The sequence below is a fragment of the Neofelis nebulosa genome, chromosome 14, assembly GCF_028018385.1.
Source record: "Neofelis nebulosa isolate mNeoNeb1 chromosome 14, mNeoNeb1.pri, whole genome shotgun sequence".
Lineage (NCBI taxonomy): Eukaryota > Metazoa > Chordata > Mammalia > Carnivora > Felidae > Neofelis > Neofelis nebulosa.
This window is the reverse complement of record NC_080795.1, coordinates 63,400,562-63,544,740: the sequence shown is the minus strand read 5'-3', so window position 1 is coordinate 63,544,740 and position 144,179 is coordinate 63,400,562. Positions and strand designations below refer to the sequence as shown.

At 41.1% G+C, this 144,179-nt stretch overlaps 1 protein-coding gene across 10 annotated transcripts; it reads left to right on the top strand.

Moving 5' to 3' along the window:
* Positions 1–25,071: 25,071 nt before the first annotated feature.
* Positions 25,072–137,282, top strand: ENPP2 (ectonucleotide pyrophosphatase/phosphodiesterase 2). 10 transcript variants are annotated; one of them, XM_058698911.1, is made up of 27 exons: positions 25,072–25,193; positions 57,581–57,683; positions 68,118–68,273; positions 72,469–72,594; positions 74,824–74,884; positions 76,702–76,799; positions 77,020–77,099; positions 78,367–78,486; positions 86,670–86,725; positions 91,523–91,588; positions 92,282–92,354; positions 96,995–97,150; positions 99,192–99,300; positions 102,072–102,197; positions 105,910–105,941; positions 106,633–106,760; positions 109,017–109,104; positions 109,266–109,353; positions 110,457–110,641; positions 113,120–113,171; positions 122,668–122,742; positions 124,069–124,205; positions 125,463–125,598; positions 126,473–126,550; positions 129,681–129,813; positions 131,513–131,669; positions 136,682–137,282. In XM_058698911.1, exons 1-27 carry the CDS (start codon positions 25,137–25,139, stop codon positions 136,850–136,852), a joined length of 2,847 nt encoding a protein of 948 aa, XP_058554894.1. In that variant the 5' UTR covers positions 25,072–25,136; the 3' UTR covers positions 136,853–137,282. The 10 variants fall into 10 exon arrangements, with proteins under 10 accessions (XP_058554894.1, XP_058554898.1, XP_058554897.1 ...); XM_058698913.1 differs by lacking the exon at positions 25,072–25,193 and adding an exon at positions 26,117–26,557; XM_058698912.1 differs by lacking the exon at positions 25,072–25,193 and adding an exon at positions 57,198–57,373.
* The last annotated feature ends 6,897 nt before the right edge of the window (positions 137,283–144,179 follow it).

Below are 144,179 nucleotides of genomic sequence, written 5' to 3'. Positions count from 1 at the left end.
GACTTCTGGTCACTGTGGTGCACCTGCGCGGACACTGCTTCTAAGACGTCAAAAAGAAGAGGATTAGAAAAAGAGGGGACCTCGACAAGGGGATGGATGAATCAAGGGATAGTTTGGGCAGGACACGAGCTTCCCTTGAGCCTGATGTTGTTTTTCAGGAGCAGCTGTTTTGCCTTAAGCATGGAGTCCCCTTAGGGAATGTTTTTAAAGGAAACTGATCGCTTCCTCAGGTTTCCCCGACTCTGCCACGTGGTTCGGGAAAGGCCAGTGGCAGTCAGAGTTTGTGCACAGACCACTCTGCCTCCTGGGAGCACCAATTTACCGAGAATGAGCATGGACTGCTTGCTGAATGGCTGTCAGGAGGAACAATTTTCTGACGGTTCAAATCTAGAACAGATTTGAACTAATGCCCTGGAATTAAAAAGCCAGCCTGTCTCTGGCTGAATAGAGAACGGAGTTTGCAAATGAAGTTTTAAGCTTGTTGCTTAGATGGGTTTTATGTTGCAGTATTCCCTTCTCTAGTGTGTTAAACACTTTATGAATGTCTGTTAGCTGTTTGGGCACAGTATGGTTTTGATTAAATTATATTCAAAATTCTGGGGGAAATGTGCCTAACATATCCACATAGTGTGCGTTTTCAGTACTGAAAAGGACATGCTTTTATAGAGTATCCAGTCCATTAATTCAGAACATTGGTACTCGCAAATGAATCATTTCTAATTAAAGAATTTTCAGGGCACCCGGTGTCTCACTTAAGTGTCTGACTCCTGATTTCGCCTCGAGTCATGATCTCACAGTTTGTGAGATAGAGCCCGGCGTGGGGCTCTGCGCTGAAGTGAGGAGCCTACTTAGAATTCTCTTCTGTCTCTCTCTCTCTCTCTCTCTTTTTCTCTGCCCCCTCCCCCGCTCATGCACCTGTGCTCTCTTTCTCTCTCAAAATAAATAAACTTAAAAAAAAAAAAAAAGAATGTTCAATGTGCTAAGGAGGGAGGCAGCATGGTATGATAGTAAGAGCGGGGGCTTTTGAAGTCAGAAAAGCAAATTCTAGCTGTCTGCTTTCCAGGTGTGAGGCTTCATCCAGTCACTTCAGTCTCTCTGAACTTCTCATTCTTCATCTGTTAAATGGGCATAATAACATCTCCCACTCAGCGCAGGGCAGTTCGGGAATGTAAACTGTACAATGGGTGTTGAGTACTTAGCCCAGTCTCTGGGACTTCATTCGTGGGTGCTCCGAACAGCAGAATCACCACCCCCTACTCCCTTAGTGGCCTTGATTAGCAAAAGTAATGAGTCACATTGGGACAGCCTGCATCAGAATGCCTGCGTTAGGTGTCTTCAGTTCAGGAGGAGCAGTCTTCAGTCATTTTCTCACCCAGCGGCAAGTACTGGGAGGCGAGTGCCACAGAGAATTGAGGACATCATCTTTTGCACTTGCCAGGGCTTTCTAATGATCAGTGATATTTTGCATTGGAAAAGTGCAAACTAAAACACAACTGCAAAAGAAATCAATAACTGGCGATTCCCAACCAATCAGGTTTGATTCACAGCTCTGGTGGGTAGAATGTGGGACAGGAGCCAGCTTCAGTGTGGGCATAAGTCTCCTGAGTAACTTAGAGAATTAAGAAAGAGAAATTTGGGGTTTGGGGATAGATAGGTGGAAATGCCAAAGAGCCGGGCACAGTGGCTCCCTGCCCGGTAGGATCACCAGCCCTGGGCTCAACTGACAGACCCGGACGTGGGCTTTTTGTGTTCATCTGTTCTAGCTGGCACTGCACCTGTAGTGATTTGTAAGCAGGTACCTCCCTAACTACTCAGCGCTAAACTGTCCCCTTCCTTCACCTGCTGAAATGCTCCTAATTGCCTTGGGTGTCCTCCTTTATGTTTTTGTTTGTTTGTTTGTTTGTTTGTTTACTTATTTTGAGAGAGAGCAAGCAGGGGAGGGGCAGAGAGAGAGGAGAGAGATAATTCCAAGCAGGCTCTGTGCTGTCAGCACAGAACCCGATGTGGGTCTCGAACCCACAAACCATGAGATCATGACCTAAGCCAAGATCAAGAGTCAGATGCTCAACCCAGATGACCCACCCAGACGCCACCCCCTTTCCTTTATATGAAGGTTTTTTTTTTTAATTTTTTTTTTAACATTTATTGGTTTTTGAGACAGAGAGAGACAGAGCATGACCAGGGGTGGGTCAGAGAGAGAGAGGGAGACACAGGATATGAAACAGGCTCCAGGCTCTGAGCTGTCAGCACAGAGCCCAATGCGGGGCTCGAGCCCACGAACTGTGAGATCATGACCTGAGCCAAAGTCGGACGCTCAACCAACTGAGCCACCCAGGCGCCCCTTTTTGTTGTTTTTTTAAGCCAACCATTCTATTCCCTCTCTCTCTCTCTCTCTCTCTCTCTCTCTCTCTCTCTCTCTCTCTCTCAATCTCACTCTCTCTCTCTCATTAAAATAGGAAACATTTCTGGGAGAGGAGTTTTCCAGTTATCACCTCCTTTGCTGTGTTAGATTGCTGGTTTCCAGAGAGAAAGCTAGTTGAGGGTGAGGATGACGACGTGGTGCCTGACAGACTATCCTGGAAAGTCTTTCCGAAAGTACGGTCTGAGCATATGCTCATAGTCCCACCTGGCCCGCTTACTAAAAATTCAGATTTCTTTGCCCCACCAAATCAGTCTCCAGGGGGGCAAGATCTGGGAATCTGCATTTAACACTGAGGGTAATTTGACCACAGTTTTGTTTGAGAGCCCCTGCCCTCGTGGAGAGGGGGGTGAACCATGCTTGGTTTTAAGCAGCCAGATATCTGATAGCTTTGCTTACTTGATAGTTCCTGAAGACGAAATTCATCTACTGGGCCTCACCGTTTTTGCTAGAGCACGTCCTGCTAAGTCTGTACCATGTGGGGGGGGGGGGGGTGTGGTGACTGGATGAGGTGGAAAGGTGGGAGCCCCGGGGGAAGATGCCCTTTCTTGTCCCCTCCACAGCCACTCCTTATTCTCTACTAACAAAGGCACTACTCCCAGGTAGAAATACACGTGTCCTTTGATCACAGTTGTGTTCAGTAGATCACCACTGTGAGCATATCTGAATTGTTTTGCTTGGAGTTTCAAGGAGGAGAGAAAAGGTGTTTGGCAGCTTCTTACGAGATCCTCAGGACAAGTCAAAAAGATCTCCAGGGAGCTTTAACACAATCTGCTGTAACTCAGAAACTCACTCAATCCCTTTCCTGGTGTGTGTATTCTGTAAGTTCTGTGGCAACCTTTTGCTTTGCTTTGTTTTGTTTTCTTTTCTTTTGTTTTGTTTTGGCAGGGCTGAAGGAAAACTATAATGGGGGTTATTTTCCATATTTTTACCATAAATTTTTACCCATCAGGAAAGAAAAAGAGCAGTAAATTGAATGTTCTGCTCTTAAGAAGGACACATGCCAGGGAGGAAGGAAACTCACAAGGCTCTTAATGACATCATTTACAAGAGGAAGTCCTTAGAAACCTCTAGGGTTGCCAGTTAGACTTGACTGGTTGATGTCTGAAGGAAATTAATTGATTCCTGTTTTTGTATCAAGTGGAAAGGGCATTAGACATAATGAATAATGGCTTTCACCTTCATGCCTGTCCTCCAATCTTGCAAATAGAAACAAACAGAAACAAACACCCTGAAGTATTTTCTCAGAGAACTAGTTTAACGAAGTAAAGGGGCAACTCTAGGGGCCTTCATTTCTGGTTGGAAAGGAAGGATTTTTTGTATCTTTGAAAAAAAAAATTTAGGGAACTAGTAATATATGAATGTTGAGGTTTGACTTGTATAGCTGCGTATGAAGAATTTACATGACAACTTTACATATCATGAGCTTTCTTATAATTTTTACCTCTACTTTTCGTGTTCATCACATCAAGATCATATCAAAGGCTCTGCATTTAATTTCATAACCATTGTAATGTCACAAGTGTTTACTTTATCCCAAGCTTAACAACACTTTAGACATCTCATATTGTTAAGAGATCAAGAGGGGCGCCTGGGTGGCTCAGTTGGTTGAGTGTCCGACTTCAGCTCAGGTCATGATCTCACACTCTGTGAGTTCGAGTCCTGTGTTGAGCTCTGTGCTGACAGCTCAGAGCCCGGAGCCTGCTTCGGATTCTGTGTCTCCCCCTCTCTCTGCCCCTCCCCTGCTCATGTGCTGCCTCTCTCTGTCTCAAAAATAAATAAAAACATTAAAAAAAAATTTTTTTTTTAAAAAAAGAGATCAAGAGGTATGTAGGTACTCTACTTAGTAGGTACTCTAATTTTTATTTTATAGAGAGAAACCTGAGACTTGGAGATGTCCAAAGTCAACAACAACAAACAACAACAACAAGTAGTTGAAAATTTGTGATATGAACCCAGACCATCTGATTCCAAAGTCTGTGGAGTTAACACACTCCTGAAGTTGTAGCTTTCCACAGTACTTGCTATACGCTCACACACATATGCACGTAGAGAAGGATGATTATTAGGGACAAAATATTTCTTTATTTCATTTTATAGGGACCAGGTTCAAGAGAGACAGGAATTAGAGGAAAGAAGCAAAAAACCCAGAAATATGTTGGCCCTTGGAAAAAATAGGTCAGAACTGTCAGCCTCCTGATTAATGACTATTTCAAATCATTTTGGCTTTGCATTATAGTTTTGTTCTTTCATTAGCTCTATAAGTTCTTATGGGCAAGTGGCAACGTCCTTGACTCTGGGTTTTCTCACCTGTAAAAGACGGAGTTGGGTCCAATAACCATTAAATTCCTTCACTTCTAACATTCTATGAGTATACACAGTATCTACTTCAGGAAGCTCGAGTCTCTGAGCTGATGTGAAAATACAAGCAATGCATGGTGCAGAATGGAAGTTCAAGTGAATGATTGAAGTATCTCTTTAGGTGGTGTTGGAGCCATTGCTAAATCAATGGTAAAAACTGTAAGGGTGGCTCAGTTGGTTAAGCGTCCAACTCTTGCTTCCGTCCCAGGTCATGATCTCACGGTTCGTGAGACCGAGCCCTGTGTTGGGCTCCGTGCTGACAGCGCGGAGCCTGCTTGGGATTCTCTCTCTTCCTCTCTCTTTGCCCCTCCCCCGCTCATGCTCACTCTCTCTCTCTCTTTCTCTCAAAAATAAATAATCTTTAAAAAAAAAAAAGAAAAGTAAGGCAGAGAGAGAACATAATCCTGGTGTTATCAAAGATTTCCCAAAGGGGATAAACATAAGCTGGGATTTTTAAAAGTTGAGATGATTGGACTTAGAAAAATGTATAAGATGAATACATGATCTCTGTAACGAGTCAAATACCCTGGAAGTCTTGAAGCGGAAGGCCAGATAGGAGAAGTAGGGAGGAAGATGGGAGCCCTTGCCCTAGTATAGTTCGGTTTTTTTATTCTGCTGTGTTCCCACTAACACTTCACATACATTGCGGCTCACTTCGTATCACGTCAGTGCCTTTCACTAATGGCACTTTCATGTGGTCTGGAGTTCCTTGATGACACTTCTAGATCACCATATCTGGCACAGTGCCAGCACTGACGATGCACTTAAACAATAATTGGTTGAATGAATGTTGATGTATTTTAGAGATGTTCATTCGTTTAAACCACACAACAACAGCAACTGTGTTGGTCACTCTGGGGGCCAGGCATTACATGCAAAGATTAAAGTGATGCAGACCCTGCTTTCATACAACTCCATAGTCCTGTAGAGGTGTGTTCATAAAGAGCTGAAATGCAAAGTAGGAAGGCAAGAATGCCTCAAGAGAAACTTTGTAATTGAGGTCCCTTCCATTTGGATGGACCGGAAGGAAGAGTGCAAGTAAATTTTCAACTCAGTTAAAACGTAAAGAGAAGACACAGAATGGGCAAGGTGGGGCTTTTTTCCCTATCAGCCTCTCAACTCTTAAAGTGGATCAGTTTCCTTAGGCCTTGGATGCTGACGCTTTAAATTTCCTCCACTATGCCAGCAACTTGTCAGATCAGGAGGCTCAGATCACATCCTGACTTTTGGGTAGAAGTGTATCTAGCTAGCAGAACTCTTGAGCACGTATAAAAACAATATGAGAAGAGTACCAGCTCTCATCACAGACTGAACAAGAATGCAAATGGAAATGCTGGCCAGAGATTGAGGGAAAAGGAGGGGAGAATGAAAGAAGAAACAGCTGGTCTTTTCATTTCCATTTATCACCACCCAGAGAATTAAGCATGGGAGGTCTAGGTGACCTGTGGTCCCAGTTTGGAATTAACTAATTAAGAGGCGCTTGGGTGACTCCGTTGGTTAAGCATCTGACTCTTGATTTCGGCTCAGGTCATGCATGATCTCTCAGATCATGATCTGACTGTTAGATGGAACCCTATGCTGGGCTCCAAGCTTTAGCTTGAAGCCTGCTTGGGATTCTCTCTGTCCCTCTGTCTCTCTGCAGCCCACTCTGTTTCTTAAAACAAAACAAAAATAAACTTAAAAAATTAACTAATTCGTTTGATAAACAAATGGAGTGTTTATGATGTCCAGGGCAATGTGTCAAACTCTGAGAGACTTTAGAGACTCACCATTTGTGTAAATCTGAGATTGAATATTCAAGGTGTATTAGTTTGTTAGGGCTGCCGTTGCAAAGTACCACAACTCGGGGGGTGGGGGGAGCGCTTAACCACAGCAATTTATTTTCTCACAGTTTTAGAGGCTAGAAGTCCAAGTTCAAGATGTCAGCAGGGTTGTTTTTCTGAAGCCTCTCTCTTTGACTTGCGATGGCCACCTTCTCCTTCTGTCTTCATAGCTTCCTCTGTGTTGCTGCCTGTGCCCTAATCTCATCAGTCACGGGGCACCTGGGTGGCTCAGTCAGTTAAATGTCCGACTTTGGCTCAGGTCATGATCTCCCTGCTAGTGGGTTTGAGCCGCACATCGGGCTCTGTGCTGACAGCTCGGAGCCTGGAGCCTGTTTTGGATTCTGTGTGTGTGTCTCTCTCTCTTTCTGCTCCTTTCCTGCTTACGCTCCCTCTCTCTCTCAAAAATAAATAAACATTAAAGGAAAAAAGAACACCAGTCAGATTGGATTAGGGCTCACCCTCATGACCTCATTTTACCTTACTTATCTCTTTAGAAGTCCTATTTCCAAATATAGTCACCTTCTGAGGCCCTGGGGGTTAGGACTTCAGCATATGCGTTTTGAGAAGACACAGTTCAGCCCATAACCTGAAGCTTCAAACTTTCAGCCTCAATACAGGAAAGGGAGAAGCTTAGGACTGTTTATTTTATTAAAGTTTACCTTTAATAGGTAAACAAATATATGTTCTTCTAACAAAATGAAAACCAGCTTGAAAAATCCAAACCATTAAAATTTTCCATTTACTCAGGATTTTATTGTTTGATGAAGATAGTAATTTTTCAATTTTTTTGGCACTCAGCTATGTTAACCAGCCCTGTTTTGTTTACTAAGGCCTTAGTTACAACCCTGGAGTTGACGTAGAATGTCTTGCTCTGGCAATGTGCACACAGTATACAAGCGCTCGAAGAGGAAAAAACACACTCTGCTGGCCTGAGGCTGAAATTTACTATAAAGGAGGATTTCAAGGGTGTTAAAAGAAGGGATAAATGATGCTGCATGATTTTCTTCCAGTGGCCATAGACAATGTGTTTGGACTTGGATAAGAAGAAACATTTTGACCTGGGCTCAAGGGGAACAACGTGCCATTAAGATTGTTGGTTATGCTTATCAACAGGAACCTCTATGCTTGTTAAAGGCACTTCTGTTTCCATAGAGGACGTTTTCATTTCTGACCTTAGTCGTGACCTTGAAGTGCCTGTGTGAAATGGCGAAAGACACTGCAAAATTCCATCCCTGGGCCAATTTTGTTTTTATCACAGCGTGGTAACTTAAAAGAAAAAAAATCTTTATTTTGTGTATGTATGGAACACAGTTTGGGATTATTTTGAATGGTGCTACCTATTCATTTTAAGCTTAATAATATTATTAATTTTTTTCCATGAGTAAAACAATTTTGCATTGAGTATTTATAGAATAGTTGAACTGCCGGAGATGTTATAAAGCATATCTCTTGTTCATCTCCCTTATCTTACAGGGAGGAACCTGAGGTTAGCAAATGCTGCGTGTCTCTCTTAAGGTCACCCTGTGAATCAGTGGATGAATCAGGATTCAGCCCAACTGCATTCAAGGTTCCCCAACTTCCTACTTGAGGCTTGTTCCAGCCATAGTCACAGAGCATTTGTGCTCAATGAGGCCTTAGAGACCACTGAGTCCAATCCTCTTGTTATCACTAATTAATTCATTATTAATTAAGGGCCTTGTGGTCCAGAAAGGTGAGACAATCTGTTGAGGTAACAGGAAATTGAAGTCAGAGCCAGGAACTGGAATCTACATCTTTATTCTCTTTATTCTGAGAACTCTCCTCCAGGATTTCTCCCCACACATTCTGAGTGTATATTGTGCACAGAGCTACTGAAAGGGACCCTGAGTCTGTATCTCACAGTAAGAGAAGGAAGCATGGGACTTGGGGCTCCCCTCCTTATAATCTTTATCTTCCTTTTGTACAGAAGGCTGATGGCACAGGGTTAGAGATTCCAGCAAGAAAATAGACAAAGTTCCAGTTTTATTTTAAGTGCAGTGGATCCACTGAAGAATGTGTTTTTCGATTGGTCAAACTATTGACTACCTGTTAATACGCAAGGATAAAAAACAAAACAAAACAGAAAAGTGATTTTGTGCTCTCCCCTTGTCGGTGTAGGAGAACTAGATATAAACACTTCAAAACATACCTAAAAATACACTATGCATAGAACTGACTCACATACCAGTTATCCCCTTTATTGTAGTCTCATGGACATGTCTTCTCTTTCCGTTTAATTGAAACCTTCTTGAAGCAAAACTGTATCTTAATTGTTTCTATCTATAGTACTTAGCATGCCCAATACCAGTTTAACTTAATGAGCGTATGTTCAACAATACAAGATGTCATCAAACACGAGATTTCATAAGATTGCTGTATCAGTTACGGGGGCGCCTGGGTGGCGCAGTCGGTTAAGCGTCCGACTTCAGCCAGGTCACGATCTTGCGGTCTGTGAGTTCGAGCCCCGCGTCGGGCTCTGGGCTGATGGCTCGGAGCCTGTTTCTGATTCTGTGTCTCCCTCTCTCTCTGACCCTCCCCCGCTCATGCTCTGTCTCTCTCTGTCCCAAAAATAAATAAAATAAAATAAAAAAAAAAAAAAAAAAAAACGTTGAAAAAGATTGCTGTATCAGTTAGAATTAGACCCAACTGTGGTAAACAGGAAATAAAGGCAGTAGCTTAAACAAGTGGAAATGTATTTCTACCTCACATTCAAGATGTCTGTAGGCAGTAGCCAGTGCTCCATGGTGATCAAGACACTTTCTTCTCTTTCTTTCTTTCTTTCTTTCTTTCTTTCTTTCTTTCTTTCTTTCTTTCTTTCTTTCTTTCTTTCTTTCCTTCTTTCTTTCTTTCTTCCTTCTTTCTTTCTTTTTTTTTCCTTCCTTCCTTCCTGTTTTCCTTCTTTCTTTCTTTTTTACTGTCTATTTGTTTTCGAGAGAGAGAGAGAGAGAACACACAGAGATGAGTCGGGGAGGGGCAGAGAGAGGGGGACAGAGGATCCAAAGTAGGCTCTGTGTGGACAGCAGAGAGCCCAAAGAGGGGCCTGAACTCATGAACTGTGAGATTATGACCTGAGCTGAAGTCAGATGCTTAACCAACTGAGCCACCCAGGCGCCCCATGACACCTTCTTTCTTATAAACTGCTGAGTATGGCTTCCATTCCACAATAGCTGCTAGAACTATAGTGATTACATGTAAATTCTAGCAAACAGGAAGAAGGGAAGTGATGAAGAATGATGTACCCTCTCCCTTTAAGAGTACTTCCAAGAAATTGCACGTACCACTTCTGCTTATATCGCATTGGCCAAAATTTAGTCATGGCCATAGCCAGCTGCAAAGGAGGCTCAGAAATGTAGTCTTTTTCTTCAGAGGGCCACCTATATGGGGATTTAGTTTGAAGGAGAGGGAAGATCAGGAAGAAAACTGGCAGGATCTGACACAACTCCAAGCTCCTAAAAGAAATGTTTCAGTTTTATGTTTTGGTTTTTTTTAGTTTTTAGTTTTTGTTTTGTTGTCGTTGTTGTTTTAATTTGGGGAGAGGGTCAGTTGTCTTTAGTCTTATGATAAAGATTATAGATTTAGTAATAAGAGATCTGACTTAACCCTGGTTCTGCCGATTACCACATGTGTGTAACTTTGGTTAAGAAACTTAACTTGTAGGATTGTTGGAAGAATTAAGCCAAAGTCCTGGCACACGGGCGATGTGCAAGAAATGATGGTGTTTATTGTCATTTGTTCTTGTTAATTTCCCTGCTGAGAAAATGTATACCCAAAAACACATCTAGTAAAAGATGTGAGGAGCTCATCATCCTCCCATCAGCTGGAAGAGGCATGCATGACAAGCCCAGTCACCACAGTGCCAAAACAAGGATTTATGCTTTCCTTCTGATTAGGTCGGCATGGGGAGTTGTTCCTGTGAATATTCTGTATATATGGGTCCTGCTCCTGTGGCTCCACGGGAAATGCCGTTATTTGTCAGATTCTCTGTGTGTGGGGGCTAGGTGCTCTGGACAGAAATGGCACAGAGGAATTCCAGAATCCTTAATTATGTTCCCATTATTAAGTATGTCCATAAAACATTAAGTATGTCCTTTTTCCCATCCTGAGGAAAACTATAAAGTTGCCGGTACCCCTTTCAGCCAATTTCATTGGTTGGCTGGTTTTGAATTTGTTTAGCAGTGAAGTTGAGCACCAGTTATGTGCCCCTGTCTTGATGTTTTTGGACTTTTTTAAAGACAGGCAAATGCATTATAGAACCACCTGCAGTGGCCTCCGCCTAAAAACAGCAACAACAACAACAACAACTCAGGAGAACAAACATTCATTGAACACTGCTATGTGTCAAGCACAATATTCAGCAGCAAAGAGCACTGATGTCTTGTAGGAGAGACAGAATCCAGGAGAGGAGATGATACTTCAAGAAAGAGGAATTATAATCTCTCAAGCCAAGAAAGTTTGTGTATTCATCATTCTATGACATAGGCGGAAATTCTACAGAACTCAGGATGGAGACATTTGTGCTAAAAAATGGGCAGGGAAAATATAACGATATTTGCATTGTTGGCTTTCTTTTATTAAAAAAAATTTTTTTTTGACGTTTATTTATTTTTGAGACAGAGAGAGAGACAGAGCATGAACGGGGGAGGAGCAGAGAGAGAGGGAGACACAGAATCGGAAGCAGACTCCAGGCTCCGAGCCATCAGCCCAGAGCCTGACGCGGGGCTCGAACTCACGAACTGCGAGATCGCGAGATCGTGACCTGAGCTGAAGTCGGACACTTAACCGACTGAGCCACCCAGGCGCCCCTGTTGCCTATCTTTTAACACTAATTTTGTGACCTCTGTTAGTTTAGTTACTATTTACTGAGTGCTCACCATTGTCAGGAATGAAGCCAGTGCAGTCCAGCTACTCTGTGGGGAGGCTGGTAGGCTAGCATCAAACCAACATAGTCCTGACTGCTGTGATAAATTATGTTAGGCATGACAGCCAGAATTTATAAAAGGAATTCAGCAACAATTTTCTTTCCTTTTTTTAAACTTTCTTTAATTATTTTGAGAGATATGCTATGAGAGAAGGCAGGGAAGGAGCAGAGAGAGGGAGAGACAGAATCCCAAGCAGCGTGGAGCCCAACTCAGGGCTCGAACTCACAAACCGTGAGATCATGACCTGAGCCAAGATCAAGAGTCAGACGCTGAACCGACTGAGCCACCCAGGCACCCGTCCAGCAACAATTTTTTAATAGAAGTTCACTAGGAAACTATGATCTGAAACACATTACATTTCTCAGGCTGCAGGCGTTTGTTAATTTACTATAGTCTGACTTGAAGGTTAACATAGTAAAGACAGGAAAGTACTTTAACTGCAGGATTTGTGTGTAAATCGAGCTGCCTCCTTGGCTTCCTCATGATGGTGCAAGGGTTACTTAATGTTTGTTAGCTTCGGTTTCCTCTTCTGGGGGATTTTTATGGAGATTAACTGGAATGACATATGCAAAACACCAGTGTATTGCCTGGTATGTATTGGATCCTTAATATGAGTTTAGCATCTTCCCCTCCACTTGCCTTCCTTGCCCTCCAAATTGCTGTCACCAATTACCGACTTCAGTGGGCAACTGTCAGTGCTTGCTGCAGAACCCTCTTCAACAGCTGACATTGCTGACTCTACAAACTTTCTCCGTACGTGCCTTCCTTGCTTTTCACGATGCCACCGTCTCTTGTTTTCTGCAAACCTACAGTTCTGTCCTTTGCCGGTGCAGCTTTCTGCACCAGCCCCTGAAAGACTGATATTCTCCAGCCTCTATCTTCATCCTCCTCTTGTTTCATCCCATCTTTCTTCGCAAGTTAACCTATTTCACTACTCCAGCCACCACAGCGTTCAGTCTGCTGGAGACGTCTAATTTGACACCCGCTGCTCTCTTTTGGTAGTATGTTTCCAACAACCTGGTTTGCATCTTCCTCCGAATGTTCCAGCAACGTCAACATATGAAAGCATGAACTTTTTCCTCTGCTATATTTCCTCCCTCAGCAAACCCATGGCCGTCTACCAAGTTACCTTTCTTCTCCGTGTCTTCTCCACATCTTTTCTAACCTTCTTTTTTAATTAGCTACAGAGTCCTGTCGATTGGCCGGCAGGCTTTCTCCCAGACGTTTCTTCCTCCAAATGCCACCCTAATCCACCTTAGCTTCACCTCTTTTCCATTTTCTTTTTTTCAATTTTCTTTATTTTGAGAACAAGAGAGCACAAGCATGAGCTGGGGAGGGGCAGAGAGAGAGGGAGAGAGTGAATCCCAAGCAGGCTCCATACTGTCAGTGCAGAGCCCAATGCAGGGCTCCATTTCTCAAACCATGAGATCATGACCTGAGCTGAAATCAAGAGTTGGACACTTAACTGACTGAGCCACCCAGGCACCCCCACCATGCTAGCTTTCTAATTGGTTTCCCTGCCTCCCTTCTCTTTCCCCTCCAGTCTGCCTGTCAAAAGCATCATTAGTTTTATATCAATATATTCTCTCCTGCTTAATTATCTTTACTGGAGAAATTCTGGCAAAAACAGGGCGGTAAAGCTGTTCCCAGCCCACCTCTGTCTTTTTAAAACCAACTGGAAAAAGGAAAAGAAAGTTTCTGTCTTCGCATAAGTTAGAAAATACCTACAACCCCAAGCTCTGAAGAATAATTGCTGAACCCAGTAACATTTGGATCTACATGAGGGAAGACACTTCGAGTAAATCCACTTTTCCATAGTGGTCGCCAAAAAGAGGCAGCACATTGTCAAAGAGCCAGTTGTGCCTGGAACAGCATCGTGTAGGGTTGTGGGTAGGCGAGGACAGGGTGTCCAAGTCCCTGTTGTGCACTGGGAAATGTCATGAGAAGTGGTGCCAAGAGAGACTCCTGCAGACAGCCATCTTTACCAGAGTTCTCAGAGGAGAGGGGACAGTAGAGACGGTAGGTGTCAACCACATCCTACCAACAACTGGTGGGGGGGGTGGCAATCGCTATATACAGGCAGACACATATGCATAAAACACTTCTCACATGCGAGGCTTCCTTGTTCTTCCATAACACAGTCTTCCATAAGGAAAAAGAAAAAGAAAGAAAGAACAAGAAAAAGAGGCAGAGATATCAACGAAGATAAAAAACAGACCATGCAGTAAAAGTTGGAAAACAGAGGAAGCATTAAAAACAGAAAAACAGAACTGAGAAGGGAACTCACAACAAACATGTCTTACTCTCAATAAATTTAAATGGGGGTAAGATCGTCTATTAAAGGAAAGTCACAAAGAAGGAATAACAGTGAAATCCATATCTGATGCCTTATAGCAAAATGAACTCTTTATCAACCAAAATTATAAACATAAAATGGAAGTCATAAAAGTATGAAAGAAAACATGGGTGGACTTTAAAATAATATTGGAGTGGAAGAGACACCTCTAAGAACTGGATAGAGCCCAGAAGCCATAAACAAACTCACGGTCAATTTGCCTATTTTCCTAATATATAAAGAGCTCTTATAAATCAGCAAGGAAAAGACCACAAACTAATAGAAAAATTGGCCAGGACAATTAAAAAAAAAAAAAAAAGCTATTCCCAGAGAAAGAAGGACAAATGGTTTATGAACATATGAGCAGTTGCTCGCCTTCACTCAAAAAATTCTAAGTCAAAACAGGAAATTAAAAAAGGTTAACTTGCTAGAGTGGCCAAGATTTAAAAGTTTGATAACAGAGTAAGGTCAAGGATATGTAGAAACAGATACAGTCATACTCTGGTGATAGAAGTATAAATAGGTACTTTTTCTAATGACCAAGTTGAAAATAGCTCTCAGATTTTAAAAGCACATACCTTTGGATCCAGCAATTCTGTTTTTAGTGGGGTTTTTTTTCCCCTACAGGAATATTCTCACATATTTCCAAAGATATGAGGAGGGATTGCAGCCTTGTTTGTAATAATAAACAAGTGGGGACAGCTTAAATATCTACCAACTGAGATTTAGTTAAATAAAAGATATGCAACAGTCTAAAGTGTGGACTACCATACAGCTATTTTAAATAATGAGGTGAAATGATATATGCTGAGTCGTAAAGATACATTGCAAAGCAGGAAATAAACACGTACAATGCAGTGTATAATTACTCATTCACAGGCAGATTTATAAGAGTATTTATGCGGAAGATTTCTGGAAGGAGAGAGAACAAAGATTTAATGCTGAGGAGTAGACACAGTCTGGGATGAAGACAGATTCATTTTTTTTAAGTTTATTTATTTATTTTGAGTGAGAGAGAGAGAGAGAAGGGAAGGGGTAGGAAGAGAGGGAGAGAGAGAGAGAATCCCAGGCAGGCTCCATGCTGTCAACACAGAGCCTGACTTGGGGCTCAAACCCATGAACTGTGAGATCATGACCCAAGCCAAAACCAAGAGTCAGATGCTTAACCGACTGAGCCACCCAGGCACCCCTTTTTTTTAAAAAAATTACTTTTTAACGTATGTTTGGTTTTCATAATGAGAATAGAAAAATGCTAAAAACAAAATACAATAAGACGCCAAAGAGAAATTTTCAGATTTCTTTAATGTGCTTGCATTATTAATAGGATTAAGTCCAGAAGCTCCGCCTAGCATGGTAAACACTTGGCAAACTAATCCAGTTGACCTTGCCCATCACTTCCCCCAGCATTTCTTTCCTTTGCCTCTCCTCTAGCCATATCTAACCAGTTATTGTTTCTTGAGCACATCATGACCTCAGTGTCTTTATTCATTTACCCCCTTTGTATGAAATATCTCTGATTCTATCCCAGGAAATGTTGCTCATCCATTAAAGCCCAGTTCAAATGATGCCTCATCTCTGAGGTCTGACCTGACTGTTCAGACCCAAAATGAGCTTTTCCCTCCTCCTTGCTCTTACTTGCATCTGAGGAAGAACAGATTCATTGTCACCCTACCTGCTCTGTGAGTCCTGGGAGGACTCGGTGAAATTGAGCTCTCTACAGAGCACCCTGATAAGTTCTCCAGTTGCCTTGTACATTGGAACCATTCCTTTGAGACTTCTGTGAGTGGGGCCTGTGTTAGACAGTTTGGGCTTCACATTTGCTTGGACAGGTCATCATACAGAAGGAAGGGGCAAGAAGGCTCCAAATCCATGTTTGCTAATATCACACACATGTATTGTATGTGTTTTATATAAATTACCTCATTTTGTCTTCACCCTTCAAAGTAGGTCTGATTATCCTTGTTTCGTAAATGAAGAAATCCGTGACTCAAAGAGGTTAGGTAAATCACCCAAAGTAAATAGTGGAGTTTGGTTCAAATTTGGGACTTTCTGGCTCCAAAGTCTGTGCCTCTTCCATTCTGGAATCTGTGTTCTGGGGAGGAGGGGGTTCAAGATGAAGCAACGGTGTTCTCACTTGACAGGCTATGTCCCCAGAGTCTCTCTTCCTTTGTAACATAGAGGTGAGCTTGGACTGGGCTGAGGGCCGGGGTGTGGAGGGTAGTACACGGAGCAGCATTGTGGAAGGTGAGGAAAGTTCTGCATAGCACTTGTTTGCTAATTCTCTGTCTATGGAAGTCCCAGATTTGTGGATTGTCTCCTATCCGAGGTCCTGTCCGTTCAAAAGGCCAGCTGGAGTGATTCTGTTTTCTGGAATAACACAGGGAGGATGATTAATACTTGGCCAACTTCAGAGTAGGAAATGTGAAACACGTGCCTGTTTAGGGTTTCTTCACATGTTTCTAATCAACCAACCAGATTTCACTTGAATCTTTTATGGCTTCTCTGAAATGTGTAGTGGAATTGCAAGCCAAGTGTAGCCCTGGACCTATTTGTGGTTGCTATAATATCCCCTTTCCTGACTCCTTCCACCACTTAGTGAAAATTATTATTGCAGTAAAATCTCTTAGTCATACTTTCCAGGGGGTTGAAATTTCTTAGCTTGTCATATGGATAAATGTTATATTATGTTAATACAGAGCAGTATGGTTAGATGGGTCTTTGCTTCGAATTTGACAAAGCACATGGTTGACGTTAGATATTGAGCATTCTGTAAGTAGGATGTATTGCACCTTTGATTCAACTCAAGAAACATTTTGAGAACCTACCATGTATAAGGTATGCTGGAAACTGGGTATACAAATACGGTTTCTACCTTGATTTCTTATGGATTTCTTGATTTCTAAGTTATGGAAGTTCATAACTTAAACTGAACACATCTTAAAGTGAACTCCCTATCTTCACAGTTCCAGGTTCAGATGATGTCAGATGATGACATGAGGAGCAACCCAGTTGTTGAAGCTCAAAACACTGGAATCATCCCTGATTCTTCTCCTTCATTTGCAACCATACTAAGATTTTCTTTTTCTTAAATATTTCTTGATTTTTGTCCTTATCTCCATGGCCATGATCCCTTCAGGACTTCATTTCTTGCCTTGTGTGGTCTAATAATGGCTTTCTTTCTCTGCTCCCTGCTGCCAGGCTCTCACCTTCCTTACCTCTGCTCTAGCAATTACTCAAAACACAAATATGATATACCATTCCCCTGCTTAATATGCTTTGTGAACTCACCATGACCCAAAGGACAGATGTGAATACGTTGCCTTGGGTGGCAAGTTAGGGGAGGGTGGGAAGCCCCATAAGTGAAGACACCATATAAAGACCATTTTTCCATTTGGAAACATTCAACTGTTTGTAAAATGGGGAAGCTGTGGTTTTGGATGAACTAAGATGAGTGAGTTCCCAATTCCTAGAGATCCAACCTTTGAAGTGCATTCTGTGAAGGCAGACAAAAACAGATTTAAGACAAATACGGGATGAGAAGTAGTAAAGTTTTGGAGCTCTTTTAGTGAAAACATGATGTTTATGGGAAATATGAATTCAAGCTTTTTTAAAATATATTTATGCATCCATCCACTTACTCATTCACTTCCTTGATCAACAGATAACTATTGAGTACCTAGACAAGGAGGTTACAGATTACTGTGGTACAGTCTCTGCTCTCAAGGAAAGGCAGATAAATAGGCAATTATAAGACCATAGGATGAGTGTTGTGTTATGAAAAAACACATGGTATTGTGAGAACACATATTAGGAACATCTAACACAGTTCAAGGAGAGTCAGGAAAGATGATGTTTAAGAGGAGAGCAGAAAGAAAATGTGACTTATCCAGGTGATAGGAAGAATGAAGAGAAGCATGAGTGGAGGAGGACATGGGCAAAGGGTCAGAAGCAAGACAAAGGGGAGTTTCGAGATGCTAATATGGTGGAATTATAGTGCTGAGGTTAGGATGGAAACAGTGTAGGGGTGATTAGATATGAATCTCCAGCAGGAACTAATAGGCCCTGCAGGGGACACCTCTCATCCTTCCTGGGTCTTAGGCGGGAGTGGGACAGTGCCAGGGCTCATGGCTTAGCATGTGGAATACGGACTGGGTTTCAGCTCAGTCAGCTCAGCTATGGGCAGCACCTTTGTCTGTTGGCAGCACTCTTGACCAGGTTATTGCTGCATTATATTAAGGAGGTGACCCTTTATCTTCAGGACAAATGGGGAACCCTGCAGGATATTCAGCAGAGGAATTAGGTGGTCAGGTTAGAACTTTCAGATGATCTCTCTGACTGCAGCATGGGAGGTACGTTAGAAGACTTCAAATTGGAGTCAAGGAGACTTTCTCAGCAGTGCAACTGAGAGATGATGGTAGCCTGACCTAACGCAGTGGCATTCATTGGAATTAGTGCCGTCATGAGTCATTAAGGGAAACTCATCAGCAGCCTTTAAGGAGCTAGGCAGGAATTATAGTCTTGCTCTTTCTTACCCAAAGTTTGCCTTGCTGAGGAACACAGAACACTGGGCTTGCTGGGCCATGATTTCAACACAGTGAAGAAACAGATTCTTTAAGAAAAACAAAACAAAACAACAAAACCTCTCTTGAGTTATAACTGATATAAAAAACCTGCGAGTATCTAACATGTATGATTTGATGAGTTTGGACATATGCCAATCAAAGTAAGAAACCTATCCATCGCCTCCAAAAGGATTCTTAACAATAGAAATTCAACAAAGGGGTAGGAAGAGAAACAGAACCAGATTCAATGTGTCTCCGAAGCTGGTCCCCCTGAAACTTTTAGTTGTATAATAACCTCACCAGAGCCTAACAGGGACATTTATGTTTGTGACAGCTTGTTCTGTATTTCTTCCCACTGGAAACATTTTCACGAGGCAATTAAAGAATCATTCATTACCTCAAAAAGCAACTCAGGCTTTCACGGTTGTGCAATCACATCAAGTTAAATTTTTACAGGCCCTTGGTTGGCCTGGCGTGGGTGAGATGTGAGCAAGCAGGGTGGGGGTGTAGAAGTACAGAGAGTCAGACAGTAGTGGCATTAGCAATGTTGCATTTTTGGGTTGGTCTGTGTTAATATCCTCGGTCACCGACTCAGGGGTGCTTTGAGGGCTAGCTCTGGAGTTCAAAAAACCATTAATGAACAGAATAATCATTCATATTTTCTCCAGTTTTCAAAGCACATTTAAAAGAAAACCTTTCATAAAAGAACAGGGTGTCAGGAGAGTTGAATTCTATCTCCAACATTCTCTGTACTCAGCCACTGGGACACTTGATAAGACACAACCTTTTCTGGGCCTCATTTTCTTGTCTCAAAATTCCTTTCAGGGTTAAAATCCCATGCTTCTATGAATGTTTGCATCTTGAAGTGTCAGCACCTAGTAGGCCCTTGATATATATCTGTCAAAGTAGAGGAATGACCGTTGTGTGCTTGGCCCAGGGCTGTTAATGGGACACACAAAGATAAGTGAAAAGTGTCCTTGTGTTTTAGTTTTTGGCTGTTCACAGTCATCTACACAGGGGATAACTGGAGACTGTCCAGGCGCTGCCCCACAGGCATGTACAGGGAACTATGAGATCCTAGAGGGAAGGAAGTCAAGAAAGAGAGATAGTTGAGCAGAATCTGAACAGAGGCTGGCCAGATGTGCCGGAAAAACCATTCAAAGCAGCGGAAGTCAGATGAAGGTCTACCAAGGCCCTTGATACTTACGTGTAAGGACAGCTGCCCTGGAATTGGAAGGATAATGGTCAGAACAGTTGCCACCACTTGGTAGCAAACTCGGCAAGCCTGTGACCGCTTGCTATGGGTGATTGTGTCTGATCACGAGATTGCCTGCCAAGGGTCAGCCACCAAGGGCTGATTTCAGATGTACTTAAGAGACACCCCAGGAGGGCTTAGCAGAGGATGCCACAGGCAGGTCTGTATGCAAGAAGAGTAGAAGGAACATAAAGAAATTGCTGCAGAGGAGTTTAGTTCCTCAGGTCCACGGAACCTGTAACCTCTGCTTGCTAATGGTACCCATGTACCCTTGGTGGGCAGAACAAGGGTATTTCCATCAGCTTTTTATGCCAGGAATGGACTAACCCACTACCTCCCCACTTTCCACTAATGATTATTCCTCAGCTTCAGCTAAATCTTGCCATTGTCCCCACTCTCATCAAGCAGAACACAGATGACCATCTGGCAGTGGCTATCTGCATGGTGCGTATGGTTTTCCTAGAATAATGGCTTGTGTTATTTTTTAAAAGCACCAGAACCCTCTTTCCACATTAAATTTTACTTAGAAGAACAATATATAAACAGCTGTGGCCAAACTTCAACAGCTGCAACAGCATAAATATTTATCAGGCATTGATAATGTCCCAGGTGCTGTGCTATGCACTTGATATGTGTCGCCTCATTTACTCTTATAACAGTGCTGTGATGTGGTGCTTATGAGACAAGAACTATTTGTATCCTCTTTTTAGAGATGAAGAAGCAGGGAATCAGGAGTTACAGCTAATATGTGGCAAATCTAGAGCTTGACCTGTGGACAATTTGCCTTCAGTATGGAGTCCTTATGGCACAGAAGGTCCTGTCCTAATGGTGTAGTTTGGACAGGGCTGGTGAGGCAGAGCTAAGCCATCCTGGAATCTGTCCCCTTTCCCTTTCTTCCGTGGTAGCATGTATAGCTAAGCTTCTATATCTTCCTTCTCCCAGCTCAGGAGTTTGGGTAATTTATTAGATTGTTGTGTAATAGGGTCTAAGAAATACTGCCCGTTTGTCCTCCAAGATCTCTTCCAGAGTCTGTATTCTGTCACATCAATTCAGTGTGAAAGGGACGCTTGTGGCCAAATAGATCTTCAAAAGTGGAAGTAGATGCCAACCACACACACATAAAAGCATGATTCCATTTATATGAAGTGTCCACAGTAGGCAAATCCATAGACACAGAAAGTAGGTTGGTGGCTACCTAGGTTTGGGAAGCTGGGGAGACAAGGAGGTGGCTGTTAATGGTTATAAGGTTTCATTTTGGAGTGAAGAAAATATTCTAGAAATATCAATTCTGTGAATATCTGAAAAACCATTAAATTGTACAATTTAAATGGAGGAATTATATGTTATTTGATGTATAACTCAATAAAGCTCTTAAAAAACAAAAATTAAAAACAAAAAATAAAACATAAATGTACAGTTATCTCTTTAAAAATTCATCAATATGGGGGCATCTGGGTGGCTTGGTCGGTTAAGAGTCTGACTTCAGCTCAGGTCGTGATCTTGAAGTTGGTGAGTTCGAACCCCACGTCAGGCTATGTGCAGACAGCTTGGAGCCTGGAGCCTGCTTCAGAATCTGTGTCTTTCTCTCTCTGCCTCTCTCCCGCTCATTCTCTGTCTCTCTGTCTCTCTCTCGCTCTCAAAAATAAATAAACCTTAAAAAAATCATCAATATGTTACCCAAAAGATACAAAAATACAGATTCGAAGGGGTACATGCACCCTGATATTTATAGCAGCATTATCAACAATAGCCAAGCTATGGAGAGGGCCCAAATGTCTGTCGACTAACAAATGGATAATGAAGATGTGGTGTGTATATATGTGTGTGTGTGTGTGTGTGTGCGTGCATATATATATATATATATATATATATATATATATATATATATAGTGTGTGTGTGTGTGTGCATATATATATAATGGAATATTACTCAGCTAAAAAAATGAATGAAATTTTGCCATTTGCAATGACATAGATGGAGCTAGAGTGTATTATGCTAAGGAAATAAGTCAGTCAGAGAAAGACAAATACCATATGATTTCACTCATATATGGAGTTTAAAAAACAAAACAGATGAACATATGGGAGGGGAAAAAGAGAGAGGGAACCAAACCATAAGAGATGCTTGATGGAGGGAGGTGGGTGGGGGGATGGGCTAAATGGGTGATGGGTACTAAGGAGGGCACTTGTGATGAGCGCCTGGTGTTGTATGTAAGTGACGAATCCCTGAATTCTACTCCTGAAACCAGTATTGCACTGTATGTTACCTAACTAGAACTTAAAATAAAAATTTGAAAAGAAAAAAAATTCATCAATATTTTAATCCATTAATTTGTGAATTCATTCCACAATATCTGTGGAGTGGCTGCTGTGGCTGGAGTGGCTGCTACACATGAGGATACAAGGAGAAAAGAACCCCCGGTCAAGAAGGGTCCTGACACAACATCAGGTGGCAGCATGCCTTCTCTGATAGGGATATATGCAAGGGTAGAGGAGGTCCAGAGCCCTTTGGGGACATGGCGATGACCTGGGAGAGGCAGTGGTACCGAGCCCAAAGCCAGACCTTACCAGGGAGACCAGCCGCAGGTAGCCAAGACGGGGTATGGTGGTTCTAGGTCGAACTAGCAGCATGGGAAAGCTTGGAGACATGAGAGCACAGGTGCGTGTTTGGTGGTTTGCATGCCTGGATAGCAGATCAGGTGTGGAAAGACCAAGGAGAAGAGAATTGCAAGATAAGCAGGAGCTGAGTGACTCCATTCCTTGAATCATTCCTTCAACCATTCATTTCTTTAAAAAAAATTTTTTTTAATGTTTATTTATTTTTGAGACAATGCAAGAGACAGAGTGCAAGCAGTGGAGGGGCAGACAGAGGGAGACACAGAATCTGAAGCGGGCTCGGGGCTCTGAGCTGTCAGCCCAGAGCCCAACGCGGGGCTCGAACTCACGAACCGTGAGATCAGACCTGAGCCAAAGTCGGACGCTTAACTGACTCAGCTCCCCAGGTGCCCCCAACCATTCATTTCTTGAGTGAGCATCACCTGTGTGTAAGGCAGAGGTTAGGTCAGTGGTCTTGAGGTTGGCTTTGAGAATTGCCTGGAAAGCTTACAGAAATTGATAGGTACGTCTTACCCCAGAAGTAACTGGTCTTGGGGTGCTTTGGGCATCAGAATTTTTCAAAGCCGCGCAGGAAATTCTACTTGCATCAAATACCAGTAGGCTGTGTAATGGAGATTTAAAAAAAAAAAATTAAGAGGGGTGCCTGCGTGGCCCAGTTGGTTAAGCATCTGACTTCGGCTCAGGTCATGATCTCACGGTTTGTGGGTTGGAACTCCGCCATTGGGCTCTGTGCTGACAGCTGGGAGCCTGGAGCCTGCTTCAGATTCTGTGTCTCCCTCTCTCTCTCTGCCCCTCCCTTCCCTCACGCTCTCTCTCTCTCTCTCTCTCTCTCTCTCTCTCAAAAATAAATAAAAACATTAAAAACCTTTAAAAACAAGTTTAGAACAAAGATGGTCCTGGCACTTAAAAGTTGAGGGTCAACAAATGTTTTCTGAGAACGTACTAGGTACACCGTGGGCACTGGGAATACAGCAGCGAATAAAAGAGTCCCAGACCTCATAAAGGTTCACACTAGTGGAAGGTTCACACTATTGTCTGTTGAAGATATGCAAGCAAGCAAATGGAGGAGTCTCTCATTACAATGTGAGATAAATGATATGAAGTAAATAAGAAAGATTAACAGCAACAACGAGGGACAGAATGGTTCCCTAGATTGGCTGGTCAAGGAGGGTCTCTTTGAAGTGACTTTAAGCCAGGTTCTAAAGGAAGAAACTGGCCTCAGAAGACTCATGGGGAGTATGTTCCCGACAGTGGGCGTGTGTGTGTATGTGTGTGTTCATTGTTGTTGTCGTTATAAGGAACAGGGTCATATTCAAACACGTTAGGAAAAAGAGAGTTCATTGTATGGGAGAAACTTGAATGTGTTTGTAGGTTATGGTGTGTTATTTATCCTCGTATGCCTAGAATCAAAGATGCTGACTGCATGTAATCGTTTTAGAAATGTTTACTGATTACACGAACTAATGAAATCAGCAGAGAAGAAACCGAAAGATAGGGTGATGGTTGATGAAAGAATGTTCCAGAGGAAATGGGAAGAGGGGGATTCCAAAGCACACAGAAGGAGGGGCACCTCTGAGGTGGGAGGGAAGGAGCGGGGCAGGAAATACCATTTCTGGTGCAGAGACAGGAAGTAGCATTCCTTCCCAATGTCTACAGTGTTCTGTGGGGGGAGAGGAGGTTGTTTGCTGAAAGGGAGCCAGGTGGAAGTGAGCTCAGAGTTCTGAGGAGGTGGGAAGAGTGACTTTGTGTAACTGGAGAGGTGGGACGGCCAGGGACCTTTGGAAAGATCACAAGCATGGGTATGGGCGCCCAGCCGAAGCTGCCGACCACATACAAATGGTGGGACCCGTGGCCATGGCTGCGTGGTGACGTGTAGCGCGAGCCGATAGCCACATCTTGGTGGGATTTGCAGATAGAGGGGTGTGGCAGTGGTTTAGAACAAGGAAATGAACAAACTCAGAGTTTGGACGGAGGGGAAGATTGCGACTGATATTAAAGTCTAGACCGGGACCTTAAGGAAGTCGTGTCGAGCTGAAAGATAACAAGTGGAAGGAACAAAGGACAAACCCTCATGAGTCAAAGGCCAAAAGTGCGGTGGAGAGAAAACAAGGGGCTCCTTCCCTTCCAGCTCTCTTACTGGGAGAGAGAGAGAGAGAGAGAGAGAGAGAGAGAGAGAGAGAGAGAGAGCTCCTTGTTTTCTCCTCGGGTCTCCGTGGCAGGCACTGCGCACTCAAAAGTCCTGTGAGACATGACAAGAGCTGCCTGTTTTCAAATGCCACCATATATCCAAAGAAAGGTCAAGAGTGTTACCTACATAACTGCATTTTATCTGCATAGCAGATACCACAATCCTCATTTTACTGGTGAGAAAACTGAGGCACAGTGAGGTTAAATAGATTGCTCACATTTTTGTAGCAAGGAAGAAGAAACCTCGTGTATGAAGTTAAGGCCCATAACTACCAAGCTAGGTGGATATATATATATCATATATATATATATATATATGATATATATATATCGAATATATATATATATATCGATCTATCTTTCGATCTATCTATCTATTTTTTTCTTGTCGTAGAACAACATATGACTCCTGCATCCTTTTCGTGTGAGCTGATAACCCAGGCCAATTGTATGAACCCATTTGGCCCTGCAGGGTGATGTCCAGATTCCCTAGAGTGGCACAGGAGGCTGGTCAGAGTCCAAACCCACACCCTCCTCTCTAGAATCCGCCTCCCACACCTGGGGCTCCTGCCTGCAGGAACTATTTTCAGTTTGCTCGTGGCAATGGACAGCCTTTGTCGGTGGTGTTGTCTTGCTCTGTGATGTCCTCCTCCCTCTTCTCCTCCTGGCTGACTCCTTACAGTCCTTCCAAAATGAGTGTGAGTATCACCCCCTTTCTCCTTCTATAAGCTGAAAAAAAAATGAGAATGATACCACCCGACATGTTGCCAGGGGGCTCCAGGGCATTTCTGTAGACCTTCCTCAAGCCCTTCTCAGCACAATAAAATTCTGGGATGCTGACTCCTTGTTCATCATCTGGAAGGACCCAGAAAACAGAGGGGAACAGACTCTGATCATCATTGGTGGTAGACTCTGGCAGCAGCCCAAGGAACCCCTGGTTTGTACCCACACCTGGGAGTGGCCAGGCTGTTTCCCACAGCATCTTTTTAACAGCTGCTGAAGGAAAAATTTAGACAATTGAAAAAAAAAAAAAAGTAGTCAATGAATTTGAGACATCTGTGGACATCAATAACCAAAACAGCTACTTTATTAAAACAATTTCCAATGCTTTCATAATTCAAAAATTAAAATAGTTATAGCCATTACTACTTTGCATTACATGTTATAATAATGTGTTAGCGTTTTTGTATAGTGTCTTTGTGTTATACTTGACTTTGAGCAGTGGGTCACCCAGCAAGGAGGTCACCCAGCAAGGTGCCTTGTGGAAGTGGAGAGGATGCCAATTTAGAGGACCCAGATTCCACTTTCTGGTTGAGTGATTGGGCAAATACCCAATTTTTCTAGAGCTTCTGTTTCTTTTTGTCTAAAACGTCAGTAATAGGCGAGCCTCCCCGGCATTGTTTGGAGGCCAAATGATAGCATGATTGTGAAAAGCGCTTTTGTAAATTGTAGCATGCTCGAAGGAGAGTAAAAAAAAAAAAAAAAAAAAAAATGGTGGTATTATTTCGGAGAATGTTACAGGAACTTATACAGTATACCGCTGCCCACGGTTAACCTGGAAACGCTAATTCAGGGAACTCATCAGCGGCACCGCAGGGAACTTGTGCAGCAAAATCCTTTTGAAAGCAGGGGAGAAAATCCCACGGAATGAAGGAGAAACGCAAATCAAACCTCGCGGAGACTCTCCTTGAAAGATTACGGGATGAAAAATTAACTTGGCACAGTTGGGGGTGGGAATGTGGACGCCTGCCCTGGATGCCCCGTCTTCGGCCTCCGGACACTTTCCTTCCCCAAAGCCATTTTAGTCAAAGGTCATGTGTGAGTCTTGTCAAAGGCCAGCTTCCAATGGAATCATTGTCCCCCGGGACAGCGGCCCCCTGACTACATCTGCATTGGAGAAATCCCAAAAGCAAACGGCCCAGTGCAAACAAGAGCAGCCCGGGGCAGCCGTCCCGGGGCAGAGCTCACAGGTCCGCCCGGCCGCAGCAGAGGCCGCGTCCGCAGCGCCCGGGGCCCGACCAGGCGCCCAGACGCCCGCAGCATGACCCGCCGCGCCGATCGGGTACGGTAGGCGCCTCTCTCTTCCCGTCCTCCATTGCTGGGGCTCCCGAGTCCAAGCTGCCGTTCTGTCAGCCGGGAAACCTTGCAAGGGGCCTCCAGATTTGCCGGAAAACGGTCCCTGTTGGGCTGCGTTCCCGTGCACTCAGCTGGAGCATTTGCAGGCGCGCCGGATGCAGAGCTTAACTCGTTCCGAGTTTCCGTTGCCAGGGAATGTTTGGGTTTGCGAACACTGCGCCTCTCGTTTCTGGAAAACGAGCCGGTGGAACTGGCGGAGAGGGGTGGTGGACGAGTCTCCGTTCACCAGAGCTCGAACCCGTGCCAAGCGGGAGCTCCCCGGGGGCACAGCCAGTCTCGGGGTGCTGTGAGTGTGAGTTCTTCCCTCCCGCGGCCGCGAGAGGCTCCGCGTTTTGTTTATTACCTGTCGGACAACGGCTTTTTGCAGGAGGGATGGGGAGTTTTAAAGCCATCTGTTTCGGTAATGTTCTCTGGGAGCCCACACTTGCGTCCAAAGGAAACAGAATCATCTCGCAGATGGAGGGAGCCCCTTCCACAAGGCGGGGTCCCCCTCCCGGGCGCCACAAAGGAAAGATTTGATTGGCGTGCACACAGCCGGGCGGCCGGTCTCTCGGCCCTTTGTACTTAACTATTTGAACAAGTCTTGCAAATGGATCTGGCTAATTTTGGATAAGAGTGGAGGGAGCCTGGGGTCTCGGCGGAGTAGGGGTGCTTTTGATCTGGACTTGGAAACCTCCCAGGGCAAACAGAGCAGGTGGGGAGGATCGGAAGGGGCGGTGGGCACAGCCCGAGCTCGGGCGCTAGCGGCGGGTCAAAGGGTTTCGGCCGCTGCGCTGCCACACTCTGGTTTCAGTTTAACAGGTTAAGCCCAGAGCCATTTCTCACTGATAAAGGGAATGAAAACAAAAGGCTTTCTAGCGCTCAGCAGGACGGAGTGGGAAGCCGGCGGGGGTATTTGTTTATGTCGTTTACCGCACGCACGCCCAGCTGCACACAGCACCGCAGCTCTCCACGCTGCAGTTCCTGAGATGTTAACTGAGCCGCTGCCCTCCCTCCCCTGCAGCTGCCATCTCCATTTTGTCGTCCACCTTCCCACTGCACTTCTCCAAAGGGTGGGTGACACTGGGCGTCTCCACGCCGTCACCGCCCAGTAACTGCTTCCCTGCTCTTCAGCTGGCGTCCACCCTCGCTTCTGAACGTCCACCCTCGCTTCTGAACGCCAAGCTCGGTCAGGGCCGCCGGAGACCTCTCTGAACCCTAGAGCAAGTTCAGCTCTCCGCCGGCCTCTCTGTGTCATTTTGAACTGTTGCTCGTCCCCTCCCCCACCCCCGCTCCATGTCATTACTCTCTCCTGGGTTCTGTGATACCACACTTTCCTGGTCTCCTCTGACTTTGTAGTGCCTTTCAGAGGTCCTCTCTGCATGGGCATTGGCGGATCCGACTGTTGAAGATTCTCTTCCCCTGGGAGATCTCATCTATTCCCATGGCTGCAACCATTACGTACAAATCTGGGGCCCACCCTGATCTTTCTTCTAAATACCAGCCTTTCATACAGAACATCTCCATTTTGATGTCCCTAGGAGCACATTGAAATCAGCATGCCCAAAACTGAATTTGTCTTCTCCCCCCTCCTCCCAGGCCTGCCCCTCATCTTCCACTGGCCACTACTCAAATGGCCTCCCCAGCGTCCGGGCCAGACACAACAGAATCGTCCTAGGTGACTTCCTCTCTTTCATTCAGCACACCTGATCAGTCTCCACTCTACCTGCTCAATATAATTCACATGCACAACCCCCCTCCGTCTTACCTGCCACGGTTTTGGTTGAAATCAGTACCACCCCCAAATGGATTCTGGTCACAACTTCCCATTAGTCTCATCTGAGGCCAGCACTACCCATCTCGTGCCCTCTATCTTGTCACCATACTATGTCCAATGAGCTTTCTAAAACGCAAATATCATCGTACAGATCTGTTCTGAAAAGTTGTCTGTAGATTCCTCTTTTTTTTTTTTCCTTTTGAGAGTAGCGTTGGCATACACACGTTCTCCACAACTTGCCTTTTACTGTCCACTTCTTATCCTTCACTTCCTCTCCACATTTTATGCACGTTTTTTTGAAAATGTAGGCACATTAAATTATTTATAAAACATGACTTTCCTCCTTGTCCTTCTGTTAGGTCAATGTCTAACTTCTATTTTCTCCTGAAGAATCAGCTGAGAGCTACTTTCTTTTAGAAACCACCCAGACCATCTGCTCTCCATCCTCCAGAATGGGTTAGGTATCCCTCCCATATTTTTCCAGAACTTTCTTTATTCCTTCTTTCAGAGCATTCACCCTTCTTTCTTGCAAATATCTATTTGTCTGCCTCCTACTAGCCTGTAAACTCCTCAATTGCAGGGATCAGCTCTTTTTGTCTTAGCATCAGCCCAGCTGGGATGCTCAACAAATTTGCGTGAATTCTTGCGCAGTTCTTGCCAGTGACTGTTATGTTCAGGCATTGACTAGGATGATAGAGATACAATGCAGTATGATCAAGAACAAAGAGCGAAGGTCAACAATGATTATCAGGAAAAGTCATAGTCTTCATGGTTTTAACAAAGGAAGGGTTTACTTTCTAGGTATTTGAGATAATCCCCCAAGTCTCCATTTCTACCAACTCACTCTCCAGTCCACATCTCAACTAATGAGTGTCTCAGACTGCTACCTGCATCTATCCTAACCTTATCCAAGACTGGGAAAAGCTGCATGAAAAGTCTTTTCCAATTTTGCTTTGGCTTTGTGAAGGCAAAGGAATCCTTTTCACTTGGAACCTGGCATGGGAAGAGGGTACTGAAGGCCAAGATAGGTGGGCTTCTGAGCCTTTTGATAAGGTGGTACCTGAGACACAAGCTGGTGTCTTAGGATACCAGAGAAGGTCTGCAAGGCCTGGGAAGGCACCAGCAGGTGAGATCTCTAAGGGCGGCTTGGGCATGGTAGAGGCTCTGGCAGACGAGAGATGAGAAAATGCAGCTTTGGTTTTCCAAGGAGAGAAAGATATGTGTCTGAAACTCTAGACAGAGGTGAGTGACAATTGGGTTCTACAGAGAGTTTTCGAAACTGCAAGCTGTTCTCACTTGGAGCCATGGTCCTTTTGAGATCTGGGTGGACATTACCCTTCTCAGCAAAAATGGACAATATGCAGCACAAGGCACTTTCTGTAAACTTTCAGGAAGTTCATACAAGTCCACTCTTGGATTCCTTTGAGTTGACATGAACCTCAGGTTAAAAATCTCTAGTCAGGGGCGCCTGGGTGGCGCAGTCGGTTAAGCCTCCGACTTCAGCCAGGTCACGATCTCGCGGTCCGTGAGTTCGAGCCCCGCGTCAGGCTCTGGGCTGATGGCTCGGAGCCTGGAGCCTGTTTCCGATTCTGTGTCTCCCTCTCTCTCTGCCCCTCCCCCGTTCATGCTCTGTCTCTCTCTGTCCCAAAAGTAAATAAAAAACGTTGGAAAAAAAAAATTTAAAAAATAAAAAAAAAAAAAAAAAAAAAAAAAAAAAAAAAAATCTCTAGTCAAAGGATTAATTCATTCAACAGACATTTGGGAGGGTAGGTGGTGATTAGCAGGAGCCAGCACATGTCCAATTAAGTGTATTTTCTCTTTTGAGAGGATCCCAGTGTAATGTGTGGTATTGAATCTGGAGTCACAGGACCTGGGCTCACATCCCTGCTCTGGCACTCACTAGGTGTGTGACTTTCTCTCTGAATCAGAGTTGTATTATTTATTAAAAAGGGATAATAGGTATTGGGGGTTTTAACTAAAATAAAGCACCTTGAATATGGTTGTACAGAATTGTCATCAATCAATTAAAAAGCTTGATTTTAGGAAGGGCCCCGATCTTGCAAAATTCTTCTGGATTAGAAGGATGCACGTGGGTTAAATTAATACCCGGTTGAACGCATTTGTTAAAGGAGATTGGATTGGCAGGTGGATGTCTTTGGTGGTATGCTCTGGGCTGTGTCCTTACCCCGCTTTTATTCAATGTCGTTGATGTCCATGAATGCATAACACATTGATCACATTTGCTTAGAAAAGGGCATAAGGATTAGGGGTCCAGAAGCTATCAATCAGTTGTGGTCTATTTTGCCTTTTTAGATTGTAGGGAAGTATGCAGAAATAGATACAGAATGTATTTTGCGTGGATCATAAAAGTCAATTGCAAAATTACTGGGTATATCTGTGTGAGACAGAGCGAGAAAGGGATGGGAGAGTGAGAGATAAGAGAGGAAGCGGGATAGAGAGAGGGGAAGAGAGAGGAGGGACAGAGTGGAGGGGCAGGAAGTGACAGAGAGGGGAAGTTCGGGATAGAAGTTGTGGTTTCATATAGTTAAGATTTAGGAGTTTAAACTGACAATAAAACCAATAGTGATCTGTTTCTTCTAAAATAATGTTAGGTTTTATGTAAAAAGATATAGAAAATAGAACATGGAAGGTGACAGTCATTCTCTGTATTGTGCAGACTGTATCAGAACAATTGTATCTAGTTCTGATGGATACATATTAATTCATTAGCATTTATTAATTTTTGTAAGTTTATTTTTTGAGAAGGAGAGAGAGAGAGTGGGGAAGGGGCAGAGAGAGAGGGGGACAGAGGATTGGAAGCAGGCTCTGTGCTGACAGCACAGAGCCTGATGTGGAGCTCAAACTCACAAACCATGAGATCATGACCTGAGCCAAAGTTGGACACTTAACCGACTGAGCCACCAGGCACCCCCATTAGCATTTTTTAAAGCATTTATTATGTACCAATCATTGTGCCAGATGCTGATGATTAATGGTGCTGAAAATGGTAGACTTGCTTTCATGGAGTTCACAGTCTGGCAAAGGTGCCAGAAGAATAAGGAGATGATTTCAATTCAATGTCATACTTGCTTTCGTAGGGGAAGCTTAGATCCCTGGGGAACCACCTAGGAAGAGATATTTAATCCAAGCTTAATGGGACCAGGGTAGACTTTTAGAGGAAGTGATGTTTAAACTGAGACCCGAAGGCTGAGTAAGGGTTCTCAAGAGTGCAGGAGGGAGGAGTTCCAGGCAAAGGTAACGGTACCCTTCAGTAGGCTGAAGGCAAGAAGCCTGTTCAAGGAACTGAAAGAGGGGGTGCAGAGAGCTGAGGGGATGAGAGAGATGAGATAGAGTGGTGGTAGGAGCTAGAACTAGAACTGTAATTGAGCCTCAGGAGAATAGGGAATCATCGAAGACTGTGAACAGGGCAGGGTCCCAATCAGTTTTGTGTTTTGGAAAGATCATTCTGGCTGCTGAATGGACAGTGGCTTGGAGAGATGGTTGACGAGGGAGGTGTTGTGGTAATATAAACAAGAGAAGATGGTGGCCCCATCCCCAATGGGAGCAGGAAAAGGACAAGCGTGGAACAACTCAAGAGCGAACTAGGACATAGGAAGCAAGTAGTGACCTACTGTGGGAATGCTGTAGGGAGGGCGGCTACAGGACATTTCAGCTGCAAAGGAGAGGATCTAGAAGGCTAGGATGTCTGTCTTTACATCTTTTACTCTCATGTGGAAGAGAGATTAGCATTGTGTTTCTCTCTCTGAGATGGCAGAGCTGGGCCAAATGGGTGGGAGAGTCAGGGAAATAAATTTCAGCTCAATACAAGGAGGAATTTTCTTTCTTTCTTTCTTTCTTTCTTTCTTTCTTTCTTTCTTTCTTTCTTTCTTTCTTTCTTTCTTTCTTTCTTTCTTTCTTTCTTTCTTCCTTCCTTCCTTCCTTCCTTCCTTCCTTCCTTCCTTCCTTCCTTCCTTCCTTCCTTCCTTCCTTCCTTTCTTTCTTTCTTTCTGTTTATTTTGAGAGAGAGAGAGAAAGAGAGAGAGGCAGGGGCAGAAAGAGAGAGAGAATCCCAAGCAGGCTCCACACTGTCAGCATAAAGCCCCACGTGGGGCTCAAACCCACGAACTGTGAGATCATGACCTGAACCAAAATCAAGAGTCGAACGCTTAATCGACTGAGCCATCCAGGCGCCCACGAGGAGGAATTTTCTAACAGAGCTGTTCCAAGGCAATAAGCATTTTGTCACAGATATTTGAACAAAAACAAACACTTTGTAACTATTCTTGGCCAAGTTGGAGAGGCAGGAATAGAGGTGGCCTGGCTGGATGGGCACTGACATTTCCTTCCAACACAAAGATTCCAGGATTCTGTGTATGAAATTCCAATATCTCAGCCTGGCTGGTGTGATCCAAGCCTTTGTAGGGCAGCCATGGGTCCTGGTTTCCCTGCATAGTCCTGGTGCCTACTGTCTCCTGGTAGCTACTTAGAGTCCTCACTTTCACTGCTGAAGGGCCTTAGTTTGAACAATAAACTTCCTGACAATTCATGCCCTTGACTTAATATTCCTGCCTGGTCCCCTGGCATCCTGTTAGAAACCCTAGGAACTACTCATACTGAACTATTTGTTACTTTCAGAGGAGATTCAGCGTTTTTGCTGCCTGTTTGTTTACTTATGACCTTTCTAATGTCAGGACCACCCCTCCTCTGTCTAACCTATTACTTCATTGAGAATATACTTTTTCATTAAGGCCTAACCTAAATTAAATGCTGAATTTTTGTCAAGCCTTCCTTTAACGTCATAGGCTGCATTTTAGTGTTGAGTATGTAATTATTTTTTATACCTATATGATCTTCTTCTATTATCCCCTAGAAGCCCAGTACTAAGAACTGTGAAAAATGCAGTAACTCTATGGTATGAATGGTGCTATGTCTAAGGCAAGAACCTTTCAGAAGGGAATTTCTATTTATTAAAAAAAAGTCATATTTTCATTTTGTAAGTGATGCATGCATTTTGTAGAAAAAAGTTAAATAAGGAAAATACCAAGAAGAAACAAAATATTGTCCACATCTTAGTACCTGGAGATAAGCATATTAACACAGGGGTGAATATCTTTCTCTAGGTTTATGCACATGTAGATTTAAAATCAGAATCATGGGCGCCTGGGTAGCTCAGTCAGTTAAGTGTCCGACTCTTGGTTTTGGTTCAGGTCATGATCTCATAGTCCATGAGTTTGAGCCCCACAACAGGCTCTGTGCTATCAGTGTGGAGCCTGCTTGGGATTCTCTCTCTCCCTCTCTCTGTGGCCCTCTCCTACTTGTACTCTAAACAAACAAACAAATAAATAAATAACTTAAAAAAGAATAAAATCAGAATCATGCAAATCCTTCTGTAACTGTTTTTCCTTTAACAACATACCAAGAATATTACCCGATGCCATTTATATATTTTTCAAAAACATGATCTTCAATGGGTGTATTGTGTCCCATTCCGTTGCCTCATTATTTGTTTAACAAACTCCTCTTGGTGGACATCAGGCTGTTTCCACTTTTTTGATAGTATAAAAAAATGTTATGATTACCCCCAGAGACACATGTCCATGCACCCATGTATCTATTCTGTAGGGGACATTTATAGTTTCTAAAATGGTAAGACAGTTTATGACAAAAACAGGATACTGAGTTGCTAAGAAAGGATGAGTTAAAAAAAGTCTAATTTCACTTTTAAAAACTTAATTCCTATTCTATGTTATATAGATGTATTTATAAGATATTTTATTTATATGTGTGGATATACTTATTAGCTTTTTTTTGAAATTTAATGAAGGCATCTGATTTGGAAACGTGTCAACAATAGGTAAGCTTGATGCAGAAGTGAGACGTAGCCAATAAATGTTTTTTTTTTTTAAAGAATTGAGTTTGAGGGGCGCCTGGGTGGCACAGTCGGTTAAGCGTCCGACTTCAGCTCAGGTCACGATCTCGCGGTCCGTGAGTTCGAGCCCCGCGTCGGGCTCTGGGCTGATGGCTCAGAGCCTGGAGCCTGCTTCCGATTCTGTGTCTCCCTCTCTCTCTTCCCCTTCCCCGTTCATGCTCTGTCTCTCTCTGTCTCAAAAATAAATAAACGTTAAAAAAAAAAATTAAAAAAAAAAAAAGAATTGAGTTTGAAATCTACAAACTTCAGTATCTCTGTGACTATCAGTATGACAAAATTTTATTCCCAAGCCAAATATAAGGAAAAATGGTGACATGTATGTTATAAGATAAAGATAATTTTCTAAAAAGAAGGACACTGCCTAATGTTTCGGTGTCTAGAGAAGGTATGTGGCCATGGCCTTAGATCCTTACTCTGAAGTAAATAATTTATCATCCTAGACACTCAGCAAGCAGGTAGGTCTCCATTTTAAAGTGAAATGTTTTCATCTGGAAGCAGGCATTGGTTGGGAAACACTGTGAGTGAATTTGATGACTTTTTAACAAAATAAATAGAAGATGTTGTCACAGGTTGAATTGTGTCTTTCCCTTGTCTCCCCCTACCCCCAACCAGTTGAAGTTCTAACCCCGAATACCTCAGAATGTGACCTTATTGGAGGTAAGGTTTGTATTAGTCTGGACACAATAAGTCACACACACACACACACACACACACACACACACACACACACACACATCTTCTATTGATAAACTCTATCTTTAACACTCTGTCAGCTAATATAGAGTTATTATAGGAATTGGCTCATATGATTGTGGAGGCTGAGAAGTCCAATGATCTGTTGTCCACAAGCTGGAGAATCATGCAAACTGGTGTTGTAATTTAGTTTGAGTCCAAACAATGAGAGGCTGATGGTGTAAGTCCCAGTCTAAGTCTAAAGGTATGAGAACCAGGAATGTAGATATATGAGGGCAGAAAAAGATGGTTGTCGCAGCTCAAGCTAAAAGAGCAAATTTGCTCTTCCTTCTCAGGACCTCAGTGTATTGGATGATGCATTGGTGAGGGTAATCTTTTCTACTCAACTGATTCAAATGCTAATCTCTTCCAGAAACACCCTCACAGACAGACCCAGAAATGTTTTACCAACTATTGGGGCATCCCTTAGCTCAATCAAATTGGCCCATAAAACTAACCATCACAGGTTCTGCACAGAGGTAATCAAAGTAAAGTGAGATCATCAGGGTGTGTCCTACTCCAGTATGACTGGTGTCCTTATAAAAAGGGGAAATTTGACACAGAGATATTCATAGAGGGAAGAGTGGGGGAAGAAACACAGGGAGAATATGGCCATCTACAAAGCCAAGAAGAGAGACCTGGAACAGATCCCGCCCTCACAGCCCTCACAGGGATCATAGGGAACTGACCCTGCCGACATCTTGACTTCGGACTTTCAGCCTCCAGCACTGTGAGTCAATACATTTGTGTGGCTTAAGCCATTTGTGATACTTTGTCATGGCTTTCTACAGACTTAGATTAATACAGATTTCATGAGAGCTTAATTCCCCTAGCATGGTTTCAGCTGGTAACACTCAACACATTATTTTGCTCTTCAGTCACCAGAGATTCTGCTGTTATTCATAGGAATGATAGATGACAGAGTCTTGCTGTTTCCAGTTAGCAAAGCATTTCCATATCCATGATCTCCTCTGACCCTGACCAAAGCATAAGAGATGATAATTCTTATATCTCTGTTTTAGGGATAGGAATTGGAAGTTGAGACGAGATCAAGGTTGTACAGCTTGGAAGTGGTCGAGCTGAAACTCAAACATGGACTTTTGATTCTAAATACTATACTATTAATTAAAACAGTGCCTCTCACCTTCATGGACATGCCAAATACCATCTTTTGTCTTTAAAGTTTGAAAAGATATGGGCTGTGGCATGCTAAGCCACATCTCTCTCTCTCTCTCTCTCTCTCTCTCTTTTTCTAAATCCCCTGAGAAAGATTTTATAATCTGACTTGTTGGAAGATATCTGATGCCTGAAGGCACCAGCTCCTCCTCCCACATCTTCATTATCAAATATTTATCAGGAATTTAGGCGCCAGTGTTTATGTGCGCAGAATATTTCTTCTCCACTCAGAAGTTTTGTTTACTGCCAAACTGGGCTCTCTGAGTACACAGTTTGATTGCTGACAAATCCAATTGCAAAACTTCGGACGTGTTGGACATAATTGGGTTTTTCCATCATTAATACTGCTCAGATATTAATTCAACATAGTGACATGAGGGGTGCCTCACAGTTTCCAGAAGCTGCTTGACTTTAATCAGCAGGAACAAATGCAAGATTATTGCACTTTTTCCTTGGGTGACCTAAGCTTGTTCTTGGCACCCGTGAGTGCAGAGCACTGGTTGTCTTATAAGTATTTCAGTGGCTTCTACCCAGGGGACTTATTAGTTTTGAACCTTGGGGATAATTCCATAAGAATGTAATTCTTTTCTTCGCCGAAGGAACAAAATGTTGCTTGTGTTGGGTTATTCTTGTTATGCGATAAAACCGGTGATTTCCAAATTGCAGAATCATAGAAGCCTATAGGTAGTTTGTCAGATTTGGGAAAAAAACAGACAAGCAAAACAAGACAGGCAACAACAGCAACGGGAAACCTCAGGATTTCCCGGTTAAATTTCTATTTCAAATAAACAATAAATTATTTTTTAGTTTAAATATGTCCAAAATATTGAAAACACTAAAATCTATTGTCTCTGGAAGTCCTTCCTATAAAGTAAAATTAGGAGTAGAGTGTTGGTAATTTCTCAGTATCTCAAAAGAGTTTATGAAAGTTATACATTTACCCATGTAAGGCTTCAGAGGTTCTTGACAATGTTAAATTAACTTAGTTTTGGTTGGGTTTTTTTTGGACCAACTTGAAAGCACTAGTCATCTTATGATGAAACCATAATTATACTATCTTTTTTGATGACTTCTTGTATTCTAGGGATCGTGCAAAGCACATACATTATCTCATGTAATCTTCAAAGCCAGAGATGGGCAAACTATAGCCCTGTTCTGGTGGCTGTTTTGTAATAAAGTTTTATTGGAACACAGTCACCCCCATTTGTTTCTGCAGAGTCCGTGTGTGATTTTACGCTACAATAGCAACTTGAATAGTTATGATAGTGATCATTGCATGGCCTGCAAGACCTAAAATATTTATCATCTCGCCCTTTACAGAAAAAGTTTGCCTACACCTGCTCAAAACCCCCCTGGGATGGAGTTCCTGTTATTCTCATTTTTAGAACGAGGAAAAGTGAAGGCCTAAAGAGGTTAAATAACTGGCCAAGGTCTCATAGTTCTTAGGAGGCCAACGCCTTATCCATGAGGCATCTGGGGCTTCTCACAGCTCTTAGAATTCAAACTAAGGTCTGTTAGATTCCAAAACTTCTGCTCTTACTACAGGTGGTCTGGAAGGTTGATTGTAGATTGCATTTGTCCTAAATGGGCTTAGCAGTGGGGAACTGATTTGTAATTTTTTATTTAACACCCTTCATCTCAAAGACAAGGCAGATCTGGTGGGTAGTGTTTAAGTGCTCAGGCTCTGGAGCTGCCACTGTTTAAGCCCCGTGTCTACCACTGAATTTCTCTGTACCTCAGTTTCTGCCCCCATCAATTACAGATGATAACAGTACCTATATGTGTGATTGTTCCTCAAGTTCAATGAGTTGATGTCTACAAAGAAATCAGAAGAATACATGACATGTAGTCTATTTTTTTTAATTATTATTTTTTTTAAATGTTTATTTATTTTTGAGAGACAGAGAGAGACAGAGCATGAGCAGGGGTGGGGCGGAGAGACAGGGAGACGCAGGATCCGAAGCAGGCTCCAGGCTCTGAACTGTCAGCACAGAGCCCGACGCGGGGCATGAACTCACAAACCGCGAGATCATGACCTGAGTGGAAGTTGGACGCCTAACCGACTGAGCCACCCAGGGGCCCCTGTTCTTTTTATTTCAAATAACTATCATCTCAAACTTGGGGTTAAAAAAGAGTTTGGCAAAGTTGAGCTTATCTGCTGCGGTTGGTTGACAGGACACCTCAACCAGAAAATCTACAGAGCATGGCGGCCCCTGCTTGTCAGGTAACAGGTAACAGCTAAGGTAGACGCTCTTCCAGCTTCTCTGTGAGAGACGTCTTCGGCCTAACTATGTCTTTTAGTCTTTGGCTAGCCACGTTTGCCTTGGGAAGGCATGTTGTGAGATGTTACAGGGTGTTCATCCAGTGCTCACTGGATCCTAAACCCCTTATTACTATTACCCTCGATTATTTATAGTCTTGACGTCCACTCCCCGCGGCTCTAAATTCACTAAAAATGTAGTCAGGCTGCCAGAGGATGACCTTCCTAAATAACACAAGGCAAGCAATTTTCCTAAGAAACACCTCGATCTATAATTTGATCCTTGGGCAAAAACAAGGAAAAAAAAAGTTTTTCCCAGTATTCCTCACCCTCCAAAGCAACTTTTGTGTATGGCATCACTGGGAGTAAAATCTGTATGTAGGACGTAATAAGCATGTTAGAATGGCCTTGATCTTTTGAGGGGATAAAGGATTAAAGTTATTCCCTGAGAGGGATGGGAGCAGAAGGCTTGAAAAATCTAGAAAAATTTCTGACATTGTATACAGACACTTCAGTGGTTAGTCAACACGAAGTAGCTAAAGACATGGTCGAGGCTCCTGGAGGCTTTGTTAAAGTGAAGCGACATAAGTGTGCGTGGGCATCAGCAGCAAGGTTCTGCAATTTTCCCAGCATTTCTTGGGTGCCTGGGGACAGGGACAAGAAAGTGGCATTATTTTTCTAGCGTTGAGGCTTAGCACTCCTCTAGGATCCAGAGAGTTCTTGAGAACTCTGGCCTTGGGGGCCGGACTGGGTAGGGACGGAGGGACGGAAGAAGGCCCAAGCCAACTCTGCTGCCATTTCACAGGAAAGTAAAACTGTAAGACACTTGCCTGATCCCTTTCCTCCTCTGTCTGAACCCTCTACACTCTCCTTACAATTTCCTTCCTCTTTCTTCACCGTCCTCTTCCTTTGTTAATATATTCAGCCAGTATTAATTGAATGTCTCTGTGTGCCAGTCACCATGCTAGGCTCTGAACGTAAGAGGAAAGGGGCATAGACTCACTAATATTGTGGAGCTTACAGTCCAGTGGGAGAGGTGTACATGCCAAGAGTTAGGGTAAGTATTCAAAGACAAATAGGTGGGGGGAGAAAGGGAATAACAAGACGACTGGGAAGCAACAGGGTCGAGGGCTCTCTGGGCTGAGAACTGAAGGTTGAAGGAGAGCAGAGAAGTCTGATGAGTTAGTTTCCAAACCCATCCAGCTAGTGAGTGGCCACACTGAAGTTTGAACCCGGGTTTGCCTGACTCTAAGCTCTATCCGCTTTGCCCTAAATCTTAACCCAAAGAGAATTATACTTGCTCTCAAAGTGTTTCCACTTGGTTGTGTTGTACTCCTGCGAAGCAACCTGAATAATACGAAGGAAAATCATTCATTCATTCACCCCATCTGATCATCTGCGATGGGTTGGCACAATGTGCACTAAGTGCAAAGTGCAGCTGTGAGCACCATTGCTGAGGAGTGCTGAGGAAAGCATTGTTAGGCCGGAGTTGACGTGCTACAGCCAGTCGGCAAGCCCTTCCAATTCATCACAATACCCCCTTTACTCCACAGGATCGACCCTCATTAACATGCAGGCCATGTGCATCCTACTTGCTTATTCCTTTGATTCCCAGACAAACACCAGCCTGATAAAGAGGCAAACAAGTCTGTGCAGGACACAAGTCTGCCTGGGAATGCAGGTATTTCTGAGAGATTAGGCTCAGGCTAGCAGGTTGCCACTGGGTGTCTCTTGGCACTCTGGGGGTCAAGGGTAATATTGCTCACAATGCTAATTATACACTGAGACCCACTGCCAAGTGAGGCTGAGGAGGTCTGAAAATTAGAATGGGCGGCCATCTTGCTTTCTGCCTGGGGAATGTGGCTGGTCCACATGCAGAAAGCTCAACACTTTCTGTGCCAGATGCTGTAGAACTTGCAGGAGATGGTGGAGATGCAGTCCCTGTCCTCAAGAAACTTTCAGTTCAGTGAAAAGAATTTCAGACGGAACAAATACAACAGAAGGGGCAAGGTCAGGTGGGAAGATCAGGGACTTCAAACCATTCAGACTGCATTTCAAGTCTATCCCCATCACTTACTATGTAGCTGTGAGCAGATTATTTAATCTTTCTGGGTCTTGGTTCTTCACTCGTAAAATATGATTCTTTACTTCATGCTATTTTATAACCACCTTCATAGATGGTGTTATATTTATTATTGTCACCATGAGAATATGGCAGATTGTTGTTTTAGCACTGGACGACTTTTGGCAAATTATTCAAACTCTTCATCTGTAAAATAGGATAATCCTAATGCGTTTATTTGCGTAGTTCAAGGGCCGACTGCATTCTCTCCTTGTTCCCACCATCCTGTTTTATTTTTTATTCATAGCTCTTGTCACTAATTGACATATTTGTATAATTTATGACTTTTCCATCCAACAAAATATAAGCTCCATGAGTAGGCACTTGGGTTATTTTGTTAATTGCTGGTGTCTTTTCTGCCTAAAACAGTATTTGCTGCATAAATGGATGAATGAGCAAGTTCATGTTAGATGTTTGGCCAGTGGTTGACTCCCGGTAGGGGTGACTGTGCTCAGTGCCCTTATTATGATTAGATTGTGTTGGGTGCAGTGAGAGGAACCAATACAGAAAGATTGCCCCCAGCTCCGTCAGGCGGCGATCTTTGTCCTTACACTGGCGTCTCAACTGTGTTGTAGTTGAGTAGAACAACTGGGTCATTGTCAATAGGTCACACGAGATTAACGGCAAAAGTAAGAGTGAGAGAATTTTTGTCAATTCTCAGGAAGAAGGGGAAACAGCAGCAGGAAGGGAGAGAAGACTGGGAAAAAAAGAGAAAACAGCATCTTTTGCAAAATGCTTTGTTATCTGAGACCATAGGCTACAAGGCTGTGACTGAGACTGGTCAGCCACAAACCTAGAAGGCATGTAAGACAGGCTGCATCAGTCAGATGACACAAATAGAATACATTGGTTTAATGGCTCCAACCTGTAGTTGGTGTGAAAATGAGAAACCATCCTTTACAGAGTCCTTCTTTATCTGAACTCTTAAAGGCACTAGAGAAAAACCCTTCAAATGCCCTCCAAATGTGAGGTTGGAGGAATTTTTGTAATAAACCAAATGTATGGTAGCACAGTGTACTATGAAAAGAAGTACTTAGAAGCTAGACTTTGGTTGGGCAGAGCTGAGTCTGAATGAATCTACATCACCTTGGGCAAGTTACTTAAACTTCTTGAGTGTCTGTCAAAAAGAGAAACCAATACGTACCCTGCAAGACTGTGGAGAGGATTTCTGTGCAATGTCTGGCACATTCTATGTGCTCAGTGTATGGTAGCTGTTATTATTAACAATACTACAAGGACTATTTTACTTAATCCCCACAACTCAATGAGGGAGGTGCTGGGTTTATTCCCATTTTACATATCTAGAAGCAGAGGTCTGGAGAGATTTCCTAATTCAGGCCACACAGCTAGTGAGCATCTGAGCCACGACTCTAACCAAACCCGACAGCCCAGGATTTTAGTAATTAACAAGTTGTATAACATCTCTCATTAGAGCCACAGAAGTTTAGCGGGACAATATAAGGTCCAGAACTTCTGCATTGTCTTGCATAATACTCTAGTGGCAAGCTGAGGTCATTTGTATTTCAACTTTGCAGTGGCTCTCTGTTTATAAAGGATTATAAGAGACCTGTAAGGCTAGGAGAGGCAGTATAAGGTCAGCTTGTCTTATGCCTGTCTTTTAGATGTACCCAAAGTAGATTGCTTAATCTCTTGCTTAAATCCATCAAATGACTTTGTGGAAGGTGTTTCTCCTTTTCTTAGCCTAATCCTGACCAGTGTTCTCTTTCTTTGGCATATTAAATTCCACATGCCAATCCTATACTGTTTATACCCACCTATAACTATATGTACATTTCCTTCAGGTGATGAAACAGTAAGAACAAAGTGTGTATAAGGATCCTTCCCTTTCTTTTTGATTTATTAAGAAAAAAATAAAATTGAATTCTGGTTATTTAATTTAATTTGAGTAGCTCTTTGCTGGTCATTACAGAGAGAACTCAGCCTCCAAAGACAGTTTTAAAAAGAGAGGTAACTAATAGAAGCCTAGAGTTGGGAAGGACCTAAAATGTCGTATAGCCAATCTTCTTCTGAATTTCCATACTTTGCCGTAATTCTTGACCTCGCCTACCCAGCCTTTTCTTCAATAGTAACTGTGAGTTCGTTTTTGATGAGAGAACTCTGGCAGCACTGATTTGCTAGAAAGTGCCTCTTATTATGAGATGAAGCATGCTTCTCTGTAACTTCTAGTTTTGCCTGAGGAAATACACAAAATAAAACTCATCTGTCTTGTATTGCCCTTAGAACATTTGAGAAGGACAACCACATCCACCTTCTTCCATCGTCTATGCAAGGCACCCAAGCTGCACAGTCTTCAACCATTGGCCATGGGGGAGTTCATTAAATATCCATTCTCTAAACATCCAGTGAGCCTTTTGAAACAAATCGGATTATGTCACTGCCTGATTGAAATCCCCCCAGTCACTTCTCATCACACCCAAAATGAAACACAAAGGCTCCACTGTGACCTGTGAGGTCCTGCGTGGACCAGCACCCGATAGCCTCTTTGAGATCATCTGGGATTATTCCCCTGACTCCACTCTAGCCACACAGGCCTTCCTGAACATACTCGGCTGCTCCTACAAATTAGGGTCTCATTTGCTGTTCCTTCCCTCATTCTATCCAGATTTTTGTTCAGATGTCATCGCTGCTGAAAGACATTCATTACCACCCAACTGAAAATAGCTACTGCCATTACTCTTTGTTCTCTTGCTTGGCTTTGTTTCCCTTATCATGTATAAAGTATCTGAAATTATATTACATTTCTTCTCCCACTGGAATGTGGGATCTTGAGGCAGAGGATTTGCTCTGTTCACTTTGCATCCCTAACGCCTGATGGCATACAAGGTGCTCAGTAAAAATTTGTTGAGTAAATAAGCAAGTGAGTGAATGAATGAATGAATGAATGAGTGAATGAATGAATTGGGTAACACGGACTCCTCATCATCCTGGTCATGCCTTTCTCAATGCTGTGTAGTTTAGTGACTTACTAAAACAAGACATCTAAAATAAAGATGGGAGTCCAGATGGGAGTCTAGGCGGTGCCACCTGAACTTTTCTCTCCTGGGTTGGGCAGTCATTGTCTACTAAAGGGACCCAAGATATAATGAGGTCACTTAGAGTTGTGATCAAGCACGGACTTCTATTGGACTTGCAGGTAACAAAAACTCCCAGCTTTCTTTTATAAAAATTGTTACCAGAGAAACAGCTAAAGGGACAGGAGGGTGGACCTTGTCTCAATTCTGCTGTTTATTTTTTTTTAATTTTTTAAATGTTTTATTTATTTCTGAGACAGAGAGAGACAGAGCATGAGCAGGGGAAGAGCAGAGAGAGAGGGTGACACAGAATCCAAAGCAGGCTCCAGGCTCTGAGCTGTCAGCACAGAGCCCGACGCGGGGCTCGAACTCACGGACTGTGAGCTCATGACCTGGGCCGAAGTCAGACGTTCAACCGACTGAGCCACCCAGGCGCCCCTCAATTCTGCTGTTTAAATAGCATGTGCAGAAAGACCACCTCAGGAGCATAACTGGCAGAATATATGAACTGTATCTATAACACATCCTACAAAAAATCTGTAAGACCAGAAGGTTCCCTGGTACTGGAGTAGAGCAGAGATTGAGTGAGCGTATCCTCAGTAGCCCCCGCACATACCCACTGCATCCCCACTGCATACCTCTATGACTTAACAGAGTGTGTTTAACAGACTTCCACGTCTTCCAGTTAAAACATGCTTCTTATCTCAGTATCCTTGACATCAAGTAGTACTTGGCACAGAGCAAGCTTTCAATAACCATTAGCTTATGTTGTAGGGAGTGCTCACTAAATCTGCCTTGAATCAATATTATATGAATTTGTAAAATTCTGGTTTCTGGAAGTTTAGGTCACTTGTCTGACAATGATCCGTGTTCTCTCTGATCTCCTAGGAACCTTGAAATGATATGGCCATGACGCCCACGGTTCGGGCCAGTCACTTCCTCATTACTACCCGATTCTTTTTTTGGGTGAGAATTAGGTCAGCCTAGGATAGAAGTTAATCTGTGGCTTCTGGTGTGTTCTGATTTAGGAAACATTATCAAGTATTAAAACTTATCAAACATTTATCAGATTCTCTACTTAAAAAAAAAATTTTTTTTTTAATGTTTATTTACTTTTGAGACAGAGAGAGACAGAGCATGAGCAGGGAAGGGGCAGAGAGAGAGAGGGAGACACAGAATGTGAAGCAGGCTCCAGGCTCTGAGCTGTCAGCACAGCTGGGGCTCGGACTCACGAACTGTGAGATCATGACCTGAGCCGAAGTCAGACACTTAACCGACTGAGCCACCCAGACGCCCCTGGATTCTCTACTTTTAATAGACTCATGTTTCTTGCAGCAAATAGTTAATATTCCCATTCCTTTTAGATCTTGCCAGTTTATAATCCTCATTAGGAAATCATGGAGAAGAGAAAACTCCTCCATTTAACAGGTGCTTGAACTTGGACAAGGTGTCTGATATATTTGACCTTGTTTTCTCATATAGTGACAATGATAATAGTGTGAAAGCTTTTAAGGAGATTAAATAAGTCAATATATGTATATATAAGTGTCTCTAGTGTGTTGTCCAGCAAAGAGCAGGCACTTAGGAAATCCTAGCTACCACCTATGGAGTATCTGCTCCAAGCCAGGTATGGTACCATTCATCCACACTTGCTTCCCCTCCCTTCATCCTGTCCTGAACTGTCATGATGTCCCAGTCAGAGGTACGTTAGCTCTGCGACTTTGCCTATGAGCGGGCTTTCAGTTTTACTGATCGCAAAGTGGAAAGAGTGAGTGAGCCTTCATTCTTCTTATAGGGTTTTTTTTTTTTTTTGATTTTTTTTTTCAACGTTTTTTATTTATTTTTGGGACAGAGAGAGACAGAGCATGAACGGGGGAGGGGCAGAGAGAGAGAGGGAGACACAGAATCGGAAACAGGCTCCAGGCTCCAAGCCATCAGCCCAGAGCCTGACGCGGGGCTCGAACTCACGGACCGCGAGATCGTGACCTGGCTGAAGTCGGACGCTTAACCGACTGCGCCACCCAGGCGCCCCATAGGGTTTTTTTTTAAGAAGTGTTCTTCAGGGGCGCCTGGGTGGCGTAGTCGGTTAAGCGTCCGACTTCAGCCAGGTCACGATCTCGCGGTCCGTGAGTTCGAGCCCCGCGTCAGGCTCTGGGCTGATGGCTCGGAGCCTGGAGCCTGTTTCCGATTCTGTGTCTCCCTCTCTCTCTGCCCCTCCCCCGTTCATGCTCTGTCTCTCTCTGTCCCAAAAATAAATAAAAAACGTTGAAAAAAAAAAAAAAAAAAAGAAGTGTTCTTCAAATGCAAGGCATTAAAAAAATTGTAGTATAATTGACATATAACATTATATAGTTTCAGGTGTCCAATAGGATGATTCTATATTTGTATGTATTACAAAATGATCATCATAATAAGTTTAGTTAACAGCTGTCACCATACATTAACTACAGAATTCATTTTCTTATGATGAGAACTTTTAAAGATCTACCCTTTTAGTGACTTTTAAACATGCAGTACAGTATTATTCATTATAGTCACCGTGACCTGTACATTACATCCCCATGGCTTATTTATTTTATAACTAGAAGTTTGTATCTTCTGACCCCCTTCGCCCATTTTGCCCACTCCTCACCCCCCGCTTCTGGGTCTATGAGCTTTTTTTTTAGATTCCGCCTATTAAGTGAGTTCATTCCGTGTTTGTCTTTTCTGTCTGACTTATTTCACTGAGCATAATGTCCTCAAGGCCCATCTATGTCGTTCCAAGACATTGTTCTTAAATTCCCACAATTGTCCCACAAACTCTGATTACAGGTTGTTGCCATTAAGATTCAAGTCCCTTGAGATCCGTAGGCAAGCACTGGGTTTTCATTTTATTTTGAAATAAAATGAAACAGGAAACTTGATTAAAGTCCTATGGCAGAGGCCCCGAAGTACTCTGAAAGAGATCCTCCTATTTTTAGGAATGTAAAAGGTTTCATCACATACAGGGGCTGGTTAAAAAAGGTTCACACCACCACTCAAATGCTTCAGTCCCTGTTAATTGTAAGTTTCGGAGGGTAACTGAGGTGACTGCACATAGCTTGGAAGGAACTGACCTGAGAGCTGAAGGTCAGGGTTAATGTTCCTTTCCTGTGGGTCCAGAGACTTTGGAATTTGCTTCACTGCAGGGATAATCTCACTAGCTCTCTCTTTCTTTTTAAGCAGCATTTTTGGAAATATAATTCATAAACCATAGAAACTCACCCTTTTAAACTGTACATTTCAGTGGTTTTTATTACTTTCATGGCGATGTGCAAACAACACTGTAACTTTGGAACATTTTCATCACCCCCAAACAAGACTTCATACCCAAAGCAGTCACTTCCACATCACCTGACAACCACTCATCTACCTTCTTTCTCTATGGATTTGCTGTTCTAGATGTTTTATAGAAATTAAATCATACAATATGTAGCCTTCGTGTCTGGCTTTTTTCACTTGATTATTTTCAAGGTCCATTCATGTTATAACATGTGTCAGGACTTCATTCTCTTTTATTGCTGAATAAAATTTAATTGTATTGATATACTTCATTTTTTTTACCCATTCATCAGTTAATCATTCTGCTGTGAACATTTGTGTACAAGGTTTCATGTAGGCGTATATTTTCAGTTCTTCAGGGTATAGCTAGGAGTAGAATTGCTAGGTCATATGATAACCCTATGACAAACTATTTTCCAAAGTGGCTGCGCTTTTATGATCCTATCAATAATATATGAGGATTCGCATCCTTTCCAGCACTTGTTATAGTCTGTTTTTAATTTGAGCCATCCTAGTGGGTGTGAAGTGGTATTTCATTGTCATTTTGATTTGCATTTCCCTAATGACTAATGGTGTTGATCATCTTTTCATGTATTTATTGTCCATTTATGTATCTTCTTTCTCAAAATGTCTATTCCCATCCATTGAAAAATGTGGGTTATGTGTCTTTTTACTGCTGAGTTTAAGAGTTCTTTACATATTCTGTATATTAGGCCCTTATTAGATATTGATTTGCAAATATTTTCTCCCATGCTATGGACCACATTTTTACTTTCTTGCCATCTTGACAATGATGGCATTCAATCTATGAATGTGGGTGTCTTCCCATTTATTTAGGTCTTTCATAATGTAGTTCAATGACATTATCTAGTTTTCAGCGTACGAATCTAATACTTCTTTTGTTAAATTGATTCATAGTAGTTTAGACTTTTTGATATTATTGTAAGTGCAATTGTTTTCTTAATTTCATTTTAGATTTTCCATAGCTAGTGTACAGAAATACAACTGATTTTTAAAAATATTTAGCTTGTGGGGCGCCTGGGTGGCGCAGTCGGTTAAGCGTCCGACTTCAGCCAGGTCATGATCTCGCGGTCCGTGAGTTCGAGCCCCGCGTCAGGCTCTGGGCTGATGGCTCGGAGCCTGGAGCCTGTTTCCGATTCTGTGTCTCCCTCTCTCTCTGCCCCTCCCCCGTTCATGCTCTGTCTCTCTCTGTCCCAAAAAAAATAAATAAAAAAACGTTGAAAAAAAAAATATTTAGCTTGTATCATGCGACCTTCCTGAATTTCTTTATTTGTATAGTTTTCCTTCAAGTTTTTATTTAAACTCTAGTTAGTTAACATATACGGTAAAATTTGTTTCAGGTGTATAATTTAGTGATTCCTCACTTACATACAATATCCAGTGCTCATCTAATAGTTTTTAAAGGATTCATTAAGATTTCTATATACAAGTTCATGTCTTATATATAGATAGCTATATTTGTTCCTTTCCAATTGGAATGCCTTATATTTGTTTTCTTGCCTAATTGCCCTGCCTAAAAGTACAGTGTTGAATAGAAGTGGTTAGAGAAGACATCCTTGTCTTGTTCTGGATCTTAGGGAGAAAGCATTTAGTCTTTCACCATGAAGTTAGCTGTAAGTTTTTCACAGAAGTCTTTTATCAAGCAGAGGAAATTCCCTTCTGTTTCTAGATCGATGAATGTCACTAGCTCCTGTTTGCTTGAAAGGGGAATCACAGAAATAGCAGTTCTGCTTCCTCTCCAAGAGGGCACCATTGTGCTGCTAAGCATGTGATGATGGCATTCTAGTAGCGAGCATAAACTTCCTTTTAGGTTTGTGTTTATATTCAAACAAATTTCTTGAGTTGAAGCTCAAATTCTTGGGGCTTTCCAGTCCAAATAGAGGGTCTTTGTTATTGTAGTTCAAACCTGTGCCTTCAAGGCTGTCCCCAGAGTCACCCCACCCTTTACCAAATAAATGCTGCTCATTTTCTCTTGAGGTTAGAGAGAATGTGACAAGAGGTTTGTAACATCTCCAACTTTCATCTATACATAATCTCTCTAAAAGTAAAGGAATTTTCCTAGAATCTATGTCACTGCTAAGCACCTGTTATGTGCTCAGTTCTTTGCTTAATGCTGAGAACATGATAACAGATGTAGTCTTTAGCCTCCTGTATGTAATAGTGTCTAATATTTGCACATTTTCTAAGTTTCAAGCACTGAGCTACTTGCTTAACATGCATTATATCAGTTGGTCTTCATATCAACCCTGTGTTATAAGAACTCATGTTATTTTTATTAATAATCCATAGCTTTGGGAAGGCTGTGAATTGACTCAGATTTGGATGAGTGCCATGGAAAGGGGAGGACTTCAGAGCTGAGAAACACCATGAGGAGGCTGGAAATTTGGTTGGACTCCTTAGGGGAGGAGCTTGGCTGGAGTGAAAGATTCTGTCACTTGCCAATGAAAGATCTGGCCTGGGGGTAATTTGGGTCGCATTTTGGCATGTATGTATATATCTGAATACTACAACAAAAGGTTGGATTTAGAAAAGTAGGTAGGGGCACCTGGCCGGCTCAGTTGATCAGGGTCATGAGTTTGAGCCCCACGTAGGACATAGAGATTACTTAAATAAATAAAACTTTTAAAAAAGTGTTTAAATAGTGGAATTAACTTGGTTATTGTCTTTGTTTATTTTCACAAATTGCACTCCTTGAATGTCCGGTCTTCTGACAAAGTACTGTAGGGAGAAGGGGAGGTGGCTGGTCGGATAGGATCTTGGCTCCCCACTCCCTACTTAAAGTAGAGCAGCTCCGCATTTAGATGTTGGTATTCATTTTAAGATTTTCTTTGAAAATAAGGTTTCGCTGCTTCAAAAAGTGTTACAAATCACTGATTAGCCCAATAATCCTGCTTTACAGATGAGGAAACATGGGCTTGAAGTCACACAGCTAGGAGTAAGAGAGTAAGGATTGAAGTTCCAATTTGAATTTCTTGATATCAAGTAGTTCCTTCAACAAACATTTATTGCCTGCCTATTACATCCCAGGAAAGATGCATAGCTCTGTGAAGCACAAGAATGACTGATCCCTGCATTCAAAAATATCACAAGGGACAGAGAGGCCTTAAAACGGATTTGTAGACAACATGGGAGCAGAGTGGAGGAACCCATTGCTCTGCACAGGAGAGGCAAAATCGGGAGGGAGGGGGCGCTTCACAGAAGAGTGACACCTGACCTGAATCTTCATGAATATGTTGGAGTTTGCCAGGGAGATTAGGTGGAGAAGGGCATTCTAGGCCAAAGCAACAACATATATTAAAGAATGGATGTGTCACAGGGTACAACTTAATCAAGGAACAGCAAATATTTCTCTAATTAAAAAATTTACCATTTGCTAAGCATTCTTCTGTGCCAGGCATTGTGCTAGGCAATTTACATGGATTATTCCATGTAATACTCTTAAGATTCCTATGAGCTGCATACAGATGAGAAAACTGAGTCTTAGGATGGAGAAGTAATTCGCCTAAGGGTCATGTAAGGTCTCACGGTTAAACAGTAGTAGATTTGAATCCAGGCAACTTGATTTCGAATTTTTAAAAAATATTTTATTTTCGAGAGAGAGAGAGAGAGAGAGAGAGAGAGAGAGACAGAGTGCAAGCAGGGGAGGAAGAGAGAGAGGGAGACACAGAATCCAAAGCAGGCCCCAGGCTCTGAGCTGTCAGCATAAAGCCCGACGCGGGGCTTGAACTCACGAACCGTGAGATCACGATCTGAGCCGAAGTCGGACGCTTAATTGACTGAGCCACCCAGGTGCCCATAGCCAACTTGATTTTGGATTTAGAATCCTATTTGCATTGCCAAGGGGTTTGGATTTTATGCTTTAGGTCAGTGGTTCTCAAACTGGCAGCAGAATTTGCCTGGTGGGCTTGTTAACACAGATTCTGGGCTCTACCCACCCTGCCCCCACGTTTCTGATTCCATAGATCTGAGGTAGGACCTAAGGATTTACGTTTGTAACAAGTTTCCAGGTGATTCTGTTCCAGGTAGCCCCCAGGATCACTCCTTGAGAACTGCTGTGATAGGGAACCACTGAAGGTTTTGAGATTGGGAGGAGCATCATCAGATTTGCATCTTACGCAGGGACCTCTGGGAATGAATGGGAATGAATTAAGAGGGGCCTGAATGAAAGGGTGTTTGAAGGGGGCAGAGGGTGCAAACAGGAAGGGCAATTTTGAGGCGAACTGCTCATGCATGTCCTGTAGAATGAGGATGAAGGGAGAATCTAAAATATTCACATAGAAAGACAATTTAGAGGGGCGCCTGGGTGGCTCAGTCGGTTGAGCGTCTGACTTTGGCTCAGGTCACCATCTTGCCGTCCGTGACTTCGAGCCCCGCGTCGGGCTCTGGGCTGATGGCTCGGAGCCTGGAGCCTGCTTCTGATTCTGTGTCTCCCTCTCTCTCTGCCCCTCCCCCGTTCATGCTCTGTCTCTCTCTGTCTCAAAAATAAATAAACGTTAAAAAATTAAAAAAAAAAAAAAAAGACAATTTAGATACTAAGAACGCTCAGCAAGCCCTGAGAAAGGATGGTAATAACTGTAATCAATAACAAGACCCGTTAGACATGGTGTCTGATGAGAAACAAGAGATGGAAGGATTGCAGAAGGTTTCCAGGAAAAGGAAAGAAGCTGGAAGGTGAACCAGTTGTTTGGGTAGCTGCGTGCTGCATGTGTCAAGTTGAGGCCCCCATGTGGTGTAGTACAGGGACGTCATGCCATAACGGGAAGAGGACTAAGCTGGCTTAGGAGATCTGGTTCCTCAGACCTGGCTCAATCACTTACTGTCCCGCTTTGGAGATGTCACATAGTCTTTGAGCCTCCATTTCTTCATCTGCAAGTGGAACTGACAGGAGCTTCTCACCCGCGCATGTGAGAGCCTAGAAGGCAAGGGTGGTGAAACTCTTTTCTAATTTTTTTAATGTTTTATTTTATTTTTGAGAGAGAGACACACAGAGAGAGAGAGAGAGACAGAGAGAGAGAGAGAGAGAGAGAGAGAGAGAGAGAGAGAATGTGAGTGGGGGAGGGGCAGAGAGAGAGGGAGACACAGAATCCAAAGCAGGCTCCAGGCTCTGAACCCGACGTGGGGCTTGAACCCACGAACCGTGAGATCGTGACCTGAGCTGAGGTCGGACGCTTGACCAACTGAGCCACCCAGGCGCCCCTGAAACTCTTCCGTATAGTGTCATACCCACCCATCTGTGGCGAATATCACACAGTGCACAGTACAAAGCGGACTCACACATGAAACCAGGAGGCTCTCACACACACCATCTCGCCATCTCGCCAAACTGTTACAACCTTCTTCCACTCGCCTGGAAATTTAGCATGCAGCTTGCTGAGTAGCTGAAAAGAAGTAGACAAACCGACTTTCAAGTTTTAAAATGTACTGTAAGCTAGAGTTAGCAACAAAGGTGAGTTATTTCCAGGCAGTAATTCCTTTTAAACCTCAATTATGAATAAATGTATTTTCAGTGTTTAAAGTCCAAAGGAACTTTAAAACGACTGCCTTAAGTGGTTTTTAAAACTACTGACATGTTTTAAAGCTATTAGCCGTATCCCTTATTTGAACTAAGTCTAGAATGTTAGCAAGTGGATATCAATCTCCACGTCTTTTTTGCAATCCAATTAAACCTTTAGGAGTGACTTTACTGAGTACTGTATGTCATCCTAATCCAATTACATATTCATTAGCTCAGGAGTCACACTTCTTACTTTCCTGCCCCTGAACCCGTGTACCCAGTTCATTAATGGATCTTTTCCCCACCTGCCCCAGTTTTCTCCCAATCCACCACCATGGCCCTCTTGGTGCAAGGTGTCACTAGCTTTTTCCTGGATTACTTCATCATCTCCAAACTGATTTTCTGTGTCCATTCTTGACTCCCTGCACTACATGTCCACACCATACAGAGATTCATCCTTCAACATCGGAGTAACTTTCACCTGCTTAAGCTCTTTTAAGGCTATCCATCACTTATAAGGCAAAGACAATAGCAGCCAACATGACGGACGGAGCCCCACACGAACTGGCCCCTACTAATCCCTTGACTCATTTCACACCACACCCGCTTTTGCTCTTGCTGCTCTAGTCAAACCAGCTGTCTTTTCATATCATGGGTGTGCTGTGCCTCTACCCCACGTGGAACCTTTGCACACCCTGTTGGCTCTGCCTAGAATCTTCTCCCACTCTTATTTAGTTACTCCCACTTACCCTGCACATTAGAGCTCAACTGCTACTCCACAAAGTCTTCCATGATCCTCCTGACTGGATCAATCCAGAGTTATATGTTCTCATAGCAGTGCTTACCTCTACCTTTCTGCACGTAATCAGTTGAGATCACACATTTATTCCTGTGTCTATTTGATTCATATGGAGGGCAGGGGGCTATGTTTTGGTTCAGCTCCCCATATAGTACTAGTGCCAGATCAGTGCTTGGTACGCAGTAGGAGCTGATGAATATTTGTGCAATGAATGAATATTCTTAGAAGATAGAGATTGTTCTGGTGTGGGGGCTTTACGCTTAGATCCACTGGGAATAAGTGTCATGCATAGAAGTTTATGATGTAAATTGTAGTCATTGAAAGATGTGCCGGTGTTGATTTCAGCTTTCAATTGTGTAATAACTAATAACACAACTCCTGTTTGCATTTGAACAGATATATGCTATTTCTCCACTGGAGAACCTCCTGGGACCAAAGATTACCCATCAAACTTTGCGTCTGTGGTTCAGAATCTTAAGTGGTGTCTACTTTATACAATCTGCGGTCTTGAATTGTGGAGCAATTGGGCCAGCTTGTTCCTCCATTAGCCATCATAATTTTTTGCTCAATTCAGATTGGTAAACCCCTTTCGCAAAGACTGCTGTCCTGTTTTTATTCTGAATTTTCTAATAGCCAGCAACCACAGCAGAATTAAAAAGCAAGACTTAGCTCAAAGAGTTTTAAAATGAAATAGGGAGAAGACCTATGGGTATTATTTTCTTATTTGCTTAGTGTATGTGCTATATTTACTGCTCAACGATACTACTGAAAAATCAGGCGGTTGGTAATTGTCTAACACTAAAGTTTTAGAGCATTCTGGGAATGGTGTTAAGTCAAGACACCATCATGCAGTTAACTCTGCATAATGAGAAACTGGGTATAGATAAAGTTTGAAGCAGTTTATGAAAATTTCATAATTACTGCAGGCGGCAAAAATGACAACCGTCAATTATCTATCTCTCAAATCTCATTATGAACCTCAAGCCCTCTTACCTTAATCAGCGCTTGGGAACAAGGATCCACAGAACCATTTCATGAAAAGATAGACTGTGCATTCGTATAAATGCAACTACTGTAGTGCAATTAAGCAATACACACACTGCTGCTTTGTGCCACCAGCAAAATAAATAAAATTCTGTTTTGCTGCTTACAGTTTGGAGATGATTCCCATGGAGGAACAGCCATGGAGATCTAGACTTTAATGTCCAATCAATAGTGAATGCTCTTAATAATATATGAAAATTACATTAGCATTAGACCAAGCAACTCAACATCCAGGGCATAAACAAATTGATTCAGAGTAATTTCTTCCAGTGCTCTGTTTCTCTAAATGTGTGCCTTACGTTACTTACGTCAGAATAACCTATCGTGCCAATTCTTGTCTGACTTCTAGAATCCTTGGTTTTTCTACCTTCCCTCCTAGACCTATTGAATCCAAATCTTGGTGAGTAGACCACAAGCACGCACATTTCAGACAAGCTCCTGAGGTGATTCTTATTCTCGAGAAAGCTTGAGAACCTCAGAATGATTTCTAGGGCCTAAGACTGTTGCAAGTTCTGGATTTCCTTCTGCCAGGGGGCAGTGTTCTCTGAAATGTAACTGGATTAATAAACCATTCTGGAAGTTAATTTTAGTCTTTCTCAAACGCTTTCTTGTTTACTGACCCAACTATAGGTGACATTGTTCCAAAATGTTAAACACCAGATAGATGGACTTTCTCAGTTTGGTTTTGTTTACAGAAGGTTTTGAACGATATTCCAGTCATTTAGCTGAATTTCTAGACCTATGGTATTTATTACCAGACTTTTGGTTTTCTCAGTTTTAGATAAAGAAGGGTAATTGTATTTTGTAGTTGATTTGATGCCCGAGGTAGAGACTTTGGTCATCCTCCTGCCAGTTAATTTATAGGGATGTTTTAGTAGTAAGATTCTGTTTAACTAGGGTTAGATGGTGTGTGTGTGTGTGTGTGTGTGTGTGTGTGTGTGTGTGTATGTGTGTGTGCACGCGTGCACACATGTGTACTTGTGTATGTGTGTTTTTTTTAATGAGTTCCGTGTGCATAATGACCTGAAGACAAAGTTCTTTGACAGAACAGTTGACGGAAATAATGCCTGAGCTCAATCCTCTTAGATAATTGGTAACAAGTGCTGTACAGAAGCCAATTATGGGTCGACTATTACACTGAAGCCTTTTTTCTCCGCACAGCTATGCTGCATGTCAAAAAAAATTAATGGATGATGTTCAGCTTCTGAGTCTTTTTTTTTTTTTTTCAAGGAGAGCCTTCATTATCCTCAAGCTGGGTTTCAACACTCAAATGTCAGATAGAATCTAAAGTTGTTGGCAAGGGCCGGGGAGGTTAGAGAGAAGGGGAGGCAGGTTTCGGGGGGAACGTTTGGAACACGTGGCACACGACACAAGGCAGTCGCAGGCCTTTGCCTTGATTTTCCTTTTCGGTTTATAGTTTTCTACTATAAAAGCCAGGGTCCATCTTGAACTTGAACATCAATAGTAGAAAAATCTTACATGCGGTTAACATCTTTCATAAGCCTTGCTAAATACCCAGCTCCAAATCATTTCAGTATGGCACACAAACTAAAGCAAGGGACTTCTCTAGAAAAATCCATAAGCCCGCCATCTCCGCAAGAATACAAGACTAAAAGGATTTTTAGAAAGGCAACTTCAAGTTTGGCAGTGCGTTTTCTTTTTCTCAATTAGCCGTTACTGAATTCTAGAATATATAATGAAAGCCAGGCCTACTGTGTAATCCACAGTGCTTGCTTTCATGCTATCATGTTTTATTTGAGCAGAGCCACTGCTCCGTTAGTAATCTGTTGCATGGTAAGTGCTGTATTTGTTTATGTACGCACATATGCTCAGTGCGAGATTAATGGTGCCCGGTCCTGGTGCGGGGAAAACCAAAGGCAAGCCTTCTTCCCTCATTCTGAATCTTAAAAACGTATAATATTTAAATAACTTTCAGATTTAGAGACCTCAATTTCTTTTAGAAGTCTCCTGGTTGCCAAATGCTTAGTAAAGAAAGTTGAACATTGGCAATAGCCTTAAAGGACACCGTGTTTGGTGACTGGATGACAATATAACTGGGAAATCATCAAGGAAACGATGTTTAAAGCTAAATTCTGGCTGCCATTGAGATTTCCTTCCTAAATTCGATCACTAATAAAGCTGCCCCATCCAACCCCTCCCCCCCGTCCCCCCCCCTCCCCAAAACCAAGCTGACAGTTTTTTTTAGGGAAGAAGAGCCAGGCTCTTCTTATTCTGTCCTTCCTCACAGGCAGAAGGACTCTCTACTGCTTAGCTGGCAATTCCCAGTATTTTGATAAAAGTTACTTCTCTAAACTCTAACAACAACATGGGGGAAAATAGTGCTATCTCTTGTGTTCGTTACAGTCCTGGGAGATTTTATTGTGAGAAATATTTGAGTAGTCGGGAGTAGCTGAGAATGTGGCAGTAGGGACAGGGTCATTTAAACTGCCAGAAAAAATAAATACATGGGAAAGACAGGGAAAGTTATTAGGTTTATAAATTATAAAACTTTCCTTGTTTAAAAAAAAATAAAGTCGTGAGGTGGACTACATTGAATAACTACATTGTAAACCTTAAAAGCTTAAAGCTGGTGGAAACCCTTTTACGGCTCTGTTTCATTTTTATCGGATCAAATACATTTGGTTTCTTTTTTAAAAACCATGTTTTTGTGAGGGAAGGAAAATGAACATGCACTGTTATTGGCCACAGCAACATAAGAAACCCTCATGTTACCAGAGGAAACCACATGAAAGTGTGTGTGTGTGTGTGTGTGTGTGTGTGTGTGTGTGTGTGTGTGTGTTAGGGGCGGGACCGATAAGGGGGTGGAGAGAAGGAGAGGGGTGTTTCAAGCCTCTTAGGCTCAGAGCTGCCATTTGTGAATCAATCGTGATGAAATCAAGCTCCGGACAAATCAGGGGAGGCTGTCAACCTCCCAGGTGGGATTACTTGTAGTTAATAGACTGAACTCAGAGCCCCAAAAAGCAGTGCATTCAGTGTAGGCAAAAGAGAACACACTGCAAAAGGCTTTCCAAGAACCCTCTGCCATGGCAAGGAGGAGTCCGGTCCAGTCCTACCAGGTAGGAGAAAGATGGCATGGGGGGAAGGACTTGATGTTAAGAATCAGTTCCTGATTTGCAATTTTGCTTTTTGTTTTAAAAATCCAGACAGTGCTTTACAGTGCATTTTGGAAGTTGTAGGACTGGGTGGTGATGTTGAAGTCCTTTCATTTGCCTTCATATAATTTGATTCATTGGTTTGACACCTCAATCTCCCTATTCCCTTAGGTAATATCCCTGTTCACTTTTGCTGTTGGAGTCAATATCTGCTTAGGATTCACAGCAAATCGAATTAAGAGGGCAGAAGGCTGGGATGAAGGGCCTCCTACAGGTAAGTGTAGTGACTATCAGCATTTTCAGTCCTTTTACAATATTATGGACTGGATAATCAATAGAAGCTCATTAAGAAATGCATCTTTAAGATAATCTTGCGGTATAACTAATGTAGTCCTAGTTTTCTTTGGAATAAAACTAGCTGTGTGTATAATTCAGGTGAGAGAATGTGGTTTTAATTAGAGAACATTTATGCTTGCTTCGTGATAGCAGGCTATTTAAATCTTTGCACTCCGATATTTATAAATGTTAAGATAAAATTAAAACTCTTGTGAACAGACAAGGCTAAGATAGAAGTGGTGAGAACAGGTGTTGGTTTAATATTGCAGATACATGAATTTGATTTCTTGGCATGTGATATAGGATGTAGTATTTTTCTCCAGAAACTTCTGACCCAGAAAAAAAAAAAAAGAGGAATGGAAGTTAAAAAAAAAGTAGTGAACTGTCTTTCTTTAAAAAATCTTTTTAACATTTATTTTTTTTGAGAGAGAGAGATAGAGTGTGAGTGGGGGAGTTGCAGAGAGAGAGAGGGAGACACAAAATCTGAAGCAGGCTCTAGGCTCTGAGCTGTCAGCACAGAGCCCGATGCGGGGCTTGAACCCATGAACCGTGAGATCATGACCTTAACTGAAGTCAGACGCTTAACCTAATGAGCCACCTGGGCACCACTAAGAAAAGCAGTGAACTGTCTTTCTGAAACTTCAGAGTTTAGGACTATGAAATCAAGATTTAGCTAAAGTAGGAAAAATATAAAAGAGAAGAGGTGCTTTGAAGAACTTACAAGATTCATTTGCACTCAGTTTTTTCTTTTGGCATAAGGAAAGGTAAGTTTTAATAGTGTACCTTGACTTAACTAATAGAACCAACGTGAAAGAGTTTCCTTTTACAATACACTATGCCGTAAGCAGTGTGGGAATTCTTATAAAGGAGCTCCTTGTGCGAACCGAGGGGGCTTAACTGACCAGGTCTTAAGTAATGAGTTGGTTAATTTCCTGGAAATTGGAGCTGCTGATGGTTTTATAAATAAAAATTACATATTAAGTAATGGGTACTCTAGGGGGCAATATTTTCTTGACTTTTTCTGACATCTCAGCACGTTTGTCTGCCTTCCTGTGAATTTTGAATTTTTCTGTATTTTTTTTTGACTTGACTAATCTAAAAGACTATATCACCTGTCTCTGTTTAGCCAGCATGAGCTTTTATTAACCACCCTATGCTACATATATTGATGGAATACTAGGTCTTCCTTACATCAAGTAAGTTGCTTTTAAGTCATGCCAGAAAGTTGAAAGAATGATATTAGAAGGAGTTTAGTGAGTCAAAGTGGGGTGTGGTTAGGGTGAAAAGTAAGAAAATAGATCATAAAAATTGCACCCCCAGGGAGCCAAATGGACAAAATGATTTGTGTTTTCTGTTGGGGAGGGAGAAGAGAGGAGATCACCAGGCTGGAGAATCCTGTTTTTATTGGTAACAAATGCTGTCTTCAAAGACCTCTTTCTCTTGTTCCAGACGAGTGTAACTCCCATTAACACTGACTGTAACTGTGCAGAGTGGAAGGGGGATCGGATCCTAAGTATGGTCATGTGGGCAAGCTAGCTGCTTGAGAGCCCACTTCTGGTTCTTTCCAATGCACCTTAAAAGGAACTTTTCTTTCTGTTTCATATTAATGTATTACTTCAGCCAAAACTGATTTTCATAAAAAATGATTTTCATATAAAAGCTGTTTTCATAATGAATGTGTAAATTCAAGTCACTCATTATTTTCGAAGTTGACTTTTTTGGAAAACAGTCATGAAATCCCTGGACTAGCATCCTGGATCCATGTAACTTGCTGTGTGGCCTTGGGCAAGTCACTTGTGACATCTGTTTCCTTAGCTGTATAATGAGAAGCAGGACTAGATGATTTCTTTCTTTCTTTTTTTTTTTTTCATTTTTAAAAATGTTTTGTTTATTCTTGAGAGAGAGAGAGAGAGAGAGAGAGAGGGAGAGACAGAGCATGAGTGGGAGGGGGCAAAGAGAGAGAGGAACACAGAATCTGAAGCAGGCTCCAGGCTCTGAGCTGTCTGCACAGAGCCTGACGTGGTGCTTGAACTCAGAAACTGTGAGATCATGACCTGAGCTGAAGTCGAACGCTTAACTGACTGAGCCACCCAGGTACCCCAGGACTAGATGATTTCTAATTTTCCTTATGGATTTAAAAAAAAAAAAAAGCTTATGATTTCCAACCATTCTGTTTCATTGACTCTTGGATTCGTGTGCACTCTACAGGAGAACTTGCAAAGTATAGAACAGATTTATTAATCCTTAAATATATTTTGTGCGTAATTATCTCCCTGTGTTATAAGAAACAGCTGTAAAAGCTAATGAGCCTGTGTTATTTCTGTAAAACTAATATAATCTATATTATAATCTATAAATCTAAGTGATTTTTTTGGATATTTTTTAAGGTTTATTTATTTTTAAGAGAGAGCGAGACAGAATGCGAGTGGGGGAGGAGCAGAAAGAGAGGGAGACACAGAATCCCAAGCAGGCTTTAGGCTCTGAAAGTCAGCACACAGCCCAACACGGGGCTCAAACTCACCAACCATGAGATCATGACCTGAACTGAAGTCGGATGCTTAATCGACTTAGCCACCCAGGCGCCCCTAAGTGATCTTAAATATAGTACCAAATATTTGCTTCTCAAATTATTTAGTTAAATCATTGATTATTTTAGGCCTTTATGGTTATCTTCTAAAATAATTTTTAGTGAAATTTCTACCTTTGTGAAGCTTTGTTGGGATACAATACCACTTAGGTCTGAGTTTGGGGATTTTTGGTATGCCTGAACACTTCTTATTTTTAATTTTTCTGTTGCTATAGTTTACCGGCTTTTCAGGCACTACTATGGTTGCTTGCTTCTGAATAAAGACCAGAGATGTACTTTGGAAACTGGGTGAGAGCATAGTACAGAGAGTTGAAGCATTTTCATCTTTTTTAAATGTTCTCTGTGCTTAGAAAGGGCCACCCTCATATAACACATGTGGTTGGTGATTCTGTCAGCAAGGCCTTCACATCAGAAAACACTGGGTGAACTGTTATATATGTATTAGGACAAGATAGTAAGCAGAAAGGCAGCCATGCCTATTTTCAACAATGCTTTCATGTTCCAAAGAAATCCTGGGAAGTTTAGCAGTTCAAGACTGTTTCACCAAATGGAACACAAAGGGTATTAATATATGGCCAACTTCCCACTGACCAGAGCAAGATCTCCCATTTAAAAGCATGTACCTTCTTGCTTAGTCAATGTAGTTCCTCAGAGTCCTCAACAATAGCTGAGAATGTTCTACACACAGGCAGACCCTCAGTGCTGTACTATGGACTGGGGTGTTAGTTTCAAGGCTGTGGCAATGCAAACAAACTGTTATAATTAACCAACTAGCACACTTGTTAGCTGGATTTATTGTTAGGACCTAGTGATCTATTGGAAGTAATAGTAGAATAGGATTTCTTCTACCAGATGATAACAGATCTATGAATTTATTACAAGATCGGAAATGAGCGAAGCCAATTACGGTTCTATTGGGTAAATATAATGGGCAATCAAGTACATGGGATGGCTGGAATAAATTTTCAAAGAAAATTTAAATAATAAGTCCAAATCAGTTTGACATCTTTGTCCCATACATCCAGTGTAGCCAGCTTGATTTGCCTTGATGATTGCGAGAGAATGTATGTATATATATATATATATATATATATATATATAGGTGCATGTGCACTCATAACTATGTGCATAGGTGCACGTTTGTGGTGTTACAGTGGAGTCTATTTTCCTGAAGCTTATGATAAATGCCCTTTCAGTCTGTAGATGGAAGTGGGATATTACCTGAAATATAAGCAACATACTTGGAAGACACAGAGAAATTGGTGAACTTGTGAATAGCTAGCAAGTAGAGATTTGAAAGCTCAATTCAACTCACTGTCATTTTTAGTGGCTCCAAAGTTTAAAAGTATGTGGATGGGAATAAAATTCATGAGTAAATGTGAAGTGAAGAATGTCGCTTGATGAGTAGAGTGTTTCTTTGTGAATCACAGAGAAAACACAATGGTAATAGGAACGAGAAGGTGGGTTCATCTGAGAAGTTTGGGGATTTCATTCTACAATGAAGAGCTTTCTTGATGACGGTATAGTAACACATAGGAAACTGCAAAGCTGACAGATAACAACTGTGACCCTGACCCTGCGAGGAGACCTCTGTCATGATGAAGGTCATGTTATGGGGCTTTATGTTCAATCTAATGTAGAGTCAGGGGACATTTTAGAGTAAATGAAATAAAACTATCTGAATTAGAATCTAAGAAGGAGACAGCTTTTTCAGTTTTTTTTGTTTGTTTTTTGTTGTTGTTATTGTTGATGTTAAATGAAGCTCTGGAGTAGGGATTTTTCACTTCCTTAACACTATACAGAATCTTCTGTCTTGTCTGCATAACCAGAAATCTCAGTCCTCAGTGGAGTTCCACAGAGATTCTTGAATGGACAAAACGTCCCAAATCATGTCTTCATCAAATTCATAGCCTACGTACAAAATTTGAAAAATCCTTTGTGAATGAGGACATTACTGTAGTTGTATTCGGATGATCTAAAATTTTAGCCAGGCCCTGGCTATCTCAAATCAGGCTGACAGTTCTGATTTTCCAAGCAAGAAAATGGGGATAATGTTGCCTCTTTATCGGAAAAGTTTTTTGAAAACAAAATGCCATATTAGGGTTGGAGGGAATATAAGGTGTTAAGTATGTGAAGCTAAGTTTAATTTATCTTCACTTCTCTTTGAAGGCCAGTGTCTAAATTTTTACCTTTTCAAGTGGACAATACCTGTGCTTTCGATGACAGCGTTTCATTGTTTGGGAGCAAATTTGCAACCCAATCAGACATATTCTACTGATTACCATCATAAATGCTACTTGAGATGTTTAAAGTCGAATTAGAGTTTTTAATCTCTTTTATTTACATCACATAGAAATCTCTTTTCTTGTAGTTTATGCGGTCCTTCTACATGAGAATGTTGTGTTTATAAATGCTTTAAAAGTCCTGGTGTCTGAAAACTTCCCAGGTGGACCTATTTACTGAAAAGGTTGTCTACAAAATCTGGTTTGGAAGCTGAGCAGGAGGAGAGAACAGAGAGGCTCCTGGAGTGGGTGTTGACAGGAACTGATGTATTTTGGAAGCCGAGGTCCTGACATACAGGCCTGTACATAAATGCGGCTCACTACGAGATGAGGTCGAAAATATCAAGAACGAATGGCCACTGCAGCACAAGAAAGTATGGCCAGAAAGGATGAATCATATACTCCAGAAGGGGCAGAAGACAGTATGAAATGCTAGAGTTGGTCAGCGTCTTGAATGTCATCCATGTTGACCGCCTCCTTTCCCTGTGGTTTGTACTTCAGATGGGCAGGCAGACACAGGAGAACCAGTTCTGTTTCAGTGCCCTTGAACAGGAGATGGCAGAGCCACGCAAGGCTTTCCCCTCACTTTTAGGAAGCACTCGGGCTGAGGACCACGGAGAACGGGAGGAACAGACGGGGTGCCTATCTCAAACCCTGACCGCAGGACCACACAAAGCTTCGAAGAAACGATCTTCCAGCTTTTAGGAAGCTAAATGTTTTCAAACTTAGGTACCGCTTCCTTCGCTGACGGTCATCCAGATCTGAAAAGTTCCATTTTGCAGAGGGATTTAGAGGAAAACATGATTGGGAGTCCAGGATGAAGTCATGTTTGGGTCACAACTCTTGTCATGAATTAGGTTCTTTCCAATAGTCTATTGAATCATCTGTAGTTTTTCCACATGTAAGTGGCACCAGAACTCTACAACACTGCGTCTGTATATGTATGGTAAGATGGAATGTTTTAGATATCTTTTTTAGGTTTATTTATTCTGGGAGAGAGAGAGAGAGAGAGAGAGAGAGAGAGAGAGAGAGAGAGAGAGACTGTGCACGCACAAGTGGGGGAGGGGCAGAGAGAGAGGGAGGGAGGGAGGGAGGAAGAGAGAATCTCAAGCAGGTTCCACACTGTCAGTGCAGAGCCGGATGTGGGGCTCAAACTCAGTAACCCTGAGATCATGAGCTGAGCCGAAATCAAGAGTTGGACACCTAACCGACTGAGCCACCCAGACGCATCTAAGATGGAATGTTTTAGAAATAAGATTTTACTTAACTGAGTGAAAATAATTTTACTTGTTTCTATCAGAATTATGAATTTGAATGGAATAAGTCATGTTTTTACATTGGTGTTTTTAAATCATGAAATGCTTCTGTGAAAAATAAGGAATATGTAGCACTTTTTTATGCCTATCACATATGTATGTACATACATGTTTTAAAATTTGAAGTCCCTATTTTAAGAAAACATATGTCTGTATAGACTGTAACATTTATTTTTTAAGATTCTGGAACTGACTTGCATCTTAGAAGTAAAATAACATTATTTAAACATGTAGCAAGGGGCAGCAAGGGATACCTGGGTGGCTCAGTTGGTTAAGCATCCAGCTCTTGATTTCTGCTCAGCTCATGATCTCACGCCCTGTGTCGGGCTCCACGGGGAAGGGTAGAGCCTGCTTAAGATTCTCTTTCTCCCTCTCCCTCTGCCCCTCCCCCACCAAAAAGAAAAAAGAAAGGCAGCAATCAATTTGAATGTCATAAAAGTATTGGCAAATGTGTCATATGAAATTCTAAACCTCCATACTTATCACACATTTTTGACTGGATCCTTTTGAGGTGTTTTTGTCTTTTGTCTTCCTTGTTGGTTCTGAGATCCTGTGGAAGTCTCAGTATTTGTGAGACACAAGTTCACTGATCCTGCAGTTTTCATCACGCCGTTCAATAAATTATAGAACCTGGGTTCTCAGATTGATATTCTTCTCTTGATTTAGGTCAGGTAAAGGAAAGCTTTACAGATTTTAGAATTTAGACTTTCATAAGTAAGAAAATCTTTCTATATTTAGCCATGGAACCAGGTATAGTAAAAAGAGAAATTCTAAAATCTGTCCTTAGCCTGGCATGGGGATGTGAGACCTGGTCATGGAGTGAAAAAGCCAGAGCCTGGAGGATGAACAGTAGAACCACGAAAGCATAGGGACCAGAGCTTGTCATGAAAAATGGCAGGGGTGAGGTAGGCTCTCCCTGGAAAGGTAAAGTGCTGTTATTCTATTCTTTCACCTGATTTTATCAAAAGAGGTACAGAAGTTCAAATTCTGGAGACTATTGGATTGGAAGAACTATGTGGATCAATTCACCTGCCCATTTCTCTTCCTGCTGTTGTCAGCTGAGTCCAAGCCATCCAAGAATGAATTTGGTATATGTGTGCCTCACCCGTACAGACCCGGGAATTTACTCTTGCTTGAGGGCTGTTGGTAAACCTCGAGTCCAGCCCTTTTTATGATCCATATCTTTGCAGGATGAGTATAAGTGCAACTCTTTCTCAACAAAGCTGTCTTCTGTTTAAGGTGTGGCAAAGCAGATTATCATTAGAGGGAAGGCTATTGAGCGAGAGTTGATTATTTTCAAGAGCAAAGTGAGGGATACACTTAGAGAATAATCAATGCTGTAAGCAAATAGTAAAAATCACGTGGCCAGCATGGATGGAGAAAGGTTTAAAAATGGCTAAAAATCCAGACAGATTATTCTGAAAGTAAAGAAAGAAACAGGGAAGAGATTCTGAGGAGGGAGAAAGCAGAGGGCATGATTGGAGAAATATTCCGGGTGCAGGCTGGGATGGCATAAAGAGAAGATGGGACAAGGAAACACTTGTAAACATAGTGCCTTTGGATCGCTTCCCCTTATGTTAGCTATCAGCATAGCCAAGCAGATTGATGTAAGCAGCTCACGGGAATGAATGCTGCTCAGAATTTATTAGATGGCTACTGATCCTTAAAAAGGGAATAATTCAATTATAAGCGTTTTTCTTATCTTTATTTTCACCATAGGGCTTTCTCTGCTTTCACTGTTTCCACGTCTCATCCCCACCTCCCCCCACAGTTTCTTATGGCCAGCATGCACTGTTGATAGGTTGGCCAAAGTCAATAGAAGAGTCTGTTTTTGAACCAGAGGTAAGGAAGGCACTGGAAGCCTGATTATTTCCTAAACGGAGCTGATGTGGTTTGTATGTATTTCGACATCCCAGAATCAACCATGCAAAAGCGTTTCACATCTCATGGTCTAGTGAATCTGTTTGCTTTCCTTGAACTGATCTGATGCCATAAAGGCCAGGATTGGGCGACTCTGATTTTTAAAGGACAAAGGACTAAGGGATGAACCGGATATTCAGGTAAATGGCTTCAGTGAACCTGGAAATGTTCTATAACATCTGTTCTGCCCCTGCTTCTTACATTTGCTTGTTTTTAAAAGTAATGCCTGCTAATTATTTTTAAAAATAAAAAATTTATAAACAGAAGGGAATAAAATTATACATAGCATGTCATAAATAATATTTGTTAGGATATTTATATATAATATATGTTATATAATATATACTTTATCCCCCCCCCCACATGTATATACATACATACACAGGGATATAAACATATATGTATGTATGAGGGAAATAGAAGTAAACAGACGACTGCTCAAATGTAATTCCTGTAAAGAGTTTCTTGTGAGGAGGGTGGGAGGTGTGGGGGAAGGTTATTGACACCTGCATCTTTTCTCAATGCCACTGCCCACCCCCTCTCTTCTCTGGCTCTAGCTCTGTTTTTATTTTTATATTCATCTCTATCCTTATTGCTCTCTTTACCTCTATTTTTCACATAAAATATATAATATTTACAAATACTATAACACTGTTCTGTTCTTTGCTCTTAAAAAAAAGCAACTTGTACATATATTTTACAGATCTTTCCATATTAGCCTACACAGTTCTGATTCACTGTTTTTAAGGGCTGGGTAGTATTCCATTTATGGATACAGTGATTCTTTCTTGTACAAATATCTCGGTCAACTTTCGCAAATATATACGAGAGATAAATTCCTAGTAATGAAATTTCTGCAGGGAAGATCCATGGGCGTTGTGTCCGTTTTACAGAAATTTTCATTCCTGGCACCAGGTATGATACTGCTTACACTTTCCATTCATCAGAAGTTAATTATTTTGTAAACTAGGATGAGGCTACAGCTTCACTTTTTCCAGTTGGCCAGCAGTTATTCCAGCACCACTTCCTAATTAAACCTTTCTCCTGCTGATAATTCCTTCTTTCTTTCTCTGACTTATAATGTTGCTTTCCTTATAAATACATTCTCATCTTTGTGGCCCTTTTTCCCATCCCCATCCCCAGCACTCATCTACTTCTTTCCTACCAAGCTGTTTTAATTCTCTAACTTCAGAATATATTTGACTACCTAGTCTTCACCCAATGACTCGTCCTTTTCAGTTTTGTTTCATTTTCATATATTTATTTTTATAAACCTTTAATATCCTCTCCAGTTTCCAAAAAATCCTCCTTAAATTTTTATTTCAGTTGCATTGAGTCTTTGGGTTTATTTAGGAAGGACTGACATTTTTATAATATAAACTATTTTTTTTTCTCCAAGATGGTATATCTTTCCATTTAATTCTATCTTTTGAAATATCTTCTTGTGGCATTTTAATGTGTTCTTCATGTAGGTCGTACACATGTCCTAGGAAATTTATACCTAGATATTGTATCTTTTAGGGACTATGATGCATGGAGCTTCCTTGTAATTTTTGGGCTTAATTGGTTATATCTCTCAAATATGTGGACTTTTCATCTCACTGAATTTGTTTTTTTCAGATTTTTGGCTGATTCTAATCAAATCATAGAAAATAAAGAAGATTTATTTTTGACAAGCTGAGATTTTGGTGTTTGTTTTTGCGTTACTCTAGTTATAGGTATAGATTTAATGGCTGGAAGAAGTCTTACGATTCTTTTATTTTAATCTGGTATGTTCAGACTGTTCTCAGAACATTTACGCCCCGTTCTCCTTACAAAAAGTTACGGATTTTCAAATAGGACAATGAACTCTTGTTTCTAAGCGTATACCTCGATGTTCTCGTCTCTGTTGCCATCGTTAGCATCTACAGAGACACTCTCACAGATTTGTAGTAAGAATAACTGTAAACAGTAAAATAAAACCAATAGCCAACATTTGTTGCACTTCCTGTGTCTGATAGCCTGCTAAGTGTTCTGCTTGGACTGTTTCATTTAATTCTCGTCATAATCTCAAATTACTTTCGTTAATCCCCCCACTTTACCGATGAGGAAACTGGCACCGGAAGTTTAGCCACCTGCCAAGGGTTCAGAGCTAGCAGGTGATGGCACCAGACTGCTCAGCTAGAGTCTGACTGCATCGCCACACCGTACTCCTTCCCAGGGCCACCTCTCCACAGTGACGTGACCCATTTCCCAATCTCGTTGCCTTTGCCTCTTGTATCTTGCAGTGTTATCGGACTCCCCCTGGACCAACACCTCTGGATCTTGTAAGGGCAGATGCTTTGAACTTCAAGAGATTGGACCCCCTGATTGTCGTTGCGATAACCTGTGTAAGAGCTACAGCAGTTGCTGCCATGACTTTGATGAGCTTTGTCTGAAGACAGGTAGGTGACTTTTGAGTCCTCTCAAGTCGAGGCCCTCTGCTGTTATCCTCCCTGGCCTTGCCACCCTGCTTTGGCCAAACCAAACTGTGGGGTTTAGTTTTGCTTCTTGAATGATTGTCGATTGCATTATAAGTATACCCCGTGTGACTGTTTGCATACGAGACCTACCCAAAGGAGGTTTTTTGCAATTGCAGTCATTATCTACTGGTTTCGGAAGTATTTATGGCCAGGCTTTTTTTCCCCCCCGCCTTCATCTTCATCATTTCTATCTTTTGCTCTCAACTCCCACACTCACTGCTAGGGCACCTGGGCTGAAACTGTGAACATTCTTAAGGGTTGGGTTTTTCTGCTTTAATTTTAATTTTTTATTTTTGCTTGCCTGCCCAGTTTATAGCATTTGTTTTATTTCATCTTACTATATGGTAACTATTGGTCTACCCTGATGGAATTCCCCATTCTCTGTGCAGGTGGAAAGTTGTTATGGAATTCTAACATGCTCGTGGGGTCACATGCTCAGGGTAGTTCTTAAATATTCCTTTACAGTCTTCCTGACCTTTCTTTCCATGTCTTCTATACTGGAACCATCTGAATGTGCATGAGTTGAGAAGAAGCACCTTTGTAGACTTTTGCCACTACACCTTCCCTGGTTCCACATCCTGATGCTTTACAGGACTCTGGAGAGACCTGGTAGGCTCTCGGCCATGCCTCTGGGGCAACATCGTATTCAAACTCTCTGAGAAAGATGACCATCAACCCCGTTCTTAAGATCACTAGAGGAAGAGATTTAATAGCTTCCTTGACAAGTTGTTACTGGTTTTTGAACTTTTATAGTTTAGATGATTCTTTCAAAAATCTAACTCATGTTATCTTTGATATTAGCCTCGTCTTTCTAATAATATCATTAGAAACAGAGACATTATTCTCCTTTACTAAAGAAGTAGCCCTTGATTCATATGAAAACCAGCACCAGCTCCCTTACTGGTTCTGGTTTGTTTGTTTTTCCCCCCAAATAAGGAGAGTTTTATTAGACCGTTTTCTGTATAATACATTTTCCAAACATGTAGCCATTTTTTTTTCTTGTTACTTTCCTTTGGAATTTCTCCCAGGTTCCTTAGTTGTGGGCCTGCAAACTTAAATGCTGAGAACCTTGTAAACTGAACATACGGATGGAACAGATGTTCTAGTTGAGTTCTTTGGCTCTAAAACCTTATTTCGAACCAGCAGCCTGTGATTGCTTGGTGCCCGGAAACTAACTGATGTCGTGTTTCCTCTCTACCAGGAGCATCTGGCCTCTGACATGTCATTTCAGATGCCCGGGTTCCTGATCCTGGGGCTCCTTGCAAAGTTTCGTGGATGTCCTCACTCCAGCTTAGCTCTCTTGGAGTGTAGTTCATGCCTCTCTTCCGAGGTTCAATAAATAAGGACTTTAATAACATTTTTAAAGTAGTTTCTTTTCCTTTGTACCAAGATAACATATGCCAAATGTGGAAGAATCAAATATCAAATAATAACAACAGGTTGAAGGAGAAAACAAAAGTCTCCGAGGTTCTACTCCAACAGCACAAGCACTCTCTAGAGATAAGCACAATGTTTCAGTGCAGACCCTGACTACTCTGTGTGTATGTGTATTTATATGAGTGTGTGTGTGTGTGTGTGTGTTTGTATTATATACACCTGTGCGAGGGTATGTCTGCCTTTTGCATGCCTACACAGTATTCCATTGAACAGATACAACCTGCTTCACTGATCATCATTTAGATTTTCCCCAATTGTTGTTATGAACAATGTATTAGTGAATATTTTTCATGCGTATTTGTATTTTTTTTCTATCTTCTTTAAGATAATTCCCAAGGAGTGGGAGTTTGAATAAAAATTTATTTATTTATTTAATTTATTTTAAATTTATTTATTTATTTTGAGAGAGAGAGTACATGCACGAGGGTGGGGGGGGGGTGGATGGTGGAGGGGGAGGGAGAGAGAGAGAGAGGGAGGGAGAGAATCCCAAGCAGGCTCTGCACTGACAGGGGTGCTTTATCCCACGAACCATGAGATCATGACCTGAGCCCAAATGAAGAGTCAGACGCTTAACCAACTGAGCCACCAGGTGCCCCTCAAAGTGTAAATTTTTATGTATATTACAAAATTATACTTCACAATGTTTCTATTCCTCTCGAAGGCACAAGGGCCTTCCACCACTCCCTTTTCAACATGTTCTCACTTTTAAAATGTATTTTCTCATTTAAAAAAATCTTTTTTATCTTATCTGATAGGTAACACTCTTATTATTCCATAAGATTAGATGTTTTTTCTCTTTATAGCCATGTTTGCTGTGAAAATTATGTAGCTGACTGACTCATACCTTGCTTGTAGTTCACACTGAACCCTGACTTTTTAAAATTCCATTCTTACTCAAAGCCAGTAGTTCCTCAGTAATTTTAGCTTGTTAATAGTGATGCTTTTTTGTAAGCAAAGGGATTTTCTTATATACCAGGGCAAGAATAAAAGCATATTGATTAAGAGTTATTCTTGAATTGGGAAAAATCAGTCAAAGTAACCTTGGAAAATTGCTAACCATTGGGAATAGCAGTTCCTGGATAAAGGAACTCCAAGCATTTAATCTGTTTGGGAATAGAAGGCAGAGGAAGTAGGGATATCAAAAAACAGAGAATGGAATTTGGATACAAAGGTAATTCTCAAAGAGTGGAAAGTCAACAGTAGTTGCATGGTTTTCTAGCATGGCAATGAATACCTCCGTATCCATTTATTCACTTAGCAGAGTGTCTGTTGGTAGAATATTGTTTTAAAATTTTTTAAATGTTTACTTACTTTTGAGGGACAGAGAGACAGAACATGAGCAGGGGAAGAGCAGAGAGAGAGAGAGAGAGGGAGACACAGCATCCAAAGCAGGCTCCCTGCTCTGAGCTGTCAGCACAGAGCCTGACGTGGGGCTTGAACTCACCAACTGTGAGTTGCTTCCTAAAATCATTGCCTTCTACTTATGACAAGTTTTAAGAGATGAAGACCTCAAGCATCCTTAGCTCAAGAGGGCTTTCTTGACCATTCCGTGTTAAGTAGCATCCCCTTTCCACCCTATCACTATCAATACCATCCGGTTATTTCCTTCATAGCACTTAGCACAGGCTGAATTTATCTTGTTTTTGCTTATGGTCTGTCTTTCCCAGTTGGAAAGTAAGCTTCATGAAGATATTGTGTCTTGTCTTTCTGTTCTTCACAACCTCCCCAGCACCTAGAACATGGAGAACATAATAGAAATATTTCTTGAATAAATGAATTAATTATAAAGTTTCTCAATACATCAATCCTGAATTTAAAGAGTCATATTTTATTTTCATGGTAATTTGCAATGAGATTTAATGAATGTTCATGGAACACCTAGCATGGGCCAGGCACAGTCTCAGGCATCGGAGAATCAGTGGTGAAAGGAGAGATGTGATTTTTTTCTTTTCTGCTTTGGAGGTTCCAGTCTAGTGGATGAAAAGTCAAACCAAAAAGTACAGCACTCTCTTTAAGATGAAAACAATTTTCTAAATATTTTCTCTTGATAGAGTTAAGCCATGATGTTCAGACAGAAATCTGTAACTCACCTACTGGTCTCCTTGAGAGTAGGGCCTGTGATCTCTCACTGTATAGGCAGGGACCACATTTTGGTCAATGGTTGGAACTGTGAGTGTTGTTATATCCCTTTATGCTCCACATGCCTGTTTCAGACTTTAACCTTGGGTTGCAACTTAAGGCAAGTAGAGGCCATTTGGTTACATTATCATTTGTATTTAAACCCAGCTCATTAAAGTCAAGTAAAGGTACTTTGGGAAATAAAAGAGCCCAGCCAGCTATGTCGTGACTATGCCTGTAAGGATAGAAACTCCTGTCACAAACCTTACATACCATGCATTTTGCTGGGGTTTTCAGTACAGTTCATAAATGGTAAGGGTTCCATTGGGCCAAAGGAGCCCAATTATGTTTGGCTTTGTACTCTGATTTGAAAAAATTAGGAATTCAACCTATTTGTAAATCCTCCAAATATCATCTAGGCTTTAGGCCAACTCTAATTTCACAAGCAGATTAAATGACGTGGGATTTTAGCTCTTTTTGTTGGCAACGCCTGTAAGCAACCGAGGCCTCTTTCGTTTGGTCTGTGTGAAGGAGTGAAAGTGTTTTATTGTGCCGATTTCAGCCGGCGGCTGGGAGTGTACGAAGGACAGATGCGGAGAAGTCAGGAACGAAGACAATGCTTGTCACTGCTCGGAAGACTGCTTGGCCAGGGGAGACTGCTGTACTAATTACCAAGTGGTTTGCAAAGGTACATGTTTCCGTGGGTTGGCTGGAGCTTTGAACGAGTAAAAACTGGAGATGCTCCAAGGAATCTTGGATGTTGTGGATATAACACCTTGGATATGGGTTTGGGAGGAAGGAATGAGTTGTGTTTTTTAATTTCTCATGTTTCTTTCTTAGTTTTGCTTCCCTGCGTTTCACTGATCCGACATAATCAGGAAATACCCCCACATTCCATAATTTGGTGGAATCATAATAATGAAGAGATTTCTTTTTTTTTCAATATATGAAATTTATTGTCAACTTGGTTTCCATACAACTTCCAGTGCTCATCCCAAAAGGTGCCCTCCTCAATACCCATCACCCACCCTCCCCTCCCTCCCACCCCCCATCAACCCTCAGTTTGTTCTCAGTTTTTAAGAGTCTCTTATGCTTTGGCTCTCTCCCACTAAAGTTGCTGTGTTGGTCTTCCATCAGGTTTTCTAAAAGCGGTGCCTGAGGCAGGACTCCATATTTGGAGTTTATTGAGGGAATGCTCTCTGCAGCAAAACCTTGTGAGGGAACAAGGGAGGCGGGGCAGGGGGGGGAGCCAAGCAAGGACTTGGTTTTAGGTGGAGTCTCACCTTGGCCCGTGTTCCTGCAGGCTCTGGAAATTAAATTGCAGAGTCCTTACCCTTGAGGCCAGGGGGCATGGCTTTTGTACCCATTGCACGTGAGCTGTAAACCGAGGCACGAGCAGCAGCCTGAAGGTGGGCGTACTAGCTGGTAAAGAGGATCAGGGTACCGGCAGCTCCTGTTATATCCCAAAGCTATGTATACATATCTGCTGACTCTGTATGGTTGATTGCAGAATGTGATGGTTTTATTCCAGTAATAAATACTAGTCACTGGACTAATGAAACTATGAAGGATGCAGTTTCTGTCTTTAAGGAGTTTAAGTCGCCCTAGCGTTCATTTAACAGCAATGAATGGCAAGATCCAAGAATCTTTATGTGAGCTTTGTGAGTCCCTTTTTCTTGTGTCCTTCCTCCTAACTGTGACACGGAACATTTAAGAAGAATTTCTGTTAAGAGATTTCAGGGAGAAAGCAAATCTGTTCTGAAATGTGTTTAGTGTTCAGTTTGTGGCAAGAAGGTATTGCATTAATCCTGAGTTTGGAAAATTTCCCCTACCCAAACAATTATCGTAATTTTGGATAAAGCATAAAATTGATCGGGAATTTTATCCCTTTTTTATTTCCCTATGTAATAAATGAAACAATAAACCACAAAGGCTGTTAAAAGACAGAATAGAGAAAGAGTCCTAAGTGTCACCAGTCATTGAATCATTAAACATCGGCTTTTGCTGGTGTAAAATTCTAGTTGCGGTACTTTTGCGAAGCCCAGTGTGAGCCCTGGGTTGCTTCGTATGTGGTAAAGCTCCCCCTGTTTTAAGGAGCCTGTTACTAACTTACCCAGTTGTCAGGAGTCAGAGTCTTGATGACCAGGGACATTTCCAGTGCTCTTTACATGGGACCCATTTCTCCAAAGTCTTGATCACAAATTTTTCTTATAGTCAAAACACATGATTTTTATTTGTCTTAGGACAACTTGAAGCAAATGCTTTGTGATAATTTTCCTTTTCTCCTAAGGAAGCCTCGTTTGTGTGTGTGTTTGATTTTAAACCTGAGCTCTTTTGTGTTCTCCATTCTTGATGGGTTAACTCAGGAAAGCTCTCAGACCTTGGTGGAAGATAAAAGTGAAAGATGGCATTGATTTTTATTCCTAAATTCATGGGCTGTACACAGATTCACTGGCAAGCAATCTCTTTCGTGCAGTTTTCCATCTATCATCCCTGAGTAGTCTAAGCCTTTTCCCGCAGCTAAAGGGAAGTTGTGCCATCCTTTCTATGGCTTTGAGATGTCCGGTGGTGGAGAAAAGAATGTTCCATCTAATGACCAAACAGTTTATTTCTGGAGGGAAACAAACATGGAATTTTGTTCGCTGACGCCACTGGTGTTTTTATCTACAAACCATTTAGACTCAGAAGGCTCTTGTAAACACCTCTTGGGGCTATTAAATATTAGCTTTCCCATTATGTATGGGTGTCCTTCAGTGAGCCAAACCAACATTGGACTTCATTTGAGTGTTTCTGTTTGATGGTATCCCATAAGCAACAAGTATCAAACAGGACACAGGTCCTGCAATTGCAGCCTTTAAGGCTCTGGCTGGCATTTACAATTAGATTCACAAGTGAATTTACCCACTTTTTCTTCTAGGAGAGACACATTGGGTCGATGATGACTGTGAGGAAATAAAGGCCCCGGAATGCCCCGCAGGGTAAGTGCATTTTATAAAGATTATGAAGTTTTATATATTAGTGGACAACCTGTCACAGGTTTGTCAGGGTAAACGGTTACAAGAAATGTAAAGCTGAAATCCTCTTATACAGGCAAACTTATACTCGAGTACCTATAAGTGATTAATCAATCAAAAGCTAAAGTGCACCTCTTTCTCTTATTGCCTCTGCCTGTACTGGAGACTGAATATCCTCTGTCTTTCACTACAGTTGAAGATTTTACAAAGCGTGTCCAAATATCGCTGAAGATGGAAAGAAACATTTCTGGCATTGATTTGGGTTTTTGGGGGTTTTTTTGTTTTTCTTTTTGTTTTCCAGTGTGTTTTCCTGAAGTGCTGCTTTTGCCTTGTAGGGGGCGGGGGCGGGGGGAGGAGAGGAGGACCATAGAGCTTCTCAGAAATATCCAAGATGGTAACTCCTACCAGATGCTGCAGAAACTTGACAAACTACGGAAGCAGGGTTTTGCTGGGGTGCGGCCAAGCTGGAGTGACACCCCACAGCTCAAGTGCGACCAGCATAAGGCACTTATTACGCCTTCCAGGAAACTGTTGAAAATTCATGGACCCTTAAAATGCCTGGCAGAAAATACATTTTCAACAAGTGTGTTTTCATGAATGTATTTGCTCAAGTGTATTTTTGTCTTAGGCGGCACGGCCTGTGTCACAAAATCCAAGCATTGTCATACTGTCTTTATTTTCGTTTCCTTTTTAGTTTTAATGAGCCACTTGAACTTCTTTGGACTTTTAGAATGGAATGGCGATGGTTTCTGACTGCTTAAAATATGTTCAGTTATTTTTGAGACAAAAGCAGTCTAGTGGTAGAATGAAACGATAATAGTAAGGATTAGAATGAACTCTTTTATAGTATTCTTCTAAGTGCTTTATATGTGACCCATGTGAAATACACCTCATTTATCATGTGGCTTCCAATAAACTCAAGCCGGTGCTTGCTGAGTTATCTTCAAGCTATCAGAAAAAGTTTTGCACCTAGTTTAGTATTCTTAGGTCTGACTCAATAGTTACATCCTCAGAATATAACAAAGGACAAAAGAATGTAACAAATGTGAATCTCACATTTCATCAGATTCTGCCCTAGATGGGTATGGATAGTCAGGTCCTTTACTGATGAACTTTTTAAAGATCTTCGACAATTTTAATTATTTTTAAAGTTATTTTAGGATCAAATCTAAAAGAATTCTTTTATAAGTTTTAGTTCCAGTGACAGGAGTACTGTGGCTATTAATTTCATATTCATTTACTTCAGTCATCCATTCATTTATGTGTCTGATAAATATATTTATTGAAGCCCTGCTATAGGTCCACAAAATGGAAAGATAAATAAGATACAAAGAATGGCAAAAGAGGTATGAATTAATATTTTAAAGGAATTGAAACATGTGAACAACTAACATTATAGAAGAGGAAGCCTTCAGCTGGATTTCAAGGAATGCATAAGAGTTTTCCAGGCAGCAGATGGGAGAATACATATTCCAGGCAAATATAGCAACTTTATACCCTGTGAACAACCTTGTTTGCAATGCGAGAGGCAACAGAGGAGAAAGTCTATTAGGGGAAATCTGGAGTCCGGTCCCTTGCCTGGCCCTTTTATGATCTTGGTCATTTAACTCTGGACTTTGGTCATCACAAATGTGACGTGGCCGGAAGCCCAGGCTTGTATGGATATCCTCATTTGAAGTTTCATCTTGGAAATTTCCTGGTCCCAATTGTTGAGAATGACTAGGTGTAATGGACACTTTATAGCAGCAAGTTTTCTAAAGTGGAATATGTTACTGTTTAAGGTTTGTTCGCCCTCCATTAATCATCTTTTCTGTGGATGGTTTCCGAGCATCCTACATGAAGAAAGGCAGCAAGGTCATGCCTAACATTGAAAAGCTAAGTAAGTCATTTTCATGCTGTATTCTCGTCAGTATTCGTGGTCTGCACAGTAAATGCTTAGCTGTGGGCTTTGACAGAGCTACGGACACGCGGCTTTAGATGTGTTTTATCATACGAGAGTGAAGGTAACACAAGTCTTTGATAGTTTATAAAGTGGATTCCCACACGTGAGGTAGCTCCTGCTGGTCCTCTTGTCCTAACATCTGAAATTCTGTTCCTAGGGTCCTGCGGCACACACTCTCCCTACATGAGGCCCGTGTACCCAACAAAAACTTTCCCTAACTTATACACTTTGGCCACTGTAAGTATTTTTTCAAATAATATAGATTCCGAGGGTGTGGATGTAGACCTCATCCTGAAGTGACTTAAAGGGAGATTCGCAAAAACATGTTTCTTAATGTGTAAAGACAATCTTTTCGTTTTCTATCTTGTCTGCGTGAGTCGTTCCCAGTAAATGTCTTTTACAGTTGTGTGGACGACTGAACTTCACTGCAGGTTCAAAACTGAACACTTTTTTCCAGGCGCAGTTCTGTTGGAGCACGTACATTAAACCTCTCTCAAATACCACAAGATCTATTGTGTATTTTCGGAATTTTTAAATAACAGTGTTGACTTCAAGGCCATTCTGTTTTCGTTTGTAGATACTCCCAATCCTATCTTGCTTTCTTCTTTAAAAACGTAATTTGTTTATTTTATTATTATGATGATGATCATTATATTTTGAGAGAGAGGGCACAAGTGAGCAAGGGGAGAGAAAGAGAAGGAGAGAGAGAGAGAAAGAGAGAGAGAAGTGGGGCTCACCCCATGAGGGGCTTGAGCTTGCCCGAAGCGGGACTCGAACTCACACACTGTGAGATCATGACCTGAGCTGAAGTCAGATGCTTAACCGACTGAGCCACCCAGGCAGCTCTATTTATTTTACTATTATGATTGATTTGAGGGGTTCTGGGATAGAAATAGAACTTAAGGAAAAGGAAGAGTGTATTTTAAGTAGAAGCTTCTTTGGAGGCAATAAGTAAATTTCCATCTCAAAGTTAATTTACTGTAATGAAAATTATTGTCATCTTATTAAATTGCAACAGTTAAAAAAACCCAAATATTTTTTTTTAATTTTTTTTTTTTCAACGTTTTTTATTTATTTTTGGGACAGAGAGAGACAGAGCATGAACAGGGGAGGGGCAGAGAGAGAGGGAGACACAGAATCGGAAGCAGGCTCCAGGCTCCGAGCCATCGGCCCAGAGCCTGACGCGGGGCTCGAACTCACGGACTGCGAGATCGTGACCTGGCTGAAGTCGGACGCTTAACCGACTGCGCCACCCAGGCGCCCCGGAAAAAAACCCAAATATTAAATTTCTTACAATCATGTTAAGTCTCTCAGATAGCTTATAATTAGTCCATAGATAATACTTATGTTTGCTCAGACATATATAAAGTCTCTATATATCTTATATAAATTTGGAAATTAAATATTGTTATAAAGCCTCCTATGACAAAAAAATTTATGATAGATCAAACAGGTACAGACTATTACATTGTTATTTTAACAATAAATTTGCTTTTACACAAAGGGACTGTATCCGGAATCACATGGAATTGTTGGCAATTCAATGTATGATCCTGTATTTGATGCCACTTTCCATCTGCGAGGGCGAGAGAAATTTAATCATAGATGGTGGGGAGGTCAACCGGTAAGTTTTGCACTTTTTATGTGTGTATTTGTGCGCTGAAACATTTCATCCCCAAATTTGTTACCTGTAAAAAAGATGCCTAAAATTTCCTCATACTTGGCAATGTTTCTGTCTTTTGGTATTTTATATATATGTGTACACATAATATTTATGTGTATATGTGTGCACACAATATGTATATATATCCATATATGTATATACAGTATTTATGTATGTGTGTATACCTATTACACACATGCATAAATAATGTGTGTACATATATATGTTCATATGTCTATGTGTGTGTGTGTGTGTGTGTAGGTGAGGTTATGATTATAAAAGTGTGAGGTGATAAGTGTCTTCATTAGGCAGGTGGTGATGGAAATGGTGACAGGGGGCTGAATTTCAGAAACATTTTGAGGAAGGAATATATAGTCCTATCTTACTGATTTACCAGATTTATGGGTACAATGAAAAAGAGAAGTGAATGACTATGACTACCCCAAAATTTTAGCTCAGGTGCCATATGAATAGAAACAGGGAAGCTTGCTGAAAAGAAAAAAAAAAAAAAGAACTCAACAATGAAACCCACAGTAAGTTCATAAATTCTTTTGTTTAATCCGTTTTTTGAAATTCTTGGAAGTTACATGTAAGTGGAATTATACCTTAATTTTGGACCAGCAAATTAATACTTTGAAAGAACTCATCCTGTTTACTTCAGCTCCGATGGGTGGGCAGAAAGTAAAAAGGGATGTAGATGGCTTTCTACATAGTATTTTTCCTATGACTGTTTGTATGGTTGGGCAACTTGCTTTGGTCAGACATGAGCAAAATAGCAACATGAGGCCATAGTTGTTGAATGTGCAGAATTGAACCGAGTGCGCACGACCCTGGGTAGAAGGGTCAGAATCTCCACAGGAGCACAGCCCCGTACGCGCAGTCATTGAAACGCATGTAGGAGAAAGACGGCAAATGGTTCCACCTCGTGTCGACTCTGATTGGAGGCTCCCGCCTTTGTGCAGTCTGCTATGGCAAAGAGAGTGACCAGTGTCTGCATATACCCATGAATCTACTATCCCTAAACGGTCCCACAGCTGGAAATGTTTGCTGCAATCTATGGGCAAAATGGAGAATATAAAGTAAGAGAAAAATGGTAATGCTCTTTGATAAAAGGTCATTTGTGATAAAAAAAAGATTCATAACCAAGAAGTATGCAAGGTTAAATATGGGCTTTTCATAAACAAACAAACATTGGAATACTTCTTGTATGTCTGCAGAAGTATTTCTTTATAGTAGAGGTTTTGATTCTTCTGTCTTCATTCAGGCTGGACTCCCAGAAGTCTGTGATGACCTAAATTGTGAGCATAGTAAAATTTGTTTACAAGGTGGATTTCATAAAGTTTATGATAGAGGGACATTTTACGTGTAAATGCAATGATTGAAATTAGAGTTCTCTCAAGCTATTATTATTAGTTGGTTTTTTATATTAATTTTGTCGTGGAAGCAAACTTGCCTGAAGAACCACAAAGGATATAGAGACAAATAGTAATTTTATCAAAGTGGATCACCTTACACCAAGTGTTGACCTTAGTTTCCCTCTAGGTTGGCAGGACTCAGAAGATGAGTCCACATCTTCATTAATTTCTGCAGAAGCAGAGCAGAGGCAATGCTGTTAACTTGCCCAATGGAGTGAAGTCTCTGTTTCAATCCTGTTTGCCTGTTTCCCAACTAACTCTCAAAGTTGATAGATTTGACCAAGTTCAGTATTTTCCTAGTGTTGACAGAGATTTAGAGAGAAACTGATTTGTGTTTCTATCTTCTCGAACAAGAGGACACCACAAGAATTTCAAGGAACATAGTAGCTATCATTTAAAAACATCTTACTGAAATTTGGCATAGAAGAAGAACATATGGACAGAAACTCTAAGAACTACAGAATAAGAGTATAAGAAACTATAAATATTATAAGAAAAGATGAGCCTTAATAAATATTTCTCAAGCATTTATCTCATCCTCTCAGAGGTTTATACATTTCACAAAATCACCAGTGAAAAAAATAATTGAGGTAGAGAAAATATTTATAAAAACCTTAGGTATTTACATTAAACTTAACTTATTTTTACTGAATGATTAAAGCATGAAAGACATTTGGCTAAATAATAAAGGAGCCAGATTAAAAGGTAAACAAGAACCACTCTTATCCTAGTTTGAAATTTAATAGATGGGGTGAGGCACTTGTATAGTGTCCCATCTGACAATTTGAATCTCACCATTAGGCTTCCAAAAAAAATTTCTATAATTTAATTTCACCTTATTTTTAAAGTTTATTTATTTAATTTGAGAGAGAGAGAGAGAGAGAGAGAGAGAGAATGCATGAGTGCAGTGGTGGGGCAGAGAGAGAGGGAGAGAGACAATCCCAGGCAGGCTCCACGCTTACCGTAGAGTGCTATGTGAGGCATGATCTCACAACTATGAGATCATGACCTGAGCTGAACTAAAGAGTTAGATGCTTAACTGATTGGGCCACACAGGCACCCCTCACATTTTTTTTAACACTGATATAGCCATTTTAGCAAACTCAAGTCTGCTTTTAATTTGTTAATCTTCAGAATGTGCTATTAAAAGTTGTTATTCATTTTATGATGCCACATTTCTCATACATATTTTTATGGGATTCCTCTCATTGTTGCTTTACAGTTGTAGTTACTTTTTTCCAATTACAAAATTATGTTCTGTACTCTTCCTGGAGTTCCTTAAGTGTGTTTGTTTCTTTGAAAAATCTCTCTGCTCTAATCGTGCAATTTCTGATAGTAAGGTATCTCAGTGGGAAATTCCCCGTTCAGTTTCAATCTGGACCCAGCAAAGTGGAGAATGAATGAGACTCCACGGGGTGCACGAAACATGGAGATTTGAGAAAAAAAAGTCCAACACCCCACCATCATGCAAGTTCTCTAAAGCCACAGTTTCCAGAGCAGGGCATTTCTAAGAGAAACGGAGGCATTCTTATCATTCCTTAAGCTGCTTAGCCTACAGTTGTTTCTGCCAGTGTTGGTGATGCAATGAGTTGTTCCTGAGACCATCCTCATGAATTACAGTAGTGTGAAAATACAAGAACAATGGCATGTTGGAGAAAGAGACGGCAAAGAGAAGAATGACATTAGAACAGAAGTGAATTTCCAGGTCAAAGGGATGCCTTGATGCAAAGCGCAAGTGGTTGCCTCCCCCTCTTCCTGTCTATTTTATTAACCTGCTAGTGGGTGGTTTTGCTTTCTTTTAAGGAAAGTTGTACCCTTTATTCTTTTACCCTTTGTTTCTTTTCCCTAGATTGCTATAAATCTGGTTTTGTTCTTTTTTTTACTGTATTAATGTATTTAAGATGGACTCTGCTCTGTATTTAGAGTGCTGTAAATGCTCACGTGGCCACTTTGCTACTGGACTCATAATTATTTATAAGCCTTTCAAATGTCAGTTGAAGTCTCTGTCCCTAGGTAGTCACTAAATTCCCCCAGCCCTGGCTAAGCTCAGAGACCCTCCTTTGGGTTTTCATATTATTTGTCATAAATTCGACCATATATTTTTGAAATTATTCACGTATCTGCTTTAGTCTGTGGGTCCCCTGGGGGTAGAATCTCTTTTTTCTCAGTCCCTAACCCACAGCCTGACACAGTTAGGTGTCCCACTACTGTGTCTTGAATTGCACTGCACCCTCTCTGACGCCTGGTTTTTATCCTGTACTGTATCACTCACCTTCTTCTGGCCCTAACCGCCTGCGAAGAGCCACCCACGCCCACAGTCTGTTCTGCTGCAAACCCACTCCTGAATCTCAGTGAATGATTTATTCCAGCATCTGCTATGGCCCCATCCACCCCTCTGGCTTCCCAGAATTCTATGTATCCTGGCTCCATGCTTTTGAATGCAAAGGAATAATTTCCCTGCAAAGAACTGCTAGAAAGACTACGGTTGTAGTTCATGTTTTTGAAAAATGTTTTTTGCTTGTTTTCTTTTTCAAAACTTCTCCCCCTCCTCCCACAGCAGCATACTTTCATTTCAGAAAGTATTGGATTTCACAGTTAAATCCTTCTGATTCCAGTGAGACAGCTTTTATAAAAAAAAAAAAAAAAATTCCTGATAACATATCAAGTAGGTATAATGATGTACCCACTTGTCCCCTCTTCAAAATACAGCATGTAAGACACAAATATTGAAAACTGCCTCTAGATAAAGCAGAGCAATGGAGAAACGTTGGCATTAAAGGTGGGAAATCCAAACCCAGGGTCTTGTCAGGTTATTTTAGTTGTGCTGTTTTACCAGTCTGTGAGGAAATTTATTTTACATTCAAATTCAGAGAAATACTGATTTCCCATTTCTCTGAATTAACAAGGAACTAGGAACTTCTCTCTCTCTCTCTTTTAAATAGCCCCAGAGGCTTGCTTTCACTTTTCTGTTTTTAGACCAAAGTTTTGGTGCCTTTTTTTTTTCTGTGTAATTACTAGATTTAACTTCTGAGCTCAGAAATATAATGTATACGCATGACTACAAGGGAAGTTTTATAGCTACTTATGATCTGATAACCCAAGAACATTATGTTTCAATCTCCTACCATTTGCTAGACCCTGACAGAATGGCTTCATTACTGCTACGGTCCTTTTGTTTGAGGTTTTAAAGTGTTTTTTAGTCTTAAATATTCTCTCATTTGTTCACTTTTTGCACTTTTCTGACCGTGCTCCCATTTTTCTTTTATAAAATATAGTCAACATGACTCATATCAAAAAGCAGGAAGATGGGGCACCTGGGTGGCTCAGTTGAGTGTCCAACTTCAGCTCAGGTCATGATCTCACAGTTTGTGAGTTCGAGCCCTGCGTCGGGCTCTCTCTGCATCCAGCTCAGAGCCTGGAGCCTGCTTCAGATTCTGTGTCTCCCTCTCTCTCTCTCTCCCTCTTCCCTGCTTGTGCTCTGTCTCTCTCAAAAATAAGCAAACATTAAAAAAAAAAAAAAAAGCAGGAAGAATGTTTTGCTTCTTTTTTGGAGAAGAAATGAAATTTTTAAAAAAAGTTTATTTTCAGAGACAGAGAGAAAGAAAGAGAGAAAATGCCAAGCAAGCTTTGTGCTATCAGCGCAGAACCCAACACAGGGCTCTATCTCAGGAACTGTGAGATCATGACCTGAGTTGGACACTTAACAACTGAGCCACCCACCACCCAAGCACTCAAATATATATATATATATATATATATATATATATATATATATATATTTTTTTTTTTTTTTTTTTTTTTTTTTTTTTTTACCTTCTTATTGTCTTTGTGGTCCACTTGCTTTTTACAATTGGCTAATTTTTTTCTGATGACAAAGATTTTAATTGTCATTGTAAAAAGTTTGAGAAGTTCAGAAAAGTACGAAGAACAAATGATCCTGACTTTGCCATTGGGAAAATTTTAGCACACCCACTTCTGCCACCCTCTCTTCCAATGCACTTTTCTTATAGCACCGCAAGGACCCCTTCTGGTGAACTTTTCTCGTAAGCCTTATGGAACTAAAATTTACCCATAGGGCTTCCTGTTGTCCAGATAATGCCAACATCAGCATATATTCCACAGCATAACTTTAGAAAGTGCAGGCTCATCATTTGACAAAACTGCATTTAAAATTTTCCATTAGAAAACCCCAGATTAATCTTACATCTCATAACTGCCAACTATTGCCTAGTACAACTTCCTTGTGAATATCAAGGCCCTAGATTTTGTATGAAGTTGTTTGGATGTGAATACGCTAAATTTGAATCTCTGAAATTAAAATAAGTATAGAAATAGATCACTTAATATAAGAAACTGGTCTCTCTGGGATCTGATGTAGTTTTGAGGCACCTGCAGGATGTCCAGCATTTAGTCTGAGTGCATCTTCTTTAACAGTGGAGGTGCTGGATGGAGAGGCATGGCCACGCTCTTTCCTTATAGGCCCAGCCTACTCCCCCGCCCCTTGGAGCTCTGCCCCAGCCTCAAATGACCAATGAAAACTGTACAAAGCAAGACCGTGCATAGCAAATTTCTTTTTACTTTCCGGCACATTGCATTCCCTCATTTCCAGAGACCACGGGGCTCGCATTCTCTCGTGAGAGGTGGGAAAGGGTACAGGGTTTGAAACATGGCGGATGACAAGGACCAGCAACAAACTGCCAGACCTGTAGAAGAGCCCCTGGATCTCATCAGGCTCAGCATGGATGAGCGAATTTACGTGAAAATGAGAAACGACAGAGAGCTTTGAGGCAGAGTACATGCTTATGGTCAGCATTTAAATATGACATTGGGAGATGCAGAGGAAACTGTGACTACTATAGAAATTGATGAGGAAACATACGAAGGGATGTTTAAATCAACAAAATATTTTTGAAAATATCAGAATATTCCGATGCTCTTTGGGGAGATGATGGTGTACTAGTTACCCTCCATTAAGAGTTGGCTGAACCAAAGAATTTGTCGTGTGTGGAATATAGGAGACTTCTTATGATTGCCTTTTTAAATGCAGAGACATTATAAAGAGAACTCTGTGTAAATTTTGATATTAAGAAACGACCAAGGATTCTTCCACTCCTGAAATGATTTGCAGATAACTCAAAAATACTTAAGCTAAAGGACATCCCCCCCCCCAGCCATTTAAATAAATGTGATAACCAAGAAAAAAAAAAAAGAACAAATGGACACATTTTGAACCCTGGTTGGCCTGTGTGTCCATGGCAGTTTGTCCGCGGGCTGAGATCCTCATATCTCTGACCCATCCCCATGGAAGGAGGAACCACCTCTCCCATGCAGATGACATTCTCTAGCAGTTCACACCTCCTCAAATCTGAGAGGTCACTCTGTGCTCTCCTGCCCATTCCTTACTTGCCAGATGCAGCAGCTGTGATTTTGCGGGGCTCTCAGGGTCTTTAGTCCCTCCAAAGGAGCTTGGGAATCCATGCGGAATCCCCCAGGCCAGGCCACCAGACCTTTCTGAATCCATGGCCAACCTCCTGGAGGCCCCACACCTCCAAATATCCCCTCTCCCCCCAAAACAGAGGTTTTCACTGGAGTCGGTAAGACACTCTGAAAGTCTAGATACAGTGAAATCAGAAAAGGGGCTGGCTGCAATTCCTAGACCATTTTGCTTGGGTCTTACAACAAATGAGCCATATATTTCTTTCTGTTTGCCTCCCAAAGCACAGGGTGGGGGTGGAGGGTTGGTTCTTACAGACTTATGTTCAATGGGACACTGGCCATCTTAAGCTGTTTTTAATGTTCCTAGAATAACTGGATTATATTTATTTCCAATGCATAATAATAAAGATTAAAATAGATCTAGTGTTCACCAAATGCTAAGACACTGCTTTAAGGGCTTTAAATGTATTAACTTATTAAAGCTTAGAATAATCCTATGTGCTAGGTAATATTACCTACATTTTAAAGGAAACTGAAGCAAGGAGAGCTTAAGTCATTTCCTGGAGGACTGCATACTTGGTAAGTGACAGAGAGGAGGCTTAAAATCCAGCAGCTATCTGGTTGCAGAGCTCAGGTTCTTAACTGCCCTGTCTTCTGACTCGCAACAGCATGTGCTGGAAAGAATATTTCAAAAGCCTCAAAGAAATGCTTGGGTCACCTAACTTGTCCCAGGAATTTATTCTTAAATTTCCATTTATTGAAAAGCTAAATAAAAGACACAAGGGAAAATCCAAAATAAAAAATAGCTTTTTTCCCCTTCTCATTCACCTAGCTTAAAACAAAACAAGACAAAGCTGGGTTCCAGGATTCTGGCATCTGTGTACCAAATTGGGGTTCTCCTCTATAGGCTTTAATAGGACAGGAAACATATGGTCCACTCCTGGGTCCTTTTATGAGCAGAATTCTGTCATATAAGTGAAATGTTCAAAACAATGATCAGAAAAGACAGGTACAGAAGAGACTTCTGAGATGAAATAGGAATTAAAAAATGCCACCAGAATCACAGCAGAGCTTTTGAAAGCTTTTGCAGAGAATGTATTGAATGACATTCATGGAAACAATGCTTCTGACTTCCAGATGTGAAAAGAGAATGATTGCAAATAATGTGAAATTTATGACGGGGTGTGGGTAAAGTATAAGAGATCTGATCTAATATATTTTAAAACTTTTTTCTTCTTTGAGAAGAAAAAAATCTCAGAACGTGTTATAAGCCTCTTATATTTTCCTCATTAGCTATGGATTACAGCCACCAAGCAAGGGGTGAAAGCTGGGACATTCTTCTGGTCTGTGTAAGTTGTCTTTATTTTGTCAGTGTTTGTAAAATTGCAATTATGATCAGTTTATGAAACATTAACTCAATTTGATTTCATTTCAGTTAAATACAAAAGCACTTGAGCTTTTCTATATTTTCTGACTGAAAATAATCTTCCAATCATTTTTTAGAGGTCTTCCCTCCTTTTTCCTCCATCTTTTCTTAATAGAATATGAAGATTTTCCCTTCTTGTCATCCTTCAGATTTTTCTGTCCATTTATAGGGTTTGGTAACTTACCACCAAGGATCGTATATTTCTCTTGGACTATTTATTGCTGTGGTTTGCATTATCATTTTCTATAAATATATTATAACATACTATGTTTATTTTGGTTCACAACATTAAAAGTCTAGTGTGGTCTCAGACAGCTGATGTAGTAGTCTAGAGATTGGAAATTCCAGACAGGAGACAAGGGGAAGCCTCTGTTTCCACTCCATTTTCCACTGAACTCTAGGATTTCCCTAATAAGAAAAATGGAAATGCCACTTGTCTTCCCCACAGAGCTAATGGGGGGATTAGTAGTTAATGTTCATAAAGTAGTCTTTAGGTGAAACTTACCTAATAAAAGTGTCAACATGTTGATTATTTTTAAGGCTCCTTAGTTAGAAAAGGAATCTGTTTCAACTTTCATGGGGATTTTGTTCCCACTGAGATGTTCTTTCCATCTTTTTTTTTTTTAACCACCTAAAGCTGTTTCCATATTTGCCTCCTCTTACGCCTTAACAAAAATCTGACTATTCTATAATAGTAGTGTGCTGAGAGCAATCACAGGTTCAGATTAATCCAGAATGGGACCATCTATATTCTCCAAATTCAGGAATAAAAGTAGCTTTTTCAGATTTGAAGGGCTGCGTTGAAACTGGGTTTGGTGACTTTAAGACAGTGACCCTTTAAAAGTCTCCCCCGCCCTATTTTTTAAAGAGCTTGTCTGAGTTGAGAAATAAGTGTGGGTATGTTAGAAATGACATGTAGATGACATGTTGATCTACCAATTTAATCATCTGCATTACATTTTTGTAACCCTTGACTGTCATAGATGCTTACAGAAATGATTTCTTCTGTTCCACAACATATTTGCTCAGCAGAACGGAAAGGAGCCAACAACATAATTAATACCTAGGTCCCACCCTTACCCCCCGAAACTGCTGCAAAGCTTCGTTGAAAAGGCCCAGTGTTCTGATTTTGAATGGCAATTTTCTCCACCCATTTCAAACTACTTCCAAGAAGGTAGCTTTTGTGTGCTCTAAAGATGTCTTTAGTTTGGCTTTGCTTCTCAGGCTATTGTTCTTTTATCTCTGTATTCCAGGAGTGACTTGGATTTAGGTTTTTTTTGTTTTTTTTTTTCTTTAAAAAAAAAATCTTGTTATAACTCACACACACACACACACACACACACACACCAGGGTCATACTTTCAGTTTTTTAATGGAATATATGTCAAGGGAATCTACACATGGTACATTCTGAAAAATTTTAAGTTTAAAACCAGATTCAAGGTGCAGAGTTAGACTTGGAAGGCCATATTTTTAACGTGATTCTGTACTGCAACCTAGAATTATTCTTGCTTTTTAAATGATAGTATTCTATTCCAAAGTACTGATGCTGCTCCATTCCATTTTGTGTGTGTGTGTGTGTCAATTCATGTTCAAAAGCAGTAATTCCTTTTATGTATGAGTGTTTAGATTGCTTCTAATCCTAGTGCTGCCACTTAATAGATTGCTGGCTGTAGACAAGTGATTTAATCCCTCGATAACATAGGGTGTTGTGAAGATGGAATGAGCTAACTTTTTTAAAGGGCCTAGTAGGGTGCTTAGTACACAGAGAGTAACCAATAAGTGGTTTTTGTTTTCTAGTCCACATCATCTCTTCCAACATTGACCATACAATGGCTATATGTGTTCTAAGGTAATTGGTTCCCTTTAACACTAAATACCTCATCTGGTCCTTCATTTTCCATCCCTCCTATTTTTTTTTTCTTTTTCTGACCATCTCTGACATACTTGGTCTCAGAACAAATTCTATATCAAACAGTGATGGTAAAGACAGCGACACAAGCACCAATTCCCTTTCCATTTGGACACACACTGTTCCTTTGCCACATTTGTTTGTGCTGTCTCTGGGTTGTGTTTTAAACACTAATGGCTAGGGGCTATGTCTTTTTAGTTCCTGGGCAATTTCATAAAGATAATGTAGAACTCATAGGAAAGTTAGAGACCACTTTGTCCAGCTCCTCATTGGCAAGGTTAGAATAGTGTGGCCGAGAGAGGTGAAATGTCATGCCCGAGGGTCACAGTTTGAATGGATATTCAGGCATCTACAGTTCTCATCTCTGGTTCTTAGGACACACACATACTCAGCTCCTGCCCAGAAAATGGTAATCCCCTGCTTATCTTTCTAAGAAGAGAATGGCGACTCCTCCGTAATGGTCTTTTTAGTAGGAGAATTTTGTATCTTTATTTACATTCATACAAATGCCTTGAACATGTTATACGTTTAACAAATATTTCATGAGTGTGTGTGTCATCTCTGTGGACTTGTGGATCCAGTACATGATGATAAAAGCTAACATTTTTCTAACTTCTGTGTGCCCGGCACTGTTCTAAGTGCTTTTCGTGTATTATCTCTTTTAATCTTTAAAAGAGCCTTATGAGATAAGAGCTATTGTTATCCTCATTTTATGGAGGCACTGAAACGTTAAGTAACTTGGCAAAGTCTAGTCACCAGCACATGTTGGAGTCAGCATTCAAACGCAAGCATTCCAGCCTCAGAGTGGATGCTTTTATTCCTTGCTGGTCAGACGCCCCATCCAGCGAAGGTGCTAGAGGATGCGTGTTCTGAGCTCGACACAAAATCTATTAGCTTGTATTTTTCCATTAGCATCAAGGGAGTCCATCAGAGTCCATTTCTGTGACTTAACAGCAATTATGTAAAATAAAGCAGCTGGCAGGTAGGTCGTGAAATAAGGTAGAATGAAAAGGCTACTGCATTTGGCTTTTTTTTTTTTTTTAAGTTAGGAAAGAATTCTAAATATGTAATTATTTTGCTCAGATACAGAGGATTTCTGAGGCTGATGAATTAAATACCTTAAGTGATGATCTTGGCTTTGCTATGCCTATTTCTAATTCAATTATAGGCTATAATACACAGGGTCACATTTATTCAGTAGCCTTGAAATTTGTTTACATTAAGACTCATTTTATGTTAAACATGATTTTCTGGCGCTGTTGGGATAGTTCTAGACTGGGAGGGGGCCAGAGGAAGGACATAGCTCCGATCTAGGAGAGTTGGTGGGGCTTGGGGGGTGGGGGTTGCCTGGGGAGAGGAACTGCTTGATTAGGGCTCCTGCCAGCTCCATCCAGCCTTCCACCATGGCTCTGGAGCTTGGTTTTTCTCCCAGCTTTCTCTTGTTCACCTCCACCAAGAGTAAAAGTGTAAGTGGCTCACCCAACATCCCACAATAAGTTTCCAGTAGAGTTTATTTTTTGGAGCAGTTTTAAGTTCACAGCAAATGAAACTGGAAGGTACAGTGACTTACTAAGCCCCCCTTTGCCCCTGCACATGCATAGCCTCCCCCATTATCAATGTCCTCTACCCGAGTGGTGTATCTGTTACAGCTGATGAACCTACACTGACACTATTATCACCCAGGGAACATAGTTCATATGAGGGGTCACTCTTGGTCACAGTAATGTTTACTGACCACAATTAAACTTGGGCTTTAGTTTGAGTTCGTCATAAACAAGCTCTAATGCCTGTTCTTGGATTGGGGGGGAGCAGAAAAGCATGTCGTGCTACTTGTTAGGAAAGAATAAGCCAATTTCCCCATAAATAAAGACATTGCTCAGCTTGTGAGCATCTCAATGAAACTCAGCCCAGGATACAGTACCGTCATGTTAGCTGAGAGCTCCCAAAGCTGGTGCCAGATTTTGGGTAATTATATTTCAACAGAGGAATGAGACTTAAACACAAAAGTCATTGTGGATGAAGATTATACCCTGTCAGTCTCATAATTATAGGTGCCTATTCTTGATAGATTTTGATAAGCTAGAAGAGAATTTCATGAATACCTTTCCTAACCCCTTATTTTATAGAGGAAGAATGTAAAGTTTCAGATTAAATAATGTTTCCAAAGTCATATAGGTCTTTAGAGATAGAATGATAACTAATTATGATCATTAATAAAAATAAAGGTTTTTTGTTTTTTGGGTTTTTTTTTTGGGGGGGACTTACTATGTGGTAGGCCCTGTACGTGCCCTTTGCCTGTTTTGTCTCATTTTATCTTTATGACCAAGCTATGTGCCATATGCCTTGCTATTATCTCTCTTTTACTGATGAGTAAACTGAGGCCCAGAGAGATCAAAGTGGGGTAGAGGTTAAGAGAGGTCATACCACCAGCAAGAAGCAGATTGAGGTGTCCTGGTAACCTCGGTGGCCATAGCTAATGGCTTTACTCACTGGATGGCAATGCTTCTGAGCCCAGGGTCCTTTTCTGCCTGTAGCAGAATCTCTGATCAGCCAGACAGGTTGCTCACTTGATTGGGAGTGAGAGTTTCAAGTCTCACCTTCTATGACAGAGGTTGAGCAATATGATATGTTACAAATGGAAGTGGAAGTTTAAACACTGATTCGAAAGATGGCCTTTTATGACGAGGATGTGAAAGCAAATGGCGGTAAATAGAGAGCCCTTGGTCCTGGTGCCAGCGTGAGCAGTCATCAGGCTGAAGTTTGTGGAAATGCAACCTAACATCATGCTTTACTTGTTATCACCCTACAGAGTCATCCCTCATGAGCGGAGAATCTTAACCATACTGCAGTGGCTCACCCTGCCAGACGATGAAAGGTATTTGTTTCCGTCTCCCTGACTTAACCTCTCCTTTCTTCAGTCTGTTTCCATTGTAGGTTAGAATTGGGTGAAAACTAGATGGGCTGTGAAATAGAAGCACAGTCAAGGTTTGGTATTATTAAAAGTTTTATGGTTCTCAGTCTTGAACGTTACCTTCCCTAAGAAGGGTATAATGGATGTAGGCTATTGGGGAGCATTTAATTACATGGATGGACTACAGCTGTTAATCCTGGCCACTACAGCAGAGGTTAAGGGAGTTCCTGGCTTTGATAAATGAACCAGCAGCATCCCAATGATGCCGGGGAAGCATTAAGACTGACTTTTCACTTTAATGGAGTTGTTCTTTTAGGCTGCAGACTGCATGGTCCATGTGAATTTTCACTGGGCTCTGTTATCTTGAAGATCAAAGACCTGAGTATGTGTTCAGATAATCCTTTGTGACGTTTGGTCCCTGAGAGTGGTACCAGGAGGTTACTACAGTGTGGGTGGTGTAGGGGGCAGTGGATGTGGAAAAAATAGAATTCCTACCCCCCCAAAAAAACAAGAGACATTTTCCATGGTAATACTAACAGTGGTTGGGATATTAATTAACTTGATTTGAGATAATTTTCTCTTAATGTGAAGAGACACTTGATATTCTTTGTTATATGTGGTTTGAGGGAGATTCTGAACCTTCCAATTTTCCCGTAGGCCTTCAGTCTATGCCTTCTATTCGGAACAACCTGATTTCTCTGGACACAAATATGGCCCTTTTGGCCCTGAGGTTAGTAGCTTATCATCTGCTTGAGGAGAACCTGTGCCCCTGGCTACCTGAGCTGCTGACCTTATTTCAGGTCTCGTACAAAGTGTCTCATATATGCAAGGTTTATATATATACTACAAGACTAAAAACATTTAAAAAAGTCTTGAACATACCTGTTTCTCTTATAAGAATTTCATTTCAGATTGATTTGATATTCAAACATATCCTAATCTTGGTGTTCACAGGAGAAGTATATGTCATCCCTGAAGGCATTAGTCAAAAGGTGAAGGATCAGGGAGGGTTGGCATTTGCCATCACTGGGATAGGAGTGGAAAGGCATCTGGAGATGAAATGCACAATACAAAACATTACAACTGAATTTTAGCTCTGTTACAATGATTATGCAGTCAGAGAGGATAGGTCAGCTAAGTAGCTCTAATAGCCTGAGCAGGTGCAATCAACCTGGTATATGTTATAGCATTGGACCCTTCTTTATTTGATCAATTTAGGCATAGATATATACCTGTGAAACCATCACCACAATCAAGACTATGAATGTATCCATTATTCCCCCAAATAAAATTAATTCTTTTTTTTTAATTTTTACCGTGTATTTATTTTTTAGAGAGAGAGAGAGAGAAGGGGAGCACAAACAGGGGAGGGACAGAGAGAGAGGGAGACACAGAATCCCACGCAGGCTCCAGACTCCGAGCTGTTTGCACAGAGCCCAATGCGGGGCTCGAACTCACAAATGGTTAGATCATGATCTGAACTGAAGTCAGATGCTTAACCAACTGAGCCACCCAGGTGCCTGAAATTAATTTTTAATGGAGAGAGATGCACTATTGAATGAATCTATTTAGCAGAGCAATGTAATGCCCTTTTATCAGTCAGTCAGTAATCTTAGTTGGAAACAATCTGTTATATAATATCCAGTATAACTTCAAATTCAGAGGTGGGAAAGAGATAGTTGTGTTTTGTTATGTTCCTCATTTGTCTGGAAATGGAAATCTTCGCAGTGTTGCAGCATAGATCACTTTAAAACATGACAGGATTTGCAAATCTAAAACGTTTTCCATCTCTCTTTCTAACTAGTGTGGTAAGATCTACATCGACACAATAAAACTTGATTTGGGATAAAAAAATCATTTCAAAAACTCTGTTAATGGAAGCTGCCTTCCATTCTCTAATAGGCTGTGACAACACTGCTCGTGATAATTAAGTTCATTGTGTTCAGCATAAGATTGAGTAGGAAATACAGAGAAGTGTGTTGGTTTAAATACTTTTGAACAAAACCCAGTATATCTAAACAAAGGCAGTAAATACCAAGAAGCCATAAATATTTTTGAATGTTTCAACATCAATTCTGTCATGATTTTTTTAAACACTGGAAACTAATGGCTATGTGAAACCATTCTTAGTTTGCCTTAAATCATTGAAGTTATATAAGTCTGATGCTCTTTTTCCTGTCCCTTTGATGTTTAACGAGTGTTGCATGATTATGAAACACAAATGATAAAATGAGATAAACATCTGCATGAAACACAAATCTTATTCTTGCTAGAACAAGCATGGCTGTTTTATCTTTAGGATGACTTTCTTTGAGATTAATCTAAAGTGAACAAAAGGAACTACATTTTATGAAAATGTTAAAAAAAAAAATCCTAAGTAGTTCCATGTGCCTTATTTAAAAGTTCAGCTTTGCTTGAATAATAATATCCCTTAAAAGATCCCATGGCATAGGCAAGCCAGAGGTTGGTTTAGCCATTCTTTTAAAAGGAAGAAGCTGGACTGGGGCCGCTCGAGTCACCTGGCTGGTAAGTGGACTGAGCGGTAGAATCTCAGAACTCCTGGGCCAGGGTCTTCCCATAGAACCATTTATCTCTCCTTTAGTCCAGGACATAAGCAGAGTGGTCATTAATAACCATGTTCAGTTCATACAGAAGATTTTCTTCATGTCAAAAGTTGGCTTTTGACAATGTAGATGAAGTATAACTCTTACGGTCCTGATTTCCTTAAAAGTCATAAAGCTCAGCAATGTTTTTTATCCATGAACATCTCTGGATTTCTAGAATGTGTAGTTCAGTTGTAATTGCGTACTTGAAAGTGTCTGTGTGCATGTTTTAATCAAGAAATAAACTGAAAGGTTTCTTTTAAAGTACTGAGCAGTGCTAAATGGAATGTAATATAAGATGCTTTAGTTTGTTGTAATGATGATGCTGTGCTCAAGGTTACTCCTAAATATACAGAGATTTTTTTCTTCTAGAATTTTTGAATTAAGACTTGAAGGTATTAGTGCTATGTTCTTTTCAGTATTAATACTTCCTTTTAACTGGGATATTCTCATGTATCCCCTGGGTAAAACTCTTAATTAGGTCCTTGGAATGTATCTTCAGTTACGATAACTTGGTAACCTGGTCACTTTCTTTTGGTAAGGCAAGAGATATTTTCAGATTTCAACTATTTTTCATTTGGTTCTAGGAATCCTATTTCTACTGAAAAATAAAAACAAAACCATTTATGCTTTAAAAATGCAAAACCAAAACAAGCCAGCAAAACCTCTTTTCTGTAGTAGACGAATTGGTTTATATACCTGTAGATCCGTTATATACATGTGGTGTGCATGTAAAGGCTTTACAAACGGAAATATTATTCATAAAATCAGTAACATGTCTTCACTTACATCTAAGGAGAAAATACCTTGCATTTGAAGTTTAATTGAAAAAAATTAAAAATGCTGTGTGCTACAACGAAGTTGAAATCTGTGCATTATTTGCTTACTGTCTGAGTATACTTTTTCCAGGACGATTCTCAAAGACTCTTAAATGAGATGACCAAACTTTGGGCTAATAGCTTCAAGAAATGGTTTATTGCTCCTGGTTTCATAGTGTAAGGGTGAATGTTCAGAAACATGCTTGCTTTTGATTGTTGGCGCAATCTTTTTCTCTTTGACCTGTGCTTTCTCTGTGACTCCTCGTTCGGCTGCTCTTCCAGGCCTAGAGGCAGAGCTTTGGCTGGCTAGTTACTACCTTCAGATGGCAAAGTATTCTTCTGAAAAGCAGGGAAATTTGCCCCTCTCCCTCCGGTCCTCCTAATAACCTCAGGCTAAATCTTCTAAAGTCAGACTAAAGTATGGCTGGTCAGTGAAATCTTAGCTTTTGTCTACCTCTAACATTTGAAGAAGGAAGTACGTGCAATATAATCACTGGATGAAAACTCATTTTGGCTAAATCCTGTTTCTCCCGCTGCTCCTCTAACCTGCTGCAACCAGAAGGGCTCACCTTTGGAGTCTTCTGAATGGTGGGGTCTCTTGCAAATGGCTGGGTGTCTGATGGGCCGACTTGAGCACTAGCTGAAATGTATTCAGTGACCATGAAATGGGAAACTGTCTTTTTCCTTTTGCTCCTCTTCTCGTGGAGAACTGCCTGAAACTAGATGCATTAAAAAAAAAACAAAAAAAAAAAAAACAAACACCACCAAGCCAGAGTCCATGGGGCTGTGTCTTTCAATTGCTCTGCCAGGGACAGAGGATGAGGCGGAAACGGAAGTGCCTTTGCAGTGGCTTGCTCTGGAAACGGTGAAATGGCATGGCAGATGGCCTCCCTCTTGGATACACTAACATTGTTCCTCCTTCTGCCCCTTCCTGCATCTGAATGATTCTTGGAGCAGCAGTCCCACCAAGAGAGACTCAGCCAGGGAGACGTCAGGGCTTGCTGCTTTAATTCACCTTTGCACCATCAGCAAATCAGGGGCCTGTTTTTCTCTAGCGTTTGGAAGTCCCAAAGGTTATCTTCCTTACTCAGGTTCTGTGTCAGCCTTCACCACTCTCTCTAGATTTTCACAACGAGATGTATAGAAAGAGTATAAGCACATAGACTCTTTCTTGAGATCTGTACCAAGATGAAGAGATCTTGATGAGTTTTACATTTTACCTAATTTTGCAAGATAGTTTTTTAAAAGACAGTTTTATTTATGGTTCTCTCTTGGATTTAGAGGTCCTCTGTACCGAAAACCTAAATTATCATTGGGAAGGAAGTTCTCTCTCCTGCTGAAAGTCCTGATTTGTCTAAGTATACATTTATGTCCAAGGAGGATTGCTTATTATTTATGCTCCATTCCATCCTTGGTTTAAACATTTTCCCCTAATCCTTGCAAATGAAGGTGACACTTGCTTTGATATAGTGGTGGTGTGAACAGATATCCATCAGATTCTGAATTGGAGCCACCTACATGAATCCCTTGAAATGACTACCTTGAAATGACTAAATGGCTAGTATTTTATTTGGTTTTCTGCTAGTACTTTATAAATGGAGAGCTCTTCATAACCAAAGACCAGTCTCTCCCTAATGTGGGATTTAATGGAATGCAGAACTGTATGTCACCTTCAGTATATCCACAAGCAGTCTCCTTAGCCCAAGAGAAACCCGCATGACTAGATTCTCTTAAATTATATTCTTGCTCGAAGCCTCAAGATGGGTTTAGGAAGCTTCTCTCTATAGAGTTCCATGAATCATTTCTCCTACCAACTTTTTCTCACTTAAGGAGCCTTAGTCTTTTTAACTAAGGCTCTGCTGACCCAAGATGGCAAAGTGTGAGCTTTATTATCTGACCCAGAGGGACAGACGACTTCTGAGTCCAGACATCTCTATCCGCCAGTACAGGAGAGTAGTTATGGCTCACCTCTTACTCCGGCTAAGAGACCTAAGAGGAAGGTTACCCCTAAGAGGAGACAGGAAAGACCAGTTGCTCCTCCAAAGAAAAGAAGAAGAAAATTACATAGGATGGATCATTATGCTGCGGAAACTCGTCAGGACAAAGTAAGTTTATCTATTGTTCCAAAGCTTTGTGGCGGGTAGGTCTGAGTTGAAGGTTTTCTTTAGTGCCTTGCTTTGAAAATCAGCTGAATATGTTTCAGAAAAACTCTGGTTTTGTCATTCTTGGCTTTGAGTCCAGAAGAATCTGGCACTTCAGAGGTTAACACTAACGTGAAGACCTCCTGAACTTTCAGCAAGATGGGAAAAAAGAACCTTCCACTTTCTTTAGAATCAGTCGCCCTAAACCTAGTATTAACATTTAGGCTTGAACGAATGTTAGGAAGGCTGTTGGTTTTGCTTGCACTTATTCATGGAATTGGTTACAATGGTTTGTAGCCTTGGTTCTTGAGACAATCCAGCAAGGCAGCGAGGGGATTCCTCAAAGACCATATAAATTCGAACTCAATAGAAAATTGGCTCAGATTAATGGTGCATACCTTCAGAGTCCAGAAAAGGTCTTAGGTTATAGACAAGGGAATAGCTGAGGTGGAAAGCAAGAGAAAACAATGGGTAGTTGGAATTGTGTGTATTTTCTCATAGAGACGTGAATAACGTCGACTCTTTTCAGTACATTCAGAAGAGGTTAGAAGTTGTCACTTCTCTCAAAACCTTCAGGTACCTCTGAGGCACTCTCTTGCTTATGACCATCTGAAATCGTCACTGAGAAGCAGGTCCTGGATTTCACCTGAGTTGTCTGGTGAAAATAAGGCATTGCCAAGCATTGACATATTAATGCTTTTGGTATGTTTTTGTTGAGGCAAAGGTCTTAGAAGAAAGCATCGTTTTCCCAAAAGCAAATACCATTTAGTTCCACATGTGGTAGCCCTTCAGATGATGCTGGCGCATATCATTCTGAGACTTTTCACTTGTGACTTACTCCTTGGGACAGAATTTGAAATACTGACTCCTGCCATGAAGGAAAACAAGTTTACGGCTGATTTTACTGAGGATGTGATTTGAGGAAAGGTCTTGAGTCACCTGAGAAGACACTAATGGAGGATAATATTATATGTCTGAAATAAAAAATGATATGCAGACCCTTCTGTTCTTACCAGTCATCTTGGGTGTATGTGTGTGGTTGCAGCTAAGTTGTAAAATTCACCTGAAGTACAGCCAAGTGTTTGTCTGATGAGGTGTTTCTTGGAAATCTTTCCATCGCATAGAGATGACAGTGAGAGGGAAGTCTCTAGTGTGTGGGAGAATTCATGCTGTTAGAATCTTCCACTGGAGGCAAGAAAATGAGAGATGGATTATATTTCTTAAGATTTGTAAATCTTCAGACAACTGAGTTTTTGTGTTTCCTTAAGCTCAATAAGAATTCTAGAACAAGCTCAGTGGTTCACTTCTTCTGAAGTTAAGACTCTTGTAGATTCTTATTCACTCAAAATCAGCTTGAAAGGGACTAAATTGAGAAGCAATAGCTTGTTTCTTAGAAGAGATTCTTCTAGTAACCTTGTTTCTTGGAAGAGATTCTATTATGGGATCTATTATTCTCAGACATTGACAGTTAAGTTCTTGGAGACATTAGATGGATTCCATTGTATTAGTGATGTTCTAATTTAGCATCAAATGGAAGGGTACCATTTTACCTCACAACTGTTTTTGATTCACTTAGCCTCCATCGTCTTGCATGGTTCAAAATCTGATGTGATTTCACCTAGCAAACAACAGGCTTAAACTATCCATCTGACTTTCTGCTCACTCTCAAAATTCTTGGATTTAAATAACATTGTTACATTTTAGAAAGGCCAGTTTATCTCTAAAAAAAAAAAAAGAATTTACCTTTATCTTTCTGATATTTTTGTATCACAGAATCTTAAAAGGGATTGAATGAGGGGAGATTTTACATTCCTGAAATAATACAAATAAAAGTGATCAGAACAGATTTCCATTAAGAGCAGCAGACAGATCTCCCTAGACAAAGCTCTGCCTCTGGGCCTGAAGTTTTCTTTCCAGAATGTTCTAGGGGTAGAAGATCTATGAGAAACTAAAAGGAAAAAAAAACCCAAAAACCTGCCGGGCCTAATTTGCTCTTTTTTTCCAGATGACGAATCCTCTGAGGGAAATTGACAAAACAGTGGGGCAATTAATGGATGGACTGAAACAGCTGAAGCTGCATCGCTGTGTCAATGTCATCTTTGTTGGAGACCATGGTAAACCTTTGTTTCTTCTTCGCTAATAGGACAACTACATAGATCATGTTTCTGATGGAGAACGCTTGCCCTCAGAGTCCCAGATTGTATTCTTCACCTTCTTCCCTCTTTCTTTAGGGTAGGGAAAGAAGTCAGCCATGACTCAAAAGTGTGAGATGACACGAGATGACCCTGGATCATTCTGACCCAAACCGGGGACTTCCTGTGTCATCCTTTTCTTTGCAGGAAAGAAAGTCTTTCCACAAAAATCTGTCTCTTGCCAAAGTGTGGCAGACAATTTGCTTGTGGTATTAATAGCTTCCTCTCTGTGACATATCAGGTGATACTACTCATCTCTGCTAGCCACATCCCCAAAAAGAGCCTACAGAGTTTATGTGCCTTAAAAAAAATCAATCTAAATATGATACGGAGGAGGAGACATAGGATTCTTGTCAAAGAAGAGGTATATAAGTAAAACGATTTCCCTGTATTCACTGAGAGAATTCAAAACCAAAACCACAGGACCTTGCTTCAGTACAGAAACTGTTAAAGAGAGGAAGAGGCAGAGTTTTTCTAAATCACTGTATAAAGTAGAAGAATTCATAACCACTTTGTTGAACATCATAAACATTAGATATTATGGAGCTGCAGGGAGTTCCTCAGAGGGCGTTCTTATTCACAGCTGTGTACCCTGAGTTCTATCTAGAGAGTGTCTCCTGCATTCCAGAACTATCAAATTGAAAGAATGACCCTGGAATGTGGGCCTGCTCCCTTCTAGGAAAAGGCTTCAGAGAAAAAACAATTGGTAGACTCTTTGGTAGTTGTGTTAAGAATGGCAGGCAAGGGTCCCTAGTCAAAGGTCTGCTTTGGGCCTGTAGTTTTCTTTCCAGAATGTCCTAGAAAATCTAGGAGAAGTTAAAAAAAGAAGTTGGGGAACTTGCTTGCTCTTTGGCAGGGGCTAAATGTGACCCTCTGCAAAATCATGCTCCATAAGATTGACTTGGGAGAGAGCTACAGATAAGACAGAGATTCTGGAGCATGTGACACAGCTGATTCAATTTAAGTTGCCCAGAGGTGTCAAGAGCATTTGGTCACAGGCTGGAGCCTCATGTCTAAGAAGTGGATGGGTGCCAGCGAGTCATATGCTGGAGCATTGTAAAGGTCTTAGTTTAAAACCTTGTCTTACCAGGTGCAGGCTTCTGAGATGAGTAGATTGCTTTAGTTTTGGGAAGCCATTGCATCTCTTTCTTAAAAGGTAGTACGGTCTAGTATTTCAGAGCCTGGGCTTTGGAGTAAGAAGTAATTTCAGTGGAGTTCAAATTGCACTGTGCCACTAAGGAGCCACCTCGTCATATGCGGCCTCCTTGTCTGCAGAATGAAAACACTAATACTACCTACACAGAGTTAGTCCAGAGGGTGAGACTGATGACGCTTGAGAAGCTCTTCACATATGGTCTTTGAAAGCAAGAGAGATGGTTCACCGCTACGATGGCAAAACTGACTTCCTAGACGTGTAACAAATGGAAGATCCTTCCAGTCTTCCACCAATATGTGTTTTGAGACTTGCTTTTTCTGAGTTAACAGTGTACTAAAACAGTAGCTGTTCATTGTTTTTTCTTTATGATGGTTTAAATGTTAAAAGACAAGTTGTATCAACTTTGTGCTATGTTGGGATATGTTTTTGTCTTTCTTTATTCCCATTTGTATTGCAAAAGGGATGGGGTGTCTTGATCTGGGATCCCAGAAGGTGATAATTTGGATTTTATCAGGTTTGCGCCACTCTGGGTTGTATTTCTTTATTCCAAAACCTTATGATGTCCTTTACAGAATCACTTATTTTCCCCCTCTTAGAGAATATCTATATATTGGATTGTGCAAAGCAGTATATTAAATCTTCATCGTTCTGTGTCATCTCGTAAATTCCAAAATGACCATAAATGTGTCTACCAGTCCCCATAGTCTATTATTCTGACATTTGAGTTTATGTTGTTTTTTTATTCATCTATTTTTAATATTGATTAAGAATTTTTTTTTTTTTTTTTTTTGATGGGGGCAGAAAACCAGTCTTGGGTAGGGCAGGAATATTTGTTGGTTAAAAAAATTCCCTACCTACACACTTTTTGTGTTTGAGTTGCTAGCTTTCAGTTTTGACTGATTACATTGTTTACAACTTGTTTTCAGCAATATTTTGTTTTTCAGTTTGGGTGGTCATTGGGGCTGACATTTTTTTCTCATCTCTTGTTGCCAGTATTGTTTTGTCAGTAACGTCCAAGGCCACCAGTGGAGACAGACTGAGGACTGGTGATTATGCACTCAAGTCAGGAGATACATTAGAGACAATTGGAAAATGACATTTTGTAAAAGAGACACAGAACTATGTATTCCAGTTATTTCCACCACCCCCAGCTGGGAAGAGTTTGAAGCAATCTAGGATTTTTTTTTTAGAGTATTTCTTTTCCATAATGACTGTGTAAATAGCTTTTTAAAAAGAAGATCGTAGTCACTTCCTCTGTCTTGCTGTTCCTGCTGAACGACTTAAAATGATCATTGAGATGATGCATTTTCCACCTTCTGGCACTGCAAGATGATGTGGCTATATCAGAATCTGGTGAAATGATTATAGAAAGGAGCATTAAAAAATGTAAAGTCAAGTTAAGAAATCTCAAAAGAGGGGGATCCTCACAGTAAGTTGTTAGAAATGAATTAGGGACATATCTGGGTGTTACTTTTAGTGTCTGTGTTAGGATACTAAGTTTACAATCACCTGAAAATATGTTCTTTGCCCCCTACAGGAATGGAAGATGTCACCTGTGACAGAACAGAGTTCCTGAGCAATTACCTGACTAACGTGGATGACATTACGTTAGTGCCTGGAACTCTAGGAAGAATTCGGTCCAAATTTAGCAATAATGCTAAATGTAAGTTGCTTCTCAAAATGCTAAGTTGTTAGAATGGTAATAGAGTAGAGTAGGTGCAGCCCCGTTCTCTGAAGCTGAAATTGTTGTGTAAAAATCCTCACTTGGCTACTTCGTAGCTGGGCGACCTTGAATATCAAGTTATGTAAAAACTCGAAGCCTCAACTTTTTCATCTGAAAAATGGGATGTTAATAACAGCTACTGGATCGAGCTGTTGTGGAAATAAATCTATGTGTATCACTCAGAGAGGGTCCTGGCACATGACAGCCTTATGTAAATATTTGCTCTTGTTTTCTTTATGTGGAAAATACACTTAATTTGAGACATGCGCATAACCATAAACTTCTGTTTACAGCAGAGGAACATTTCAACAAGAGGTTCAAGCTTACTCTTTAGCTGAGGCAGGGGAGTCTGTGACAGGTTTGTCAGAACCACACTCAGACCCTGAATGTCCCTAGGAGCCCAGTTAAAGGGGACTCTTCAGCTTTATGAAAGTGACCAACACAACCCTGGGGTCCTGCCCTTTGGCAGCCATTTTGAAAGATTAGAAATAAACAGGAACCGTCTTATCGCTTATGTTGTACACACTCAGGTTATGATATGCCACTGACAAGAACATTTATCGATAGAATAGGATGTCTTAGGTGGTGCCTCCCTAGCCTCTGAGAAGTCCACAGTTTTATTGGAGACATGCTGCATTTGGGGGAAAAAATCCTTTAGAGGTTTTAGCCTTGGGAATAAGAAACCATCGGCAAAAGTGTAAAGCTTTGGAAAATTAAGTTTTTCCCAAACTGCGTTCCTGAGTCAACACAAATGGGAACAGTTCCAAGGTCAGCTCCAGGCAACGTTGTAAAATAAACAAATCCTCTGTGTTTCTGCCGTCTCTTTTCCATGCCCTTTCTGTCCTCCGGATCCTCCCTTCTCCTCTGCTCACTTGAGACAGGAAGGCCCTGGCCAGGGACAGGACACGGGTCACTGTGGTATCTCTTGAATCGGTGCTTACATTTTAGGGCTTGTGCAAGAAAGGTTTTGTCTATATTGAAAGGTCTTTTCAGTAAATGAATGGTAAATGGAATGACGAGGTTGTTTTAGGGGAAAAGGAAAACCTTGGGGCCAATGAAGTAATAAGTACCAATAATGAAATATTTCATACTTTACAGATGCTTTCCTATATGTGATTTCATCCCGTGAGAGTCAGTAGAGTGGATGGTTAGCAGCACAGACAAGGGTGGCAGTATGTCTAGGTTCAAATCCCTGCTTGGCCAGGTGGTCACTTTATGATCTTGGGCAAGCTAGTTACATGCTCTGTGCCTCGGTTTCCTCATCTATTAAAAAAGGACTGTTGGAAAGATTGATGAGAGATTATCTACATATTCCCTTGGTCAGTGTTTAGCACATAGTCAAAGTTGTATAAATGTTAGCTGTGATGATGGTGTCTTGGCCATGTCACTATTTCAGCTAGATGTGTATACAGTCTTCTTCAATCCTTCTAATAACCCTGTGGGACGGGTGTTATTATCCCCTTTTGCAAACAGTAGAAATCAAGGCTCGGAGAGAGGTGAAGTTTCTGGTGAGAAACAAGAGAGCTAGGACGTGGCGGAGCTGGAATGTGAACCCACATTCACCAGTTCTTAAGCACCTCCATGTGCTCGGTGACCACTTCCGCTCATGCAAACCAGGAGCTGCCAGCGTGAGAGGCCTGAGAACTTGAGAACTCGAAGTTGGTGTCTCAAGCGTGGACTCAGGCAGTTGTTATTTTCCAGTAGTTCTCTGGGATTTATCTGAGCACAAGATTGCCCCGTGCTGTTTATTTTTCTTCATCATCAAAGAACGTGACTTACCCTGTTTGGTCCCTTTGAGGATTGTGGTTTATGAGTCCACAGAGTATAGAAGTTCAGAGGATGGCCCGCTCAGTCAGATTGCCAGGGTCCCAGTGTAAAAACACCCTTCTTCTAAATGCCCTTTGGCTTGGTGAGGATTCTGTTAGCACCTACCTCCCAGAGTAGCTATGACCAGAGAGAAAGTGCCTGCAAAGTTCTCACAGAGACTGCACATGATAGGAACACAATTTGGGTTCATATTGTTGCTACCCTTATTACTTTCTTGCTTTCCATTAAAAAATGCAACTAAAATTAAACCCCAATTTAGGTAGGATGGAATCCACATTTTAGCTTTGGATTTCATAGCTTTAGAATTAAGATTCTGAAAATTGTCTCTGAAGTATGTGTACTTACACTGCAAGACAAGCTTACTCATACATTTTTTCCTTCTTTTTAATTTTACTCATTTATTTTGAGAGAGAGAGAGAGAGAGAGAGCGAGAGCAGGGGAGGAGCAGAGAGAGAGGGAGAGAGAGAGAATCTCAAGCAGGCTCCGCACTGTCAGTGCAGAGCCTGACGTGGGGGTCAAACTCATGAACCATGAGATCACGACCTGAACCAAAACCAAGAGTCAGCCACTTAATGGACTGAACTGTCCAGGCACCCCAGTCATGCATTTTCAAAAAATAACAACAAGTATTTATTTATTTATATTAGCGAATGCTTACTGAATGCCTACCATGAACCAGGCCCCGTGGATACAGCCAGAAATGACATAGACATGACCTACTCCACTGATACTTAAATTTCAGGGAGGGCTGGGGCACCTGGGTGGCTCAGTTGGTTAAGCGTCCAACTTCAGCTCAGGTCATGATCTCGCAGTTTGTGAGTTCAGACCCCACATCGGGCTCTGTGCTGACAGCTCAGAGCCTGGAGCCTGCTTCAGATTCTATGTCTCCCTCTCTCTCTCCCCTCCCCCACTCATGCTGCCTTCCCCCCCCCCAGCCAAATAAGTAAACATTCAAAATTTTTTAAAAAAATTTCAGGGAGGGCTGCTTCATGAGCGTTGATATCTCTTCCGTATGCTGCTTTCCTTTTCTGCTGATTCTGTAATGACACACTAAGGCAAATTTTTTGAAAACAAAACAAAATCCAACCAACCTACAATCTGCTCTTTCTCTCTACACCTCCCAAAAGGGGACCTTCCGATAATGTAATCCTGTCCACAGTTTAAACACAGTCATCATTTACATAGTTTTGCTTTTAGCTAGCTCAGGGTACTGACTAAAATACCTTTTGTTTGCTGGTTAGTAAAAATAAAGGAGGTGCATCCCTGTGTGTGTCTGTGGCTGGAGAGGGCAGCTACCTAATTAGACCCATGATGTTACTGGGGAAACAAAACTCCATTTAGAAAAAAAATAACTCAATGGAGTAGAAGATTCATCTTAAAATGGATGATAGCTTATTTCAAAGACCTGCAGATAAATAGGAAGTGTCACTAAAAGCCCCAAGTGCCCGATTTAGTTCCTGATGGCAAATTGCAAATAAACTGAAGCCAAGATCCAGAGGGACCACTGGGGAAACTTCAAGAAGATGTTTACCCAGCATTATCTTTGTGCTCTGGAAGGAGGAATTCCCTTCCAGAAGAGGAGAACCAGACCTTGCCAGGAAATGTGCCATAGAGGTAGTTCCACGTACCTAGCTGCGTTCCACTTACCAAAATATTAAATACTCACACACAACTTTACACATATTTTAAATAGAGCCTAACGTGATAACTCTTCTGGGAGGGGGGAAAAAAAGAGAAATAATTGAGTCCTTTGCTGTAAAAATTATTTCTCTCAGTGATTATTGTCATCTTTTTTTGAAATTGCTCTCCTTCTCTCTTTGAACAGATGACCCTAAAGCCATTATTGCTAATCTCACGGTAAGTATGGCAGGTCACCCGGTCTCTGCCCTTGGAGTGGCTTCCACACACTCACCTCCTAGGTTCACCTACCCTGTGGGGCGGGAGGAACATTTTCCTTACTGCCCGGCAGTCCCATATATTTGTTTCTCTAAGAGTTTTCAAAACTTCAAAACTGGACAGCTGCAGACTCCCTAATGGTCTTGGCAATGACACAAACTGAGAATATTTGATCTTTCCATTAGAACTGAATAGTATTCATTCATGAGTAAACAAATCCTTACTCTCTCTGAAGCAGATCTGCCCATCACCCTGTTCCATCACCCTCCCCACCATGCAGGATGTAATCACACAGGCCTGAGTGCTCATCTCCTCCCTTCCCACCCCGCCTCCCATCCTTGACTCCAAGTAGTTGGAAAAGGCTTTAGTGTTCGAGTTGCTGTTAGTGATAGTCTCACAAGTCAGGAATGTATCTTAAAAATTCCTAACTACCCTCTGATAACCTTCCATGTCATCTACCAAGTTATCAAATCCCCTTTGAACCCATTTGTTTTTAGCTTGTATTATTTGATAGGGGATAACAGGTTCCATTTATTCACTAACCAGCCCTTTGTTTGGCTTACAACCTCCTTCAACTTTCTAGAGAGAGAGTATGTACGACTTTTTCTAGAAAACACTCCATGTAAAAGTCCAATTTCCATTTATATTTCAGTGTAAAAAACCAGATCAGCACTTTAAGCCTTACATGAAACAGCACCTTCCTAAACGCTTACACTATGCCAACAACAGAAGAATTGAGGACATCCATTTATTGGTGGACCGCAGATGGCATGTCGCAAGGTAACTTGGGGATTGGCTGTCCCAGTTTTTGATCTTCATAACCACCTCTTTGGCAACTGGAATGCTATAAGGTCCTTAGCCATGAAAAAAAGAAATCTCAGTTGGAAATCCCACCATTTCCAAATACTTTTTATGCTAGATAAACAATTAGCGCTGAGCCAACACATCTCTATTTTCTGGATCTCAGCCTCTTGGTGTCTCTTTGAAGTCTCTCAGTGCATCTCTGTGTGGTCTCTCTCTCTTTCTCTCTCTTTTCACTTTTTAAATTTACATTCTAACCTCTATCCTTATTGCCTGAGTAGGTCAAAAGTATGCCTGGGACATGGACTTAACCACAACTGGACTGATTTGGTCTCATTTGACAAGACTTGCCCTGTAGCAACATTTGTGGAGGAGTTTAGAAAATGTTGTTGCCTTAAATATTTTAAATGTTTACCTTCTTTTGAACTACAAAAGACTCTCCAATATTTAAGACACTGTTTCTTGCTCTTGAATCTGATGTAGAATGTGTCTGGAAATTCTAAGCACTTCCAAAGAATTAATCATTAAAAGGGTATCCATTTTCACACAGACCTGGCAGAAGCCCTTTTCCGCTCACTCTTACTCTGACTTGCTCCTCAAGAAAAGTTTTGGGAGTTGGTCTGTAGTGATAGTTGAGCAACTACTGTATGTACTCTACTTGGGTAATGAGTTTACAAGGGAGAGAAGATGATGATAAGATTGTGGTCCTCTAGAAACTTCTATCAGTGTATCAGTTTGAACCGCCTTTTGGGACACATGTGATGCATACATAAATATCCTACTGTAATTGTCAAGGGTCTACACAGAGTTCAATATTTAGGATTATGAAGAGAGATGTATGAAAACCAGAAATTATTGAAACCATTTAGAACAGACATAGGGGGTCTTCATGAAGTAGTTACCAAGATATGAACACAATGGGTTTCGCTGAGTATGTCTTCAGGACCTTTTATGGATGGCGTAGCTTGAAAGAGAGAGCAAATTTGGTGCAGTTGATAGGTTGATACACAGAAAAGCTGGTAGTTGAGTAGAAGTGAGAGATGATGACAGTTGACCAAGTTAGTGGAGACCAAAGCCAGGCATTTTACTAATCACTAAATCTTCTTTTTTTTTAACGTTTATTTGTTTATTTGAGAGAGACAAAGGCAGAGTGTGAGTGGGGGAGGGGCAGAGAGAGAAGGAGAGAGAGAGAATCCCAAGCAAACTCTATACTGCCAGCACAGAGCCTGACACGGGGATGGAACTCACGAAACCATGAGATCATGACCTGAGCAGAAACCAAGAGTTGGACACTTAACCAACTGAGCCACCTAGACACCCCAACAATCCGTAAACCTTTTTAATTTAACTTTGCACTGTTGAGTTATCCTATGCACATATCTCATCATCCCAAGCTGAAAGTACTTTTCCCAGGAGTGGGGACCCAAATGTTCAATTTGTTTTCCACCAGGCATGTCAGAGCAGTGCAATAGATTTTGTAGGCACTTACAAGGATCCATAGAAATGGGACCCACGGGAGTATTTATATTACTAAACATGGAAGTATTTTGGAAACGTGCTGCATGACATTTAAGCAAAAGACATCTCCCTGCCATAACAAGAAAGGTCAAGTGGTTTTGATGCCTAGAGAGCAATGTTTTCACTTTCTTATTTGTAAATAGTGATGTTGTCTATGGGAGCCTGGGCTTTTGTTAAATATGTCACTAATACATGTTAAATTTGCCACTCAGTTATACCCTCTAATTGTATTATATTGATAGGTAAATTTGTATGTAAACACTTTTATAAAATACATCTCCATTCATTGATTAAATAACAGATATTTTAAAAGTACCTATTATGTGCTTGGCTTCGAGCCTAGTGATAGGGATATAGAAGTGAACCAGACAAACATGGTCCCAGGGTGGAGAATCTTACCCTTGTGGAGCTAGGGAAGCACATTGGCAGACAGAACATTACCTGTGACAAATGCTTTGCTCAGCACAAGCAAGGTACAGGACAGTAGCTGCCTTGTCTTCAGAGGCCCCCATTTGTCCTGTGCCAATTGTCAACATAAAGGCACCTGGGGAAAATGAATAGCATCATCTTTTCATCACTACAAGAACGATGCAATTAAAAGAGAGATGAATGTGCTTGTAAAATCCACTTCTCAGAGATTTTGTGTGTGTCAAAATTGGCTTCTTAGGAGTGATTTCATGAGAAATCCTGACTAATCCTACAATTGTTTCGATGTAGGAAACCTTTGGATGTGTATAAGAAGCCATCAGGAAAATGTTTTTTCCAGGGAGACCATGGATTTGATAACAAAGTTAACAGCATGCAGGTATGACCACAGAACTGTGAATTGAAAGTGGATTCTAGTGATTCTCAGAAGAGCTAGAGAATACTGGCATGAGAGAAGGTGAACAGTATTCATAAATGGAAAAAGGGTTGCTACGAGATACCAGCAACGTCTAATTGTTTTTGTTCCCTTTCTTTTGGAAGACTGTTTTTGTAGGTTATGGCCCGACATTTAAGTACAAGACTAAAGTGCCTCCATTTGAAAACATTGAGCTTTACAATGTTATGTGTGGTAAGTCACCTATTTAATCAAAGCCAACGAAGCAATCTGAGTTATCGTATGAACTTCAGCGAGGTCAGAGAAAGAACCGAGGTATCTGTTTTCTAGGACCACTTCACCTCCCTGCAAAACATTGGTGTTAACTTGCCCACTGGTTCGAAGGACAGAATATCATCCCCTTCTAAGGCTTCTTTGTCTTCCTTTAACAGTTGACTAATGGGGAGTTTTCCTAGTGTTGTTCTTGGCAGCCTCTGGCTGATCTAACATCACGTGACAGTTTGACACCACTGGTCAGAGACCTGGTGAAGCAAGGAGAGTTCCTCACAGAGCTTTCTCCCACCTCCATCTCTGGTGTTGCAGCCCGGTTAAAATGGTGCCAGCTTGCGTCCTGGCCAGCTATTTATGCGCTCCTAATTATTTTTCTTCCTTGAGCTTCTAGTCGCTGAATGAGGACAACTTTTCCTATTTAGTAAGGGAGTGCCGGTCTGGTGGTTAGAGGGGGAGTCTGAAAGTCGGGTCTCCTGGGTTCTTTTCCCATCTTGGCTGCTAGCTCTCCCCTGTCCTGCCTCTCAGCTTAGGCAAGTCACTGTGTGCCTGCTTGGCAACTATTCCCTTGCTATGAAATCAGCCTGTTCATTTCAGAGCAGCCTTTCAAGGCACAGGGCCAAACCCTCCTCTTCTCCCCATACTTCTGTGGAGTGCATTAGAGGGCAGGCTAGGGGTTATGTATTGATTATAAGTCTCATTTCAAAAGGTGGGATAAAAAATCTCAGAGATGCAGGAGGGCATTGACACTGACTCTGGTAGTCCCTATAGCTGTCACAGACATAAGCAATAGCTGGTCAAGGCCCTGTTCATTCACTCTTTTTGGGAATGCCTCTCTCTATGGGCAGGCAACAAACATGGCTATTTCAGAAAGCTGTGGCAAGACATGTTCAGGCTAGAACGGTTCAGGAGCTAAGAAAGGGGGGCTTACAAACTAATTTTGGCTTTATTCAGTTCTGCTTTGTGTTCAGAGTTTTCAGACCCTTGGAAGATGCATGGTTTTGACTCTCACTATAGCTCCTCAAAAAATATTTATCAAGCACCTGACTCCATTTCTTTCTTCTCACCAGATCTCCTGGGCTTGAAGCCAGCTCCAAATAATGGGACCCATGGAAGTTTGAATCATCTCCTGCGCACTAATACCTTCAGGCCAACCATGCCAGAGGAAGTTACCAGACCTAACTATCCTGGGATTATGTACCTTCAGTCTGATTTTGACCTGGGCTGTAACTGTGATGATAAGGTAGAGCCAAAGGTAGAAATAATCTTTATGTTTATTATCATGGAGGAGATTGTTGGGTATAGAGCAGTGCTGTCCAATAGAATTTTCTGTGAAAATGTAAATGGTCTACATCTGTGCTGGCCAGTGACCAGATATGGTTTCTTGAGCACTTGGAACTAAATTTTAAGTCTTGTTCAATTGCTTGAAGTTGAAAGCGCCATATATGGCTTGTGGCTACCATATTGGGCAGCATAGATATAGAGAACAAAGGGCAAAAAACTAGAACTCATGCTGCTATTCTGGAGCGTTATAATTCTTAACCAAAGGCTTTCCTTTTTTTTCAACGTGGATCGTGTGTCTGTCTGTCATGGTCCCAATAGGAAACAGATGGCCTATGCACAAAAGGTTTTTAAAGAGAGTTTAAAGGGATTGGGTAAATCATGTTTAATGAGAGGACTATTTACATGGGCTGGGCAGGGTAGAGGCAAGGCAGTGAGGGACAGTGAGGCACCCTGGCGCTAGAGGGTGCCGGTCCTAGACCCGAGCAATAAAGGGACCAGAACATGGAGAGAGAGCTGTATGGGGAGGAATTCCTGGATTTGGTAGATGGGTGTAGTGAGTACACTGCAACCTGGGAAGAGAAACCTGGGGTTTCTGGGGTATCTACCTGGGGTAGATACCCATTGTTGTCTCTCAGGAGCTGGAGGCAAGCTTGCTCTTTGGAAGAGTCCTTAGAGGTCAGTCTCCCAGGGTGCAGAGCAGGGGAGGGTAGAGCATGGAGGGTAGAGGGGAGGGTGGTGATGCAAGTAGAATCTGCCCAGTACATTGTGCTTGAAGAATTTTTGAATATCAAACTGTAAGTGTTAAGCAATAATTGACTTACTGAATTTTATATTGATCAAAGTCCTTTATGGTTTCCAATCACTGCTCGGACAGCAAGAAATAATCAGTGTTACCACACTGAGTTGATGTGATTCCAACACAAAGCAAAACAATCTGCTACGTTTGCATGTGTGGTTTTATTATGGGTAAATGTGTGAACCTTCTAGTAGACCTTGGAAAAATGGAACATAGCTCTCCGCCTGCCTGCCCTATCCCCTTCTACTATTTGCTACCTTCCAGGATTCCTGGGGGCCTGGGAGCCACAGGATGAGAAAAGCTCACCACTGGAGGAATTCAGCTTGCTCTTCTCCCCCTGACCCCTTTTCCTTCTTCTTCCTACTTTGGCTCCTGACGAGAATGAACAAAGCTAATTACTATCCACTACTATCCGTCAGGTCATTCTGAGACCTCAGCTGGAGGTGTCTTGTTACCAAAGTCAATAGGAAGTGGCCTTTGAGGTGGATTCCAAACATAACCCTACAGTAATCTTTTAGTTGTATCTTGCTTTCTGAATTACCTTTCTTCTGGAAAACAAGAAATATTTTGGATTTGTTATCTTAAACCATTTGAGAGGAATTCTGGATTGTCTTTATTTTGTCTATGGGTTTCTCCAAAAGACTACATTCCTTTTCTTAAAAAAAAGTCCAGACATACTGCAAAGGTATACAGATTAATAAAATAAATGCCACAATACACACATCATGAGAAAGAAGATGTTATAAATTCAGTGGAAGCTCCATGTATACACTCCCTGCCAGTCCTGCTTCGTTCCTACCCCAAAGGTAATTAGTAACCTGAAGATAGTGTACATAATTGCCAGCCAGGTAATTTTTATTCCATGCATATATGTCTCTTAAATAATATATTAATTAATCTTTGATATAATTCCCTAAAATAACTTATGGTATAGTTTTGCATATTATACATTTGTATGTGAACGCTGTTATACTATATGTATTCTGCAGTTATTTTGTTCATTAATACATGAGTTTCAGCTCATTCATTTTTTACCGCTAATAGTTAATATTTCATTGTGTAAACACACCATAATGATTTTTTTCCTTTTCCTATTTGAGAACATTTGGTAATTTCCAGTTGTTAGCATCTCCGAACAATGCCGCAGTAGACACTATTGCCAGTCTTCTCGTACACATATGCTAGTGTCCCTAGGGTATATAATGACAGATAGAATTGCTGAGCCATTACTTACCAACCTTGGAAAAGTGACTTCATAAATCAGTTTGGGAATCACTTTAGTGTACCTAGGATTAATCCGAAATATTGAGGCACTATTCTAATTAATTTACGTGTATAGGTACCCAAATCATTATTCTCCCCAATTTGGGAGCCTGGTTCCATGAGTGTCCACAGTTTGAGGGAAAGGAAACAGAGTCATGGAAAGATTAAAGAAGGTGCTCGTGGCCACAGATCCACTGGGAGGTGAAGCCTGGAATGTCAGCTTGAGATAAAACAGTAATTCCTCTACAGGGCTTATGATACTGATGGAATTTAGGGTCCTGTTTTGAATTTAGCAAGATACTAAGTAGAGAGAAGCATGCAGGAAAGACAGGACATTTCTGATTTGCTTTTTTTTTTTCTCCTTTCCTTTTCTGGTTTTCACACATGAAGAACAAATTGGATGAACTCAACAAACGCCTTCATATAAAAGGGTCCACAGAAGGTGAGGAGTTGATGGGAAAAACAATCAGATAAGTTTTGTTTTTCAGTTTTCAAAAATTGAAGAGACCTCTTATTTACTTCACAGTGTAAGCACAATATTTTTGAAAATTAAAATTGGGGTTGCAACGTGATTTTAATATCCATCTGGCCAAGGGTATTGGTTTATTCTATGTACACAAGATGCCAGCTTTAAATAGCTAGAAAAATTCCATTAGCTTTTTTGTTTCTCAATAGCTTTTAGGCTCTCTGAAAAACAGACATACCATTGTGTATCTGTTGGGTCATAAGTGAAGGTGCCGGTGGGGACTTCTCTGAAGGGACTGGAAGTCACAGTATAAATAATAGCAGCTGGTACTTATGCTGAAGCTTATGTACCTGGAGAAGCAAGGAATGTGTTGTGGTCGGGAGAGATATGCAGAATGAACTGTATCAGAACTCCCTCTTTATATGAGGATCATCTTGAGCCCTCTAATTCTCCTTTTGTTTGTATATTGTACATAAAATGCAGTGTACAATGATAACATGCATGTATTAGTCAACTTTTGCAAGATTGTGACTAAAGAAGAGAGTCTCAGTGGTTTGTACCAAGAAAGCTGCATTTCTTGTTCACATTTCGGTATGCTGACTCTAGGCCAAGTGTGGCTCTGGGAACTCTTTATTCTGGAATCCAAGCTGCAGGAACAGCCCCTAGCTGGGGCATGCCCTTCTCATGGCAGAGGGAAGAGACGAATGGCAGAACCATGCAGTGGGTCTCAAGGCTTCTTCTTTCTATTATTATTATTATTATTATTATTATTATTATTTTTATCTGAGAGAGAGAAAGAGAGTGTGAATAGGGGAGAGGGGCAGAGGGAGAGAGAAAATCTTAAGCAGGCTCCACGCTTAGTGCAGAACCCGACATGGGGCTCAACCCCACGATCATGACCTAAGCCGAAATCAAGAGTCGGAAGCTCAACTGACTGAGCCACCCGGGCGCCCCTCAATGCTTCTGCTTTTATGAGGCATCTGTCATTACCATTCACAGTTGGCTGGTGAAGCCAGAGCACATGAAACCGATGGAGGAGGGAAGTATTCTTTCCACAGGGATGCCGTCCTGCAAGATACATGCCAATGGGTGGTAGTATATACTCCTTTACAAAAGGGCAGTAAATAATAAGGAACAATGGTGCCATCTACCTCACAAACTCTTCCTTCTGGTTTTGAAATTCCAGAAAATAAGAAGAAAATAGAAGGGGAGGGAAAGGCTCCAAGGTAGGTTACTGCAGTAGATGGGATAGCAAACAGCAAATGAATGATGAAAAATATGTTAAAAAGCAGATAGAACTCAACACAACAGCTCCAAGTCAGGCAGCAAATGCACGTTGTCAATCCTTCTGAGAGCATTGTTTGAGCTATTAGCTTACATAGGGTCCTGTTTATCATATGTGTTATTTTCAGTCTGGTTAAGTAAAGAACAAGGAAACCAGTAGATTTTATTTACTTGACTTATTTTCCCTTAAAAAAATTTTAAAAACATGTTTATTCATTTTTGAGAGGTGGAGAGAGAAAGAGGGCAAGCAGGGAAGGGGCAGAGAGGGGGGGGGGACACAGAATCAGAAGCAGGCCCCAAGCTCTGAGCTGTCAGCACAGAGCCTGATGTGGGGCTCGAACCCACAAACTGTGAGATCATGACTTGAGCTGAAGTCGGATGCTTAACCGACTGAGCCACCAAGGCGCCCCTGACTTATTTTCCCTTTTGATAAAGATCCTCATCTTCCTCCTTTTTGCCTTTTTGTCTCACCACCCTCCCTTTTCTCTCTTTGAGCAAAGAACACACAGACTCTTGGGCATGTAGTTGGATAAACAGCTTTGAAAAATAGGACTTAGTAGAAGGTATACAAATCCTCCACAAACTCTAGAAGTGATTTGAAATGTTTGACATCTAGCTGCTGGTGAACCACAGGGTCATTATAATTAGAAAAACTGGAATGTTGACAGGGTAAATGGGTGCAGAGTCTCATGATTTGAGTTTTTCAAATATTCCATCACCAAGTCAGAGAAATAGTAGTAAGATGTTTCTCTTATGGAAGGCACCAATAAGAGGTGCCTCGGTGGCTCAGTCAGTTGATCATCTGACTTTGGCTCAGATCATGATCTCATGGTTCATGGGTTCAAGCCCCACATCAGGCTCTGCACTGTCAGCTCAGAGCCTGGAACCTGCTTCGGGTTCTGTGTCTCCCTCTCCCTCTGCCCCTCCCTGGCTTGTTCTCTCATTCTCTCTCTCTCTCTCTCTCTCTCTCTCTCTCTCTCTCTCTCAAAAATAAATAAGCTAAAAAAAAAAGAGAGACACCAGTAAAATAGTTAGTTATAATAACTTTTAATGGACTCGTATTTGTGCTGGTTCAGGATCTGGCTGTTCATGATACTGAGGCATTTCCATTTTGGGAAAAAAAATCATGCATTTAACTTGTGGTGACAGTGTGCTCATGTGACAAAATCAGTCTCACAACTCAGCATAAAGAGTACTCTCAAACGTCTGAGCATGAAAATAAGCATCTTCTAGGTGAATCACTGACTTTCAGGATTGAAGGAGCCCCCTGCCCCAAGCAATACTCAGAGGTGAACAGAAGTGTCTTGTTTCAAGATGATTTTACATCACTGAAGCTTAAACTTGATATGCTTTCATGGAAATGGACCTTCACAGGTGTTTGTTGAGCGCCCACCCTGGGCTGGGAACTGATTTCTCTGAGACATCATTTGGTTTTGTCAGCCGTGTCACTGATAGTTTCCTGCATGTGACATCACAATGGTGGCATAAAATGTTAGGGGAGGATCACGGTAGCGTATCTCTTTGGTTTGCTCATGACCTAGTGGGACAGTCTTTAATGATATAAGGGAGACTTTAGAACTATTGCATGGAATAAAAATAATTATATACCATTGACTTATTATGTGCAAAACATTTCCTTGTTTGGATTTTGGGATATGTATAAGCCTCAGTATTCTCTCCCCCTGTCCTTTTGTAACTCTGTCTCTTGGTCTTTGTCTCCTTAAGGGTCATAACTTAGTCATTTATTAAGCCGCAAAGTGACATTTTCTTGGTCAGAGTTATCTCAGGTCTTTATGGTGTTTCCTGGGTCATAAATCTCATCTCCCACTTGAAATATCGGATGTCTGCTCCACCAGAGTAAAACTTCATGAATTAGAGTCATTGTGTGTGTAAGTGCATGTGCATGTTATGTTCAGAGTATTACTTCTCCCTTCTGAATATCTTTGAATATATATTGAGACTTCTATACATAAATATAGAAGTTTCGTATTTTGTGAACCTAAAATTCTACACAAATGTAAAGTTGGATTATTTTTATTCCTAGTTCTTTTTAAACACACCTGCGGGTAGCTAATTTTTTTAAGAAACCACGTGTTGTACATATTCCATTTGTAATATTCATGTGTGGCTATTTTAATGTTATATGCTGCAAACCCTCTCATACTTAACACACATGTACAAGTTGTACGTTATGGTAGTGAAACAGCCCAGGGGATACTTGAGGCATATTAAATTAATCTTAGGCAATCTTTTGCTCTAAATATTTAAACTGTTATAGGATCAAGTCTTTCACTAAAATAAAGAGGAAAAACAGCAATCTAAACTGCTTGCTAAAGCCTTAATGTTTCTAGATTTGTGGGGAATTCTGGATTTTAGTTGCATGACTGTGGTTTCCAAATCACATGTACATAATGTCTTAGCAAACTTACTGTGCAATGAAAGCTGATTTCTTTGAACCATTGAGTCAATAGACGAATGAATGAGCAAAATGAAAAATTTTAAATCTCTCATAGCAAGCAATTTGGGCATCATAATCAGGTATAATTTTCACTTTAAGAATAATTATACTATTCATTTTTGCCTTAGTCTTTATTCTATTTACATTTATATAAAAATGGTTTATATTTTGTTAGATTCATATTCACTATCACCTTTGTGAAAAAAGTAATTAAAAATCATTTTAACACTGTATACATTGGACTCTTTATCACACACACAGTAAGAAGTTAGTTTGGATGGATAAATGACTGAAACACTCATAATTCTTATTAACCTTAAAGCATAAAGAGACTAGGCTAGACAGGCAGTCTTTGTAGCTCTTTCCAATTCTGAGATATTTCTAATTTTTGTTATTTCTGGAGATGTTAGCCGTGCTAGAGAAAGTAGGAGATATGCTTGTGCTTCTCTGTGTGTGTATCCTTGTGTGTGTGTGTGTGTGTGCGTGTGTGTTGGGGAAGATTTGGAAGAAATCAATACATAGTATAATTCTTTACAATTGACACTGAATTTTAATAACCTTTGCCTACCAGTGTTCCTTGCAGCTACTGAGGTAGAGCATATGTTCTTTACAAAATCACTACAACCACAGCCACTTTGGGTCAAGACTAAGCTGGGCAATTTACACTTTTGCCTCTAAACAATGCAACATCCCAGTGAGATGTGAAGCTTTGGGAGGTTAAGTTACAGAATCACAGAGCTATCAAAAGCTGAGATGAGATTTGATTCCAGGTCTGTGTGATACAACAGCCCTCTGCTTTTCTCTATAAATGCTTCTTATTCCAAGGGTTGGAATGAAGACGAAGTGTCCAGAGAAACTCAGCGCTTATCAGGGTTTGGAAGTTGTTTCTGAAGTACTAGACGCTTTGATACAAATTGCCGCTCTTTTTACATTTTAATTAATTAATTAATTAATTGATGTTTATTTATTTATTTTGTGTGTGAGAGAGAGAGCGCACGCTCAAGTGTGAGCAGGGGAGAGGCAGAGAGAGACAGGGAGAGGGAGAGAGAGAATCCCAGGGAGACTCCATGCTCCCAGTACAGAGCCCCATGTGGAGCTCAAGCCCATGAACATGAGATCGTGACCTGAGCTGAAATCACGAGTTGGACAGTTAACCAACTAAGTCACCCAGGAACCCCTGCTGTTCTCTTTTTTAAGAATTAATTTCTTTAAATTTATTTAAATTCCAGTTAGTTAACGTACGATGTAATCGTAATGTTAGTTTCAGGTGTACAATTTAGTGATTCAGCACTTCTGTACAGCACCCAGTGCTCATCACAACAAGTACACTCTTTAAGCCCACCCTCCACCCACCTCTCTCTGGTAACCATCAGTTTGTTCTCTATAGTTAAGAGTCTGTTTCTTGGTTGGCCTCTCTCTTTTTTTCCCCTATGATCATTTATATTGTTTCTTAAATTCTACATAGGAGTGAAATCATATGGCATTTGTTCTTTCTCTGACTTATTTTGCTTAGCATAATACTCTCTAGCTCCATCCGAGTCATTGCAGATATCAAGATTTCATTATTTTTTATGGCCGAGTAACATTCCACTATATATATACCACTTCTATGCATTCATCACTTGATAGACATTTGGGCTGTGTCCATAATTTGGCTATTATAGATAATGCTGCTATAAAGATTGGACTGCATGTATTCCTTCAAATTAGTGTTTTTGTATTCTTTGGGTAAATACCTAGTAGTGCAATTGCTAGAGAGTAGGGTAGTTCTATTTTTAACTTTTTTGAGGAGCCTCCATATTATTTTCCACAGTGGCTTCACCAGTTTGCATTCCCACCAACAGTGCATGAGGATTCTTTTTCTTCCATATCCTTGCCAACATCTGTTGTTTCTTGTGTTGTGTTGATTTTAGCCATTCTGACAGGTGTAAGGTGATATCTCATTGTAGTTTTGATTTGCATTTTCCTGATGATGATGATGAGCATCTTTTCATGTGTCTGTTGGCCATCTGTATGTTTTCTTTGGAAAAATGTCTATTCATGTTTTCTGCTCACTCTTATTTGGATTATTTGTTTTGGGGGGGGTGTTGAATTATAGTTCTTTATATATTTTGGATACTAACCCTTTATCAAATATGTCATTGCAAATATCTTCTCCCATTCCATAGGTCGCCTTTTAGTTTTGTTGATTATTTCCTTCATTGCGCAGAAGCTTTTTATTTTGATGAAGTCCCAATAGTTTGTTTTTGCTTTTGTTTCCCTTGCCTCAGGAGACATATCTAGTAAGAAGTTGCTACAGCCGATGTCAAAGAATTTACTGCCTGTTTTCTCTAGGATTTTAATGGTTTCCTGTCTCACATTAGGTCTTTAATCCATTTTGAATTTATTTTGGTGTATGTTGTAAGAAAATGGTCCAGTTTTCATTCTTTTGCCATGTTGCTATCCAGTTTGTTGAAAAGACTCTTTTTTCCATTGGATAGTCTTTCCTGCTTTGTCAAAGATTAATTGACCATATAGTTATGAGTTCATTTCTGGGTTTTCTATCTTTTCCATTTATCTGTGTATCTATTTTTGTTCCAGTACCATACTGTCTTAATCACTACAGCTTGTCCAGAAGTGTGGTGCCTCCAACTTTGCTTTTCTTTTTCAAGGCATATTGCTATTCCTTATTAGCTTAGCAGCAGTCATGACTCAGGCAGAACTCACGTCTGGGAGTAGCTGGATTTTCATCCCAGCATACCCTCCCTTAGATAACCCAGCACTTAGCATCCACTTGGAGACGGCCCAAAATGCTAAGGAAAAATAATGGACCAGGAAGATGGAGGCCTAGATTCTGGGTACTGCTATGTAGCTGAATTGTCTTGTACAAATCATGAACCTCCAGTTCCTTCATTAGTAAAATGGAGATGATATTGATCTGCCTAGTCTGTCTCTCAGGGTTGTATTAGGCAGGTCATATGTGGAAAGTCAGTCCTTGACAGTCATAAAGAACAGTGTTTCAAAAAATAATACAAGCTTCCATTTATTCAACAAGTATTTACCAAGTAGATATTATGCATTTGGTATTGTTAGAGGTAGAGATCTAGTGATAGATAAAATCCCTGTCCTTATGAAATTGTTATTTTATTGTGATATTTAGCCAGTTGATGAATTATAGCATAGTGCTTTAAGAGTTGAGATAAGAAAGAACAGAAGCATCGAATCAAATCTCAGGGGAGGTTGACGTGGCAATGAATGATAGCAGGCACTTGCAAGGGGAAGGAAGAGAAAGGATGCAGGAAAAGGAAAGACCTTGAGTAGAGATTATGTGGTAAAATCCAAGGGCATATTTTGTGGGAGTGAATGTTTTTTAAAAAAAAGAAAAAGACAAAAAAAAAAAAAAGATTTTCATGTGGCTCTCAAGTCAGCCAGCTAATCTGTGGGAATATGAATCAGGAAGCTGAGAGGGAAAAAAATACAAACTCCAGTCTGGATGACCAAATTTTGGAAGACAAAAGAATGAGCCCTGGGAAAGTCCACACCACTTAAAAAGATATGCCTCCAAGTATTTTTTCAAATGTGGTGTCTGGAGGAGAACCTTGGATATGCCCAAAATGCCAGAGAAGTGTTGTAAACAGGGAACTTGGGTATGGAATGAAGACTCTGTCTGGAATCTGATGGAGGAGGAACCCAGCTGGGAAAACATGGAATGCATTAGACCCATATCAAGAAATCATGAGGAGCATGTTTCTAAAGTAGAAGGTTGCAGGCTCATCTGCAGGGTGGCTGGTCTCAGGATGAAGATCGTACATGTCCAGAGACTGAGATTCAAGCACACTTTTATGGCTCAAACAGGAACTTTTTGTTAAACAGAAATGCAGTCGGTGGCTTGCCTACAATGTCACAAAAAGTAACAAAGTCAGGCTGTAACCAAGAATCAGTGGTCCGTTGATACTCTGATAAACTGAAAAAGGAAGATCTAAATTTTGATTCTGGACTATAAATTTGTGTTTCTTACTGCAAAGATTATTTCGTCTCTTGCTTAGATGAAGCAATTATGCTTCAGGAAGACCCAAATAGATTCTTTGGGTTAATTGGGGAAAGTGGTTGAATTTTAGGAAACTATCAAAACCAGTATATTGTTTTTTTCTTCATGCCAAATATGTCCAGTTAACAATTGAGAAGAAATCACATCATGAAATATTTGTGCTTCAGCTATGTGCCCAAAACAGCAAATGTGCTTAGCTTGGGAGCTATGAAGTGCACATTTCTTTAAATATTTTTTTTTAATGTTTATTTAGTTTTGAGAGAGAGACAGAGAGAGAGCGCACAAGCAAGGGAGGGGCAGAGAAAGACAGAGACACAGAATCTGAAGCAAGCTCCAGGCTCTGAGCTGTCAGCACAGAACTCAACCTGGGGCTCAAACTCACAAACTGTGAGATCATGACCTGAGCCAAAGTCGGACACTTAACTGAGCCACCCAGGCACCCTTGCAGTGCATCAATCTTTCTTTCTTTCTTTCTTTCTTTCTTTCTTTCTTTCTTTCTTTCTTTCTTTCTTTCTTTCTTTCTTTCTTTCTATGTTTATTTTTTAGAGAGAGAAGGAGAGAGAGAGAGAGAGAGAGAGAGAGCATGAGCACCGGAGGGGCAGAGAGAGGGGGAAACACAGAATCCAAAGCAGGCTCCAGGCTCTGAGCTATCAGCACAGAGCCTGACGTGGGGCTCGAACTCACAAACCGGGAGATCATGACCTGAGCTGAGGTCAGACGTGCAGCTGACTGAGCCACCCAGGCGACCCTGCAGTGCACATTTCTATACACGCAGAGCAGAAGAGTGAAGAGTGAATAGAGATGAAGAAACAACTGAGGAAATCTTTCAAAAGAAAGTGAATCTTAAGATGTCTCTTTTCCTTTTGTCCCCCCCCCCAACCCCCTTCTTCATTTCACTTCCATGGGGGCTGGACTATGTGAGCTTGTTGTTTGTCATCCACATTTGAGTATGGAAAGGGGCACTATTACCAATTATGACAGGGAAGGCTGGGGTCAACCTGGCTTATCTTTGTGCGTTCCATAAAGACTGTACTGATGCCACCTCATCCCCATCCACGATATTCATCATGCTCTGTGTTCCCATTGCACTCTGTAGATATCTCTGATATAGTGTGTATCATATTGCATTTGAGTTATTTGTACCATGTTGGTCTCTCCCATTGAACTGTGAGTTTTTTGAAGGTAAGAGCTGTAACTTAATTATCTTTGCCCAGCATCTCTCTTCTATAGCCAAAGGCCTGGCACAAAGAAGGTACTCAGTAAATGTCTGATGAGGGAGAATACATTAATGATAAATTTGAAGGGAGAGACATGACAGGTCTGTTGGAGAAGCCATTCCCAGTAGAATGAAAAGGAATCACATTGTAATAGCATAGAATTGCTAAGGATGGTTATGACCAGAGTGTTATAAATAAACCAGCCTTCATGGAAGGGGCTGTTATGCGGAGGAATGCCAGTAAATGAGGACTGGAGGGGGAGCCAGGTTTGGTGGAATCTTTAGATTGCCCAAGACTACTGTTGGTGGCTGCTCTTAGGAGGGGTATTGCATGGAAAAACATGGCTGCTGTTTTGTTGTCTCTTAATGGAATAGATTGGATGCTAGGCTTGTATTTGAATTTGGAGGAATGTGTTTGGTAAGCATTAAAACTTGAATGATAAAAAGAGAATAGCTTCTCAAAGAATTTTGATACTTCTGCTTCCAGCTGAAACCAGGAAATTCAGAGGCAACAAAAATGAAAACAAGGAAAACGTTAATGGAAATTTTGAACCTAGAAAAGGTTTGGTTTGAGTTTTGAAGGAAAGTCTGACTTGGTTAACTGCCCCCAAGTACTACTGTTATGATTTGCTGGCTTTTTATTTGTTCATTATATTTTGTTTATATAAGGTTATCATATTATGTTCTAATTTTTAGGGGTGGGTCCCCAAATTTGGCAGCTTAAAAAAGGCTTCTACATTGACTGCTTGCTGAAGAAGCCACATTACCCAGAACAGGCTTTTGCTTTAGTAGGTGTGGGCCCCTTTGCCTCAAGTCAGCAGTTCTACTTGGGAAAGGCTTGCAAAATATTCTCCGGAGAGTTTTCTCTGTTACTTGCATAGAATGGTAATACTTTAATTAAAGCAACATGTATACATAATTTAACAAGTGATTACCAGAACTGATTTTCTCTAATAAAAATAATCATAAACATTTTTTTTTGATGATCACTTAGGGAATTGTGAATTACCTAAGCCTCAATCTCTAAATATTTTGGTCCGTAGGACCCCAATTTCCAAGAATCTATGGAAGTTCTGATTTTAGTCTATCCAAAATGTGCAGATCAAACTCCAGGCACTTATTGTGGGTGTGGAATGAAGGTTTGCACACTAAACTTCCATCTCCTTAAAAGAGTAAGGCTTCAGACCTCTTTCCGCCCCCCCCCCCCAACCCCACAAAAGGAGAGCTTTCTCTTGGAGGTCTACATTCTTATGGTCTTAATCGAGCTCTTTGGTAGCTGATGACCTCCCCTCTCTGTATTTAAAGCACCCTCTTGAATGCCCACTTACTTTATCTATACATGTTCCTTTAAGTTCTTACCTAAAGAGTTTTTCTCCATGTGACAAATCTGCTTACTTTAAATGCTCATCACTACTCACTGTTTATGCTGAAATAATGCATTATTTGAGTTGCAGTTTGCAAATAATGATCAAAGAGTGCCTTCCTCTTAATTAAATCGTTGGCTAATTTGATGAGCCTTTCCAGGGGTCAAATGAATTAATTGTGTAAAAATCACTCCTATTGACTTCCATTCAGCTGAATCGTTTAAAAATTTCCTATATTGTTTCATTCCTATACAGATTAAAATTCTTTACAACTAAAGAAAGTATGAAAATAAATATGGCATTTATATTATACTTTTGATAACTGTAAGATTTGACCCATGCTTAGGTGATCAGATAAACCACAAAGTGTTAGGGGAAACTAACTTGATTAAATTAAGAAGAAGGAACTACACTATTAATAAGTAAGCAAGCAAATTATGGACAACTTGACTCTTCCAATATTTCTTTCATATTTAATATAAAGTTTAATGTGTGTTTAACACAATTTTTGTTCTCTTTCCTAGAGCGACACCTCCTCTACGGACGGCCTGCAGTGCTTTATCGGACTCGATACGATATCTTGTATCACACTGACTTTGAAAGCGGTTATAGTGAAATATTCCTAATGCCACTCTGGACGTCATACACCGTTTCCAAACAGGTCACTGAAAAAACTGGGGCTTTGGGGCTTATATTCTTCATGCGATTACATTCTTTGCATTAATGTAATGATTGCTTGCTTAACAGAATTTTGTCTTAGAAAAGATTTTAATTTATCTTGAAGAAAGAAATTTTATATCGAATCTATTACTGAGTATTGTCTTTAATCTTTATTTATTTTTGAAGGAGAGAGAGGCAGAGTGTGAGTGGGGGAGGGTCAGAGAGAGAGAGGGAGACACAGAATCTGAGACAAGCTCCCGGCCTTGAGCTGTTAGCACAGAGTCTGACGCGGGGCTCGAACTCATGAGCCACGAGATCATGACCTGAACCAAAGTCAGATGCGTAACCGACTGAGTCACCCAGGTGTCCTGCAAAGTATTTTGAATTAGACTTTATTCAATGTTCTTCTAAGAGCTTCATAGGAATATGTTAAATTATCAACGTATTAAAGGAAGTATATACTAACGCTTGTTGCTTTTCCTCTGTTTGCCATTGCCCGATAGTTGCAGAAGCCGCCAAGATTTGACTGTTTGTTTTAATAGTTTATTTTTTTAGAGCAGCTTGAGGTTCACAGCAAAATTGAATAAGGACAGAGAGTTCCCATATACCCGTGGCCCCACACATGCACAGCCTCCCTATCAACATCCTGTTTTTTAATAAAGATTTTATGTTGGGGTTTCAGTTTTGGTGAAGATGAGATAGGTAAGTTTATATATGGAATTAGAAAAGTTTATTTGGCAGTTGAAGTATGTTTTTAATTTCTTATTACAAAGGAACGCTTCTGCTGCAAACACAGCTTCTTGTTCGTTTGTACGGTGTGCATGTACATATGCCCTGGTGCACAGATTTCTATGCAGTCTCTCTTTTTATAGAGGGTATTTCTATATTTTTTCTTAGAGTGTTATTTTTTAAGGCTGTCTTCCATGGAATCCCATCCATTATTTCAACAATGCAATTTCTGCTTTATATATTATGGCTTTACTTAAGACTGATAAAAGTGTTCTGCCACTAAGAAAAAATAAGATCTGGCAAATTCCTGGCTTACCATATTTAAAACTGAAGCCTTGCTGGTTTTTGGGGGGGTTGGGTGAGGAGGCCTCGTTTTAAGGAGTCAGCGTCCAAGTATGAGCTACAGTAAAAGCTAGAGGGGTTTGGGTTCTGGCTGTTCGTAACAGAGCAACTTGGTTTTGGTATTTCCTTGTTGGTTTGGCATGGTCTTTGTGATGGCATTGCTAACTGCCTCTGACTCAACATGCAGGCTGAGGTCTCTGGCATCCCTGAGCACCTGACCAACTGCGTCCGGCCTGATGTCCGTGTGTCTCCGAGTTTCAGTCAAAGCTGTTTGGCCTACAAAAATGATAAACAGATGTCCTATGGATTCCTCTTCCCTCCTTGTAAGTTTTAGCATATCAGGATCTGACCATTCTAGAGGGATATTATTTCGTAGAATCTGGACTGTTAGGATTTCAGTGGTCTTCTTCAAGAGGAGCACTCAAGAGATTGAAAAATTGAACTTCTATGAGATACTTCCGAAATTGGTCAGAAAACAGACCACCTTTCACAAATCCTGTTCTCTAGAATTCTGAAGTGCAGGGGAATATGTAGCGTGCCCCTCACATCATTAATGGGAATCTGACAGTAAAATGGTATATCATTAGGACATTAAGGTTTTAAATACTAGAGAGGTGATGTCTTAAGAATATGGGAAGCCCTGGGGCTCCTGGGTGGCTCAGTCGGTTGAGCGGCCCACTTTGGCTCAGGTCATGATTTCACAGCTTGTGAGTTGGAGCCCCGTGTCGGGCTCTGTGCTGACAGCTTGGAGCCTGGATCCTGCTTCAGATCTGTGTCTCCCTCTCTCTCTGCCCCTAACCCACTCACATTCTGTCTCTGTCTCTCTCAAAAGTAAATAAACATTAAAAAAATATATAAAATTAAAAAAAAGAATATGGGAAGCACTTTAATTATCTCTCATTACCTTGATGACATTTTTAAAACTCTAAAACCTATATACATAATACTTAGTAGACCCAAGACAAGGTAGGAAGAAAAAGCATTGTAAAAATTTGGGGGAGAAAGCTATTGGTGAAGAAAAGAGATTGAGTGGGAGGGGAACTGGGAAATACTGTTTAAAGTAGGGAATGAGTAGAAATAAAAGAGTAGTTCTATACACAATTCACTTCAAACTGTTCAGACCATTTTAGTAGATTACATTTTTATTGATGTTGATTTTGGGAACTAATGGACACTGTTTGTTTGCCTAACATTTAGATCTGAGCTCTTCACCGGAAGCTAAATATGATGCTTTCCTTGTAACCAATATGGTTCCAATGTATCCTGCTTTCAAACGTAAGTCTGATATTTACCTAGTAAACTATTATTTATGAAAAGAAATATTTCTAAATTTACCACTTACCCTTTCTACCTCTATATTAAGTTTGATAATAATATATTTCATGTGTCTAGCCTTTATAATTGTTGAAGAACTTTAACGTAAATTCTCTACTATTAATCCAAAATATGAATCTGTGAGGGAGGTTGGTGGGTTGTTTGTCTCTTGTTTACAATTAAAAAATTAAAGTCACAAGACATGACCCAATTCACGAATGATAGACACTGAACCAAACCCAGTTTGTGTTTTGCTTCTCAACTGGTGCTCCTTCTATTCCAATGCTCATTATATTGGTGGTTAAGAAGGGTCTTCTTTTGTTTTGGAGGCCACTTGATGTTTAACAACACTTATGTTTATTTATTGAATGTTAAAGTAAAAGCCACCAGAACTTTCCCCCTTTAGGGTGGATGGTAATGATGTATTCTGAATGTTGACCTTGAAACCCAGGAAGAACTTTAAAGGATCTTCTGAATCATCAGAGTATTAAATTCAGATGGTCTTAGGGCTTTGTAAATTATTTTAGTTTCTTTGAACACCCATAATGTCTTTGTACGTGACGTAAATATTTGTGGGTGAAAGTGATGCCATGAATGGTATTGGCACAGTGAGCCCTGGTCCAAACACTGACTTCCCTGGAGTTTGACAACTAGCTATATAATTACAGAAATGCTATTTAACCTCTCATTTACAAAATTATGAGATTTTATTGCATGACATCTATGGCTTATATGGATATGATGTAATTGTCCAATGGAATAATCCATTTTCTATTTCTGATAACAGATAATTCACTCATTTGCCCATCCATCCATCCACCCATCCATCCATCCATCCATCCATCCATCCAAAGATAGAGAAAGCATTATGCAATAATTTTTACCTCCTTTTACTGTGAGGAGACTTGTATTCTTATAGGAAAGGTAGGAAAAGGAAGCACCTCTACCTACTTCTACTTGGCAGAGGACCACTGGTTGTGTTCCAGGACTCTTGGGCTGAAATGAAGTGTCAGATTCAGAATGCGTGATTGTGGAGTGTCATCTCCAGTGGCAAGCCTCCAGAATTTGACATCAGTGAAATGGCCAACATGGTTTAGAGGAAAAAAATGTTTATTTGATGTCCTAGTTAGTAAGTGGAGGTTAATTCACAGGTAGAATCCATTGCTTAAGCGTGAAAATTTAAAGAATGCTTTTAAAAGGCAGTTCCCTAGTTTTTTCTTAGTCCCAACTGAGAAACGTTTCAGAAACCGACATAGATAGATTTGTCATAATATTACATGGGATGCATCTTCATAATGTCCACACATCAGGGTTTCCTGAATTTCTTTGTTCTTTGCTGATGCTTTTTTGACCAAGCAGCAATAAAGGAAACACACGGTACCACCCTGAGGCTGGCATGGCGAAAGGCCTTTCACAGAGGGCTCCCTGTTCTTCCCTGGGACTGGTTTTCTCACATGCCACGTTTCTGTGGGTTTGGCCTTTTGACTGTTCTCATTGTTATTTTTCTCCCTTTCTGCCTTTCCAGTTTTTGTGCTTAACATTCGAGCTTTTCTCCCATGGTCCTCCTTTCTCTCTTGCAAATAATTATCTGTGGTATTTTGGCTCTGGTGGACGGCTCTTTCTGAGTAGAGTATCAGAGGGTCTAAAGAATGGTAGAAGCACTAGGGAAAAAACAGCCAAGTACTTTTTCACAGGGGGAGATAAGAAGTGATAATAGCCCAAGCCTCACAGCCCTCATGTAGAGTAGCACGTAGTTCAGTGAAACCTAACATTTCAGAACCAACTCACTATTCGCATTTCCTGTCCTCTGTCATTCCCTTCTTTTGCCTTTCCTTTCTCCCCACTCTGTTCCTCTCCACTCCTCTCTCTGCTTGACTATAATATTACCTGGACCTAATGTGGACAAGGAAGTCCCCTCCAGAGGTGATCTTGAAAATGAGAAATGAGCGATGGAGAAGAAACCAGAGAAGCACAGATAAGGGAGTTTTCCCGATGAAAGGAAGAGAAAATGCAAAAGCTTAATCTGAAATGAGTTTGGCAAATGGGAAGACGGGAAGAAAGCCATGTACCAGAGGGGGAAGGGGGAAACAGAGTCATGCAGGTAGGCAGGGGCCACGGTGCAAGGTTAGGATTTTATTCTAATTGCAGTGATACATCATCTGGAATGTTAGAAACGGGAAGTTGGGAAGAGTGTGACACATTCTGCGTATGGTGTAAAATGATCCGAGTGGCTATTATATAGTGGGCTGCAGGGAAGAGCGAGGTTCTCACTGGGAGCCTGGGAAGCAGTCTTTTGTGGTAGTTCTTTGCAGAGAGGATAGTAATTGAGACCAGGATGGATGCGGTGAAAATAGTTGAAAAGTGGTCAGATTTGGATGACAGGGGTGTATTTCAGAGGTAGCACTGACAAGGCTTGTTCACGTGTGTAGGAAGGAAGGAGCCAGGTCAGGAATGACTCCTAGGATTTGGACCCGAACATGTGGGTGAGTGAGTGTCATTACCTGATGGAAAAGCAGGGAGTTAGAGCAGGATTGGGAATGAAGGCCAAGAATTTTGTTTAGATCATTTTTTGCCAGACATGGTCATTAGGTCAAGTGGACCCTGAAATGGGTGGTTGGATAACATGTCTGGAGCTCCTTGGGAGGGTCAGGGCCAGAGACATAAACTTGGGAACAAGTATATCTATGAGATCATGAAGGAAGAAAAAGTAGATTAAGGCCTTTTTTTCAGTTTCTCACAAACACTGTCCTTCCTCTTTTGACCACACGATTCCCCTTGCCTGTTCTGTTTCCGTGTCTTTGCCTGTAAAGCATCCACTTATCCTTTAGATCTCAGCTCAGTAACCACTTCATTGAGGAACGCTCCCCCGACTTATTGGGCCGGGTTAAACTCCCCTACTGGTGTCTCCATGCCTTTCTCTCTGCTCGTTCATAAATGACACACACAGCTGGTACTTCAGGATGAATTCTTTTCAAGAATCGCAGGAGCTCTACTGTCTCTTGGCTAATGACATTTGGCTGATCCCAGAGAGAATTTGACCAAAGCAAGGGGTTTTGATCATGAAGAACAGATTATTTTTCCCCCCCCGCAGGAGTCTGGAATTATTTCCAAAGGGTATTGGTGAAGAAATATGCTTCAGAAAGAAATGGAGTTAATGTGATAAGTGGACCAATTTTTGACTATGACTATGATGGCTTACATGACACACAGGACAAAATCAAACAGTAAGTTTGTCTTTTCCACTCAGTGTGTGTTTTTAAATTCTAAGATCTCATTCAAGGCTCTTTTTCAAATCTTCACGTACTAGAGAAGAGCTGATAGCCCTAAAGGCCTTTGCTCTTTGAATCTCCTTGTAATTTCTTCAGTGCTTTTGGACGCTTGATTAAATGTCTTATTGGTGGTTGGAATGGAATGGAGTTTTGTGGTAAATAAATGTACTTTTCCATTCCATGAGAGAAAAGTATCAAAAGATTTTTTTTTTTAATTTGTCATTTATTCTTTATCAACTCGTCAGTGGAAAGATGATAATTTTCCCTCATCTCCATTATTTGAGGAGACTTTTGGAACCCCTTAGATATCCGGGTCAGTATATCTTAATAGGAAATTCCATGGAGACTTTTGTAAAATCTAGTTGTTTCTACCCTTCTCCATGATGCTGTTGGGGAGATTAAAAAAAGATAAGGCATACTTGCTCAGAAGGAGCTAACAGTTCAATGGAGAAGGGAAATAGATACAAATATGACAAATTCATAAGAAGTCATTTAATTTTATACATGTGTGAAACAGAGGGGCACAAATGATGAGAAGGTTTAATTGTGATTTACAGATAATTACGAACAATTTTTTTCATACACATAATTAATAACATAGGAATTATCTTACTCCCTTTCTAGTCATCCATACAAGAAATGTCAACTTAATTGTACATTTATTTTATTGCTGATCATTGCTGTAGTTTTTTTTTTTTTTTTTAATTTTAATGTTTATTTTTATTTTTGAGACAGAGAGAGACAGAGCATGAGCAGGGGAGGGGCAGAGAGAGAGGGAGACACAGAATCTGAAGCAGGCTCCAGGCTCTGAGCGGTCAGCGCAGAGCCCGACGCGGGGCTCGAACTCACGGACCGTGAGATCATGACCTGAGCCGAAGTCGGATGCTTAACCGACCGAGCCACCCAGGCGCCCCTCATTGCTGTAGTTTTTAACCAAAATTATCATTTTAGCCATAATTTCAGTATTTTAAAAATGATTAAAATTAAGATAATAGAGAACCAGGTAAGGAATTGTGAGTTTCTGCACTTCAGTTTACTGGAAAAGATTTTTTTTTTCAATCTCTACGCTCATCACTAGCTCATTAGTCCTTAGTATTTCCTTGAGTGAATGAGTTTTCTCTACCAAGCTCAGCATCGCATTGTAGTTTGAAAGGGCTTATTATTGCCCCAGCTTCGGCGTCTCCTGCCTCAGGTCCACTTTATACAATGTTATGCAAGTTCTCTTCCTGAAACATGGATCTCATGATGACTCTCCCTGCCACAGACACCTTCAGTGAGACCTTACTACCTAAACAATAACACCCAAATTCCACAATGTAGCCCTCAGAACCTCCAAAGTCTGGCTTTTATTGACTCTTCCAGCCTCACATTTCTACTGTCTTGAGCCATTCATTGTGTCCAGCGTCTGATCCTTGGTTCAAGCTGTTTTCTTTGCCTGGAGTATCGTTTTCACTCTGCCAAGTTAAGAGAAAGGGAATTCCAGGCAATAAAAACATTGGGCTCAAAATACAGAAGTGGACCACTTTCTTAGAAGTGAAAAATGATTCAGTTGAATGGAAGTTAATTTTCGTGACTTAGGCAATGTTCGTGGGTCACCATTTAAACAAGAAAGCTATGACATGTGTTGTAACTTTATTTTTCCTTCCTGTTCCAGGTATGTGGAGGGCAGCTCCATTCCCGTACCAACTCATTATTACAGCATCATCACCAGCTGCCTGGATTTCACCCAGCCTGCCGACAAGTGTGATGGCCCCCTCTCTGTCTCCTCATTCATTCTCCCTCACAGACCAGACAATGAGGAGAGCTGCAATGTGAGTTCAAAGACAGAGTCCTTTAAAATGATTCATCTTTGCTTCTTAATTTATATTCCCACCATTAAACTCTTATACACTTATTATAAGACATTTGGACTATACAGTAAAACCAAGTGGAAAGAAGAAAAGACCTTTGCTTATCACCTCAGAACTTTGTGTTCGAATGGCTTTTGAATTTTCAGTGTAAGGGTGTGGGGAGGCATGGAAGTGTGCATTCATTGTAGTTCCGATTACGTGTTTGATTTTGTCAAATGATAAAATGCCCAAATGTTTTTGGTTTTGCAAAAGACATGTATTTTGTAAAGGTAGGATAAAAGTAGCAACATTTTGATAATTTTTGAAACTAGGTAAGAATTCACAGGGGTTCATTATATTATTCTTTCTACTTTTGTGGGCATTTGAAAATTTCTATAGTAAAAACTTTTTATAAAGACACATATAGATTGGAGTATATACTTTATAAATCAGATTTTTCATTTGCTGCTAGTTATGAGGGCACTTGTAACAGGTCACCATTCCCAAACAGCACAGATGACACCCAATACCCTTATTCGTAAGTGGAGGCAGCAAGGCATCACGAGAAGGCCCCTGGCAGGGGGGTGGGAGCCATGCAGTGTGCTCCTGGCCCTCTCCTCCTTCTGCTTACACTCAGGGACACATCACATCACTTCCCCAGATCTCTTTGATGTGACAGAAAGACTGTGCTCCAAGATTGATTTTAGAAGCAGTAACCTCTATGATTTTGCTTTATAGAATAGCAGGAGCAGAGATACAATCTACAGAAGAGGATCTTAGTCAGCAAGCACTACTCAGTTCCTAAACTGTGTGTGGTGCTCTGGGAGAAACAACAGTGTGTCAAACATAGGCACTACTCAAGGCAGCCTGCAGCAGGGGGGAGCAGAAAACAGGTGCAGACTTCGCTACCCTACAAGGCAAAGAGCCACGAGAATAGCTTCAACAGAGGTTATCAGTTTCATGGGCAAGGTCGATTTTGGACTAGGGCTTCAGCTGTGGGAGGAGACTGAGGCTATGGATGTTCAGAGCAAAATAAGGGATGCAGGACACAAATACAAAATTTGAAATATGGCCAAGATAGCTAATTAAGCTTGACCAGAATATTGGAATTGAGGGTAATAGGGGGAGATAAGGTTTTTAAAGCTGCTTGGAGGGTGCCTGGGTGGCTCAGTCATTAAGCGTCTGACTTCGGCTCAGGTCATGATCTCACAGCGCTTGAGTTCGAGTCCTGCTTCAGGTGAGCTTGAGCCCCGCTTTAGGTGAACGTGAGCCCCAGGTGATCCCTGGCTTCTCTCTCTCTCTCTCTCTCTCTCTCTCTCTCTCTCCTCTCTCTGCTCCTCGCTCACTTGAGCCCTCTTTCTCTCTAAAAACACACACACACACACACACACACACAAAACAAAAAACAACCCCCCCCAAACAAAACAAAACAAAACAAAAGTTGATTGGAATAAATTTTAAATTGAAGTAGTAGTAATAGAAGCCGTAGTGGCAGAGGTAAGAATCGCTACCATTTGCTGAGTATGTGTTACCACCCAAGTACTGGGCAGGTCCTCGCCATAGATTATTTCTAATCATCTAATTATCCTGCAACGCAGGTATATGTGTTATTCTCCCCGCTCCCATTGAAAAGTTTGGTACATTGTTACCTGGTTAGTCAGTAGGAGAACAGAACTGTAGATTCAAGTCCTCTGACTTCAAAAGCCCATCCTCCTTAAAATTTATCAGATTTCCACAGTAGAACCTTGGGACCTTAGAAACTTTTCTTATTGCACAAGCATTAAATAGCCACGGAAAATGCTGGTGCATAAGAGCAACATTTCAGGGCTCTCCTTTAGGGAGATAAATTTAAGTTGGAAAGGGTCAAGCCTGGAGTTCAAAGTGCTTTGGCAAGATTCACGGGATTGAAGGAACAGAACTGGAAGTGAGGTTGTGGTGTTGGAAATGTAACAAAGAGAGTAGAAGGCAGCAATATTATACTGAAGGATCAATAAGATCGTATAATAATTTGGTAGGAGGTGGAGAAGCAGGGGAACTGCAAGTGAAAGGCGAGCTGTTGTCAGCTTATGGACTTGACCTTCTCCATTTTGATTCTTCGGAAACACGAGGGTGGCTAATGGTGTACCAGGGGGATGTCATGCCTCTGTATAACATGATCTACTTTGTTTGAACTTTAGTTTTCCTAAAAACTTATGGAGAGGTAAAAATTTGTGCAAAAAACTAAACCCATATATTATGGAGTGAAATTCACAATTGCCTTGCACTTTTAAGATAGAGACTGCAAAGACATTTCAGACTGATAGGAGGTCATTTAAGATACAGCTAGATTCCTGGCGAGTATGTGTTCAAGTTTCTCTGTCATCAGGGGAATTTGGTGATGGGACACTGAGTTCAAAGACATTCTTCAGTCACCCCCAAATTGTACATCTGACCAATGAAATCCACAGATGTCCTCACAGCTGTCTCCCTCCACTTTCTGGCTCCTGACTCTGCACAGAGCTTAGAGATATTTCTTGTAGAGTTCATGGCCAGCATGTTTCTTATTCTTATTCTGCCCACACAGAAACCTGTCCTTGCTGTGAATGTCACTTTAAAACTGCTGGGGCTTGGGGCGCCTGGGTGGCTCAGTCGGTTGGGCGGCCGACTTCGGCTCAGGTCATGATCTTGCGGTCCGTGAGTTCTAGCCCCGCGTTGGGCTCTGTGCTGACAGCTCAGAGCCTGGAGCCTGTTTCAGATTCTGTGTCTCCCTCTCTCTGACGCCCCCCTGTTCATGCTCTGTCTCTCCCTGTCTCAAAAATAAATAAACGTTAAAAAACAAATTTTTTTTTTAAATGAAACTGCTGGGGCTTGAATTCACAATTTTATGAGAAAGTGAGGAAGAAAAGGCAGGTGAAAAATAAATGTCCATAGCAAGAAAGATAATAAAGAAGTTCATGGGTGGGTGTTTGTTTGTTTGTTTATTTACTTATTTATTTATTTTTAAAATGTTTCCTTCTCTTCTTCCCTTGGTACACATGAACTTTTATTTGAATTTTATTAGTTTTGCATTTCACCCTAGAGTCTCTCCTAGCAAATACTTTTGTGGATTGCCAGCTAGCATCAGGCAGAAGATATTTTCTTCCTGTGTTGCATAGCCAGCATTTCCTAATGACTAGTGACAGGCTAGATTTTAGCATGTGAGAACCAGAAGAAAATGCCCTTCGAATGAAATTGGCAAATACTTCCCAAGGAAAGAACTAGCAAAAGACAATTTTCCCCCTGAATTCTTGTAATCCCAGCTGGCCACTATTTATATTAGGAAAAACCTTTTTACCCTTTGTCTTTACATTCAAATGACTGCATTTACAAGAGGAAAAATTAGACCACTGAAAAATCAAATAAAGAGTTGAATATGAAAATTCTCCCAAAATACAGCTTCATGCTTACTCTCCTTACTCTGAGGGGGTCCTGATCCATTTGGAGACCTCCTACTTCGTTAATTATATGGTCGCACTGAGGATTGGTCAGTACCGTTGTGGGCAGAGTTATATTTAGGTCTGTCTTTTCCTGTGAATCGCAGAGACCTTGGTTAGCTTGGGTTAGGAGGGTGGGGCATGGAGGGTTAAAATCCTTACTTCCCCAGCCTGGAAAGCAATTTCTTCCTATTTCTTCATTTTGCCTGGGATGGCCAGGCCTCAGTTTCCTGAACCAACACCCTCGTGGTACATATTTAGCACTGGCAAAAGCTGCTGTAGCTCCCTGTCCAGGTCTGTGTGGGTTGGAGCTTTCCGAGAAAACCCATTGCAGGTTCTTGGACTTTGGTGGGGAGTTCATTGAGACCACTGGTGGTGGAAGACCTGGGCGAGGGCATTTCTGAACATACTCAGCCCTGGACACGCAGCCACCCTTCAACTTGTGGAACAGCTCTTGAGGGCCATTGCAGTTCTGGGGGCATTTGGGAATGAAATTATTTGCAAAGGCCCTCCTGCCTCATGTCTACTAGTGAAGGTAGGCATTTCCCCCACAATTCCCAGAGCTCTCAGATCTCATGCTTTCTCTCAACTTCGCACCAAAGTGAAAGAAGGTATTTTTAAAATATAAAAGATTACTTGTCCTAAAGTACCTTTTAATTTCAACTGAGACACAAATAAATTGTTTGGTGTGGGACATCCGGATGTCTTTCATCTGGAATTTGTGCCAATGAGACAGTCTTGGCAAGTAGCTAAGGCAGAAAGAGATTTCCTTCCTCTTCTCTATGATGTTTCCCTACTTTGTCTTTTGTTCCCCTTCTTCCTTTCTCTTCTTCTTCCTACTTTGCAGGGAGCTGCTGAAGTCAGCATTATTTTCCTTGTGAGCCAATGAAGAAAGTCTAGAGAGGTCAAGTGGGTTGCCAAGGTCTCATAGCCAGGAAGTGGTAAAGCCACAATTCCAACCCAGGCCTGTTGGGCCCCCAAATACCAGGTGTATCTTGAGCTGCTTTAAGTTGAACTCATTATTTGAATATCAATTCATTGCAATTTAATAGATGATGTACTTGATATTGCGGGTTCTTCTGAAAGACCAGGAACGCACACGCGAAATTCTGTGCATTGAGCGTAAGCTCTTCACTTTCCTTAGGAGCCAGAAGAGCATTCCAAGTTGCTCTGTGCCCAACATTGAAGCTTGACAGCAGCGGGGGAAGAAAGTAATTACTGAATTCTCCAGGGCCTTTGGTTTTTGTAATTTGGATTTATGTTCTGAAAACCTATTGAGTCAAAGGCCCTTTCACACCACATGTCTCCTTTATTTGGTACAGCTAATTGCTGTCAAAAATGTTAACAGCCAAGGACAGGTATTTGTGGTGTGTTACCAACAGGAATGTGGTAGAGTGGCCAGGGAGGCCAGGAAGGAATCACAGGCGCTGGCTCTGGGTGCAGGAGTATGGAGGGGTCGTTTGTGTACCTGCACCAAATTGATCATCTGGAGAACCTCCTCTGGAAAATTGTGACTCTGATTGTATTCTGTTTCCATTGCAGAGCTCAGAGGACGAGTCGAAATGGGTCGAAGAACTCATAAAGATGCACACAGCTCGGGTGCGGGACATTGAACATCTCACCAGTCTGGATTTCTTCCGAAAGACCAGTCGCAGCTATCCAGAAATTCTGACGCTAAAGACATACCTGCATACATACGAGAGTGAGATTTAACGATCTGACCATCTGCAGTGCAGTCTTATCAACTGGTGTATATTTTTATATTGTTTTTGTATTTATTAATTTGAAACGAGGACATTAAAAAAAATGTTAGTGTTTTAATCCTGTACCAAATCTGACATATTACGCTTGAATGACTCCACTGTTTTTCTCTCACGCTTGATTTAGGTAGTCTTATGTTCCGAGTAGAGCTTGTAATAAATACTGCAGCTTGCATTTTTAGTGGAAGCTTCTAAATGGTGCTGCAAATTTGATATTTGCATTGAGGAAATATTAATTTTCCAGTGCACAGTTGCCACATTTAGTCCTGTACTGTATTGAAATACTGATTTTGTAAAGTTGCATTCATTTACTGTTAATTATGACAGACATATTTAAGCCTTTTAGACCAATCTTAAATATAATAAATCACACATTCAGTTTTTTCTGGTTTTATTTGGCCTTCATTTCACTTATAAATTAGAGTGTTTGCTTCTGGTATATTCATGCATGAAAAGTATACATTTTCTGTATTGGGCCTTCTTCCTTGTTGAATATAATTCATATAGTCAAAGGAACATCCATGCTATTCAGCCATAGTGGCCTGGATGAGATAGTTTAGGTACACATCTCTGGGAAATCAGAAGGGCAGAGGGCAAGAGAACCAGAAGACCTCCAGAATACCCTCTGTCACCAGTCTCTTTTAAAAATATTTTGAATTTTGGAGGAGTAGGTTCTTTTGATAAGTTGATTCAAAGCTCTGAGTATTAAACTCAACTGGTACTATCTGAAGCATATATTCTGTATAAGGTACCAACCTATGAACCATGGAGGATATAAAGAGAAGTAGGAAGGTGGGGTGGGTATAGCTGTAAAAGTATAATTAACCAATTCAGGTAGAAAATAATAAATGCCAAGTGAAAAGTGTTAGTAATAATTAATATGCCAAGCATCTAAATGCTAGGTGGGGTGATTATAGATGGCCACAGCTTCAAATAATGAAACAGGATGAGGAAGTCATTCAGAAATTTTTCAATCCTTCTGATTGTGTCTGGGAGAAAGGATCACATTAGTGTCCTCATATCTCTAACAGTTGCTAGTCCTCCTTTTAAAAAAAGAAGAGGACTGGGGGCATCTGGGTGGCTCAGGCAGTTAAGAATCTGACTTTGGCTCAGGCCATGAGCTCACAGTTGGCGAGCTTGAGCCCCGAGTCGGGCTCTGTGCTGATAGCCCAGAGCCTGCCTCAGATTCTGTGTCTCCCGCTCTCTCTGCTCCTTCCCTGCTTGTACTCTGTCTCCGTCTCTCTCAAAAATGAATAAAAACATTTAAAAAATTAAAAAAAAAAGAGGACAGCATATTGCTTTGTTTTCATTATGTTAATTCTTATAGTTGCCCCATCTATGGTCAGTGAAGTGTGTTTTTAATTTCTATACAATTTCCTTTAAAAATCAAATTGTGGGTGCCTGGGTGGCTGAGTCAGTTGTGTCCAACTCTTGATTTCGGCTCAGGTCATGATCTCATGGTTTGTGAGTTCGAGTCCTGCATTAAGCTCTGCTCTGACAGTGTGGAGTCTGCTTGGGATTCTCTCTCTCTGCTCATGCTATCTCAAAATAAATAAATAAACACTTAAAAAACAATAAAACAAAAGTAAAATCAACTTGTTTAAGAAGGAAGGCATTGTGTCAAGTGAAAAACACCTTACAACAGAAGTGGGGGAGACTTTACTGGGCATTGGGAAAAACCAGGAAGGTGGTAACAGTAAAAGTACTTACTGGAAAACAGCTGTTGGGATACATGGGAAGAAGTGAACACTCCAATGCTGATGACAGCTGTATTTATTGAGCACCCACTATGTTCCAGGCGTATCTCTGGCACTTCATATACCTTGTCTCTGAACGCGGAGAAACAAGGAGCTCAGGGAAGATTTTTATGGGACAGAGAAAAACGAGATTGGCAACATGGAAGAATGCTTGCATTGGGCTTTGTAATTTGGGCTGGGGTGAGGGTATGGTGGAAATGAGTTGGAATATGACTTCTTATACATTTAACGGTCAATAATGATTTATTGGTGAGTTGCTACACTCCAGTATTTATACTTGCTATGGGGATGACACTGGAAAAGATAACCACGGTTCCAGATGTCATGCTTGTGACATGTGCTGTGAAAGAATTAAATAGGTGCAGAGAGACACAGGGGTAGAAAGAGAGGAGCGATGTAGGTGACATTAAAGCTGACACTTGGAGGATGAGAAGAGCTGGGACCAGGAAGAAGGGCATGGCCAAAGACTGGGGGTGGGAAAGATCTTGGAATGGGTGAGGATGTGAAAGGAGACAGGTATACCTGATATAGCAGCGAGGTTGATAGGGACCAGGTGAGTAGATCCTTAGAGGCCCATTGAGGCATTTGGATTAGATTCTAAGTACGGTGGAAAATAAAGAAGCCTCAAGCAGCGATGTGACGGAATCTGATTTACAATTTCAGGATGTTGACATAGATATGCGACAATTATAGTATGCTCTAAATGTAATTCCACACAAAATACACCTAATACCTATTAGGTGCCGTAATTCTGTTTCCCAGCAGCAACATTGCAGGAGAAGGGGCAGTTCTGTTTTTTATTAATAGTGGCAATGGTCGCAAGCTCTTTGCTTAGCCAGATTGCTAGATCACCTCAAATTGAACTCTTCTCAAAATAGGTTATACTCGAGGCTTTTGGGGTGAGCAGTTGCAAATTTAGTTGAGTACTTCTGCTCTATTTTTATCGTTAGGTCAGATCTTTCTTTCTCATGAATAAACTTCATATCCAGAGAGAACATCAACCAGTCTGTATTTCAGGTGAGTGGCTTTGCCGATAAACACATGTCATTAATTGTGGGGTTATTTACAAAAGTCCCTGAATGGACAGGGGCTCTATTAAAATGAGAACCGAAAGACTATTTTAAGTTGGGGTACTTGGTATTTTTTTACATGGAGACCTTAGTCCATTCATGCTTTCATTGAGCAAGTTGCCAACTGCTTGCTAGCATGGTGGTCCTGTTCTAGTGGATGGATTCAGAAACTGCCTCTCTAAAATGAGCTCATTGTAAACAGTGTAAACCAGGAAAGCAGCCACATAGTTTCCCAAGAGCAAAATCATTCTGAATTGTTTTTAGGAGAGTTGACTTAAAAAAAAAATCTCTGAACGAAAGTAATGGTTGGTGCCAGTTGGGTTTGTACAACTGCCTATGGGCCAGAGACCCCCAGTCCAGTGCCCATTATTCCTTGTGGTGGTTGGGAAGAGGGTGGCTGCAGTGAAGTCCAGATGATTCCTCCTGTTGGTATTTCTCTCACTTCAACTGTCTTTCACTACGTCTTTGCTGAGTCAGGACTGGGCTGCCTTGTGGGTGGGAAGTGGTAAAGGCAAAGGGAATTCTCTCATGGCTTTGAGCAGAGGGATTGTATGGGACAGTGAGGAACCAGATTTAGATGTTTGAGTTTGTAGGCTGGGGTAAATAGAGCAGTGCCGGAGGACCAACCACGTGTGGCAGTAGGTTCCTCTTTGGGCTGCGTTTCTAGGAAGCACATGTGCTTGACCCCTCTTGGCAAGGATGTTCAGTTTGGGCTGGAATATAAAAATGGAAATGGTGCCCTTGCCCAATGGAATTTTGCACTCTGGTTATTGGGAGCAGGCAAAACTCCATTACTTGTGTGACACTGGGCACTGTTCCTTCCAATCCCTTCGGGTGGCTCTTTCCCTGCCTTTAGGTAGTTCCTCCCCAAAAGCCTCAAGTGCTGATTAGTGTTCGACTGAATACTCGAGACCCTCTGCAGGATTCTGGAAGAAGAAGACCACCAGCATTTCAGGGTGGAGGCAAGGTGACAGGCTATGAGGCCATGGTTAAAAGCTGGAGATTTGCAGTTACATGGCATTGAGTGATGTACACTCTAAATTTTTTCATCTGCAAAATAGTGATAGTAATGTCTACTTCTCAGAGTTGGTGTAAGAATTGTGGCAGGAAGTCTCACTGGAATATAATTTGTTAAATTTTTCCCTTCATTTTTATCTCCATTTCCTACCAAGGAAGACATCCCCCTTTAAAGTATTTTCTTGGCTTTGGGTCTTTTTGCAGAGTAGGGGTGGAGAGCAGAAGCAGTCTGCAGTTCATGGATTTCCTGCCTTTTATGAATCAGAAACCCACTAAAGAGGTGAAAAGACGTAGCCTTTAGAGTGCTGAAAGAGGGACCTTTCCTGAGATTCAGATTGGAGAAGTCTGTGGGTTTGAGCAGGTGGTTACACTTCAGGATGTGCTGTGTGATCCTTTCAGGGAGGTGGGACCCTAGGCCCTGGGGGTCCTGGCCACAACTTGGAAACAACAGATCAGCAAACCTCAGGGGACCTAGACACAGGTACAGTGAAGAAATGCATGCCAACTGCACTTCTCGTCATTTTTCATTTATTAGATTCTGGTATGACCTGGGGGGATGATGGGAGCTTCAAGAAAGACTGAATGAAAACATCATGTAAGCCATGCGCACTGGAAGCATAGATTAGAAGTGAAATTTGGGGTGCCTGGGTGGCTCAGTCAGTTAAGCATCTGACTCTTGATTTCAGCTCAGGTCATGATCTTGCGGTTTGCGAGTTTGAATCCCCGCACCGGGCTCTGCTCTGGTGGTGCAGAGCCTGCTTGGGATTCTGTCTCTTTCCCTCTCTCTCGGCCTCTCCCTGCTCTCTCTCTCTCTCTCTCTCTCAAAATAAATAAATAAACTTAAGGACGTGAAATTTATTTTAGGGAGATGAAGTTTTATTTCTTGTGCAGTGAGATATATACCAGCTACATTTGGAAAATGCTTAGCCCTGTGCTTGCTACATGCCAGGTGTTCAATAAATATGAGCTGAATAAAATCAAGCTAGGAAAAAAGAAAAAAAAAAAACATGGAAGGAGCAGACTGAGAGGTAGAGAAAGAACCAAGAAACAGTGGGTATTATGAAACCTAAGGATAAGACACTTTCAAAATGGAGGAAGCGGTCAGTGACATCAAATGCCAGAGAGAAATTAGATGGGAATTTGAAAGCATCCATTGAATTTTGCGATAAGGTGGTCATTTCTGACCTTCCTGGGAGCATATTCAATGAAGTAGTCTGAAAAACAGCCAAATTGCACTGGGTTGGGAGGGAATGGGAGAGCAAACTGGAGGCAGTGAGTAGAGACTACTCTTCGAAGAAATTAGAAATAGGATGAACAGACAATAATGAAGGATGGGGGTAGACTTGAGGGAGGATTTGATTCTATTTAGGATGCGAAAAATCTTTTACAGGCTGTTGAGAAGATTTGGTAATACTGGAAAGGCACTACTGGATCAAGCAATTGGATTGTAAACAAATTTGAAATTGAAAGCAACTGATAAATATTGAGTCAGCTGTAATAGATTTGCCTTCAAGTTAAGAAACTAATAGAATTCCCTCTTGGGGTCGGTGTTAGTATAGAACACATTATGTACATCACGCTTTGCAAAACGGTAGCCTGAAGGCTGGATACAGACCACCGATTGCTTTGTTATGCTCGTGGGATATCTGAAAAAAAAATGGGTTAGATGTCAAATTTGAAAATCAACAAATTTCACATAAAAATCCAGCCTTTTGACTTTCCCTAAAATGTTAAACTATTTTAGTTAGTCCTCGTAAGCTATGTTTCTGTCAACAATCAGTGGAAGCCTACTTGACTGCCCTTAGGGCAATCACTCTCTAGAACAGGTGTTGGCAAATATTTTCCATAAAAGGTTCTGCCATACAGTTTCTAATTATTCACTTCTGTCATTGCAGTGCAAAGGGACCATGGGCACTACATAAATGAAAGACCTTTGCTCTTGCTTTGTTCCACTAAATTTTATTTGTGGACACTGAAATTTCCATTTCATTTAATTTTCATGCATCAAGAAATATTTTTCTTTGGATTTTTTTAACAACCATTAAAAATTTTAACTGCTCTTAGTTTTTTGTTTTTTTGTTTTTGTTTTGGCCAGAGAGAAACAGGGAACTGGCTGGATTTGGCCGTTAGGCCATAGTTCCTAACTGCTGCTCTGGATCACCACTTGTCCTATTGTTCTTTCCATTCTAGGTGGAGAACAAGTTCCATTTTATATTGTGTTTGTGCGTTTGTTTCTCTTCAAGTTATCCTTCTACATTAATTTACTTTGCTTGTCTTTAGGCATTTGACTCTGACCCCCACGTAGGGCGACCAGATGTCTGGGACTAAAGGACTGTCAATATAAAACCAGGAAAGTCTTGGGAAAACCATGATGAGCTGGTTTGCATTATTTTACATTTCTGTTAGTACTTTGCCTTTGAAAAGGCATTGCCATTTTAATTAACTAATTTAATAATCTTCAATAATCTTTCATCGTTTTCTCTCCATAGGGCTTTGTTTGCCATCTCAGTAGTAACTTCAACCAGTGTTGTATTTTAATCTCTTTATCTCCTCCATCTTAAAAGTGGTAGATCTTTTCTTGTTCATTATATTCAGAGAACTTTGCATAGTGCCTCACACAGATGTGATTATCATCAAGTTATAGGTGAGTGATTGACGAACCTTATTCTCTTTTTATCCTCTGAGACAGTTAATGTCCTTACAAGTGAAAAATGGAGATGAGATGAAGACATAACGGCCTACATTTTACTCATGACTTCTGGCTTCCTAAAATGAGAACTGTGTTTTTTCTCTGTGTTGGTGAAATCCACTCTGGGCCATGAAAACACCCCAGCAAGAAACCTGAAGTTTGTTTTGTCTTGTTCCCCCACTTTGCTGAAACTTACTTGCCCACTTGGTCAAATAAGTCTTGCCTCTCCGCTGTCCCCTTTCACATGAACAGCTTGAATCTGCAACACAACGAAAGGCCCTAGGGCCCTGAAATCAGAAGTGGGTTCAAGTCCGGGCTCTGCCATGTGCTGATTCTCAGACATGTTTCTTGCATTGTGGCCAGCTCGTTTGTAACACAGGGATGGTCATATGTACCTCTTTGGATGTTGTGAAAGTTAGAGACAATGAACGTATGGCACCTAGTATTGTGTCTGATTCAATGAATATTTGGTATCTCCATGGAAAAGAAAAGCCATGGGTCTGGCAATGGGGATGTATACGAATCATATTGATATTTTGAGAGCTTCTTATGTTCCAGACACTGTGTGCATCACTTCACAGGCCTTATTTTATTTAATCTTAGCAAAGGATGGAGTCACCCACTGACCTAGGAATGAGGGGGTTCTTGGGACTTCAGTTCTGACACAGGGACAGTACCAGGCACACTGGGATAAACTGGTCCCCAAAAGCCCATAAGTTAAGTATCTTAGTGAGACCATTGAATTAA

Coding starts and splice junctions, on each gene's coding strand:
- ENPP2 (XM_058698911.1), top strand. CDS start 25,137: ATGTCCTCCTCCCTCTTCTCCTCCTGGCTGACTCCTTACAGTCCTTCC. Junction 72,595..74,823: donor TTACCAAGTGGTTTGCAAAG/GTACATGTTTCC, acceptor TTTTTCTTCTAG/GAGAGACACATTGGGTCGAT. Junction 110,642..113,119: donor ATGATAAGGTAGAGCCAAAG/GTAGAAATAATC, acceptor TCACACATGAAG/AACAAATTGGATGAACTCAA.